Source organism: Anser anser (assembly GCF_964211835.1).
Source record: "Anser anser genome assembly, chromosome: 11".
Classification (NCBI taxonomy): Eukaryota; Metazoa; Chordata; class Aves; order Anseriformes; family Anatidae; genus Anser; species Anser anser.
In genome coordinates this window covers 12749590-12858332 of record NC_139732.1, presented here as the reverse complement: position 1 = coordinate 12858332, position 108743 = coordinate 12749590, and the positions used below count along the sequence as shown (strand labels likewise).

The 108743-nt window shown below is 54.6% G+C and overlaps 8 protein-coding genes and 1 long non-coding RNA gene across 29 annotated transcripts; 5 read left to right on the top strand and 4 right to left on the bottom strand.

Annotated features, from left to right (window-relative positions):
* Positions 1-269: 269 nt before the first annotated feature.
* Positions 270-7007, bottom strand: LOC310905456. Its single transcript, XR_014589050.1, has 2 exons — positions 3224-7007; positions 270-3145 (listed from the first exon to the last, which is right to left on the bottom strand). It is a non-coding gene; the product is annotated as an uncharacterized lncRNA (long non-coding RNA).
* Positions 7008-7140: 133 nt separating this feature from the next.
* Positions 7141-29975, top strand: NDRG4 (NDRG family member 4). 5 transcript variants are annotated; one of them, XM_083851741.1, is made up of 17 exons: positions 7141-7296; positions 11508-11599; positions 12103-12147; positions 21584-21689; positions 22504-22624; positions 22843-22905; positions 23099-23159; positions 23508-23594; positions 23728-23784; positions 24137-24240; positions 24698-24754; positions 24842-24893; positions 25615-25662; positions 25903-25938; positions 26133-26184; positions 26734-26772; positions 27489-29975. In XM_083851741.1, exons 1-17 carry the CDS (start codon positions 7260-7262, stop codon positions 27641-27643), a joined length of 1212 nt encoding a protein of 403 aa, XP_083707867.1. In that variant the 5' UTR covers positions 7141-7259; the 3' UTR covers positions 27644-29975. The 5 variants fall into 5 exon arrangements, with proteins under 5 accessions (XP_083707867.1, XP_083707868.1, XP_083707869.1 ...); XM_083851742.1 differs by lacking the exon at positions 26734-26772; XM_083851743.1 differs by lacking the exons at positions 25903-25938; positions 26734-26772 and having other exon boundaries at positions 25615-25689; positions 26110-26184.
* A 6506-nt stretch (positions 29976-36481) lies between these two features.
* LOC310905375 (uncharacterized protein) lies at positions 36482-42039 on the bottom strand. Of its 2 annotated transcripts, XM_083851569.1 has the most exons (6): positions 41827-42031; positions 38786-39073; positions 38232-38285; positions 37723-37827; positions 37520-37566; positions 36482-37310 (listed from the first exon to the last, which is right to left on the bottom strand). In XM_083851569.1, the coding sequence occupies exons 1-6, from the start codon at positions 41885-41887 to the stop codon at positions 37203-37205; spliced, it is 663 nt and encodes a 220-aa protein (XP_083707695.1). In that variant the 5' UTR covers positions 41888-42031; the 3' UTR covers positions 36482-37202. The 2 variants fall into 2 exon arrangements, with proteins under 2 accessions (XP_083707695.1, XP_083707696.1); XM_083851570.1 differs by having other exon boundaries at positions 37170-37566; positions 41827-42039.
* Positions 42040-45473: 3434 nt separating this feature from the next.
* Positions 45474-59669, top strand: GFOD2 (Gfo/Idh/MocA-like oxidoreductase domain containing 2). 2 transcript variants are annotated; one of them, XM_083851567.1, is made up of 3 exons: positions 45474-45670; positions 49945-50233; positions 57400-59669. In XM_083851567.1, exon 3 carries the CDS (start codon positions 57456-57458, stop codon positions 58296-58298), a length of 843 nt encoding a protein of 280 aa, XP_083707693.1. In that variant the 5' UTR covers positions 45474-45670; positions 49945-50233; positions 57400-57455; the 3' UTR covers positions 58299-59669. The 2 variants fall into 2 exon arrangements, with proteins under 2 accessions (XP_083707693.1, XP_083707692.1); XM_083851566.1 differs by having other exon boundaries at positions 45475-45670; positions 49945-50288.
* On the bottom strand, positions 57863-65928 carry LOC310905374 (uncharacterized protein C16orf86 homolog). Its single transcript, XM_083851568.1, has 5 exons — positions 65402-65928; positions 64575-64732; positions 64018-64202; positions 62892-63035; positions 57863-61559 (listed from the first exon to the last, which is right to left on the bottom strand). The coding sequence occupies exons 1-5, from the start codon at positions 65534-65536 to the stop codon at positions 61438-61440; spliced, it is 744 nt and encodes a 247-aa protein (XP_083707694.1). The 5' UTR covers positions 65537-65928; the 3' UTR covers positions 57863-61437.
* Positions 65929-68289: 2361 nt separating this feature from the next.
* Positions 68290-80194, top strand: ENKD1 (enkurin domain containing 1). 12 transcript variants are annotated; one of them, XM_083852306.1, is made up of 11 exons: positions 68290-68422; positions 69818-69894; positions 71099-71146; positions 72296-72394; positions 72713-72937; positions 73844-74016; positions 77173-77334; positions 77678-77847; positions 78662-78798; positions 79317-79491; positions 79820-80194. In XM_083852306.1, exons 4-10 carry the CDS (start codon positions 72310-72312, stop codon positions 79475-79477), a joined length of 1113 nt encoding a protein of 370 aa, XP_083708432.1. In that variant the 5' UTR covers positions 68290-68422; positions 69818-69894; positions 71099-71146; positions 72296-72309; the 3' UTR covers positions 79478-79491; positions 79820-80194. The 12 variants fall into 12 exon arrangements, with proteins under 12 accessions (XP_083708432.1, XP_083708423.1, XP_083708434.1 ...); XM_083852297.1 differs by having other exon boundaries at positions 79317-79830; XM_083852301.1 differs by lacking the exon at positions 68290-68422 and adding an exon at positions 68556-68679 and having other exon boundaries at positions 79317-79830.
* Positions 80195-80912: 718 nt separating this feature from the next.
* Positions 80913-87355, bottom strand: PARD6A (par-6 family cell polarity regulator alpha). The gene is given in 4 exon segments (XM_083852292.1): positions 80913-82716; positions 85768-85990; positions 87193-87261; positions 87263-87355. Coding segments are annotated over 4 exon segments (1158 nt in total). The 5' UTR covers positions 87341-87355; the 3' UTR covers positions 80913-81928.
* Positions 87356-88965: 1610 nt separating this feature from the next.
* HERPUD1 (homocysteine inducible ER protein with ubiquitin like domain 1) lies at positions 88966-94779 on the top strand. 4 transcript variants are annotated; one of them, XM_083852294.1, is made up of 8 exons: positions 88966-89139; positions 89420-89497; positions 89578-89652; positions 90619-90740; positions 91075-91197; positions 91824-92171; positions 93057-93162; positions 93770-94779. In XM_083852294.1, exons 1-8 carry the CDS (start codon positions 89002-89004, stop codon positions 93935-93937), a joined length of 1158 nt encoding a protein of 385 aa, XP_083708420.1. In that variant the 5' UTR covers positions 88966-89001; the 3' UTR covers positions 93938-94779. The 4 variants fall into 4 exon arrangements, with proteins under 4 accessions (XP_083708420.1, XP_083708419.1, XP_083708422.1 ...); XM_083852293.1 differs by having other exon boundaries at positions 88977-89139; positions 93767-94779; XM_083852296.1 differs by having other exon boundaries at positions 88978-89139; positions 89581-89652.
* Positions 94780-98511: 3732 nt separating this feature from the next.
* On the top strand, positions 98512-107691 carry CETP (cholesteryl ester transfer protein). The gene is made up of 16 exons (XM_083852291.1): positions 98512-99200; positions 100020-100134; positions 100945-101079; positions 101606-101676; positions 102683-102770; positions 102871-102940; positions 103510-103570; positions 104204-104295; positions 104568-104747; positions 105172-105222; positions 105556-105723; positions 106609-106676; positions 106797-106839; positions 106923-106992; positions 107343-107428; positions 107545-107691. Exons 1-16 carry the CDS (start codon positions 98960-98962, stop codon positions 107617-107619), a joined length of 1614 nt encoding a protein of 537 aa, XP_083708417.1. The 5' UTR covers positions 98512-98959; the 3' UTR covers positions 107620-107691.
* The last annotated feature ends 1052 nt before the right edge of the window (positions 107692-108743 follow it).

The following is a 108743-nucleotide window of genomic DNA, read 5'->3' as shown; positions in this document are numbered from 1 at the left end:
GTTGCAAGGTGATGGTGCCAAAAGTTAACCTGCTGTCCCAGGACAGCCCATGGCGGTGCCTTTGGCCAGCCCTCTGCCTCCCTCTTCAGCATCTGCTAGCTCCGTGGCCCAAATGCAGCACGACAAGACAGTGCATTAGTGAGGAGCGGGATGAAATCATTAGGACCAATGGATCCCCCAGAGCGGGAGGTATTGATCAGCTGCAGGTCAAGGAGAAGGTCAAGGGCAGAGAGGCAGGCTGCAGGCACGGGGAGCTGAGTTTTGGGCTGCTCCTGTGAAGGCTTCCAGGCTAAGGAAGGAGCAGGGGCTGCGAGGGCTGCTCGAACCCCTCCAGGCACATTGTGCTGCCGGAGCAAGGACTGACCAGGCCGGCAGCTGTTCTCGTACGTGCTGCTCTGCCCCGCTGCATCCCCCTCCTTGCTTAGAGACCCCAGCAGGAAGCCAACGCCTGCCAGACCCCAGGTGTGTTCCCTGCCTGAGAGCAGAGAGGCACTGCCTGGCTCCTGTGTCCCAAAACACCATCGGTGGCAACCAGGGAGCTGTGGAAACTTTAGGAGCAATCAAGTCTTCCCCCTGCATCACCACCCCTTAAACCATCATGGCACCTCAGGGCCAGAGAAGCTGTGCCTTGGAAATGGCATTAGCCCACTCTCCGGGGGAAGGTAAGAGCAGGCATTGTTGTTCCATCACGATGAGCGCCGTGTAATTGGAAATGATTAACGCTGCCTTTGAGAGCGTGCCAGTCTCTGGGCTCCAAGGAGAGAGACCCCGCTGTCTTTGCTCTGTCTCTCGCCTGTCAGCTTGTTGGGCACATCTGCGTGCACGCAGTCGCTCTCGGAACAGCTCTGCCCTGCTCTACTGACAGGTATTTATTTAGAGCCTGTCTTGGCTCTGAGCAGGGGCTGTCACAGGAACAGCACCACAGGGCTGGCACCGGTGCTGCCCCTCATGCGCAGGGAGGAGGGACGGAGGCAGAAGCAGGCAGAGCCTGGCTCGGAGCCCGAAGGCCTTGGCAGCCCGGCTAGGACCTGGGAAATGGCTCTTCCCGAAGAGGCAGCTGTCTGCATCTCTCTGCGTTTTGAGGAACCTCTTGCCCAAAACAATGTGCTCGCCATGCGGAGACGCTTGGTGCCCAGGTTGCTTTGAGAGGCTTCCCCTGTTTCCCCCTGGTGCAGCTCCAGATGTGAGGGGGTGTTGCACCCACCCTGCTTCATGCAAAACCCAGGTGAGATGGGTGGATCCTGTGCTTTCCCTGTGTTTTGAACAAGGCTACGGTGTTCCTTGAGGTGGTTTGAGGCCTTGGATACCCAACTCTTGTTCCCCAGGGACCCTGCATCCTGTGCCCAGCTGTGGACATGCTGAACTGCAGGGCCAGGTCCCTCCCTGCACAGATCAGCCTTGCTTTGCCATAGCCGCTGCGTGCTTGGCCGCCCAACACTGCAGGTGGAACCAGGCGTTCAGTCCCAGGCAGCCGTGCCTGTGCAGGTGCAAGGCTCAGAAACAAGCTGACGGCAAAGTCCCGGGGGCTGCTGCCCTCCTGGCTTCACCCCAGGGACATCACCCCTGGGTGCAGCTGACCCGTGGGAATTCCTCTCGGCAGGTTGCCAGGCTTCTTGTTTTTCTGGCTTTTGATCAAAATCCTCCCGTTTTGCTGAAGCGGAAGGGCTGCAAGGGCAGGAAGGGGCGGAGGGGACCCTGCACGGAATGGAAAGAGAAACTTGAATGGGGCCCATCCCTATTAGAGGGACGCAGGAGCACATCTCGCTGGGGCCCTTGGGCTGGGGCAGAGCTTGCAGGCAAGATGGAAAATTACTGGTGGCCACGCACTGCCAGGGCAGGAGGTGACTGGGGGGCTGGAGGCCTGCCAACCCTGGCACATGCTTTGTGCTGAGGTCAGGGAGAAGACGGGGCACGGCAAATCCCTATCCTGTGCCGGGTGGTGGAGGCAATGCCCCCACCCTGGGCTCACGGGCTGTACTGCAGGGGAAGGATGCTGAGCTCCCTGCGGGATTGCATCTTCCCAGGCAGCTCCAGCGAAATGCAGCGTGTTAGGCTGGAGCCCGGTGTGAGAAGCTTCTGCCTGCTGCTGCTGCATCCCAGGCCGTGAGCTTGTGTGTGAGCAGTGCCCCGTCCCAGCTCCCCTGGCAGTCCGGGGGAGGCTGACCCATACAGGGCTTGAGCACACGCCCAGAGCTCTCCAAGGGCTCCCACAATGTGGGGGTCCTAGGCAGGGTTTGAGAGGGTCTCTTCTGATGTGCCCGAGACCCACGCGCTCCACTGTCATTCTGCTTCTGATAATTTCGGAGCCAGCGAGTCATGGGCATTTCACTGCCCTGTGGATGCAAGGCTGGGGTGGATTGCCCTGCCCCGGGCGGGCAGGCAGTGCGGGGCAGGATGGAGCCCATCACCAGCAGCTGGTGTTCCAGCACCACTGCTTCAAACCCCAGCCAGCCTGGGAGCCCCCTCACTGTGGCCACAGCTGCCGAAGGGCTGTTAGCCACAGCACGTGGCCCCGTGCCCGCAGAGCTGCTCGGTCTCAGCACAGGCACGTCCCTGTGGGTGCTCGGGTAGCCCTCTCACCACTCTGTGTGCGTTGCCAGTTTCTGAGGGATGGTTCGTGGGCATTTTTGAAACAGACCCTTTGCACATCTCACCCGTTGCCTCGTTTCACAACACTGCCTTGCTTCTCCCCCTTTGTGAACAGCTTCACCAAAAGAGCCCATCAAAGACCCAGAGCAGAGCAAGGCCGGGCCAGCAGCCGTGCACTCCAAACAACATCTCGATTTAAGGGTGACAACAAAAAACATCACACTCACGCACAACCCAGGCTAAATTTAGCTCTGAGTCCTCTGCACATCATCACCGGACTGCGAGTGCCTCGGGGCGGTACCCAGTCTCCGTTAAACCTTTCGATGCGGGCACATCGAGCGCGCCGATTCCCCCCCAGGTGCTGTGGGCAGACACCATGTCCGCCTCGGGCTGCTTCCCCCCTGCCCCGGATCAGCCCGGCTGCAGGGCAGGGCCTGGTGCCTCACCCTTCCCTGCCTCGGCGTCCGGGTGCAAACCTCTGCGTCCGCTGCTGGTAACGGCAGCGTCTTCCCAGCTGCCCCCGGCTGTCCCCTGCCGGCACCGCTGCCACCAGGTCCTGGGGTGGAAACGGAGGACGGAGGCCTCAGGGTACGGGGGTGCCCTCGGTGGGGTGTGTGGGGGGGTCCCAGCTCACCTCTGCTGAACCAAAACGGCTCCGTGGTCCTGGCCTAGGAGCTTGTGGGAGGAGCAGGGTCACGTTGGAGCCTTTCTTTTAGAAAAGGCCTCTTTTTACTGAAATCTGTCCAGGCTTCTTCCACAGATGGCCCCAGGGCTTCATGCCCTGCCACCTCCCCTCTGCCGGCAGCAGTTCTCCCTTCTCAGTCGGTGGTTCTGGCCCCTCTCCGCTTGCAGGTGGGACAGAGGAGGCAGCTCAGTTGCTGGGGATTTGGGCCGGCCGGGCAGCCTCCAGCTGGGCTCGTCCAAGGCAGTGACCCTCAGGGAGGGAGGTGGCTCTGCTGGGAGCAGCAGCACTGGGAAACACCTGAGCCCTCACTGGCGTTTTGCTTTGCTGCCAGCAGCCTGGCAGCACGCACGTCTCAGCTCCCCTTTCCCCGTCCACCTGCCCGGTGCTGTGCCGTGCCTCACTAGAAGCGGAGCTGCCAAGAGGCTGCCTGTGGGTAAGGCCTGCAATCCCGGCAGCCTGCTTCTGGGCCCGCGCGCTCCGTGCCTGTTTCCTTACAAACAAATCCCGCAAGATGACAAGCAGCAAGGAGCACCAGAAAACCCTCAGGTGCGTGTTTCCAGCTTGCAGCGACGCAGGATGCAGGTGTAAAACCCATCCTCGCTGCTGCACATAACCCTGGGCTGCTGTGGAGAACTGCAAGCCCTGCGGGTGTGGTGGGGTCAGCCCCATCCTCTGGCAAATGCCCGTTAAGGAGCTGTGCCTATGGGCAGCTCAGGCTGGGGGACAGAAAGGAGCTGCTGCTTCTGCATCCGTGAGGAAAGTCCTTGCTCCCTGTGCTGCTGCTGGCATTGGCAGTAACATGGAAAATTCCTCTGCTCTGCCGGTGGAGGAGTCGATCCACGCACAGTAGAAGGAGGGGGCTGCAAAACGATGCCTGCTAGGGTGTGTCCTTGGGGAGTGCGCCAGCTAGCCCGGGCAGAGGGGTCCAGATCCCCATTGGGGAACTTAAAACAGCATCTCCTGCTGCCTGGCTCGGCCCTGAGGGGCTGCAGGGGGAGGGCAGAGGCTGGCTTGGGATGAAAGGGTGGATGGCTCCGTCTTTTGGCTGGGACGGCACCCTCTGCTCCAGCCTGCAGCAGCAGGGCAGGGGCTCAGGTCCAGTGAGCGACACCACGCTCCTCGCAGCCTTTCCTCCGCTGCTGCACCAGAGGAGCACGGCAAAGGTGATGGCCCCAGCCTGGCTCAAACTCCCACCTCTGGCTTCTTCCTCCCACTGCTGGCTCCATCCGACTGGGGCAGCAGCGCCGGGCACAGGATCACTGCAGGGAGTGCGCACGGCTCCTTTTGTCTCTGTGGACCCACCTGCTTCAGGGGGCTGAGGGCTGGGGCAAGGTCCCGGTGGCCAGCCTGTGCCTGCTGCTGGCCCAGTGGCAGAAGGAGGGAGACATGACTGGCCCTGGCACCACGATACCATGGCACAGCCCAGCTGGGAGAGACTGAGGGGCTCGACTGTGGCAGCAGCTGCTGGAAACCCCTCTCCTGCCCCACCTTCCATGGGGAACACCCCCTGGGCTTGAGACATCCCCAGCACAGCCCCACTCTGTGGCACAAGCCTCCTTTGGCGTGGGGATGGGATGCCCCTCAAACAGCTGCAGCCCGACTTCAGCATCGTCACCAGCAGCAATGTCTCAAAGGGCTCCTGGGTGCCACAGCAGCACCAGGAAATGAGCATCGGAGGGGTGCAGGCAAACAGCAGGAAACGTCACAAGTCTGCAAGCAGCATCCCCAGACCCCCAGCAAAGTGTGGGGAGCCTTTGTCCACAGCTGTGACCTCCCTGATGCCGTCTCTGGAGCCAGACCTTGGTTTGACTGGCTTGGCGTCACATGGCTGAGCTAAAAGCACATGGAAAGCCATGTGGAAAATGCCACATTGACTTGCATTACAAACACAGTGAGAAGTAATGTGGAAAAATCCATGCTGTAAAACTTCCTCGCTTCCCTTTAAGCATGCAATTCAGGGTGCAGGCGGTTTCTGAACCCCTGCATGGGGTTATATTCCGCTGCCTCCACTTTAATGCATGGAGAGCTTGTGCTCTTTCCAGACCTGATTAATTGTGCAATTATTGCAGCCACATGGCCCTGCTCCTTTGGCAAGGTAGCCATCTAAAACCTGTTATTTGATAAAGCTGGACTTCTTGCAGAGATGATAAATTCCTGGTGTGAAAATCATTTATTCCTGTAGAAATCCCTGGCAGTTGGAGGAGAATGTGTAAATTTGCAGTGTCAAAAGGATCTGAAACCAACCCCAGCTCATCCCTGCCCAATTCAGAGGAAAACTCTTGGCTGCTGGGAGGGGGGATAAAAGGCAGCCCTGAAGGTGAGGAAGAGCTGATGCTCAGACAAGGATTAGCTGGCTCCTAGCTTGAACGGTCACCGTGCTGCCTGACATCCCATGTGTTTCCCCCCATCAAAGTGAGAAGGTGAACACAGCCTGGGATGCACAGCTATTGGTGACTCAAAAGGAGAGGCTGAAATCAACTGCGAGCTGGTTGCTATCCAAAAAGCCCAGGACAAGCTGTTAGAACAGATGTACCAGGGATGGAAATGGATGTGTGTCCCAGCAGCACATCTCTCTCCAGCCCCTGGGCGGACGTCTGTGGGATGAGCTGTGCTCGTGACCTAGCCACGCAGGAGGAGTGCCTGTGAGCAGTCACTGGCCACCACGGCTGGCCGGGGAGAGATGAGGCTGATGCTGGGGTGCCTGATTCCAGCCGGGTGCTGAGAGTAGCCCGTGGGTACCTCCTGCAGCCCAGAGTTTATGTTTAGGAGCAAACTTGGATCACTGAACGAGGGTGGCATTAACAAGGCTCTGGTCGAACCCCTGGCACCTTGAGAGTCCCTGGCTCCTCCAGAAACCTGGACAATGTTGCAATGCTGGTGGGTGAACCTCCTGCAGAGCAGCTGCCCTGCAGAGCCAGTGGTCCCTGGTGGGGCTGGATCACAGCCAGGGCAGAGGGAGGCACCACCAGCATCCACGCCCCATGCAGAAGGTCAGGGTCCTACATCTTCCCCGCTGTGGGTCTGGCCCCTGGTTTTGTCTGACCCAAACAGCCACCCCACAACCTGCTGTACCCAAAGCACCTGCCGTCCCAGCCCACCACGTCAGTGCATGGTGGCCGCTCCTGGGTGACCCTTCAGACCCCATCTCCCCAGTGCCTGCCCCCCCCCGACTCCTTGGCCATCGTGCCCTGCTGTGGGGATGCCATTACGCCGGTCCCCCTTATCCCAGGAACTGCCGGGCCCCTTGGCCGTGACTGTCAGGGCTCAGGGACTGTTCCCCAGCCTTGCCCGTCATTGTCCCGAGCTCCTGGGGACCCCCAGCTCTTTTGTCATCCCTTGGTCTTGTTCCCAGGCCCTTTGGCCTTCATGTCCCCACCCCCAGGGCCTCCCCAGACCTCTTGGCCATCCTGGCTCTATTCTGGCTATCTCTGCTGTTCAGATCCTGCCTTGTCCAGGGAACCTCCCCAGCCCCTTGACCACCACCACCCCGGGGACCTCCAGGCTGCTCCGCCTTTACGGGGACTCCAAGCCCCCTTGGGCATGGCCCCACACCTGGGGGGTCTCCCAGATCTCCCGGCCGTCGCTGTCCCCTGCTCCCCAGGGACCCCCCCGCACAGCCTCCCGGCCCCAGAGCCGCTCGGCACCCCCAGCCACCCCGGCCCCGCTCCGGGACCCCCCCCCGGCTCCCCGCAGGCCGCTGTGCGCTGCCCTCCACCCCCGCAGCTCCTCACCCGCCACCTCTCCATCTCCCCTTTCGCTCCCCCCGTTCCCGGCCCGGGCCCGTCGTCCGCCCCTTCCCGGCCCCGTTCCCGGCCCCATCCCCGTCCCCTCCTCTCCGGCCCCGCCGAGGGGAGGAACCGGCCCGCCGGGGCCGTGCCCAGCCGCGCCCCTGCGCCGCCCCGTGCGCTCCGGCTCCGGCTCCGCCACCGGCACCGGCACCGGCACCGGCTCCGCTCGCTCCCCGCGCCGGGGCCGCCGGCCCGGCATGAAGGTGCTCCGGCACAAGATCGAGCTGCTGACAGGTACGGCCCGGCTCGGCCCGGGGCCGCCGCTCTGGCGCTGCCGCATCCCCGGCTCTGGGGCTGGGCTCCGCGCTGCCGCCCCTCGCCGTGCCCCCGGGGGGCTGCGGTGGCCGTGGGGAGCTGGGGGCCGGCAGGGGCCGGGTTGGGGCACGGCGAGGCGGGGGGAAGGCGGCCGCTGGGGAGATGGGGCGGGGGGCTGAGGGGCCTCCAGCCCCCGCCCGGCAGCCGGGACCCCCCCCCCCCCCCGGGGGGCTGCTGAAGGGGGCACGCACACGAGCGACGTTTTTTGGGTGCGGGAGGCGGCTCCTGGGCGAGGCGTGAGGGCTGCGGCAGGTGCCGGGGGGTACCGAGGGGGGCACGGGGGGCAGAGCCCCCCCCCCCCGCCACCGCGGCCCCCAGCCCGGGGGGCGCATCCCCGGCTCCCCTGGGCCGGCAGATCGGGGCCCGCGGGTTCCTGCGCTCCCCGCTCAGCCCCGCAGCGCGGGTGGGCCGCCGGGCGGCGGCCGTGGGTGGCTGGGCTGCGGGGCCGTGCCCCGGGGGAGGCAGCGGGCCGAGGGGTTCGTCCTGCATCGGCGGGGCAGGAGGGAGGCGGCCGCGGGGTGCCGGGGTTCTCCTCAGCAGCGCCGCTCAGCAGGAGGTGCTGGGGAAGCGCTTCCCCGCCTGGGGCCGGGCTGCGGTCCCCTTCCTCCCTCTCCCTGCCTCGCTGGAGGTGGCTTTTGCTTGGGGGCCTGGCAGGGGCCAGCCCTCGCTGCTCTGGATTTGCGCTGCCCGGTTAGCCCGGAGGAGCCGCGCCGGCATCGCAGGGGTGCCGCAGCCGCGCCGGACAGGACGCAGGGCTGCAACGGGGGGGCTCTTGTGGGGCCAGTGCGTCATCCAAGGGTCCCCTGCCTTCTGGCTGCATGCCGCCTGGTGTTAAACCCTTCCCACAGCCTCGTCACGGTGATAATAATAATGATAACAGTAATGCATTTCCTTGCCATAAGCTGGTTCTCCTCCAATAAGCAACCATTGGGCTGCGGATCCCCAGGGAAGGTAAGCCAACGTGGCTGTTTCCATCTGCATCCACACAGTAGATGCCAGGGCAGAGCCCATGGGGCTGTCTGCAAGAGCCCTGCCAGAGCTGGGCGCTGCTGGGCATGGCGGTGACCTGCACCTGCCTCCTCTGTCCCTCACCCCCTCCCCTTCCCACTGGGAGCCCTTCTCCTGCCCTGCAGGACAAAGTTTTTCTTCCTTTCCTGCTACTCAGTTTGGGCTCATCCCTGGAAGACGCAGGGGCAGGGCTGGGACTTTGTGAGAGCTCGTGCTAGTGTGCTACAACAGCCTGGGATGTGTGGCTGCCGGCTAGGCACGTCTGGCCCGTTGAAAAGAGGTAAATGGAATTGCTTACACCGCTGCTCTGTGACGGCCTAGGGGTATGTACGGAGCGCACCCCGCGTTGCAGCACTGTCCTCAGAGGAGCACCAGCTCGCGGAGGTCCTGCTCCTCGGCTCTTGTTTGGATATGCAAGTGAAGAATAACGTGCTTTGTTTGGGACTGGTTTGGGATTAGGGAAGGAGACAGGTCCCAGCCTGGCCCAAGACATGGTGGCGCTGCTCTAGGAAGGCAGAGCAAGAGCACCTGGGGCGGCACGCTGGGGATAGGTGCTGCTGGGGAGCATCGGGATGAGCTGAAGGGAAAAGGCTTTGTGGCCAGCCATGTTGGCATCTCCCCGGCCATCTTCATGCGGCATTTCCAGCCCCATCACCCCAGCATGTGACGGGAGTGCTTGTGCCCCATGGCTTCACTGCAGAGCACCTCAGCCGTCACAGCGCTGGGCCGACCCCTGCAGCCTCTCCACTGGCCTGACTGGGGCCGGCAGCGGGGCAGCCGATGGCCTGTGGCTGATGTGTCTCACACCCTTGGCTTCCTCGCCAGCCCTCTGCAGTGACGGTGGCCCAGCCGAGCTGGGTGACACTGTTCACTGCCCCGCTTCTGCGCTTGGGGAGCAGGGGCGAGGGTGGCTGTGGGCTGGCCGCAGCAGCCAGGCACCCATGGAAGCCAGCAGCATGGCTGTGATCCTGCGGGCGGGCTGCTGCACCCGTGGGCCTCCCTGTCACAGAACAGAGATCCCCTTCGGGGCTGGCATTTCACTCCCTCCTCTGCTCCCAGGCCCAGCGCCACTTTCGGTGGCTGTCCCTTCCGCGCTGGGGATGCTGGTTGGTGTCCCTCATGGGCTGGTTTTCCCCCCACCGCCCAGGCAAGATCACGGGGCCTTTCCTCATTGCTCGGCCGCCCTCCCTCCGATATCAGCTGGAGGCTTTAATTAACGAAGGCATTAACCGTACGCTAAGTGCTGGCCCCGGTCACCCCAGGGCTGTGGCTGTGCAGCGTGTCGGTGCAGTCAGCGTGTGGCACTCCGCTCTCTTCCAGACCCAGCTACTGGTGAGGCTGATTTTCCCCAACTTTTTAACCCTCCCTTCCTGAGATTGGGCGCCGGGCTGCTAGGCTGGAGCCGGCACAGGCTCTGCGTCCTCTCGGCCGTGCTGGCGGGCTGCAGGAGCAGGCTGGCTCTGACATGAAGCTACATCACCAGCAGCAGCCTGGCTTTGAGCAATGCACCCGGACATGCAGCTCCGAGGGGCTGTCGGCAGCCCTCTGTCCCCGCTGCGGAGGCCCCAGCACGGTGGGACCCTTGCTGCTGGCCAGGGGCACACGGACTCCCGGCACTTGGAGCCCTGGGTATCCGAGGAGGCTTCGTGCCGGCGTTTCGCCCTCAAAACTCTCCTGGTTTGTTGGATGGCCCCGAAAGAGCAAGGCAAAGCGCGGTTTCTGCAGAGAGCAGCCAGGTGGCAGAGCTTGCCTGCTTTTCAACTGAAAACACCATTGGATTAGAAAAAAACGGTTTTGGAGGGGAGCTCACAACCAGCTCCCATGTTCCAGGTAGCTGGGGCAGGGGTGAACGCGCCTTGTGATGCTCTCGCCCTGCATTTCTGCATCTCCAGCCTTGGCTGCCCCAGGTTTGGAGGTGGGCAAAGCATGGAGGAGGTCTGGCTGAGGCTGGGGATGGAGCAGGAGCTGTGTCTGCTTGGTGCTAGCATAACCCCGTACTCTCCCCAGTAGCCATGGGGAGGCAGCGTGGGGAGCTGGATGTTTGGAGCAGGAACTCATCTGGAGGCTTGGCATCTGGAAAGAGGTAGCGGGAGCGGGGCGGGGGGGAAAGCAGTGAGGTTAATGCTGGGGGGGCTGTGCCTGACGCTGAGCAGGGACACTGCCCTCGCTCTGGGACCTGCTGGTTACCCACCCTGCGTGTGCACGGGATCTGGGGTTGTCCTCATCCCTATTCTCCCATGTGGTGTCCTTCACCTTCCATGTGCAGTCAGCTATGGGGGGGGATGCGAGTATCCCCTCGCTCTGCTTTGCTTTCTGAGCTGGGCTTGGTTTTGGGGGTATTTTGGAGATGCCAGTGCTGGGGCGTGCAAACTCCTAGTGCCCTGATCAGCAGGGCAGTCCCACGCCTCTGCTGAGCAAGGGCTCTGCAGTGAAGTCTGTCCCTGCAAGCCCTGGGGCTGAGCTGCCAGCTGGCCAGGACCTGCTCTGCAGGCGAGGAGGCTGTGGGGGTACAGGCTCTGCGCGTGCTTTCCTCCCATCGCTGCAATACAAGCTTCAGGCTTCTCTCTGCTCCCTGCTGGGGCCGTGCCAGCTGCTCAGAGCAACCCTCTGCCTCCCAGCATGGCTGAGAAACCTCACCCCTCAGTCTGGCTGTGCAGGGAGATCTCCCTCAGTCCTACCCTTCTCTGTCTGTGCCCTAAAACTAGCCAAAACACTGACTTTTCTTGCTCTGGCTGATGCTGGAAGCTGGAGTGTGAATCGGACCATTTTCGCCCTGGGCTAAGGGCTTGCAGGGGTAACCAGCATGGGCAGACCAGGGTGCTCTCCCAGTTTGCCTGAGGCAGACCTGGAGACAAGCCTGTTCTTAACTGGTAGAACTGGACAGGAGTGGGAGCTGAGCTCCACCAGATGCTGCCGGCCTTCTGTCCGACTCCCAGCCCCCAGCGGGGGGACTCGCTGCAGCCCCTGGACGAGGCAGCACACCAGGACCCTGGTGGCCAGGGGGACTGAAGCTGATTTGGCTTTCTGGGAACCCTCTCCATGGGCGGAAAGGCTCAGGGAGACCTAGGAGAAAGCGGAGGCAGGACCCTGCAGGGCACTGACATCTCCCTCACCCCGGGCAGGGCTGCTGCTGCAGGAGATGACCATGGCAGGGCTGCATGAGCTGCGCTTCACCGAGGAGAAGCCACTGCTGCGGGGCCAGGATACTGAGCTGGTGAGTTGGGAGATGGCTCTGGCTCTGGCTTCATGCGTGGGGTGCTGGGATGGGGGTGCTGGTGCAACCCCAGCTCCCCTTGCACATCGTGCTGGGGAGCTGTGGGGTGGTAACGCTGGGGCACGTGTTGGTACTGGGGGATGGGGGGTGTGTGCAGTTATGCTGGTATTGGGGGCGTGTTTGCGCACAGATTGATATTGGATGCGTGTGTGTGAATGAGCACGGCTTTTGTTTTGGTGTGATGACGTGGGGAGGTTTTGCACACACGGTAACACAGTGCGTGTATGTGCAGTTGTTGTAGATGTGTCTGCATGCGTTTGGGCGTGTGCCCGCACGGCCACTTTGCATGCAGGGGTGACCCCACAGCCCTGTGCACCAGCCCCCTGCTGCCCCCGCAGAGGGTCCTTGTGGTGCCGGGGGGCTTTGTGTGCCAGGTGGGCAGAGGGAGTGCGAGGGGCAGCAGGTCAGTGCCTCGGTCCCTAACGGCTGCCTTTCTCCCCCAGGAGAGCTCAGATGTCTTCCTCTCTGCCGTGGACACAGACTGGAAGGTAGGACCAGCTGCGGGGGGGGGGGGGGCAGGAGGTGCCTCCTGCCCCTGGGCTTGGGGGCCCACAGGCCAGCGTGGTGGATCAGTGCGGGGCACTGAGCGGGCCCTGGGGATGGGTGTTGTTGGCTGCCCTGGCCCCAGCTTGCCGGTGGTGGCCGCTTGGTGTCTGTGCATGGGGCTGCGTGTCATGGTCCCTGTAGGAAGGGGATAGGGCCACGGCTTTGCAGCCTGCCTGGCAGAGCCCCTGGGGATGCTGGCTGCTGCCCTCAGCGCTGGCAGTCAGATGTGTCTGGTGGGCACTTGGCAACAGGCCGGGGACAAAACCTTTTTGAAAGAAGCAAAACCGAGCTGCTTTTCCAGCCCCTCTGCCATTGCCATGGCAATGGTTCCCCGGGCGATGCCAGCTCCCCGGTTACATGAGGGTGGTTGAAAGTCTCTTTCTCTTTTGGAGTGCCAGGGCATTGCCTGCCCCTCATCCTGCCCGCCTCTCCCGGGGACCGGGGCCCCTCCACTCGCCTGGCCTGCGAGCTGCTGCAGGCAGCCCTCGTCCCAGGCAGCAGCCACGCTGGGCAGCGCTGCACCAACCCGCGGCTCTGCCCCACTCACAGTGTGGGGCCTGCCCGCCTCGCGCCTCGGTTTCACCTCTACAGAGGAGCCCGGTGGAGGGCCTTGGGGCTGCCAGGCAGAGGGAGGCTGGTAGCCATGAGTCCCTGGGGGCGGTCACGCTCTGGAGAGCCAAGCATTCAGCAGAGAGCTTTGCAATCAGCCTCCCACTGCCATCTTGACCCTGGCACTGTGGGAGCAGAGCCAAGATGCTGGGCTGCCCTTCCTCTGTTTCCCCTGTTGGAAGAGGGGATACCTGCTGTCATGGGGCAGGTATCTGTCCTCTCTCAGCTCCCTGCAGTGGAGCATCTTGGGGGACACCAGTGACCAGCCTCAGGCTGAGGTATGTGTATGGCCGGGACTGCGAGGAGGGTGGGCTCAGGCAGTGCTGGCTGTGTCCTCCCAGCTCTGATGCTGAAACACCAGCGCCTGTGAGGAGAAGCTAAAGCTGATTTCATTCATCCTGGCAGAGGGGCTAGAGAGCTTAGGTCTCTGTTTTGGCAGACCTACTTCCCATGCTTTTGGTGCTGGCCCACTCAGCCTCCATCACCTGTGCGAGCAGCAGGGCACAGCTGGGCAGAGAGTAAAGAGTTTCATCAGGATGCTGGGATATGCTGGTGTGATTCACAGAGAAGGTGGGAAAGTTCTGGTATCACCACAGCAAGGGTGAGGAGTGAGAAGGAGGTGGCGGTGCCAGGGGCATGGTGAATGCCACAGCACTGCACCCTTGTTACATTGAAAAGCTAACTGGGAAAGGATAAAGGTGGCTCTTCCCAAGCCAGCTGGGCCCTGCACCATCTTGGTTCCCCTCCAAGAGCCTGTGAGGATGGTGATGGGATGAGCTTCCCAGGCTGTGCTGGGACAGCTCTTGCTTTCCCCCAGCCTGGTACTTTGCAGGCTGGGTCCTTGCAAAGGCTGGGGCAGACAGAGGCTGCCCTTCTTTGGGGAGAACTTACTCCATTTTCTAGTCTCTTCCCCTTGGGGTTATTCATTCCGGCCCCCAGCTTAGGTCTTTGCTGTCCCTATTCTCCACCCCAGAGCCAGTTGCTGTTGCATTGTTGAGATGCTCTCATCTGGCTCAGGGGCAGCGGAGGGAGTAGGGGTCCTGCAGTGCCACTATCAGCCAGAGGAAAGCCAGTGGGGCTGGGGCAAAGGGGGTCAGGGCAGGTGTCTCTGCCTCAGGGCCTGGGTGATCTGGCCCCTGCTGGAGGTCTGGTCTGCCTGCTGGCTGGGGTGGCTAGTAGCCAAAGGGCTAGCGGTGCTATCTGAGGCCATTTAAACAGTGCCAGCCTTGGTCAGCCCTCCTGTCTCCCTGCTGCCCTTTTGCAATCGTGCCTCCCTTTGCTTTGACTTTTCCTCCCCTTCTCTCCTCTGTTTTGCCATCTTCCTGCCTTTTTTCACCAGTTCACCCACTTCTTCATCTCTCGGTTTTTCCTAGGGGCTCTCTGTCTCCCAGTGCTTCTGCCCTCTGTTATGCCATGCAGCAACAGTCCCTTCCCCTGGCTCATGCCATATCCTGGAGGCTGCTGCAAAGCTGGGGCTTTGTCAGCACCATGGCCAAAATGTCTGGTGGAGAAGGGCAGCACAGGTGGCTGCTAATGATGTGCTGCTGGGCCCTGTGCAGGCAGCCCCCAGATGTACCCATGGCAGGGCAGCCATAACCGACCCCTGAAATCCCCAGGAGTAGGCATCCCTGGGCCTGCCAGTCTCTGTATCGGCTTCACCGCAGTTCCAGGGTTATTTTTGCAATGCTGTGGGCTGGCTGGGTGCAGGTTGCTGTGCAATCTGCTCTGCTTGCTCTTCATGGCTGCAACTGCTTGCGCTCTTTGGCTCTACAGACAGTGGCGCTGATGAAAGCAAAACCACAGAATATTTCAAGTCAGAAGGGACCCACCAGAATCATCAAGTCCAACTCCTGGCTCCACACAGGACTACCTAGAAATTAAACTGAATGTCTGACAGCGTTGTCTGAACTGTGGTGGTTGAACACTGGTAGGCAGCTAAGCTCCACCACGCTGCTCTCTCACCGCTGCTCCTCAAAAGCGCAAGGGGAGAAAATACAGACAGGGTGAGCCAGATCACCTGCACCTGTGTGGGCTCCTCTCCACAGGCTGCAATCCTGGCATGGAGCCTGCTCCTGCTGGGGCTCTCCATGGGCTGCAGTCTCTTTCAGGCCACATCCACCGTGGGCTCTTCCAGGTGCTGCAGCGTGAGGATCTGCTCCACCATCATACCCCGTGGGCTGCAGGGGGACAGCCTGCTCCACCAGGGGCCTCGCCACGGGCCTCAGGGGAACTTGTGCTGCGTGCCTGGAGCACCTCCTGCCCTCCTGCTGCACTCACCTTGGGGGCTGCAGGGCTGCTTCTCTCTCATTTCTCTCCCAGCTGCTCTTGTGCAGCAGGTTTTTCCCTTTCTCCAGCGTGCGCTCCTGAGACACAACCAGTAGAGCTGGTGGGCTGTCGCTCTGGAGCTGGCTGTACTCTAACACCGGGCAGCTGCTGGGCTGTTCTCACGGAAGCCACCCCTCATTGCCACCAACACCTTGCCACATAAACCCAATGCAGAGATACTTCTTGAACGCCATCAGGGTTGGTGCCATGACCACTTTCCTAGGGAGCCTTTTCTGGTGCCCGGCCACACTCTCAGTGGAGAACCTTTTCCTCGTATTGGATCCGACCCTCCCCTGTCCCAGCTCCATGCCGTGCCCTCGGGTCCTGTCGCTGTCCCAGAGAGCAGAGCTCAGCGCCTGCCCCTCCGCTCCCCTCGTGAGGGAGCTGCAGGCCGCCATGAGGCCTCCCCTCGGCCTGCTCTGCCCTGGGCTGAGCAAACCAAGGGACCTCAGCTGCTCCTACGTCATTGCCCTTTGGACCCTTCACCATCTTCGTTGCACTTCTTTGGACACATATATTTTAATATCCTTCTTATATTTTGGTGCCCAAACCTGCACACAGTTTTCAAGGTGAGGCCACAGCAGTGCAGAGCAGAGCAGGACCATCCCTTCCCTCACCAGCCAGCAGTGCTGTGCCTGAGGCACCCTAGGACACGACTGACCCTTTGGGCTGCCAGGGCACACTGCTTCAAGTGGCTGTCGGCCAGAACCCCCAGATCCCTTTCCGTGGCCGCTCTCCAGCCTCTCATCCTCCAGACTGTCCATACAGCCAGGGTTGCCCCATCCCAGGTGCAGAATCTGGCACATGCTCATTAAATTTGGCGTGGCTGGTGATTTCCCAGCCCTCTAGTCTGTCAAGATCTCTTGGCAAGCCCTCTGTGCCCTGAGGCAGTCAACACCTCCTAATTTAGTATCCTCTGCAAACTGACTTAGTGTGGATTTGGCTCCTGTGTCCAGGTCACTCATAAAAACACTGAAGAGAACTGGCCCTGAAATGGAGTCCTGGGGAACCCCACTACTGACTGGCTGCCAGCCTGATGTAACCCCATTTCTATAACCCTTTGAGCCTGCCCCATCAGCCAGTTGCTCACCCGTCCTATTTGTACTTCTCTAGCTGTATGCTGGACATTTTGTCTAGAAGGGTATTATAAGAGACAGTTCCAAAAGCTTTGCTAAAATCCAAAAAAGTCACATCTACTGGCTACTCTTAGTCCACCATGTAGGTAACCTTGTCATACAAGGAAACGAAGTTAGTTAAGTAGGACTTTCCCCTCATGAACCCATGCTGGCTGTGACCACTGACTGCATTGTCATTCAAGTGTTTTTCAATAACTCTCAGCATAATCTTTGCCATCATTTTACCAGTCACTGGAGTGAGACTGCTAGGGCCTTCTTTCTTACCCTTCTTGAAAACAGGGACAACCTTTTCCAGCTTCCAGTTGACTGGGACCTCTCTGTATTCCCAAGACCATTGAAGAGTAATAGAGAGGGGTCTCAATAATATCAGCCAGCTTTCTGAGTACCCTGGGATGAATCCCATGAGGCTGCTAGACTTATGTGCGTTCAGCTGGCAAAATGGCACACAGACCTGTGAATAGCTTAGTTCCTGTGCTAGAAGTCACTCAGGACCTGGGCTTCCCCCTCACATGTGGTCCTTCATTAACAGAGGGGTCATCTCTGCGGGATTTGTGTCAGGGCTCCCTGCAGGACAAAACAGTGCAGTGGAAAGTTTCCTTGTTAGCCTGGTTTGTTGGAGGCAAGGTGGGTGCTGTCCCACTGCCTGTCCATCTGTCCTTCTCCCACTTGTCCATCCTCTCCACTTCGGGTGGAGGAAAGAGATGTTCGCAGGGCAAAGTGGCTCGGATCTGTTGTTCCACATCAGAGACTCAACAGGAGCAAGCCCAGTGGGTGATGCTGCGGATACACAGGGAAGCCTGGGCTTCTATTGCTGGACAAGACTCGTGGGCAGATGGGCTTGTCCTCTTGTGAAGCCTCTTGGAATCATGGCAGAAGCAAACCGCACATGCACACAGAGGGACACGTGCATGTGTGTGCACATGCTGCATGCATTGGCCCAGGGGTGGAGTCCTTCCCATCAGGGCTGCTGGGTTGTTGTTCCTCCTGGCTTATTTACCTGCCTTCAGTGATGTCAGGCTAAATTGAGTCCTGTGTTCCCACTGTGTGCCAGCATCCTGCACCAGGCAAGGTTGGGGGGATTTGTGTCTGTGCTAGCATGTCCTGTAACATGCTCCATGTCCACGCAAATGTACCGTGTGCGCCCTTCATTGCATATGTGCATATTCCTGCCTTGACTGCAGGCCTTCTTATGTTCCCGGGTAAGGTAATGGGGAAGCATTCATCTGTGTTCTCACACGGGCACGAGGTTCTGCATGTATGCAGTTCATCGTGTAACCGTGGGCATGCGTGTTGTCCTGTAACCTTGCGTGGGTTTCAGTAGGAGTCACCACATTTATTTGTCCAAATTTATTTGTGGGGCACGTGCTTGCCCCAGACACATGGGGCATGGAGTCACACAGTTTTGCCTGGTCCCTGTGTGTCCGTGTTTGTATATGTTCCTGTGCACGTATGTGCGCGGTCATGTGCATACATGGAAGCACCACCTGCAATGTCTGTTTGTGGGTGTGTGCCAGCTTCCCTGTGTGTGTGCGCTACTGCAGGGCTCTGGCCTGGGTGGTTGCAGGCTCGAGCATGACTCTGCATGTTTGTGCATGGCACAGAGCCACGTGTGCATGCATGTCTGGGGGTAGGTGAGGGGTGCTGGGCTCTGCCCTGACAATGCTGTGTGCGTTGTGGGGGGTGTCAGCACAGCCCCGTCTGGGCGCCTGTACCTGTCTCAGTCTGCCAAAGGAGGGAAGATGGAGCGGGTACCGCACGGCGCCAGGCGTTTTTCTTCATAAACAAGGGTATTTGGGGCCAATTGGAGCATGAATAATTCCTGTGGCAGCCAATGGCCGAGTGCCGGCTGCATCGCAGCACTCGCCTGCAATGGAGGCCAAACCTGCTGGGGCTGCGCCTTGCGCCGAGGGGGAAGGGAGAGGGAGGGCTTAGCGCAGGGCTGGGGCTCCGCTATAAATCGAGGCAAGGGGCTGAGCTAGCACAGAGCTCTGCTTCACCCCAGCCTGCTGCAGCACCGTGCCCTGCGCCAGGACCCTGTGCACAGTCTGCCCTGCCTGCACATCCTTGCCTGCCCGGCTCCTCACCATGCCCGAGTGCTGGGATGGGGTAGGTACCACCGTCCCCCTGCTACCCTCCCTTCCGAGCGGGTTTTGCCCCAGTTTCTCTCCTACTGGCTGAGGCTGGGCGTTTGCACCAAGTGGAGCTTGCTGTGCACCAGGCAGATGTTGGTGTGGGGGCAGCTGCCGCCGGGGAGCCCTTCCTTCCCCCAGCTACAGCACTGCTGCATCCCTGATGTGACGCAGGTTTCGGGGCTGCATTGTCCTTGAGCGTGTCCTCCCCAGGCCTGGCGGAGATGGTGCACCCGGCTGTGCTGAGCGAGCGCAGTGCCTGCAGCTGTGGGCTGCACTGGGCTGACTGTGGGCAGGGGGCCCTGCTGACTCCCACCCAGGGCACAGCGGGGACAGGGGAGACAGGAGGACTATAGAGAGATGATCTCTGGACATTTTGGACGTCTGGGATGTTTTCCAGCCTCCGCAGTGACTGCAACACCTGGTGGCAAAAGGCTGGTGTGGAGGGGTGGTGCTGCAGTGCAGAGGAGCGGTGAGCAGGTGGGAGCACTGCAGTGGGCGAGTGAGAGCCTTGCAGTTACCCAGCCCCACACAGGGACTGGGCTCTCCCAGGCACCTATGGGTGCTGTGGCCCAGGATTGTCCATGCCCCCCCTTCATCCTGGCTTCATCCCCTCCTCCCTAGCCTCTCCCCTGAGTGAGAGCAAATGTGCCTGCAGCAAAGGGCAGGGCTGTGGTACCCAGCGATGCTGCAGAGGCTGTGCCACGGTCAGGGATGTGCCTGGGCTCACAGATGGGGGTCACAGCCCTAGGGAAGAAGCTGCTACCTTAGGCTTGTGATTTTTGGGTTGGTATCACAGACTGAGCTGTAAGGGAACCATGGCCATGTGGGTGGGAGGGAGGAAGCCCTGTGCTCAGGATCAGACCACAAGGACACCTCCTACTCGGTCACCTTGGGCCAAGCCTTTCCTCTGCCTTGATTTCCCTGTCTGTTGCCTGCTCATCACCTGCAGAGGTGGGTGGGGAGAGAAGCAATACCCAGCTCGACCCTGGGGAGTAGAGGGATGGCTGTGGCTGAGGGGTGGGGTTGGGGCACTCTTGGGGAGCCGAGCATCATCTCTGAGGAGCCCTTGAGCCGCCCTCGAGTGCCGCGTGCCCGTGGGTATGGCTGCCCTTGGCGAGGGGAGGCACTGCAGGGAGGAGTACCCGTCCTCAGGCTGTTCCTCCCGCCTGCCGGAGGCCCGTGTCCTTCAGAGTCCTTGGCGGTGCGTGGCCTGTGGGAGCACCCACGTGGGTGTGGAGGGGCCCACTCTCCTCGCACCTTCCCATCCGCAGGGGTTGCCGGTGCCTGCAGTGAGGACCGCTCTGCATCAGGCACTGTGCCAGCATCCCCTGCCTGGCCCCACTTGGGACGTGATGCTCCTGGGCCCGCTGCATCCCAGCTTTGAGGTCATTGCCACCGGGCTGGCTGGCAGGCACGGGCATCTGGAGGGGACCCCTGGTCCTTTGGCCAGCACCCAGGCTCACAGCCTCAGTTTCCCTTGGGATGCTGGCCACGAAGGTGAGGCTGGAACCTCAGGGCCCGCAGCCTGTCAGGGATTGAGCATCAGGATGAAGCTAGAGCAGTGTGACCTTGCAGGCCCAGGACAGTGGCACCCGTACACATTCGCTGTGAGAAGCCCTGACAGCAGCATGTGGGGGCTGGAGGTCACCTGTGCCCTGAAACAGTGCCATGACAATGAGCTCCTCCCTGCTCCCTCCTCCTCCTCAGCAAGGCTGGATGGGGGTCAGAGGATGGACAGGTAGGAGCTGGCTCAGCAACAACCCCCACTCTCACCCCCGTCCCCTGGAAGGCAGCACTGCTTTCCCAGTCAGGGAAACTGAGGCACGGGGCAGTCCTGGTCCCTGTATGGGGGCACAGCCATTTCAGACCAGTGGGTTTTGAGGTTATTTTAGCTGTCATTTGGGGCTCAGGATGCAGCATTTCCTCGGGTGGTGTTTGAGGTCTGACCTCAGCCTGTTTGCGCCAAGCACAGTGAATCCAGGCCAGCTGGGCCGTGCTGTTCTCTCTCATCCTGTTACCAAAACTCTCCTGGTCTCAGGTCCTCTAAGACCTCCTGTCCCATCCTGTGATCCCTTCCCATCCCACCCCAAACCTCTATCCCTTGATACCATCCTGTGCTCCCGTACATGATACACCTGTCAAATCCTAAATCTTCCTATCCCATCCCAAGCACTCCATTTTTACTCCATGATCCCACACCATCCCAAACCTTCCCATCCTGTGATCCTCCTGTCCCATCTCAACTCTCCTGTGCCATCCTTGATGCCCCAACTTTCTCATATCCCCTTTCTGGGGCATGGCTGCACCTTTGCCAGCCACTGCCTCCTGGGCAGTCTCCTGTGCCTCAGTTTCCCTGTTGGAAGAAGCTGGGCTGGGTTCGTACAGACTGTTCATAGCCACTGCCAAGTTGGGGGATCCCGAGCTATGTGGGTGAAATCTGCTTATGACCACGTTGAAGGCAAGGGTGTAGCTGGCACGTGGGTCCCATGAGAAGCCAAGAAGAGGTGTTTGAGTCTGCAGAGGGACCATCCAAGGGCTGCTATTAAATATGCAGATGCTATTAAATAGATATAGCTGCATCCAGCTTGGGAAAACCCCACCCTGGGGCAAGGCAGTGGAGGCCGGGTGTTTGTAGTGGCTTGCTTGCTTTGCCCTCTGCTGCCAGCCAGGACTCGAGGCTGCCTGGAGCCTGGGGCTTTCCTGAGGCAGCTGCTCCCCCGCCCCCTGTGCACCCAGGGGGCCCATCCTGCGCCAGATGTCAGCAGGTCCCAGCCTGGGGGTTCTCATCCCTGCTTGCTCTGGGCATGGGGGCCACATTGGAGGCATCGCTTCTCAGCCTTTTGGCTAAGATCAAGTGCAGTGTGTAGTGTACGGGGCTGCGTGTAGTGTACGGGGCTGTCCAGCAGGCACTTGCTTGCTCACAGGTGATCCCCACGGGGAAGGCATTTCTGGGGCTTTGGCCTTGTGGCCACCTGCCCGTGGAAAGCCAGAAGCCCCCAGGTGTCTGCAGGAGCCCCCAGGTCAGCACTAACAGCCTGTGTGGATGCCATGCAGGGTTGGATCTGGGTGCTGAGTCAGCTGCCTTCCCCTCCCTCCCGGCTCTGGGCAGGGATGGTGGGACAGGAGGAGGTGTCTGGGGCAGGACCAGCGTCACTCCATCTCTCCCTGTCCCCCAGGAACACGACATCGAGACACCCTACGGGCTGCTGCATGTGGTCATTCGGGGCTCACCCAAGGGGAATCGCCCGGCCATCCTGACGTACCATGACGTGGGCCTCAACCGTGAGTGCTGGCCTCCGGGAGGACGGGGAGCAGGGGAGGGCGGGAGCAAGCCGGCGGCTGGGACGTCAGCCAAAGCCCCTGGCTTGGCGCCGAGGTGCCAAGGGCTCCCTCACAATATGGAGGGTTTCTGTGGCATCCAAGAGAGCTGGGAGGCTTTGGCCTCCTTTCTTAAATCCTATGTTTGCCTGAACTCTTTCTGGGGATTTTGGACAGGGCAGGTAATATCCTGGGCTGCTCAACCTACAGCTGCCAAGGGGGAGCACAGAACACTGCCTGACCGAGAGCAGCCTCGTGCTTCACCGGCCTGTGCGGGGCTGGGGCAGATCCCAGTCCTCAGCAAGGGGTCTGGGCTTATAAACTAGGAAGTGATTGGCCTGGGATGAAGAAGCCACCTCTCCCATTTCGGGTGCCCCTTTCCCCTCTGAAGCTGGCACGGGGCAGATGGCCAAGCCCTGTTCGACTGGAGCAGCGTGGCTGCTGCTGGGGCCCTGCAGCCCCGGCCCTGCAGTGCTGGGCAGACCGACGGTTCTGATGCAGAGCCCCGAGGCAAGTCCCAAACTTCTCATCCTCCTGGCTGCGTCCGTCCCTCCCCATGTCTCCCATCCCCATAAGGGTCACAATCCTTGCTAACAGTGGCCCTGGTCTCTGCTGTGGGCCAGGAGCACAGAGGGAAGGGTATGGAAGGGCTTTGGTGGCACTTCAGCTCCGGGGCGAGGGGCAGTGGGACAGCAGTGACCTCTCTCCATGCTCCCCTGGCCCACCAGGCCCTCGTGCCGGGGTGTTTGGTCTCTGATCACTGCCTGCCCTTTGACAGACAAGCTTTGCTTCAACACCTTCTTCAACTATGAGGACATGCAGGAGATCACGAAGCACTTTGTGGTGTGCCACGTGGATGCGCCAGGACAACAGGCAGGAGCCTCGCAGTTCCCGCAGGGGTAGGTGCCAGCCCTGGGGACTTGCTGCGCCTGATGGGATGTCACCTCCCTGCCCGCTGGGATGTCACTGCCCGGGCAATCGCCTGCCCGCGGGCCCCTCTAGGCCATGTCAAAGCCCGGGGCTGGTGACGTGGTGGTTGGTGGGTGAGCAGGCGGGTGGTGTTTCCCCGCTCCACGCAGGCCCCGCAACCACCTCCCCGTGCCTCCCCGTGCTGCAGGTACCAGTACCCGTCCATGGACCAGCTGGCTGCCATGTTACCCAGCGTGGTGCAGCATTTCGGGTGAGTCACCTCTCCTCTGAGCGGGCTGGGCAGGGCCTGCGGCTGGGACTGGGGCTGGAGGACTTACCCCCGTTAGCTGGCACCCTGCACGTCCTTTTGTGCCCCATCCTGGACTCATTGAAGGCAGAGGGGTGCCCTGGGGAACCTGCGCTGGAGCCCACTGTTTCCCCATGTGCGCCTCTCTGCTTTCCAGGTTCAAGTATGTGATCGGGATCGGCGTTGGGGCAGGAGCCTACGTGCTGGCCAAGTTTGCGGTGAGCCTGGGGCTGGGATGGAGTCACCTGTGCCTCCTGCCAGCCTGGGGCCTGGGGAAGAGCAGGAGCTGACGGCCCGGGCGTGCTGTGCCACTGCAAAGGCTCCTGGAGAGAGGGGCAGGCCAGGATGGCCGTGCTGTGGTCACGGTGGCAGGGCAGTCCTGTGCCTGCTGCAGCTGAGCCAGGTCTCCCGTCCCGCCACGTCAGCCCCCTGGGCCCTGCGCTGCCATTGATCCCAGGACTCCCGGGGATGTCCCTGGCCTGGCTGTGGTGCCCACATGGTGGGCAGTGGTGCTGGTGGGCTTGTTGCCCCTTCCCGCTGAGCATCACCCCTCTTGCTTGGTGCAGCTCATCTTCCCTGACCTGGTTGAAGGGCTGGTCCTCATGAACATCGACCCCAACGGCAAAGGCTGGATTGACTGGGCAGCTGCCAAGGTGGGCATGGCCCCAAACCCCTCCAAGCCCTGGTGGCTCCCTGGGGCTTGGAGTCGCCATCCTGTGCCACCCTGCAGTGCCAGGGCAGGAGCCAGCCACGGTGGGACAATAACTCGATGTGTTCTCTCCACAGCTCTCAGGCCTCACCAGCACGCTGCCGGACACAGTCCTGTCGCACCTCTTCAGCCAGGTAAGGGCGGCCTGCCCTGCCTTCCGCCTGCACTGTCCCCCACAGTGCCCCCCTGCCCAGCATCCTAGCCACGTGGCTGTGCCCTGCCCCCTGTGCTGGGTGCTGTGGTGCCACTGGGCCTGACCCATACCCAGGGATGAGGTTGGAGAAGTCCTGCTTGCGTGCCTCCTGCTTGATCCAGGGCTCAGCGCCAACTGATGCCGTGTGCGACTCACACCTGTGTCCTGCCCAGGCACGCTGCCCACAGTGTGGCCGTGCCCAGACACAGTGCCCAGCATCCTCTTGCTCTGCTCCGTCAGTGGGCAAGGCACCTAGCAGCCTCCGCCCTGATTTCTGTCCCCTGTTGGTGCAGGAGGAGCTGGTGAACAACACAGAGCTGGTGCAGAGTTACCGGCAGCAGATTGGCAGCGTGGTGAACCAGTTCAACCTCCAGCTATTCCTCAACATGTACAACAGGTGAGTAATGCCAGGCAGCGTGGCCATCTTTGCCATGCTGATGAACTGCAGCAATGGTGGGTGGCCCCAGTGTGCAACGGGTACCTCAGCCGCACGGGGTGCTGCTGTCACCCTCTGATGCAGGCAGGCTGCAGAGCAGTGCTGGCCACCGGTGCTGGCCAGGGGTGCTGGAGTGGTAGTAGCTGTGTTAGAGCCTAGGGAAGGGGACAGAGATATTGCCCAAGTGTTCCTAAGAAGGGAGTTGCTGCTCCACTGAGTGCTGCATCCCATGGCGTGGGCTCTGCTCAGGGCACAGGGGTGCAGCAGGGATCACAGGGTGCTGGGACGCTGGGGCTGAGAGACGCTTTCCAGAGCCACTCCCAGAGCGGTGCCCCAGCTCTGTGCTACGATGTCAATGGCATCGTAGGCATCGAACCCTGCCTAAGGGGTCACACTGGCTCTCTTTCTTCTCTGCCAGCCGCAGGGACCTGGACATCAACCGGCCTGGGACTGTGCCCAACGCCAAGACTCTGCGGTAAGAGTCGCTCTGGCACAGCACAAGGGATGCAGGGCGGTGGAGCCCAGCACAAGCCCTGACCGTGCCCTTTCTTCTGATTTCCAGCTGCCCCGTGATGCTGGTGGTGGGGGACAACGCGCCTGCTGAAGAAGGGGTGGTGAGTAAGGGCGTGGGGCGTGATGCCTGCATGGATGGTGCCCATGTGTGGGCACGCTCATGTACACTGCCTGCTCAGACGTACGGAAACTCCCATGTGCAGGAGCGCTCTCAAGTGCAAACCTGCCTGTTCAGGGGGGCACATGTGCACATGCATCTGTGTGCCCAGCCATTCTTGCACGTACCTGGGAAGCCCCCCCTTCCCACATGCGCCCAGACCTTCTCACGTGAACATGTGGGTGTGTTGGTACACAGGCATACTCCATCCTGGGCCCCATGCACCCAAATGGCTGCTTGTGCACGTGTGTGCTTGCACGTGCCCGCGTGGTTGTCAACATTTGCACAATCAGCTGCAAGTACTGTGCAGGTGGCCGTGCTTGTACATGTGTGTAACTGTGCGTGTGCACACTCTCCTCCAGCACATGTACACGTGCCTGTAGACATGTGGGCACACACGGAGGCCTCATGAGACACCCCTCCCTCTCCAGCCCCCACCTCAAGGTGGGGATGTTCCATCCTGCCCAGACACTGCCTGGCAAGTGGAAGGTCCCTTATGTCGCACAGCAGGCGGTGGTGGCGCGGGGGGCTCAGGGCTCGCCTAGCACCCTGCCTGCTGTGGGATGTGCCAGTCGCAATGTCGGGGATCAGTGGTGGTATCCGTGGGCAACTTCTGCCAGGCGCAGGGCACCCCAGGGTGCTCATACCATCCCTCTCACCCACAGGTGGAGTGTAACTCCAAGCTGGATCCCACCAACACCACCTTCCTGAAGGTAAGCGGGTGGCAGAGGGGCAGCAGGGTGGCTCGCACTGCATGTGCAGTGCCTGTTGCCCTGTGCCCCAGCATTGTGGGGTGTCCCCATCTCCCTGTCACAGGTTTGTCCTGGCTGTGGGGCTGGGGTGAGTGGGGAGAGCAGGGTGGCCTTGGCAGTAGCATCCTGCCAGTGGTTACCAGAGGACAGGGTGGGGAGAAAAGGCGTCCCCCCAAACTAACCAGGACCTTCTCTCTGCAGATGGCAGATTCTGGTGGGCTGCCCCAGGTCACACAGGTGAGCCTCCCCAGTTTTCTCAGTCAACTGAGTATACTGGGCCCTGAGGCATGGACTGGTGCTGTCCCTGGCTAGCAGGGAATGGGCTGACGTGGGCACAGGAGTCCTGTGTGGGGGATAGAGGAGGTGGCTTGGGCCTGGGTGGGGATCTCAGCCCTGCTGCTGCCTCAGCTCCTCCTGCTCTCTCCCTGCAGCCCGGCAAGCTGACTGAAGCCTTCAAGTACTTCCTGCAAGGCATGGGCTACAGTGAGTGCCAGGGCTGGGCACAGGGCTGGCCTGGGCGTGTGCGTGCACATGCGTGTGCGTGTGTGTGCAGCCCCTGCCGCAGAAGAGCCTGGCACCTGTGCGTGCCCTGACAGAGGGCTGCACATGCATCTGTAGCATTATGTGTGGCTGTACAAGATGCCCGTCCGTGTGCTAGGGGTGTGGAGTATGCAGGCTCCGTGTGCACACTAATGTGCGTGCAAGGGCTGTGTGTGTGTACGTAAGTGTATGAGCAGGGTCTCTGTGTATGCGTACGTACATATGTGTGTGTGGATGCATGAGCAGGGGCTGTGTTTGCACATGGGTGTGGAGAGTTCCCGTGGGCGTAGGTCCATGTGTACAGATCAACACGTGTGTGTGCGTGTGAAGGTCCCCGTGCACATGCGTGTGTGCAGGTCTGTGTGCACACCTACAGCTCTGTGTGCACACATTTGTGGGGCCAGGTGGGGACTCCTGGCCCCACGGAGCCACCAGCATGGCTGACATTCTTTCTCTGCCCTCCCTGCCCCTGTCCTGCTCCCGCCCCGCCAGTCGCCCACCTGAAGGATCGGAGGCTGAGTGGAGGCGCAGGTACCGCTCAGTGCTGCTCGGCCCGTGCCCACCGCTGCATGGTGCCCTCCTGGCCCTGAGCCCCCATGGCAGGTCACTCCTGCTGGCTGGTGTCCCCAAGCTGCCCGGGCACCTTTGGGAGCAGTCTGGGTACAGAGCTGGCCTTTCCCAGCCAGGCATCTTCTGTCTCGCTCTGCTTTGCTCGAGATGATGGGCTGTCCCCACGCTCTGCCTCACACCCTGAGCCAGGGCTGAGAGCTGAGAAATGGCATTCAGAGAAGTATCCCCATGCAGGCACGGTCCCAGCAGCATGCCCACCATGCCCTCTTCCAGATGAACAGGAACTGTGCCACGCTGGCTGGAGGAGGGCCTCACCTCCCCCAGACACCCTGGGGAGCCAGAGCTCCCATCCCCACTTACACCCTCTCTGGAGCATAGCGGCTGGGGCTTCCTGTGGCCTCCTTCCTGGTGGCCACCTGCCCAGGAGCTTTACCAGCTGTGCCTGGTGTGCAGCCTGCCCCAGGGCACCCCATTCCTGCCCACCATCCTTTTGTCAGCCTGGAGCTTCTCATGTTGTAGCACTGCATGCTGCAAGCTTGCGCCGGGGGCCGTTTGCATTGGGGAGTGGGACCTGTGTCCCCACCGGTGGCTTTGCTTGCGTGAGGTAATGTCAGCTCTGTTCCTTCTGGACTTCGGAGGGAGCTGAGCACCCAGGCCCTCTCTCTGTGCCCGTGCAGTGCCATCCGCCAGCATGACCCGCCTGGCACGCTCCCGCACAGCCTCCCTCACCAGCGCCAGCTCGGTGGATGGCGCCCGCCCACGTGCCTGTACCCACTCGGAGAGCACCGAGGCCATGGGGCAGATCAACCACACCATGGAGGTATCGTGCTGAGGCCCACGGCCACCGCCGCCGTTTCCTCCAGAGCCATCTCCCATCCGTCAGCATCCCGCCAGCACCCACCCGCCCCGCAGACGACCTCTGCCAGGGCCCTCGCTCCCTTGGGGTTGATTCATCTTCTTTGCTGTTGGCCTCCCCCCCCATCGCTGGGCACCAGAGAAGGAGAGGGGCTTTGCGTTGTCACCTCCAAGCTCTGGGTCCTGGCTTAGCCCAGCAGTCACACGTGGCTCTGCCTCAGTCCTCACCCTCCCCAGCACCGGCTTGGCCCTGGCTTGGGAGGGAGGGTGGTGGAGGGATGTGGCCAGGACGGGTGAGCAGGGTCAGGGTGGTGGGATGGGGGCAGGATGGTGGGATGGAACAGGACAGCCGTACATGGGCAGAACAGTGGGACACAGAAGCACCCTGGAGGTAGGTTGGTCTGCCAAGGCGATCCGATGGGTGGCCAGGCTAGAAGGAAGCCAGGGCCTGGGAACGGCACTGGCTCTGCCTGCGGCATGCCTGGGCACTTGGTGGGGGGTGGATTTGTCAGACGCCTGCAGGGATATCACTCTGCCCTTCCTGGGGCAGCGGCTCCCATGCATCTCCCTGCCGGCCATTCCGTGGGGGTCACAGGGGATTCCCTGACACAGGCAAGACCTGGCACAAGGTGGCCATCATGAGAAATCACACACCGCACTGTACCCTCATCCTCGCCACGCATCCCGAGGGCTGCCCCAGAGCAGGGGGAGAGGTCCTGTCTTGCTCTGCTCCAGGAGACATCAGGGCAGAAGGGGGGTCATGGGCATCCCTTCTCCACTCCTGCTGTTGTTGCAAGAATGACGATCACTGCCTGTCAGCAAAAACGCACCCAGGGGCAGGCAGTCTCTGCGCCTTGGCTTGCCCGTTCCCTGCCACTCTGGCAGTCTCACTTTAGCTTGGGCTGAGGCCACCAGGGCTCGGAGGCTGCTGTGTCTGGGGACATTGTGAGGCAAAAGATTCTGGAATCCCTCCTCCAGTTTCACCACAGCCCATAGGTGTCACTGCAGCAGAGCCATTAGCAATAGGATGAGACACCCCTCGCCCCAGGAAGCCCCCAGCACCCTCTGCCCTGCAGGGCACCCCAGCCTCAGCATGCCAGCTGTGCGGCGTGACCCATGGGACATGAGGAGCAGCCCCGTGTCCGGCTTTGTCCACAGGGGTCCACGGAGCAGGCCAGTCCACCCCACACGCCCCCATACCCACATCAGTTCCTCCCACACTACCTGTGCACTGAGCAGGCCATCTCTCAAGGGCTTGGCTCCCCACGAGCTGCAGGGCCCCATCCAGCCACCGGCTCCAGGTGGATTTGACCTTGCACTCGGCACGGAGAGCCCCGTCATCGTGTAACCCTGCCATCGGCCGCCTGGCCTCGGCTGCTGCCCCCGGCCCATCCCGGGGCAGCAGAGCCCAGCTCTTCTTGTACGCAGGGTGAGGGAGCTCCCCGTTCTGGCAAGAGGAGCTTGGGACTTTTTGGGTAGCCCCTGCGCAGGGTGGCAGCAGAGACCCATGGAGGGTCCACCAGGGGCCATCATTTGGGTGAGCAGCATCCCAGTGGGTGCAGGGACAGTGGTGTTGGGCTGTGCAGCCCCACAGGGAGCAGGTTCCACACAGCGCCCTTGAAGCACTCCCCCTGCAGGCCCTGGCCCCACACCTTGTTCCCCCCCCATCAAGGGCCTCCAGGGCTCCCAGCAGGTGTTCAAGGGCTCCTGGCCCTGAGGCCTGCACCCTGGTCAGCACCCCTATAATGACTGGCCACCCTGAATGTGGCCAATGTCCCCATTTTCCCCCCCATTTGTTCTGCCGTGTGCTTCCTTCTCGGTGTGACTCTGAAAGCTAAGTAGATCCTTTTTACTGTAGATACCGCTGTGATCACCTGTTTTCTCAGCGTGTCCTTCCAAAAGATATATATATAAATGCCTATACATATTATATATATGGGGTTACCCGGTCCCTGACCTTTTGGGTTTGTTCTCCATGTTTTCTCGTACAAGCGGTGCCGTGTGGTTCCCTTTGAGGTGGTCTGGTCATGCTTGCCTTTGGTTTCCCACCTGGGTTTTGTTGGTTGGTTCAGTTTTCCCTGTGGTTCGTTCCTTTGATTTTTGTTGGTTTTCCTCTTTTCCTGGTCACAGCAGAATTTAATGGATTTCCCCCTTTTCTCTGTCTGAGCGCAACCTGGTTTTGTCACAGTGGTGTCGAGGCCACAGTACTCACACAAGATGGCAATATGTAAACCAGATTTAACTAACCTGTCACTGTAGAGAGGATTTACTGTATCAAAATAATAATAATAAAGACAGTAAGAACCTGCTGTGCTCTTGTCATATGCTGGCCTAACAGCAGGGGGAAACGTCCAAGCTCTTCCCAGCCCGGCCTGTGGAGACCTGGTGTGCAGGGAGGACAAGAGGACCACCGGGGCCACCGACCTGCACCCAGGAGGTGCACCACTGTGGTAGGGGCACATTGGGCTAGGGGCTGCACAACTGGGATAGGGGAGCCAGGGAGCACATGGAGGGGAACTGAGGACCCCAGGGTGTATGTGGAGGGGAGCAGTGGGGTGCTTTGGCATCAGGGCAACAGTAGGCTGAGTGCCCCATATGTTTGGGGTGGATGGAGACTAAAGGCCGCCAGCTGTGACCCAACAAAACTGGATCCAAGGAGTGCCCGCTGGGGAAGGGAAGACCCATGGCTGCATGAGTCTGGAGATGGGTCATCGGGCGTCCACAGGACAGCCATCCTCCCAGTCCTGCCCCAGGCCTGCATGACTCCCCATCAAGGTCTGAACATCCCAGACCTCCCCCTGTCCAGGTGCACGACCCTCTCCTGGGGAAGGATCCCCTCCCTGTGTCCTAGCCTTCATCTCTGCTCCAGGGAGTCAGTGTCTGCTTTGTACTAGGCTTATCCAGACTGGTCCCAGACCCAGAGCATGGTCCACTGCATGGTCCGTGGTTGCCTGGGGTGCAGGAAGAAGAGCCCAAACATGTGGGGTGGGAATCCAAAGCCATGGGACTGAGCTGAGATCTGAGCTAGCAGCCTGGGAGCCTTCTTGGCTGGCTGGGATGGAGGCGTCTGCTTGTCTCCCTGCTTTTGGCTCTACCTTGGGCCTGCTCCAGCCTTGGGTCTTCCCTCTTGCTGCTCTCTCTCCCCTCCTGCTTGGGTTTTGGTGGCCTCCCTCCTGCCCCTTTCTCTCCCTTTCTTTCCAGCATGAGGCCCTCCCTCCTCTGGTCTTGGGATCTCCTCCGGTAGGAGTGTCCATTTGTGCCCTCTTCTCTGCTGCCCCCACCCCACTCCAAGCCTGGGTGAACCTCATTTGGTGGGTGCTGGGATGGTCCTGGTGGGACTGGGATGGGGTCTCTTCTGCGTGACTCTGGGACTGGAGACCATCACTGTGGTGTCAGGGCAGCCGCAGCTAGGATAGCAGTGCTGCTTGGTGGGAATGCCACAGTTGTTCTGGGGGTGTCAGAGGGACACTGGTGCCACAGAATGCACTATGAATAAGGAATAAGCAAGATGAGTTGGGGATGTATGTGCAAATGCAGGGTTATTGTCTTGTTGGGATCATGGAGACGTGGTGGGATTACTCCCATAACGAGTGTTGCAGTGCAGGGATGCAGGCTGTTTAGGAAGGACTGGCTGGGAAGATGAGGAGGGGCTGAAAGCCGCTGTGTGGGAGAGCAGCTGGAGCGCATGAAGCTCTGCTTGGGAATTTCTGGACTTCTGGTTTCAGATTAAAGAGATGAGAGGTAAAGGAGGTACAGGTGACCTTATAGTGCGTGTCTGCTGCACGCCGCCTCACCAGGTAGAACGAGCAGATGAGGCCCTCTACAGACAGACAGAAGCAGCATTACATTCGCAGGCCCTGGACCTCATGGGAGACTTTAAGCACCCTGACATCTGTTGGAGGGACAAGACACCAGGACATAAGCAGTCGAGGAAGTTCCTGGAATGCACTGATGAGAGCTTCCTTCTCCAAGTGATAGGAGAGCCAATGAGCAGAGGTGGTCTGCTGGACCTCATGCTCACCAAAAATGAAGGGGTTGATGGGAGTTTGAAGGTATGACACACCAGGGCAGGGTTGTCCAGAATTTCTTTCAGATTTGGGGACTAATCAAGCAGTTGACCAAGGGAAGCATAAATCGAGTTAAAAACAGGGAGGAAAAAAATGTTGCAAGTAAAGGAAAAGTTTATTTAGTTCTTCTCTACTGCAACTAGGTAAGTAGTAACAGCTAAGTTCTTAAGGCCTTACTCCAAATAGCATGGGTTCGTGGTCTTGCCAACATCTTAGGAGCCACTCCTCCAGTATCAGTTTTCCCCAGAATGTCCTCACTAACACCATGCTGGGTTGTCTCATTTTCTCTGGCAGTTAGCATCAGCAGCTTCCAAGACCACACCAAGAGTGTGTTGCTCCTTCTTTTACGAAAAGGTTTGGTCCTCTGTCCTGGTTTTGGCTGGGATAGAGTTATTTTTCTTCCTAGAAGCTGGTATTTAGGTGATTTAGGGTGAGAATAATGCTGATAACACGTTATCAGGACAAGGTTTCTGTTGTTGCAGAGCAGTGCTTACACAGAGGCAAGGACGTTTCAGCTTCTCATGCTGCCCTGCCAGCGAGGAGACTGGGGGTGCACAGCTGGGACAGGCTGGGTCGATGGGCCGAGTCCAACCTCAAGACATCCAACAAGGGCAAGTGCCGGGTGCTGCGCATGGGTCCCAACAACCCCGTGCAGGCCTAGGGAGCAGTGGCTGGGAAGTTGCCCAGCAGAAAAGGGCCTGGGGGTGCTGGTCAAGAGCCGGCTGAACATGAGGCAGCAACACGTCAGGTGGCCAAGAAGGCCAACGGCATCCTGGCCTGCATCAGCAACGTGTGGCCGGCAGGACACGGGGTTGTCCCTTGTCTGCAGCTCTCCCCTGAGGAGACCGCACCTCAAATGTTGTGTTCAGCTGTGGGCCTCTCACTCGCAGAAGGACCTTGAGCTGCTTGGGCATGTGCAGAGAAGGGCAATGAAACTGGTGAAGGGACTGGAAAACAAGAGTTGTGAGGAGCCACTGAGGGAACTGGGGTGGTTTAATCTGGAGAAGAGGAGGCTGAGGGGAGACCTCAAGGCTCTCTGCAACTCCCTGGAAGGAGGTTGCAGCGAGGAGGGCTTCGGTCTCTTTTCTGAGGTACAAGTGACAGGACATGAGGGAATGGTCTCAAGTTGCGCCAGGGAAGGTTTAGATTGGACATTAGGAAGAATTTCTTCACAGAGAGGGCAGTCAAGCAATGGAACGGGCTTCGCAGGGAAGTGGTGGATTTCCCATCCCAGGAGGTATTTAAGAGACACGTGGACATAGCATTAAGGGACATGGTCTAGTGATGGGACTTGGTAGGTCAGGTTGATAGTTGGACGTGATGACCTTGAAGGTCTTTTCCAACCTAGAGGATTCTATAATACTATGAAAGTGAGTTGGTAGCTTCCTTGGCCTGGGTCATTTTTCTCCATCTTCCCCTTCTTCTGACCCTTCTGGTGTCTCCTCTTCTCTTTCTCCACTCCACCTTCCTCCATTTCTCTCATTTTGTTCTTCTTCCCCTAATTCTCTTCTGTTTTCTCTCTTATGTGCTAGCCTTTTTCCTCTTGTTCTTGCCAACCATGTGTACTACTGTCCTCCCACTCCTCATCACATCTTCTACCCTCGCTCTTCTCCATCCTTTTCTGTTTCTCCTCTTCTGCTCTTTGATTTTATTTTCTTTTTCCCTCTGCTTTTTCTGGATTCTCTCACTGCAGTTTGGGTCCCTTCCCTGCTTTATCCCATGTGGTCTTCCACTGCCTTTCCTATTCCTGGTGATGGAGAGTCTGCAGAGGCCAAGCCTCTGTTGTGTCTTCTTCAGGCCCTGAGGGTTGTGTTTTGTATTGGGATGAGGAAAGTGATTGGTTCTTGTGGAGCAGCTAATGGGAATTTTGGTCCTCATAGCCTGGGTTATGGTCTCCCTAACGCCCCCACCACTGGTATGGCTGGGGTGGAGGTGTGGGAGAGACCTTTAGTTGCATCTCATGCATCCAGCATGACTACAGCTTTGCTCAAGACCTTGTATCCTGCTGAACTCTTTCTGCTGGAGATTTTACTGAGGAATGTGTAGTAACCATGGTTACAGCAACTGTGAAGCTGAGTAATACCAGGGTGAACCAATTCAGCGGTGCCCACACGCCCAAAAGCACCATTGCCAGCTGCAGATGTGATGAAGGACCCCATGCGTTAGGGATAAAAACTGTTAGGTTGGTCCAATGTGAAACAGGCATTGTTGTAAGACTAGCAAGGTGCAACTCTGACCTTGCAATGATACATATTGCTTGTTCAGCAACATGGCACCAGGCTGCAAGTCATCCGGCATGAGACAATACTGCCGTCTGCACAGCAGGCGCTGGCCACGTGGCTGTGCATGATTGCAGCAGCCTATCAAGGATTGCTGAGTGCTCCCCTGAGGCCGGGGCTGCCAGTCGTGCAAGTTGCTCTGAGCTGGTGAGGCAGGAACATCAACCGAGGTCAACGTTGCCTCTGTGGGGATGCCCGCAAGATGTTGATATCTACCGCACTGACAGGATGCTGAGCATGACCTGGCTAAGCATCTACGACATCAATGATTGGGAAAAGCATCGTGCTCATCGGTACCCTTGTCATCACCCTGGGGTCATTATGTCAACAGGCTAACTCATTAATAAATTCTTTGTCTCTCTATCACTGCTCAAGTGTGTGTGTGTGTGTGTATGTTTGAGTGTATTTGACATCCCCATATAGCTCGCTTGCTTTATATGTATGTGTGTATATAAATATATATATATATATATATAGCTTGTCTGATCCTTGCTGGGCTGAACCAATCAGCTGCAGCCCCTGGAATCTAACTAAAACACCCCAAACCCAAGTGCTGGTCTTCACAAAACACCCTTCACCAAAGATTGTGGAAGCTGAGTTGCTCCTCTGTCAGCAGGGTCCCCAAACACTCACTGGTACCATTCTGCCTAAAAAATAATGGGAGAAGCAGCACCTTTGGATCCCTTTCCCAGTGTGACTCGAGCTCCCTCTGTGCAGGGAGCAAAGACAGCAGTGCAAGGAGGAAGTCCTCCTGCTCCTGGTCCTGAGACCTGGCCTACTAAGCCGGATGTCTCACCCACCAGGCTTGAGAGTACATGGCCATGACTTGGACATGGGTCCCTGGCTGCTCCCATCCACGCCAAGAGCTGTCTTTGTGGCAGGGAGCCAGAGGGAACCATGGGGCAGGCTCCCAGACACCAACAAGCAGGAGGGGACAGGGAGGTAGCAATTACGTGCATGGGGAACATTGCATTTGTTATCACTTTTTCTCTGCACAGGCACGTGTGCACTTGCTAAATCACCTGCGATAACATCTTTCTGAGAACTGAAATTATGACACTCAGCTCCGGACATGCGTACTTCGTATCTCTAAAAATAGCCAATCTACAAAGACATTTCCCCACGCTTCCTGTATGTTCTTGCAAAAGACCCAAAGATCTCAAGAGATTATCTCAGCCAATTCCTTACGTACTCATGGGTAACTTCACATCTTGCTCACTACTCTAATTGTTTCTTTTCTGGTTCTGGCTTGCTCCTCTGTGTCCTTCCTAAAAACAGTGTAACAGGTCTGATCCCACTAACCTCAGGTGCGGGGCAGGATGCAAAGGCAGGATGCAAAGGCAGTACTGTGAGTGCTTCCACTTTCTTCAGGTTGTGTGTTTATGATTTCTTCTTTTTGGTGAAACAACAAGCCAAACCTTTCCTTTTCCTTCCTCTTGAGTTTTTTATGCAGTGACACAAATACAGAGCCTTTTGCACCACTTGTTAGTTTTAACTCATTTTGTACCTTAGCTTTCTGATTCTACCTCAACAATTTAGCAATTGTGTTATTCAGCCCACATCACTGATATTTTTCCTGTCTTTGTGGCCATTTTGTTCATCTGTGGGCTGTTAAGGAGATCTTCTGCAGCCCTTTTTGCCTCCTCTGAAGCTTCCCCTCTTGCCTCTGCAAAGAATAACAGGTTGCAGAGGCTTTTAACACATCTCAGACATCCTGCTTGGCTCTTCATTTGAGTCACAAGCAGTCCCTGTCAGTTGAAATCAACTTTCATTTTCTGGAATACTTATCCTCTTCCCTTCTTAATACCAGTGGTCATTTCATGCTGTAAGAGAGCAGCTGTGCTGGAGAGCCCAGCTGTCTCCAAAGCGGCCAGTAGACCCCTCGCTGTTCTCTTGCTGGGCTTCAGCCCCCCCAGGCTCCCTGCCTGCCCCAGCAGGAGGGGGCAGGATGGCTGGACACCAGACCCCGTCCCCTCTCCACACACTCCAGCTCTGCACCCTCACATCCCTCCCAAGTGCAAAGTGATGCATTCTCTTGCTGCAAGGAGAGGGTGGGGAGCCGAGGCTGACCAGGGTCCGCTCTAGGCTGAATCTCGCGTGCCTCCAGGCATGTAGGCTGGAAACACTCCCCAAGAGCAATGGGCATGGTGGCCAGGAGAACCAATACATCTCTTTCAAACGGCAGTTGCTCCTCCAGCTCCTTCAGCTGCTTATGCTGCATTTCATTCCTCTCCATTTAATTTCTGCCTTCTCTTTTCAAGCTGCAGCACTCCCAGCAATCCTCCTCTTCCTCCAGGTCTATGAGTGTCCAGGAGGAGGCTGGTGAGGAAGTTCTGCGACTGGTGGAGCTTATTTGTGCCCCACATTCCCTGGCTACCTCAATGCCTTTATTAGCGTCCCTCCCCACTCCCTGGCAATTCATTCAGTGCTTCAGCTCAGTCCCCACCAGCAGGATGTAACTGGCAACACTGACAGCAAAAAACTTCACCTTTTATTTTTATTTTTTCAAATTAGAGTAAAGCTCTATATACACAAGGACATGTGTCAATTCCTGGTATAAAGCAAATCATTTCAGCTGTAGCCATGTTGGACCTCTGCAAAGCAAACTATTCCTTTCTGTCCTTGCTTCTTGTATTTCAAGCGAGTGAATCAGACAAGGGTGAAATTCGTCACAGAAGATGCCTGCTCTGGACATAGCAAGGAAATCCAGAAAATTGCTTCAGGGCTTTCACAGCGCATACATCACCCAGTGCTGGCAGGGGAGCTTCCCAGAGGGCCACTTGCTCCAGCACTACTGGGACACTGATTGCTTCCCAGGCTGGGGCAGCCACACAGCGCCTGCTGCTGATACTGAGGCACGGCGCAAGTTGCTAGAAGTGGTCACCACTGATAAGCTGCTGAGGCCTTCCTGCGGGAAGACAAGGGGGACCTGTCCCAGCTAGAGAGCTGGCTTCCACCTCGGAATGTGAAGTATACGTACAGCCGCTTGGGGGTAAACAGAAGGTTTTGATGGCCAAGATTGCACTGCCTTAGAGCAGTGGTTTCAGATTGTGAAAACCAGACCCCTGGTTTTCAGGGATCGCAACTGTGGCAAGCATGTGACAAGCTGTCCCTCCTTTATCACTCACTTGCCCTGTGCCCAGTAGGAGAACCTTCCCTTTGCATCAGCAGCACGGGCAGTCTCAGCTCTCTACTTCTGTTGTGGTTTTATCTCAGCGTAAACAACTTCTGAGGCAGCAGGCTTCGTCTCCGTCTTTTCAAACTTCAGCTTCGTATACACCACCTCCTCGTTTTGAGGCTGCAGAGGAAGACAGCAGTGAGCAGGCCCTCAGCTGTCAGTTCTGCACATGCCCTGATACTGGCACAAGTTATTTGCCACTGGCCAACTGCTGTACAGGAGGCCCTGGCTGGCTCAGAAACTGTTGCTCTGAAGCCCTTTAAACGGGCATTCAGCTGCTCTTTGTTAGAGAGAACAGAGCAACACGTGAAAAGCTCTCCCCAGCTTACCGTGCTGAGCCGATTCATCTCTGCCACATGCTTGCTTTCGGATTTTCCTGAAAAAGAAAATGTAGTTGACTATCATTAATTTTAATGCAGAAAACACCTGCACGGCAGGCATTTCCCATGTCTCAGTTCATCCAGAGAAGGTCATGAGACAGCGCTCGCCAGCTCCCACTGGAGACGGTGGTGTAGCCCAGGCTCAGCCTTACCTTTAGCATTCCTTTGGTTCCTTCTGCACAAACACGCCAAAACACAAATCAGGAAGAAAAGCGACAAAACCACCAATCCAGGGATGATATACGTGTGGATGATTCCTGTGTTACACAACAAGCACAGGATGCACATGAGCTGCTGTCCCCACACCACAGCTTGCAGCCCCACAGCAGGAGCGCTCCCAGAGCACCCAGCTGGCTCACGGTCTGCACCCCAAAACACCCACCACCCTTGCTGACAAAGCCCTGCTGAGGAAGGTCCCTAGAAACTCATCCAAAAGGCTCTGCCAGCTGGGGGCATGCGTGGCAGCCCCCTCCCCACATTGCTGGTGCTCATGGCCTGTGACTGGCTGGTGCCCACACCAGTTTGCCAGGAGCTCAGACATGGGAGAAGAGCAGGAGCCATTTCCCCCTTTTCTGCCCCTCTTTCTCCCTAAGAACTCCTACAGCCTCCTCACAGCTGCAGACAGTTCAGGCTCCAGCACTTCGGGGCCGTGGTGCCTCACCTTCCTGGATCTGAGGCTCAGGGGTGCTGGTCGGAGACGTCTCAGGGTCAGATTCTGGAAGGCAGAGACACAAGTGAATGCCCACGTGGAGGCAGCAGGTGCCACGCTCATGGCTCTGCTTTCGGCAGGGACGCCTGCAGTGTCAGATCAAAAACTGCAGAGGACTGAGGGAGACACCTGCTCCTCCTGCAGCCTAGGCAGAAGGGTCTGCAGGAACCCAGAGCAGGAGGTGCTGCCAAAGCCCTGAGCTCAGTCCCCATTGTTTCCCAGAGCCGGGAGATGTGCATTGGGACCGAGGGCTGGCTGTAGGCTAGCTGTCAGCCATAGGGAAGCAGAGATAATGTAGTAGTTGTTCCCCCCGCCCCAGCCTCCATGGCTTCATTCCATCCCCCAAAGCTCACTCTGGCAAAGAGCTTCTGGAGTAGCTTAAAAATTGCTCCTGAACCTCAGAGCTGAAGTCACTTCCCACCCACCAAGCGAGGCCCCCTCTCTGTCTCTGCCTCACCCCTTCCCCTCTGTGCTGCCATGGGTGTTGGTGGCCTCATGGCTCTTACCCTGCTGGGTCTTGTTGGTTCCATCTTCCACCCCGGATGCGTTCCTCATGTCACATATGCATGTTGCTGGTTTTGTTTCATTCACACTTCCAAAAGCAGAACTATTTTTCTCATATAAAAAGTGAATCACAACTTTCTCTACCTTCTCCTCCGTCACGTTTTTGATTTGGTCTATAAACTCTTTCACCGTCTTGTCAGTGCTGTTTGACACCATCTGGAACAGAGACTGGAAGCTGAGCTCTGACACATTGATAGTCAATAAGGAGACTGGAGGCTGGCAAAGGAATCCTGCAGAAAAAGAAACACGAAGGGCTGGGTTTATGTTAAGAAATACCCACTTCCTCCATGTGAAGCCCTGAGAATGTCAGCTGACCCCCTTCCCAGGCATCAGGCTTAGGGACATCTCCAATTCTTTTTTCCCCTGCCTGTTTTCACAGAACAGAACCACAGAATCGCTTGGGTTGGAAGAGACCTTAAAGACCATCCAGTTCCAACCCCCTGTCATGGGCAGGGATGCCACCCACTAGATCAGGTTGCCCAGGGTCTCATCCAACCTGGTGATGAAAACCTCCAGGGATGGGGCATCCACTAAAGGGGAAGGACCAAGTCCATCAACCCATTGGCAACACCTTTCCAGCAGCCCAGAAAGCTGCTGGTCTTTTTGTACGGGGGGTGCATTCCCTTCACACCCAGGTTCGTTCATGTAAAGTTGCTTTCCAAACTGTCAGCCCGCGGCATGGATGGGTGCAAGTGGCTTTTGCTCCCCGGGGGCAGAACTTTGCATTTTCCTTTGTTTAACTTCATGAGGTCCCTCTCTGTCCAATTTCTTGAGCTTGTCCAAATCCCTCTGAGAGACAGCACAAGCATCTGGTGTGCTCTTCCCAATTCGTTACCTTCAGCGAACTTGTTCAGCCTGAGCTCTGTCCTATCATAACTGATGATGTTAAAATCGATTGGCTCCAGCATTCAGCTCTTGGGTAGACCACTAGTTATTGGCCTCTTGTTGTGTGGGCTTCATGGTACTATCAACACCTTTTTTGCTCTGCAGTCCAGCCAGTTTTTGATCCACCTTGGTGTCTATTTACCTAGTCCGTGTAACTTTTGTTTGTCTACGAGAATGTTATGGGATACAGTGTCAAAATGTTACTGAAGTAGAGATAAACAACATTCACAGTTCATCTTGCCCACCGTCGCATGGTCACTGCAAGTGAAGTTGCCCTAACCTTAATATTCCTGACCAGCTCTCTCTTATTTGTATACACCAGGTCTAGCAGAGCATCTCCTTTCATCAGATTCTCGATCACCTGTGTTAGAAAGCTGTCACCAATGCTCTCCAAAAGTTTCCTGGAGTGTTTGACAGCTGTGGTTCGTATCCCTCCAGCAGATAACAGGGTGATTTAAGTCTGCCAGCGCCTGTGGAAATGGTGCTGCTTTTAGCTGCCTAAGGCGGCATCAACTATTGTTTGCGATCAGGCAGTGCACAGCTGGTACTTACAATAGCATCACTCACATTGATCTGTCCGCTAATCCTGATCCTTAAGCTCTGAACTGTCTCTTTATCCATCCCAAGGCAGACTTCCATGAATTCCTGCTGCTTTATCAATAAAGGGCAATTTTCCTTTCACTGTCATCCTGGTCCTTAGCTATAAAAGGATCATATCACAAGCTTTGCTAAAGTCAAGGTATACAACATCTTCTGCTTCCCTCTTTTCCCTATAGCCAGTCATCTCATCATAGAAGGTAATCTGATCAGTCTGACCAAATCTGTGCCAATCTGGCACAATTCACCCTTGGTAGATCTATTCTGGCTCTTCCCAGTCATATTCCTATCTTTCCTGCTCCTGGAACCATTTTCCAGGAAGACTTGCTCCATAACCTTCCCAGAGACTAAGTACAAGGCTGTATTTGCTCAGGTCCTCCTCCTTGAATGTAGGCATAATGTTTGCTTTTTTCCAAACATCAGTTAACATTCTTCAATTATTGTGACCTTTCAAAAATGATGAAAGCAGCCTCATCATAATATCATCCAGCTCCTTCTACAACCCAAGTACAATTTATCTGGTCCCAAGGACTTAGGCACTTCTTAACTCCATCTTCTATGGTGGCTAACGCTTTACTCCAGTAGACCCGATAGTCTCTGGAAATTGAGAAACTGAAGAGCAGAATAGACCAGCAAAACATAACAGGGAAAAAAAAAAGAAAAAAGAAAAAAGAAAAAAAGAAGAAAGAAAAAAGAAAAAAAGAAAAAAGAAAGAAGAAAAAAAGAAAAAAGAAAAAAAAGCACTGAGTACCTCAGCCTTTTCCATATCCTTTTCACTGTGTCCTCTGCCTCTCCCTCACATGAGTTAACTCATAATCTCCTTTAGCTTTATTTTTGCTCTCAGTGTATATACAGAAACCATTCTTTCTGCCCCTTCATATTCCTCACAAGTTGGAACTCCAGGTGACATTTGGCTTTTCTAACACTATCTGTGTGTGTTCAGGCAGTGTGTCTACATTCTCCCAGGCAGTCTGTCCTTGTTTCCACCTTTGGTGGACTCTTCTTTGTGTGTTTGGGACGAGTTATGAGCACGCTGTTTAACCATGCTGATGTCTTCTGCATTATGTTAGGTGTGTCCTACTTGAAAGAGCTTTCTGTTTCCTGCTCTGAAGAAGAGGCTGTTCTGAAGCCTGGGGACCAAAACTGGGTCCGTGCAGGCAGCTCCTGGAGCCTGTGCCCGGGCAATGGCAGGGGGGCCACTGCCAGGCACCTGGCGAGGCGCTGGTGCAAAAGGGGTGTTAAATGCTGCAGGAAGAGCAGAGCTCAGAGCAGATGGCAAAGCAGAGGCAGCTCTGTCCCAAACCTCTTGCAGGTGCATTACTCATGTGCACAGTGCAGAGAGCAGGCAACTTTCCTGCAGGCACTTGGAGGGACTGGTAACACAGCCCTGCGATTCCCTCCAGCTGCCCGCAGGCCATGGTCCCCAGCGGTGGTACTGCCCCTCACCCCCCCCTCATCCTCACACACCTCCCCAGAGTGAGGTCTCGTCCTGTGGACTCACCTGCAGGCAGCCAGGCGAGGAGCAGCAGGGGCAGAAAGCCGCTCAGCAGCAGGGTGCTCATGTCTCCTTCCTCGGCCAGCTCTCCAGAAAGCCTCCCAGCGCGCGGGGCGGAGGGGCTGGGGCCACGTCTTTTCCTGCGGCACTGGGGCGGTTGCTCTGCACCGCTCACCCGTGCTGTGCAGGCAGTTCCTCTTGCACGCCAAGGTTTACCCTCTCCTCAGTTCCTTCACTTCAGCCTGACGTTATCTCCTCTCTTTGCTGCTTGATTCCATCTCATCTCAAACATGTGCTCTTGGCTCTGACACAACACACCACAGCCAGCCATGTGTGTTGGCGGTTCCATGCTCTTTCCTATCCCAGCCTGGTGGCTCACTGTCACCAGCACGGGTGGGTGAAGTGCATGCCCCATGGGTACAGGGGAAAGGGCTTCCCAATTTCCCTTGCCCTTGGAGCCCTTTTCACACCAGGGGACAGACCCCTCTGAGGAAGCAGTGCTCCCACTGCTGGGGGACCAGGCGTGTATTCACACTGCTGGTGACAACAGGAGAGGCCGTGCCAACCCCAAAACACCGCGGCCACTCTGTGCATGGTTTGACATGGGGATGGGTTGACCAGATCTTGCCAGCTGCCCACGCGTGGGCTGTCAACACAAGCTTCTGCCTGGCCAGGACAATGCGCTCTGGGTGGCCCCTCATGCTACCCAGCCACCTCTGGCTGCAGAGATGCCAGGACAAGATCCCCAGGGCACCACTATTGCCCCTTTTCTCCCCAGAGCTGCTCCCTGCTCCCAAGAGCCAAGAAAGCCTGCAGCTGCAGAAGAGCAAGAGCAGGCACTGCTGAGTGGCCATGAGGAAGAGGATCCTCAGCATAGGTACCCTGCAAAGCCCAGCTGACTTTCAGTGTGTGTCAGCCCTCAGGAATCTCAGACCCAGGAGATTAGAGAAGTCCAGAGAAAAGTGGACTTTCCCTTGGTCAAAGAGGATCGGTGATGGAACAGCCCATCCTGGAGGTCACCTCCAAGCATGTGGAGGATAAGAAGGTGATCAGGAATAGTCAGCATGGATTCACCAAGGGAAAGTCATGTTTGGCCACTCTGATAGCCTTTTATGATGAGATGACTGTCTGGGTAGACAAGGGGAGAGCAGTGGATGTGGTCTACCTTGACTTCAGCAAGGCTTTCAACACCGTCTCCCATAACATCCTCATAGACAAGCTCAGGATGTGCGGCCTAGATGAGCGGACGGTGAGGTGAATTGACAATTGTCTGGATGGCAGAGCTCAGAGGGTTGTGCTCAGTGGTGCAGTCTGGTTGGAGGCCTGTAGCTAGCGGTGTGCCCCAGGGGTCAGTACTGGGTCCAGCGTTGTTCCACTTATTCGTCAATGCCCTGGACGATGGAACGGAGTGCACCCCCAGCAGGTTTGCTGACGACACAAAGCTGGGAGGAGTGGCTGATACCCCAGAGGCTGTGCTGCCATTCAGAGGGACCTGGACAGGCTGGAGGGTTGGGCCGAGAGGAACCTCATCGTGGCGCTCTGAAAGGTGCTTGACACTCCACTCCAACCAATCTGCCTGTGGGAGTTGTCAAGGGCCAAGCAGAGGGCCAGTCTTTAATGGCAATGACGGTAACGTCCGCTCCAGTGTCCACCAGCATCTTGCATTGACTGGAGGGTGGGTGCTCAGAATTATTCCACAGGGTAACAGTAAGCGTTGGCCGATGCTGGGCTTTGTCGGCGGCCCAAAACACCTCGGGGAACCCGGATGACCCGAATCCTGCTGCTCCCCTGATAGCATCCACACCCTTTGGTACTACTGCTCGGGAAAGAATCAGTTGAGCAATTCTAGTTCCCGTTGGTATTGACAATGGTGGAGACGGTGTCCGAGCCATAGCTTGGATTTGTCCGTTATAGTCGGCATCAATTCTCCCCGGCAAAACAAACAAGCCGGTCAAAGTTGTACTCGATCGGCCTAGCAGCAGTGCATACAGCCATTCCCTGTCGGTCCTTCGACGTTCAATGGGATTTTATGACCGCGAGCACCCCACAAGGTGGCGTCTGGTACTGTGGAGACATCCACTCCGGGGCTCCCTCTGCTTCTGGCTGAGAGGGTGCCCGGCGGGGCAGCTGGCGGCGCTGGACCCCGTGTTAGCATGGCACTTGGAGCCCCCCCAAGGTGGGAGGTTCCCCCTCCGACCGGGGGCCGGGGGTGCCGGTGTCCCCGCCGTTTCCCCGCTGCCCCCCCGCGTTGTGTTGGGAGCGGCGCTGCCTCGCCCAGGGGCCTCCCCTCCCACACCCGGGACACGAAGTGGCCGGGACCGGATCCCAGGGGCGTGCGGAGACTTTGTGGCTCGGGTCTCCACACCGATAGCATTTTTTTCTGACCCTGGGGGTCCTGACTGATGGTCAGTGCTGCTGCAAAAGCGGACGCCAGCGATTCGGTGTGATGTTCGATAGAGCCCACTCGGTTAAACGCCTCTATTATCTGAACTAGCGTTGCATTCACGGGCAGAGCCTGTAGCACCTTTCTTCAGTCGGTGTTTGTGTTTTCTACCACTAGCCTTTGTAGCAAGGCGTCTTTTGCTTCCCGATTATCAATCTGCTTATCTAGCGCATCGTGAAGCCAATCAATAAAACTCATGTATGGCTCAGACACCCCTTGCTGGACCTTTATAAAGGGCTGCGCGGGCTCCCGGGTCTCTGGGATTGTGAACATTGCCTGGAGGGCCATGGTTGCAGTCAGCTGGAGGATGCCTGGATCTAAATTTGCCTGAAGGCGCAGATCCACCATCGGGTCTGTACCCATCAGTTGAGGTATATCCACTCCGAAAAGCGGATCCCCTGGCTGCCTTTCTAAATTTTGGAGTGCTGCATGTTTGCACAACTCTCTCCATTTCTGTTCCCATAATAACTTTTGTGTCGGAGTTAATATCGTCGCCGTCACTTGCCAAATGGGGTTAAAAGCTGTCCCGTCATGACATTCTCCAGCAGGAACTGCGTAAACGGGGCCGATAACCCATAAGCAGTCGCCGTCCTATGTAGTTCTTTAATAAGGTCCCACTGGAAGGGGTGCCAGTCATTTTGCCCACGATCCCGAACTTGGACTGGAAAATCGAGCCCTGCACACCCCCCCCCCCCCTTTATTGCTTCTCTCTGAAGTTGTTTCCAACGATCTCGGGGGTCAAAGGGAATGTGGCTGACGGCCGCTGAGACGCTGCCCCCCCCTGCTCCCAGGTCTGCCAGGTTTTCTCCCTCCAGCGTTCTGCAGTCACCGCTTTTTTTTTCCCCCCGCCTGCGCAGCCTGAGCGGCCGCTGTCGCTCAAGGGGACGAGTTTCGGTGATGAAACTGCCCGCCTGACGGGTGAGGGGGGAGCCGCGGATGATGTCTGCCTGGCCTTCAGTACGGCCAGGGAATATAAAAGTAAATAGCTCTCTTCCCTCACAAACGCCCTGTCTCTCCTCGCCCGCTATCAGCCCCGAGGCCTGGCCGGGCGGGTCGCAGCCTCGCTGCCTTCACCCCGGCCCGGCCTGTGCCCGCCCAGCCTCCAGTGCAGCCGCCGCGCCGCCCTCCAACTGGCTGCCGGCGCTGCCCGTCAGCAGAAGACCCGCCCCCTCTCTCGCGTCCTGCCTCGCGATTGGCCGCGCCTCCCTCAGCCGCCGAAGGCGCTCGGGGCGCCGCCATTTCAAGAGCCCGTGCCCGCCCCAGCTCCCGAGCAGGCGGCGGGGCCGGTCAGGGCGTCGCCGCGCCGGGAGCGAGCAGCCGCCGCCGCGGGAGCGCGCCCGGTGCCGGGATGCGCGGGGCGGAGGCGGGGCGCTGGCGGCGGGCCCCTCGGCGTCCCTCCGGCGGCAGGTAAGGGCGGGGGGGGGGGCCGCCGGGGCTGCCCGGGGACTGGGAGCCGCGGTGCCGCCCGCCGCTGCCCCCGTGGGGTCGGGTCCCGCGGGGACCGTCGCGTCTTCCGTGGCGCCGAGTCCCGGGAGCGCTGGCGGGTGCGTGCCCCGGAGCCCCCAGCTCCGTCCTGCGGCTCGGGGCCGGGGCCTGGGGCACGCCGTGGGGTTCGGCGAGGAACGGGGACGGTTGGCGGTGTGGAGCGGCACGCAGCGGCGAGATCGGATCTGAGAGCTTTGAGCGCCTCTGTGCGCAAAATTCAGTTCGGGGGGATGTCACAGGCGTGGCTTGCCTCATCTCTCCGAGGAACAGAGCGGTTCGGGTCTCCTGACGCTCGTTTCAGGCTGGTTGTCGCTTGTTTCCACGGAAGGGTTCTCAGAAAAGCGTTCCCCTGTTTGATGACTGGAGATGCGGGTGTGCGATGTCTTTCCTTTTCAGAAGGATTGCCTTATAAAAAGCTTTTCACGATTTTTTTTTCACGATCAGGCTCCTTGGAAGCTTTTAGACTTGCTGTAACCTGGCGTAAATGGCACCCAGCTTCTGTCTGGAGCTCTGAGGGCGCGGAAGCAGGCGCTGCCCTCAGGGTCAGGCCTCTCCTTCCTGCGGCCAGGAACGTCGCGAGGCGCTGGAGCTGCAGCCTGCTGTCAGGGAGGGACCCTTTCACCTCCTGGGGACACCCGGCCCCACGTGCCGCTGCGGCTCCGCGTGCCCAGAGCTCAGTGAGACCCTCAGAGAGAGCGCTCTGGCTTTCCAGGCCTCCGGTCCGCACGTGCTGGCCTCCACTCCAAATCGTGTTTGCAGATCAGTCAAACTACAGAGGGAGACCATTGCATTTTCCATCTCCAAATATCACGGCCAGACCATGCGAGAACATGCTGGCCACGAGCCTGAGGAGGAGTGTGCAAAGAACAGGGCGAGGATGTGCTGAAGCCCCTCTTTCTCTCTTGTGCTCTGCTACTTACTGCACTTGGTGTGACCTGTGCATATTTCACAACCCTTGAGGCATGCCTTGAGCTTGTCTGGCCTCCCTTTGACTCCTCATAAATGGTTAATCATGGCTTTATTACCATCCGTGACATCCTGCAGCGATGTCTTTTTCGGATTGAGGAATCTTTGCTTGTCTAGGTCTCCCTTGCATAGAAGATGTTGCATGCTTTTTGTCGCCTTTTTCTGAGTCTTTTTTTAGCTCTGCTTTTTTTCCTCTTGGATGAGAAGCGTCAGAGAGGTATGCAGCCTTTCCAAGAAAGGTACCTTGGCGACTTCTGCAGGGTGACAGCGTTGTTCTCCTGGGGCTTCCATGCGTTCTTAGCAGACTTAATGACAGCTGCCTCTTACGGCAGCAGTGGCCTCATCCTGATGCACTGGGGTTTGGATTGCTTCCCCATGGTGGCCTCAGCTGGAGTGCCTCACCCATGGGCTGTCGATGCATCTGTAAGGTGTGTGTGTGTGCGGGGTGCGTATCCCTTGTCAAAAGCTTCTGGAGAACATCCTCTTGCGGTTCTTTCAGCGCGTATTCTAGCTCTGCCCGCACTGCATCCTGCGTGCATTGCCGTGACTTGTCCTGCATGAGGACAGTGTTTTCACTGCCCGTCGGTACCCGCGTTGATCCCACCGTGCCCGTCCCAGCAAACCAGCACTGTCCAGCAGGTGAAAGATGAGAGAGGTGGTAAGAGGCTGCAGGTGGCTCTTCAGCGAGGGAAGAGAAACAAGCCCTCTGGTCAGTGCCACACGTGCCTGGGGGGTGGTCTCAAGCTCTGTTAGGTCCTACAGCTGTGCAAGCCATGTTTTCACGTGCTGGGAGTGTGGCTGCACTGCGACAAGTCATTGCTGAGACTGGGTTTGCCAGACCTTGATGACACCGGGCTTTTGCTGTGGTACTAGTGGTGAGCAGGCGTCCTTGTCTTGTACCATCAAGAGCTGGTCTCTGTGGAAGTAAAACACCGGGATTTATGGTTTTGTGCCAGTATCTGTTAGCAACAGTGATGCAGCAGCGCGTTTTGGGAATATGAATTTTCCAAAATATGAAAATGAATTCTACCTCCCTGAGATTTTTAAGAGGTAGTTGGATGGGAGACAGAAAAAAATAAAGCTTAGAATGAGCAAGTGTTATGGAAGTCAGCTTATCTGTTGGGTATGTTAAGTGCTGCAATGTGCTCTTAATAGTATTCTCAAAGATTCCATCCTTTTCTAAAGTCTTGCCATGCTGTGTAAATTTGACATTGCTGAGCATGTCTGTACGACCTGGTGCAAGCATGCACGTACCTTGTCTGTGTTCCATATCGTTCAGTTTGTCTGTTCGAAAGAATATGGTGTTCTTCACTGTGAGTGGTTTTTCTTCTAGCCTGTAAACCCACAAATCTATATGTGGGGGGCTTCAACATGTATCTTTGCATTTTGTCCAGTGGCAGGATTTTATTATTCTTCACATTATTTATAAAAGCCTGAATAGAAAACATATTTCCTGTCAGTACATTACCACTTCATGCAGAATAATAAATATTGTCTAGATCCTCTTGGTTCCATCCATATTTGTGTGTGCCTCTAAATGTCGAATAAAAGGGAGTTAATTCAAATGACAGCCAATGACTGTACTACAAACCTAACATCACACTGAACGAGGAAAAACATACGGAATTAATTCAGTAAATATTTCATAAGATGTTCTGCAGCATCTGTAAATATTTGTGTTTTACAAAATAAAAATTCACACGTGCTGATATTTCTGCTTCCTGGTTTGGTGTGTACATCACAAAAAGAAATTCATTAAGGGTTGTGGTTTTGCCGTGCTGGTCAGTGCAGGCAGCCCCCAGGTTACCAATGTGCCACCAGCATACAGAGCATTCGCCCTGTGGGCAGTTTGACTTGCTTGCTAGTGCTCCACAGTGCTGTGTTGGGGTTTGCTTTCACATGTTGTAGCTTGCTGAAAGTGTTTTAGGATGGGGAGATGTGTAACCATCTCTTTCACAAACAGATCGTGACTCCTGTTGTTTGATTGATTGTTTGGTTTGGTGTTGTTCCCCCCCACGGGCATTAATCTGTTTTTGGTACCTGTTGTTTATACAAATTAGTATTTGCTTTTCCATCCTAAGCTTTTACAGAAAGCTGAATTTGTCGTGATTATAAAATCAAGCAAACTTTCCTTAGAAGAAATGGCTTGCTGCCGGGCAGCAGGGGTGCAGTAGGTAGGGTTCCCAAAGGCCATGGTGCGACACGTCGAGGGCCTCGGACATCCTGGAGTTAGCATCGTGACCATGCGAGGAAGTTCAGCCAGATGTGGCCAGTGCAGGCCTGAGACACACTGGCAAGCAAGGATCAGAAGGGATTTATTTACTGGGAAATACTTGCAAGAACAAAAGAAGTGTGACTTAACCAAATGGTTGCGCGTAGGGAATACAGTGACTGTGTGCAACAACCTGTGTTCCTGGAGGTTAAATGTCATGGGCAGAGGGAGATATTTTTAACTGGTCCTCAGTTAAGTACAACTTCTGAGTTTTAACTGCTTATTGTGGACACAGATGAGTCCCCTCTTCCTTTCTGAAGCAGCCTTCTGGATGTTTGAACACCGCCATCGTGGCTGTTAGCCTTCTCATCTCCAGGCTACATGAGCTCAGTGAATGCAAGCTTTCCTCACAGGACGTGTTTTCTAGACTTTCTCTGTAGTGGCTTAACTACTTGCCATAAGTTTGTTAAGCTCCAAATAGCTGCTTTCAGTTTGTATATTTAGGTAGGAAGAAAGACGTATGCACCCACAAGCTTGTTATGTTTTTCCACCAGTATTGGTTGGTCTAACAGAAGATATTACCTCTTCTCACAACCCTTTATCTCATTTAGAGGCTTGCATCATCATGACCACAGCAGTGCTGACGTGATAGCCTGCGTGTGCTGTCCCCTTGATGCTTCCATTACTCCCAGTTTGTGCTTCGCTGCCTCTGCTTTGTCCCCCTGCGTGCTCCTGTGTCTGAGCATTTCCTGCATTTCGAGGCTCGGGAGGGCCTCGCGACTTGTCAGGCTGCTTTCTATCCATTCTTCATGCCTTCTGCAACAGGACTGTTTGGCTTGTCCCTTAAAACTATTTCTCCAAGTATTGCAAGGTGTGTTTTTTTTTTTTTTTTCATTCAGGAGAATCTTTGAAAATTTTGAAGGAGATGAAGGATAAGTGCTAGCAGTCAGGCTATAGATGCCTTTGACTTCAAAATATGGCTTTTGTTTGTATTGACTTGTAACTTTCCGTGTTCTAGGAACTGTGGATGGAGCGGAAAGCTGAGGAGCTGAGCCCTTCGTTGAAGGCCCACGTGTTGACCCTGATGCTTGAATGAATGCAGAATGGAAATGCTTCCCGGAGTGGGTGTGTTTGGAACTGGCAGCACCGCCCGGGTCCTGGTCCCCTTGCTGCGAGCAGAAGGCTTCTCTATTGAAGCACTCTGGGGAAAGACTGAAGAGGAAGCGAAGCAGCTGGCAGAAGAAATGAATATCTCCTTCTACACGAGTCGGACTGATGATGTCTTGCTGCACCAGGACGTAGATTTGGTTTGCATCAATATCCCTCCACCCCTAACTCGGCAAATTGCTGTGAAAGCTCTAGGTACCTTTTTATTTTTAGAGTTGGACCAAAAATTCATAACTAATTGGCAGATTGAAATTTGAAGCTCAACACGATTCTGGTTCTAGCAAGGTGCAAGTACAGTACGAAAGGTTTTGCTTGGAATCGGTAGCACCATCTGCAAGGAAGGTTACCTAGATTTTATTTTTATTTTTTAGAACTACTTATAGCATTGAAAATCTTGAATCTATTGGGCTAAAATTTTCCATGTATTCTTCAGACTGAACTTGCAGTGGGGAGATTTTTATTAAAATAAGCTACTTCAGAAAGCATGCTGAAGTAGAAAAAAGTTTTCTTCCCATTTGGGGAAGAAAAAAACAACCTTGTTGTTTAATTCATTTCAGATCTTCCCATGCCTTGGAATGGGAACCTGGAATTTGTTTTGGAGAGAGGGGGAAGGGAGGGGAGACTTTCAGCTCTGCTTGTTGTTCCTCCACAAAAGCAAACTTGAAAGTTAAAAGCCCTTGAATAAAAAATGTGCGTACACGCTCAGTAGAATTGTGTGAGTCAAGACCCAAATCCTCTGCGGATGCTGTTTTCAGCAAGCGTGCCGTGCCCCTTGCCACCTCTTGGCGATGCCTTTTCTCAGTGTCTGTAACAGGCTGCTATGGTCCCAGGTGCGGACTTGCTGGAGGAATCCTTCACCTGGCGTGGAGGAGAGGGTAGGTGGCAGCTGGGGACAGCAGGAGGCATCCAGCAAGGTGAGCTGGGCGAAAGCGTCTGGGAGAGAAGGGAGAACTGGGCCGGGCAGGGAGGCAGGAGGCAGCCGCCCGGGCACCCCGGTGTTCCCTGGTTCTCCAGGGCATGGCTTTGTAGTGCTAATGTTCCCTCACCTCGCACAGCGTGGGGGTGCGTTTGTGTGCAATTCTGCAAATAACAAGTGTGAGATTTTTATTGTGTTTACAGCAGATCCACATGAGATAATTTTAGGATGGGTAATAATCTCAAACCGTGGGAGCGAGGGTGGTTTGTTGTTCTTAGCCTCTTTGCTCTGCAGTAATTTGTTTTGGAAGTAAACAGCTCCTTACACATTTGCAATGCCATAATGCTGCTTAGATATGCAGAGAGAGAATTTAGGGTTTTATATGTTGTTAGATTTCTTTCTTTTCAAAGAACTACTGTTCTCTGAATTTAAAGTATTTTAATTTTTGAACATTTGAACTGTAAGTTAGAATTTATCTTTAAATATGCTAGAAATTCCTTTAAATGGTAATAAGTATTTCAGTAGTTCTCTTGGCTCTTGATGGTCAAGCATGAAGTGTGCTGAAAGGAGAGGATTGCACCTTCTCTGGTGGATTAACTAAAATGAATAGAGAGTGTTTCTTTGAAAGCTGACACTGAACAGTGGAGGCAAGGTGGTTAAGGCTGCTGCAGAAGTACAGAGGTGATGTGTATGCTTGACTGCAAGACAAGTGTAGATAAGTTGGAAAGTTGAAAAAGCTGGGGAAATCAATGGATGAAGCTGTCAAGGGCTATTTATTCTTCACTTCTGATTCCCAAAATATTCTGATCTGCAAAGTGCTGCAGGCAGCTCAGACCAGTATGATTCTGGCCAAGTCTTTCAGCTTTCTAGGTAGGTTAGTCGCAACAGTATTTGTATATCTGCTGCCAAGTATGTCGTGGCATATCTGAAGCCAATGTTGGATAGCTTGCTATAATTCAGCGTTCTGGAGGAACAAAAAATGAGGGTAGGGCAGGTGACAAGTGTGTTTTCTGAACATTCAGATTGATACAATGATACTTGTAATTGGAAAACTCTTGGCTGCAAATTGTTTATGACAATAGATTAATAGATTGATGTCTTACCAGCTGAGACTGGGCTTTCGGAGAGATTAGATGTGGTACGGTGGTAAGTCTTATTCAAAAGAAGAAAAGAACGTACACTTTCGTTACTTATTTGTATATTCTTATTTATAATTTAAAAATGTGCTTAGTTTTTTAGTACTGGAAGTAAGGAGAGAGAGACCCAGTGTTTCCTGCCTGTGCTATTTGTTTGTGTAAGTTCCTTACTGACAGACACCCATAAAGAAGCCTAGGTACAGCCTTGGCATGACGGAGATGAAGTTGTAGCACTGGATTGAGTTCATGAACCAGACATAACAGATCAAAGCCTAGAGCATCATTCAAATTAAGATGAGTGTAATCTTAGGGTTTATCTCAGTAACAGGTAAAGCAAGAAGCTATTCTAAAATTTGTGCTTCTTTTGATCTGAGAGGAACTAAATTAATTTCACAAAATGCCTGTTTCGTGGTTGATGTCCCACAGCTGAAATGCATCCACCTTTGTGTGAGGTGAGCCCAGTGCCGAGTTACTGGCTGGCTCGGATCGCAAAGCGTGTGACGTGTGCGAGTGAAGCGAGGACTGGGGAGGCAGAGCATTAGAAGTCCTCAGAGGAGGATTTCTTTAAGACTTTAAAGGTGATGCTGCTGCTGAGCCCAGCCTTCAGACAGATGTCTTGTGGAATGGCAACAGAGGAACTTCTTACTTGTCCAAGGAATCTTTCTGAAGTAGCTTGTTTGGCCCCCTGATTTTGTGGAGTCCATACAAATTATAGCATGTATATGTTAATTGTGGAGGAAAGAGTCAGAAAGGGCTCTATCACTGCACTGCGACAAATGCAGATCTCCTGTTCTTGAAACAGGATGAACAAGCGTGCTGTGAGTGCTCTTTGCATATTGTGCTTCCCATGTTTGTAACGAGTAGCATGGAGGTCCTTTCCATCCATATGCAAACAAGACGTGAAATGAAGGAATGCGTTTTGGAATGAGCATTCATTCACTGGGAGGCTCCTGAAGCAAACAGGTTTGAAACAGATGGTTATTTCTGAAGAATCCTCAGACACTCCCAGCTGCTTATGACGGACACAGAGATGATTTGGTGTGCTTCAGCAGTGGCTAGGCGTACATCGTCCTAGGTGCAGCCTCAGGTTTCTTACATTATTCAGGGGAATCAAGAGCTGGGGCTTCTGTTTGGTGGAATGGACATACTTACGTAGGCTAAGCAGGTTTAGTAGTATGATTCGATGTTATAATTCATACGGAGAGAGGTGGGGCTGAGGATTTCAGGTGTTTATGGAAGGTGTTGGATGGGCAGTGGTGCATGCACCAGCCAGGCAAACAAGCAAGCAAGAAGAGCTGCAAAGCAGTGGCTGTCGTAGCGAGGCTGCTGTCCCAGCCCAGCCACGCTGCAGGGATGCTGCTCTGCATGGGTGCCCCTCCTTGTTGCGTTCACGGGGACACAAAGGGCCTTCTCGGGGGAGTGGTGGGCCACTGTGTTTACAGTGTCTGTTTCCTGCATTGAATGTGTCAGGCTGCAGCCCCTCCAGAGCTGCCTCTTTAAGGTTTGTGCTTCACTTCTCTCATTTTTAATAAATATTCCCCTCCAACGGGGTGTCCTCCCTCCTTCTTGGCTTGACTGGCCCCCTCCCTGCTAGGGGGCCTGGTATTTCTGTCCCCTCCTCCTCCTTGTGGCTCTGGGCAGCCTTGACCAGGCAGAATGAGTTTTCTATGCTTGTGTTTTATTAATCACAGCTATAAAATACTTTGAGCATGGCAAGTTTTGGATCTGCTATGGCTAACCAGCTGCTAGAGAAGCAGAGACGCTGTGGCTGATGGACCGTGTGGATCTGAGTAGAGATGTAAGATTCCTTTAGGAGACAATACTCCATTTTATTCTGCTGTCCAGAAAGTGTCCCAACTCACCTGGTGGTTTTTTATTGCTTTCATAGGATGTGAACATGCTCTGAATCAGGTATTTCATTGACTGAAGTCATGATTTGGCTCTGTTAAGTTAGTGAGAGTTAAGACGTAGCTGTACTTGCTACTGGAGGCTGGTTCCGCGCCAGAGCATGAAATGCCTGAAGCATGTAAAATGGTGCCTTTCTTAAAACTGGTGTCCTTATCCGAACACAGAGAGAACATTAAAACAAAAATCATCTTTTCAGTGTTTTCATTTGTAACCAAAATGCCAGTGGAAAGGCACAGAGCAACCAACGCCTCTCCTCGTACCCTGTTCAGGGCAGAGCTCCGCACTGCAGTTCTGGAAGATTTTAAAGCCTGAAGCCTGTTTCAGGGTTAGTTACAGTCGTGACAGGGTGAGAGCTTCACGCTGCCTAGACAGGAGCACTAGGAGCATAGTTCCACGGTCAGCAGTGACATGCAGCAGTGGGAGCAAGAAATGCTTTCAGAGGAAGCTTACAGGGCTTGTGGAGGCACGGAGCTGGTAACGCAGGGTGCGTTGGCTGAGAAATGTCTTCCAGGACACAAAGGAGCACTGGATTCATTCAGTGGAGCAGGCTGCCTGTTTCTGGGGAAGGACAAACTAAGATAAGTTTTAGGGAGTAAGACTGACTCTCTAGCCTCCTAGGAGGACTGCAGTGGTGTACGGTGGCTGTTGCGCTCCTGCGGAGCTCTGAGATGTGCCCAGAGAAGACCTGAAGGGCTGCAGTGAGCCTGCAGGCAGCTGAGCCACCTCTGTCCTCACTCACCGCCTCTGATGGGGGCAAGCCCGATCTCTCTTACCACAGCCTGGCTTCCTTCCTCCCAGGCATGCAGCACAGCCCCTTCCAGGGGCTCAGACTCACCTGTGAGCTTCTTCTTTTAGCCTGGGCTCATTTGCTGCTGGGCTGGTGGGCTGGACTAACTCACAAAGGGCTCTGAGGAGTGCTCTGGCTGCATGCTGGCTCTGGTTCTCCTAGTTGGTGGGGATCTCAGTGGGAAATTTTGAAGGTGATTTAGGAAAGCAGCGTGGTATAAAGTTCAGGCCAAGACAATTGCCAATTGGCAATTACCATTGTCAAGATAACTGTAGCAAGACGAGGGCTGTAGGTTGCTCTGCAGCAGCAAGCAAGGCATGGCCATTGCACTGTAGGGGATCTGGTACCCATCTCCAACGCAGCCCTCGTCCCTGCCATCTCTGTAGGCGTGGGAACTGCTGCGGAGCTTCCCACTGAGGGCAGCTGCGGGGATGTCCCGCAGGTGTCACGGTGTCCCTGGGCAGCAGCTTCCCAGCCCGTGCTGGCCTCATGCAGCAGCTGCCAGGCCAATACACGTGGCCCCACGCGTCTGCCTCCTTCCCACGCCTCAGCAGTGGTCAGCGGGCCGTGCTGAGCGATGTCGGGGCGCTGTGCTGAGTGCCGTCCACAAAAGACATCTGATCTTAGCTCCTCGAGTGGCTCGGTCTGCGCTGGCACAAAGAGCACAGTACTGACACAAAGCCAAGTGAAGAGCAAGAACTGGGAGAAAGACCCTGCCACAAAGAGGGCGGAGAAGTGAATGTTTCGACATTCACGTGGTTGGTTTTGCAGCCCGAGTTGGCTACTGCATTAAATTATGTGCCAGAGGGCGGGGGGGTGCATGAGGGGGAGGGAGAGCAGCACTGGCAGAGCACTGACTGCAGAGCTGTACCCCCGGCATATGCAGATTGAGAGTCGCTTTCATTGCCCATTTCCTTTGAGAATTACATGATTTGTTTAGGATGCTGTCAAGATCCTCTTACTTTTACTCTTTTCATTTTTATTTTGATGTAACCTGGCTTGAGATGAATGCCATTTAAAATCACAGGGTGACGAGAAGGCAGATAACCTCAGCACTGAAATATCTCAAGAGGAGCTCAGCCGACCCTGGGGAACATTGAACAGAGAGTGGTGCAGGGACTGGTACAGGAGAGTCAGAAGTGGTCCCTGAAATGGGTTTGCTGGTGGGCAGCCAGGAGCATTTGGCAGGCTGAGAGACAGCATCCTCAGGGAGCATGACCCTGCCCTTCTTTGTCCATTAAAGCTTCTGCTGACTTGTATGTATTCAGGTGCTTTCTTTGGAAGAGACCACTAAAAATTGTAGTTTTGTTTTCTGAGTGGACTTTGATTTAATTTACTGCAAATACGTGTTCAGAGCTTCCCTTCCCATTAGTTGTCCCAGACTGAGTGGGGCAGAGCGATGCGTTGCAGGAGCTTGCTGGCCCCTGGACCACTTGGCAGTTCCTGAAAGTCTCACTTGGTGCAGCCAGGAGGTGGAGTGCTCAGTGCAGCAGCTGCTGCCATGTGGGATCTGGCTTCCCCCAGTACGCAAGAGTCTGATTTAAACATTTGTGCTGGTGTCATCTCATCCTGCAGATGACAGAAGCAAGGAGCGTGGTCCAGGAGGAACTTTCAGTGAGGCACCTGCTGCCCTGTGTTCCCTGTAAGAAACAGTGGTATGACTAGGCTGAGCTTCAGGTCTGACATCCTGAGTTAATGTCTGGAAACTTCTAGGTATATCCCTAGATACTACATTGAAAAATGCTTTGGATTATTTTATCAGAACAGGCATATACGGAAAAGTAAAGCCGTGCTGTAAAAAAAAGAGTGAGAATGGGGGAAGAGAGAGTACCAACAACACTGGGTGTAGGCGTTTGGTTGAATCTTCCATTGAGATGCTCTTTTGGATCATCAGTTTATTTATAATTTAAAGTATATTTAAAATAAAAAGACTATCCACACTGATTCAGGCTGGGCACAAAGTAAAGCACATTACTAATAACAAAAACCACAGTAGGTCATTTTGCGAGTGCTGCTCTCACTTGGGTAACTCATGCAGTCACCTTTGCAGTCCAATCATACGTGTGGCTCGTACATGCAGACCAAAATGTTTCACGTTAAAAAACATTATTTCAAATTTTTGTATGCTGTACGCAGGCCACCACATACCTTGTATTTCTATTAATCTATTACAAATAATAAATTCATAGTGATGATAAAATTCAAAATCAAATCTCCCCTTTGCTCACTTCTTCCCTGCAGAGTACATAGATCTCCATGATTTCTTCCCTTCTGGCTGTACAGGCATTCAAATAATTGTATAGCTACAATACTTAATTGGCATAAAAACATGACACGGTTCATCTATCATGATGTGAAAATGCTCTGTATTTATTTAGAGCTTCTCTCTGTGGGAGTTTGTCAGCTCTGCGACGAAAGCATCATGGAAGTATTCTTATTTTAGTTCCTGAACCTTTGCCTTTGAAAGCCTGACTCTTAAACTCTGCTGATAAACTTTGGGGCCTTGCATCATGTTTTGCTCATGAGTGCTGTTATTTTTTTTGTTTGTTTGTGCTGCAGGAATAGGGAAGAATGTGATCTGTGAGAAAGCTGCTACCTCTGTGGATGCCTTCAGGATGGTCACAGCTGCCAGATACTACCCCAAGCTGATGAGCATCGTAGGCAATGTTCTCCGTTTCTTGCCTGTCTTTGTGAAGATGAAGCAGTTGATAGAAGAACACTACGTGGGCAATGTGATGATCTGTGATGTACGAGTTTACGGGGGAAGCCTGCTCAGCCACAAGTACAACTGGATCTGTGATGAGCTAATGGGGGGAGGAGGTCTGCATACAATGGGAACATACATTATTGACCTTCTAACCCACCTCATCAACAGGAGAGCAGAGAAAGTCCATGGTTTGCTCAAGACTTTTGTGAAGCAGAACACAGCTATAAGTGGGATCCGCCATGTTACTAGTGACGACTTCTGCTTCTTCCAGATGCTAATGAGTGAGGGTGTCTGTTGTACCGTGACTCTCAACTTCAACATGCCTGGATCATTCATTCATGAAGTCATGGTGGTTGGGTCTGCCGGTCGCCTCATAGCTCGTGGGACGGACTTGTATGGGCAGAAGAACACTGCACTCCAAGAAGAACTATTGTTTACAGACTCTCTGACTGTCAACAAAGGCCTTTTGGACAAGGGGTTTAAAGACATCCCGCTGCTCTACCTAAAAGGAATGGTATACATGGTGCAAGCGTTGCGGAAGTCTTTCCAAGACCAGGAAGATCGTCGGACATGGGATCATAAACCTGTCTCTATGGCAGCCTCTTTTGAAGACGGTCTGTACATGCAAAGTGTAGTAGAGGCCATCAAAAAATCTAGCAGGTCAGGGGAGTGGGAGGCTGTGGAGGTCATGACCGAGGAGCCAGATGCCAATCAAAACCTTTGCGAGGCGCTTCAGAGAAATAACTTATGAATATTCCTGCTTTGGAAAATAGGACGATTGATACTTCAGGCTGTAACTGTACAAATCCTCTCTGTTTTTAAGATATGTAGATTCTTATTTAATAATGTTTCTTGTTTTTTCTTTAAACATGTAAAATATGCCATGTTCTCATAGAAATGGTTCTGATTTAAATTGTTTAGAGTTCTAAATATTTCCGTTTTTTGTAAACGTATTAAATGTTTGTCTTGGAGACTTAGAAAAACTTGAATTGCCCTTTGCACTTGCAGTAGCTGAAGTGAAGCATGGATCTCTGCCATTGCATGGCTTGGGAATGGGACACAACCCCTCTTGCACAGGTCGCTTGTTTTAACAGTTTTAACAGGAGATTAAGAGAGCAAGATCAGGGAGCATCTGTTGTTTAGATGCCTTTGCCTTCTCTTGGAGACTGATTTAGTTTTACTCCTCAGTTGGTGAAATTTTATTAAAGAGTTCAGTGATGTAACATGTCTCTAAACTCACATAGGACAGAGTAGAACAGAATAAAGCTTGTAAAATAAGGATCAGCCTTTGGCTTTCTGCACATGTCAAATGTTTTTCAAAGTAATTTAAGCTGGTATTTTATTTAAATGATGCTATGAATTCCCTGTTGACGGTGTCTTGGCAGTTATGAGGAAAGTCTTTGGGAAGTCTGTCATATATGTGATTCTTCCATATCTGCAAATGTTTTCTTTCTACTCAAGAGACTGACTGCATCCAGCAGTTTTTTTTTGCATAAGCTCTATTTCCATCAGTTGTGTTTACTGCCCGGCAGCACCCGGACCATGACTGTGGGGCCACATTCTTATTTCTGCGACTGTTATTAAATGCCTCACAGGCAAGGCACATTTCCACAACCTCACTGATAATGAAGCGGCAAAACCGTAACCTTCCAGGGATCTGAAGATAGAAGTAAGGAGGTATTGCCTACCTCTTGCAGCTCTTCTGTGTGCTGACTGGGAAACTGTCACACTACACACATGCTGATACCTGAAGAGAATGGGGACTGAACTATCATGAGCAAGTCTGCTTTGAATCTCAAACACTGGATATTAACTCTCTGGTCCTGCCCTCCCTCACACCCTCCTGCAGCTTGTGTCCGGTGGAGATATCTGTTGGCAGATCATGGGTGGAAGCTCATTCCATTTGAGAAATATTTTTCTCCAAAGCAGGTATGTGGAAGGGATAGTCCATTTTTACTACGTTTATTTTGTGTACTTGAAAGCTTTTTTAATGTATTATTTCCCACTAAATTGTAACTATGTATTTATGTATGTTAACATGCAAACCACTGTTTCATAAGCTGGTCCTTCCTGAAAAGAATCTTACTTGTTTTCTACAAAAATAAAAAGTTGTTTGAGGGCATTCTTCAGGCAGCTGTGTGCTTGAGTTTGATTTGGACAAGCTGAAGCCATCACAATAAATGTCAATGAGGGGCTCCCAGCTGGGGCTAATTACCTGTTGAGTCATTCCTTACCCCTGTGCTGCCAGCTGAGCAACCTGGGTGTGATAAAGTAGGAGATAACTCTGTGCTGTCCTTGCCGAGGTAGTTGTCATCCATGTATTACCAAGGGAAAGTAACTCCTACCAGAAGGTCCATTTTCCACCTCATTGCTCTTTTTTTCAGACTATAGCTGTTGAGTAGCTGATTTTTGGAGATACTTCTGTGTATCCTGGGTTTCCCATGTCAACTTTTGTGATTAATGGGATCTTTATTTTCTGCCTAACTGGTTGCAGGAAGTTCTGGAAGATGCAAACTAAGAAGCAAAATCCCCATGGTATGGATAGGAGCATTCTTTAGCCAGTGTGTAAATGAGGTATTTACCTTCAAGGATTTATTTACTTTCGGCACACTTTAAAATTGACTGATACATCATTTTTAAAGGTTAGAGCACAGAACCAGCCAAGCTCCTCAACAACCTCATCTCTGCTCTAAGCTGGATGAAGAAAGTGGCACTGTTTTCAGCTATAGCAGGTGGACCACTGAAAGTTCTGCATCTCTCCACAAACCTTCCTTTCCAGGTAAAAGACTGGTCTGCCATAGCTCTGAGCATCTACTGTCTATGCGCTATGTAAAGCAGGTGAGTTAATGTCTCCTGAGCTCACCTGGGCCAGTCACTGCATTCATTCAGATAGAATAGCTCTGGCTTCTTTCATGCCAGTTTTGGATCTGTTTTAAAGCTGTTGTCCCTGAATTGAGAAGCTTCCTTTGTGCTACTGTCAAGCATCTGCCCAGGGCAGAAAATCCTGAAGTATGACTCCTACAGGAGAAGAAAGCACCAAGTATGTCCTGTTAGGCCTTGATCCCAGAGGAGGAAAGGGGATGCCAAGGCTCCTGGGTGAGCAGGAGCACGTCTTGTAGCCTGGCTACAGCCTGCAAGAAGCCGTCCTGCGCAGGGGGGGCAGCAGAGGGGGATGGTGCTGAAGGAGCACTGCTTTGGATAAGGTGGGTCCCTGCTGTGACATCTAGATTCTCCTATACAGTCCTCGTTTGTCTGAGGCAGATGTGGTGGAAACACCTGCTAATTAACACCGCGCACAGAGCTAATGCCTATTCAAGAGGCTTTAGCTGGCCAGCATGAGTGATGCTTCCTGCTGTTGCCCCTTAGCATGTACCTGGGTCTGCTGCAGTGCAAGCACGTCGCATTTCTCAGTTGGATCTGGAGGGTGAGTCTGTGCTAGATGTTGCTCTGGGCTTACGTTAAGCCTGTTGCAACAATGCTGTGAGTTTCTGGACAGCTCACGCCCTAGTTTTCTTTCTTGAAAATCAATGCAAGGGGTGTGGTGGGATGGGGCCATGTTCTGCTGCCTGCTGGGATGAGAAGTGGTGATGCAGGGTCATCTCCAACAGCACGGGACACGGCTGGTCCCCTGGCTCCTGCTTTTCATACGTAAGGAAGAAATTAGGACGCATCCTAACACCAAGCAGGTATATTTTATTATAAAAATTGTGGTGGTGTTTCCCCTGCCCCTCCTCAGGTATATCATGTTCTCTGCAACCAGGAAAAAAAAAAAGGGGGGGGCAAACCAAACCAAAAAAAACAACACTGTTTGTATGGGCAAGGTGCTGATCACCACCCTGCAGGCCAGGCTGTAGTCAAACAGGAGGCAGACAGCTGTGAGGCTATTTATCCTAAGGAAAGAGTGGTGACACCAGGTAGGCCGTGCAGCTGAGCATCTTCTCAATGTCAACCTGCATGGGTTGGTCATCCAGTGCTGGGGCTGGGATCTCCAGAGCGCTGCTGGCCGAGGTTTCTGCAAGAGGAGTGAGTGGATCAACTGCCCGTCTCTGAAACAGGATAAACCCAAGTGTTTGCAGTGGTGGGACACCAGGTCCCAGCAGCGTGGGTGGAAAGGTCTCACTGGGCCACCAGCCCGAGCTGCTCGGAGCAGACCTGTCGGTAGCTCCAGCTCAGGCTGGCCGTGCTTATGTCCCACCAAGGCTCAGAAACCACCTCTGCAGGTGAAGTGCCTCTGAAGTAGGATAAAGTGACGGAACCTGCCACCAAGGGCAGTCATCTACAGAACCAGCAGCACTAGTGGAGTGGAGCTGGCAGCGAGCTGTAAGCACTGCAAGTCCAGGTGATTTCTGCCATCTCAGGTAAGCATGTAACTTTAAAAGGAGCTACAGTCTGGCCACTTCTTTCAAATAAAGCAGATGGTCTGAACCACACCAGCTCTTCTCCCTCTGTTTTCCGTATTTATAGCTGGTCACTGACAGCCTAGAGCAGCAGGACTGCAGAGCCTGGCTGCTGCTGGGTCTGTGAGCAGCAGCAAGGATGAGGTGTGGAGGATCTGAGGGCCCCATAGCATTTGGGGATTTATAGGAGAGTTGTGTCCAACCCCGTTGGTTTGGGCCTCTGGGAAGCTCCAGAGTGGCACATGCAAGGACAAAGCCTCCATTTCAGGGTAGGTGAGCTGTGGGGACCTGCAGGTCTCTGGTCACTGGCAGGACAAGGCCAGTTCCCCTCTCCCAGGCCTTCTCAGCCTTTCACCCTCTCCCTGCCTATCTATATGACCTGCCAGCAGGTCATTCCCTTCCTTGGTGGCCTGCTTGGCTTGGGGTCCATGTTGCCTGGCCCTGTACCTTGTGGGTTATGCATGAGAGAGGCTGCAAAAGGGCTGTCAGTAAGGTGAGTTCTCAATCCTTGGCTCAGCCAGTTTGTTAGTGGCAGATGACCTTGGGAGTCAAATGCTGCAGAACAACGAACAGAAAGCTCATTTTGGTAATATACCCCATTCTGGTGCTTTCTTCTGCATCCATAGAAGGTTTACAGCTGCTTAGTAGCACTGCAGAGCAGCATGTGCTTTGGAGAGGGAGCTGATGGATCCAACTTGTGCTAACAAAAGGCCCCAGGCAAGAGCTGTGCACCAAGGCGGAGGCAATGCCCCACAACATCTCAGCAATGTGCAGACTGTGACCTGCAGCAGGTTGTGCTGTGTTGCCCAAAGCTGGGGATCAACAGCAGAGCAGCAGGCTCTCCTTTGCAGCTATTCGAGCTCAGACAGGCACTCTCTGCTGCAAGGAGCAGGCATACGAGCTGGTAACCCAGAGGGACTCCAAATAACCCAACAAGCACACTGAACCTTGTTGGAGCTCTCCTTCCAGCTCTGGATCAGTTGCTGTCCCTGCCGGCCCTAGGGTTTCACCTCCTTCTTCTGATGGGCACATCAGCCCCGGCATGTCGAAGTTGATGTACTGGTACAAGGGCCGCAGGCGAGGCAGTCGTCCTGGAGAGGCACAAGAAGGGGCCAGCAGTGACAACCACTCCCTGCCAGGGCTTTGCTGTAGCTCAGGGGCAGCACTAGTCCTGGGTGTGATGTATAAAGCATGTTCGTTCATTATTTCCCATGGCTATATTAAGAAGGAACAAAGGGAGTCACAAAGGGAGGCAGCAGTAAGAACCTCGGGGCACCCTGCCTGTTGCTGTCTCGGGCAGAAGACTGAGAGAACTTTGCGTAAACAATATAATTGCCAAACCGATAACCCACTGCCCTATCTTAAGACAAACCAACATGACCGATTCAGGAGGGGAAAACACCACATACCAAGCAGAGGAAGACTGCTGCCTTCATCCGTGCAACCACCACAGGGACCGGAGCCGACCCCCGAGCAACAGCCAACGCAGCCGCGGTACCAGGCCGGGGGGCTGCGTAACCCCGGAAGAACTCGGTGATAAAAGGGGACTGCGAAAGGGGGGGGCGCGCGCCATTTGGAGGAGCACGGACTCCCCGGCCGCCCAGCGCTGTTTTGCTTGCTGATCGCTTACTCAATAAACTAATTCTTTCTGGCTAAAAGAGTAATTTATAACACTGGGAGGAGAGGGAAGAATATTACCCCTGCCAGGACAGGAGTCAGGGGCTGCAGGGGAAGGCGTATGCCCTCTAGCCACGGCTGCCTGGTGGGGTAAAAGCCAGGGATCTGTGGCCACATCCCAGGGACAAAATAGCAGCTGGAGGGAAGAGTGAGGGCAAGTCGGCCTGAGCATCACAGTGCCCAGCTGAAAATTCACCAGTGGCAGAGCCCCTGTCACCACCTGACCCACAGGGGTGTTTCCAGCTCTGGGAGCAGCAGACAGGCTGGGGGCCACACTGACCTATTAAGGATTAAGCCTTAGAACGGCATTTATCCTGAGACAACTCAGTTAAAATCACCTAAAGCATGTGAGCTGCCAACCCAGACTGCACGGACACAGCCACCTGCTGTGCTCACCCAGTGCATCCCGGGATGTGACCTTTCTGCATGGCTGCAGGCTGCTCCTGCTTCTCCTTTTCTTGCTTTTCTTCTGCTGCTTGGCAGAGGGGCCAGCATTACCTCCGGGGGCGCCCGGCTCCACGGCAGCGGGATGCATCCTCTGGAAATCAGCATGCTGCAGCACAAGGGCATGCGGGTCGGTCCTGTGGGGCAGAAATCAGCTGTGGGGCAGGGCCAGCTCTGCGCTGGTACAGCTGAACGCTGAGAAGTTGCTGAGGTGGGAAACAGAGCCCTGTGGCACCTGTGGGGCTCCATGCCCCCCCGTGGGTGCTGCATCCAAGCACAGCCCTTGCCCTTGGTCTGTGCCTGGGGCTGGCCGGCACCTGGCTGCTCCTGCCCTGCCAGGCTGGCTCAGCTCCTCAGCTCCCTTCCAGCACTGCTCTGGTTTCTCTGTTCTTTTAGACTCTAAGCAAGTCTGAAAATTCCTATAAACCAAGCTCCTCAATTCTCTTGCATGGTGGTCCCGGATGTGCTGCAGCATGGAGCTGGCTCCTGAACGAGATGGGGTGACTTACTTTGCCTCCTCGAGTCTGAAACCATAGGCCAGCAGCCAGGCCTGCAGTACCGGGACAGAGCCAAGGTCCGTCAGTGCTGGGAAGAGCTCCTTGTACCTCCCCATCTCCTCTTCGTACAGCGTGGCGTGGATGACGACACCTCTCCCGTCCTCAGCCCACTGTGGCAGACATGGGGGGACAGCGCTGGCAAATGATGCCCCTGCCCTGCTGGTTCCTGCAACCGTTTTCCTTGTGCCCTGGCATGGATCTTGCAGCCACCATGGCTTGGACTAGCCAGCAGTAACCACCTGGATTTATGGGTTTACACCTAATATGGCCTCAAGGACTTGAGGGCAAGCCTAGACTACTCGTGTGTGGGAGCAACCTGTGCCACTGCAGCTTGTCCCTCAACACCAGCGTCCCGCTGTCCTTCCCTGGGCTCTGGCTGTTTCCCTGCCCCTGCACGGCCACGGGGCCACCACAAGGCCCTGGGAACAGCCTCAAGCACGCCAGCGGGGCAGAACACCCCAGCCAAATGGGTGGGGACTTGGCTGGGAATTATTTATGCAGCTTAACTAGAAACCTGCAGATAAATGTTTGGGGTCATTTAATCTTGGTTAGAGAAAAATTTGGGAGTAACTTGGTGCCTTTTTTTCCTGATAATTGGGCCCTGCCCCAGAGACAGCCACCCTCTGCAGAAAGGTGCTTTTGCTGTGCCTTCCCTCTCCCCAAATTTTGGTACACGTCAGGGTCCCCTGCTCTTGGACAAGGCTCACACAGAGGCGTATGCTATGCTCTGCACCAGGGGACAAAGGTTGCTCCCATATCAAACGTGGCATTGCCCTTACCTCCAAGGCTTTGATGTCCGGGTTCTCCAGGGCTGCTGACAGCTCAGCCAGGATGCGTCCAGGCTCGTGGCCTCCACTCTGCTGCCCCGCAGGGCTGCCCGCCAGGGCGGGAGGCTCCATCACGGACGCTGACATGGAGGAGGCTCCAGGCCACCGACCAGCATCTGTGTGGAGACCAATGTCTGTAAGAATTTTTGTCCAGTGCAGGAGCTCACCCCAGTCTGTGGTGCTCTGCCCGGACAGGGCATCTGTCCCCAGGAGCCACAGGGACAATGGCCGCCATAGGTCTGGCAGCTTTGAGGAGGCTGAGCTCTGCCTGGTGCAAGACCCCCAGGAGTTGCTCCAAAGCAGCCAGCCCTAGGTACTCTCTTGTGGCACCTGGGGACACAGGAGGTGGAAATGTTCCCAACGCACCGGGTGCTGGGGCCAGTGCCCAGCTCAGCTGTTAGCCCTCTGCCTCCATCACTGCTTGTTCAGTCTGTAACTGACCCGCTCACCGCAGCAGGCCCATCTTTGTCCCTCCCCACCCACCCTGAGCTCCACGAAGACCCTGACTGTCCCAGCACAGCCCATGCAGCTGCCCTGTGCCTCTCTTGGGCCAAGCACCAGCACCCAGACCCCGGCCTCAGCCTTGGCGGGGCCTCCCTGCCGCAGGGAGCAGGGGGAGGCAGCCGCCCCGCCACGCAGGCCTCATGTGTAGTGACGAGCTTGATGTCCTGACACATTAAGGACTATCCCTTTCTGCTCTAACCTCCTGAATTAACTCCCAGTTTGCCTTTTAAACAGCCAGACAAACACCATTTTGTCATTTCCACGGACTGTCTGTGACCCTGAGAGGCAGCAGGCACTGATCACCCGCCCTGGCGAACAGTGCACCTCACCACTGGTCCTGCCCACTCCCTCTGCCGCTTCCAGCCACAAAATCCCACATGAGCGGCCCCACGCCCAGAAGGCAGCACAGGGAGAAGCAGTGTGGGCGACAGAAGCCAGCCATCGGTTTTTTAAGCCATGGTAACCCATGAGCAGTGGTAATTCATGCCCATCTCACCTGGGCCCTAGGCTTGGCTTGGCTCTGGCCTTCGTTTTGAAGGTGCCAGTTGGGAAAGAGATTCTGGAAGGCACCGGGGGAGGCCGTTACACCCTGCAGGGGGGCACAACAGCAATACGGCCTGAGATCCAGGCTGCCCACATAAACCAAGAGGTGGAAAAAAGAGATGGGGATGTGGCAGAGCTGGGCTGACCAAGCTGCCTGTGGCAGTCCCATGTGGTAGAACAAGAGATGGTGTCAGGATTTGGGGGTTGGGAGGTTCAGGGCCTCAGGGACACTGCAGCACTGGGACAAGTCACTGGGAGGTGGGGGTCTCCATCCTCTGGGGGTGGCAGGGCTCTGCGACATGGCTGTGACAGCCCCAAGCTGGCCTTCACCAAGCCTGAACATATCAACAGCAAAACCATGGAAAGGACAGCACAGAGGAAGCTCTCTAGCCACCAAAAAGCAACCACAGATGAAGGGCACTCCTGGGCATACAGCTGCTGGCAGAGGCCAGCTGTATCTCGAGCTCACCATGATGTAGGGAAATGGCTCTTGCATGTTTATAAACACGATGGCATTTTGTTGACTCATCCGAATAATGTGGCAGTCAAAGGAGTGCTCCAACAGGTGAATGCGGTGCTTTCTGGCTGACCCCAGCACCAGCATCTCCTCCATGATAAATTTGTTTCACCATCCAGCACGGAAGCAGTGGCACTGGGATGTACTGTTACAAGGGAAAGCTGTGATTATGGACAAGCACATCCACACCACACAGCATGGCCTCCTGAAGCAGCAAAGCTGGTCAATCTGCGGCTCCTGTATTGCTGAACCTCCTGTGACCTCTCCAGTTTGACCGAGGCAAAGAAGTCTTCAGCACTTGCGCAGCAAACAAGGGCCTTTCAGCTTGACAAAGAGCATGCTACATAGTTGACAGCAAAAAGTCAGATTTAACCTAGAAGATAAGTTCAGCTGCTTGAATTGGAAAGAAATCATAAAAAGAGGAACTAAGACAATATTTCAGCAAAATAATGTCGAGTCTTGTTCTGTTCCTGGCTGCCTTTCAGTGTTTTCTTCCATGCCATGTACTGAGGTGTGGATTGAAGTTTGGATATTGGGGAACCTGTTCCCATACCTGCAGAATTTTATTTTTATTTTTTGCTTCTATTGGTGCAAGAAAGCCTGCGAGCACGTATAAAGGGAGCAACACGTCACAGCAAGCAACCTCCTGTGTTCATGTGAGGTGCATGTAAAAGTCAAAGGGGTCAGCACTGCGTGGAGGACTCCCTAAGGCCCTGCAGGATGCTGGAACGCTGAATGCTCCACAGGCAGCCTGCAGGCAAGCTGTCAGCGGGGGCAGCAAGGGGCAACACGCAGCACAGCCCCTGAAAAACCAACAGATGGGAAGTGCGGTTTGTACCTTGCAATCTCCCCTTCCCTCCGGCTTCGCTCTTAGCCCAGCCTGAAACAATCTATTGCACATACTTGAGAACTTCTGTTAAAAAAATTAAGGGGGGGGGGGTATAAATTGGAGGTATTTTGTAGGTGTAAAGGTATTAGCTCTGCCCAGCCACATCAGCGTGGGGTGATCCCAAACCCAGGGCTCTCAGCTCCTGCATCGGGGGCTAGCCACCCGTGCCCAGCAGAGCCTGAACACAAGACCCGTGGAGGAGCCATCAGCAGGGCGCCCTCCTCCACGGGAGGGTTCATCAGGGGAACCTGGGGGGGGACGGCAGGCAGCTGGCCCCGCAGGGATCTTCTGGAGGAAAACCAGCGAAATGGGTTTTGAGCACTTCCCCGGGGAACTGATCAAAGGGGGGGGGGGGGCCCAGACCCCACCCCCCGGCAGCCCGCTGCTCCCCGCCGCCCCCACGCCCCTCCCGGCCCGGCCCGGCCCGGCCCGGCCCCCCCGGCCCGGCGGAAGCGGCCGTTGCCGGGGAGCGCGGCGGCTCCGTGCGGGCCGGGCCGGGCCGGGCCCCAGCAGCGGGCGGGTGCGTGCGGCCGGCCCCGGGGCCTGGCGGCCGTGAGGGGCCCGGGGGCGGCGGAGGCGGCGTGGCGAGGCCCGAGGGCCTCGGGGTGGGCGCGCCGCGGGGGAGCCGGGCTGGCGGCCGCACGGAGCGGGGGGGGGGGGGCGCTCGGCTCGGGCTCCGGGAGCGGCTCCGGGGGCTCCTGGCAGCCCCGAAGCGCTGCGGGTTTGCCAGGCGCCAGCACCCTGCTCTCTTCCCGGACGCATGGGGAACAAAAGGAGGCAAGAGATGTTTTCCTGGGCTGTCCAGGTGTCGTGCGGCGGAGCTTTGTGTCTCGGCATGAGCCCCAAACCAGGTTTTGTGTTGATTTCCCATAAAAAAAAACAGCCGGTGGAGGCAGCAGGCTGTCCCTGAACTCGTTGTTGCACGTGAGGTCCTGTAACCTCAGCACGCAGCTCATCCGTCCTCCTGCGTCCTCCTCCTCCGCTCTCTTGTCCTACTCGGAGAGGCTTTGGCTGCAGCCGTGTTGGTGCTCTGACAGACCCACCTCAGTCTCCGGCTTCCTCGCAGCGCTGAGCACGGCCTGCGTTCACCTCCACCGCAGGATGCTGCTGCAGGACGTGCCTTTGACTCCTTGGCAGCCTGATAACTGGCTTTGTTCCTAACGGGCTGGAGGTGGATGCGTGCCCTAGGAGGGAACAGATGTCCTACGTGCAAATGCCAGTACCGCGGGTGGCAGTACCTGGCCCCCTGTGTTTCCAGAGAGACAGAAAATAGGCCTTGGAGACCCGCAGGTGGGGAAGAGCTGGTGGTATCCGAGGGAGCTGCATTGAGAATAGCATTAAAAGGGGAGAATTAATCTCTCCCCTTGCAATTTGCAATGAGTAGCAAGGAGGAGGTGTTGGCACAGACCAACATCCCTGGGTAGGCTTACAGTACATAAATGTACATTAGGCATCGCCTGGACTCCAGGGGTGAGGGAAACTGCCCTGTTCAACCCTGCCCTTCTCTTCCGTCTTCATTTCCCTTTTTCCCCTTCCTGTCAAATAGGTTCATGCTGGGTGCTGAACCCCCTCATCCTGGAAGCAAGGGAGGCTTCGGCCCTTGGCTGAAGGAGGAGCAAACTCAGTCCCTCTTGTTCTGAAGCGTTTGCTCTTGTGACCACACTTCCTGACCCCTGGTTTTACCTTGGGGTTCCTGTGCTAGGTATCTGCTCAGGTCTGTGTGCCACCTGGCTTTAATGCAGCCTTGGGGCCCTGAGGTTATTCCACTATTTCTGTCCATTTCAGCCAGAAGTGGAGGAAGGAAATAAACAGCCAAGAACAGCTGCATTGAGACTAGCCGTTTGATTTGTTTCTGATGAATTGCTCTGCTTATCACAGTTCATTGAGGGATCTTTTTTTTCTGTCCTTTTTGCAGAGGTTGACTTGTAGAAGCATAAAGCTTGTTTCAGCTCTGCGTGTGGCAGGAGCTTCCTGGCCAGGGACCCAGGCCAGGTGAGTGCCCACTGAGCTCTTGAACTCTCTGAGAAGAGGTAGGGCTGGAGACTGCATTTTCCTGACTCCCAGGTCAGGATTAAGTTGTAGTCCTGGAGGGGAAGGGAGGGAAGCCAGCTGGGCTCAGACAGGATGAGTAAGGAATGCTGTATGCGCTTGGTTACTTTGGAAACTGGTGACACCTCCTCTGTAGCCATGCTGACTTCAGGTGAGCCCTGTGGCCAGGAGCTGCTTCCCTGGCTTGCTCTGCAGACTGGCACTGGGTTAAGAAGTTGCACACATGAATTTGTTTACCTAGACTTAATTGGACTGAGTTTGTGGAGTCTGCCTACATTTCCGAGAGGCCCTAGCCTGTGTGGAGGCTTTAAATAGTGTCTTTCTAGTGGCAACAGGTCAGATACTTTTGACGTTTCAGTTTCTAACACACTGATAGAGATGCTTTTCTGCGTACAAATGAGTTTGGCTGAGCCAGCTGTCAGGTCACAGCTGAAAAGGACTGGTCCTGTTTCATCCTCGGTGTTCGTAGGTGGATGTTCCTGCTGCTTCCCTTGTGCTTGCCCCAGTGCTTCTCTGATCCCCTTGTGGAGGCAACAGCCAGGTTACATTTGGGCAGAATGTTAAACAGGCTGAAAACTAAAACAGCAAAAGAAGTGGGTTGTTTTTGCAGGTGTAGTGAGTTAAGTCGGCTCAGATCAGGGCCATCTCAGCTACAGAGCTGTCACAAGAGATGAAGCAAAAGGGTGGGAGCAGCAGTGGAGGAGGTCTGCACATCCCCTGCTGGCAGAGGGAGCTGCTTAGTTCTCAGCTCTGTTCAAATACACCCGTGGTCAGCAGGAGCAGAGCAGCCACCTAGAAAGTCTGTGCTTGGGAGCTGGAGGCTTGGCTGCTTCGTCCTGGGGCCAGGTGACACAGATGCTGGTGGCTTGTGTCCTGCATGGGTGGGTGCGCTGTAGGTGCCTAGATGGGCAAAGCACTTGCTATTGTAATAAGGTTGTCTGATCTTGCAAGATCCAAATCCAGAGGCGATGTGACTTGCAAATCAGGGAGTGGGTGTCATTTGCAAATTCCCTGCAGCAGGGCAGGGTGCTGTTGGGATGTGAAATGTGACTTGTTTTAAGGTATAAATGAGCCTTCCATCCCCCACCTCCCATCAGCTTGCCTTTCCTCCTTCAATCCCCCGCACTAATTGTCTGCTCTGTTACAGGTCCTGATTCCAGTCTGTCATTCTGTGTGTAAATTACTGTGTTTGAAGGTGAGTTCAGATCAAGATCAGATGTGAGTTTCAAGGCCAGTAGTTATTCTGGAGTAATCTCTTGGTAAACAGTTTTTCTAGAATGAGAGAGCCTGTTCTGGCTTAGTTGGATTCATTTTAAAGGATATTAAACAATAAGAAAACAATGCCCTTTTATTGCAGTCTGAGAGTCCGTATCTGAAGCTCTTCAGAAATAGCTTTTCCAGGGTAGCTGGGTACAAACAAGCCACTGGACATGCTTGCTGGTGTGCAGGAGTCAGCATTGCTTACATTGCCTCTGCAGTTGTGTCTGGGAGATAAGTAATAGCTTTTTGCTAATGGGTCTCATGTCAACAAGGGTGATTTAACAGGGAAGACGGCAGTGCATTAGTTGCTATGACTCAGGCTCACTCAGCCTTGTACTGATCATTTATTGGTTTATAAATTAAACTGAAGATGCTGTGTCCCATCAGTGCTGGCATGCTGAGGATTCTAAAAAGGGGCTCTTTCAGTAGAGTTGTCTCTGAAATCTTTAAATTACTGTCTCAGGAGTCAGGCTATGCAGGCTGTAACCCCAGCTGTTGCAGCAATGACTCCAGTCAAGCTGACATGGCTCCTGTCAAAATCATGGCATGACTCCGATGACTTATTGAGCTCTAGTGGCATCGTCCAAAACACCATCAGCCTGTGCTTGTCAGTGCAGCGTCTCCATTTGAATCCTCATATTCTGAGCAAGGAGCAAGTCCTTCAAGTTCATTTCCTACAGGGAAAAGGTGCTATCCAAAAGATCTCAGTGGGCAAGGAAATAGGTGTTGGCTGCTGTCAATCTACCTTGTGTTTTGTGTGCACTAAAGGTACGCAGGGCAGTTAAAACGGCCTGGCTCATGCTTGTGTATGTATATCAGACTGTCCTGTATAGAAGAGCAAAGTCAGGAAAGATTTTCCGTGCTGAAGATACTGGTATTACAACAACCACAGACATTTCAGGATCAATGCTGGTTAGTCTCACAATAGCGACAGTGCTGCTCTATCCCTTGCCTCACCTCCATGGAGTCCATTTGAGCTGTCTAGGGAAGGTCAGAAGTTCACATACACATTAAATGCAGCTTTGCAGTGGCTCCATGAGCCCTGTTCAAATCCATTCTCAGTGATGGTTGGTTTCTGTTGCAGAGACAGAGAGCAGGATGTGTGAAGGGCCATCCAAGATCTCTGGGCCCATTCCTCCAGACCCTACACTTTTTCCGAACTGCTATAGACGCCCCTTTTCAGGTGAGTCCTCAAGTGCTATGTTATGGATGTGCATTTTTGGACTTCAGCATGATGCAGCTTGCCCATTTTCTGTCCTTATTCTTTGTTGTGCTCAATAGTCTTGGCCTCTAACCCACACCAATGCAGGGGTGCTTCTGCTGCCTCGCCAGTGAAAGTGAGGTGCTCCCTACAGCTGGTTGAAAGATGGGAAAACATGAGGCAGAGGTGGAGGGGGACCTTCAACATTGCTTGCAGTTGAAGTTGTAGTTGAAGAAAAACATGAGGTAAAATCCTGATAATCTGCTTCTCTCCTTCCCTTTCCTTCTTCTTTCTCTGTAGCTCGAGGGAGGCTGGAAGGAAATGCTCAGAAACTGGATTTTAACTCTGCCCCCCTGGACCTACCTCCCAGCTCACATCATGCTTTGAGCAGTGCCCGCCAGCTCCAGCCAGCCCCTCGCATTCGGCCCAGTGGAAAGGACTTTCTGGAGAAGGGGCAGAAGGGGACACTCAGTCTGCTGCTGCAGCTGGAGGGGCTCTCCCTTGGTGGGGGGCTGCCAGTGAAGAGTAAGTACAGCTGAGCCCTTGCTGACATGACCTGCACTTGGAGCCAGGGATGATGCTCCAGGGATTTGGGTGGATTCCTCAGCTCTGCTGCCCAAGGAGAGCTCGAGCTTCACAGGGCCAGTCACCTTATCTCCTGTCTTCGCCCTGCGGGCTGGCAGTGGTATCCCTGGGCCATTGCCTGTGCTGCTGTGGCCTCCCTCAGTCCAGTCTGGCCAAGGTCTGCAGTGGGAAGAAGGACTGCAGGAAGACACTGTTTAATTTGGACTGAGCAGCCAGTCATGGATGAGAGACTGCTGAGAGATGCTAGAAATAAATCCATAGTTTCTAGTTTGTTACTAGTGAACTTTGCTACTAGTTTGCTACTAGCTGTTCTTGAAATCTTAATGTATAGAGCATGTTTAACCCAGGGAATTCCTTGTTACTGAAGCCAGGCAGGATTCGGGAAGATGGTTCATACATGTGGCTACTGAGGACACCTTTGCAAAAGGTGTTCCCTTCTTCAGGGAAGACGCCTAGAGTAAAGTCAGAGGTCCAGGAAGGAGGTAAAGGTGAGCACTGGCTGTCACTTAATTGGCTTCGTGTCCTGGTGCTGCCCCGAGCTCTACCTGGTGCCAGCGTGGTGTTTGCCAGCTGGTGGCTACCACAAGTCCTGTGCCAAAACAGGAGGGGAATGCAAGAGGATTTGGTTGGGCCAGTTGAGATCTGCCCAGAACAGGGTCAGCACAGGAGTGTGCGTCTAACATTGGAAAAATGCACAGATTGTCTAGTCTGCAGGAAAGGGGAGAGCTTGTTATTTCTGTGGGCAGCTTTGGAGATGGAGCTGTCAGCTCTGGTGCCGTGCTCCAGGAGTCCATATCCACTGGCAGTGTTTGAAGGCTGAAGGCCGCATCTCCCCTTGCTGTGCAGGGAAAGAGTCCAAGGACCATGAGAAGGAAAATGTGAGGCGAATAAAGGAAATTCAGAAGCAGTGCAAAGAGAAGGAGCGAGCCCGGGAGCACAGCCAGCCCAAGCCTGTGAAAGCTCTGTGGAAATCCCAGAAATATGAGAATGTGGAGTCAAAGGTGAAGGCCAGACTGCAGGTGGGTACCCGCTGAGCTCTTGAACTCTCCTGGCCTGGGATGCAGGTGAGAAGGGGAAAATTTCATCACACCCACTGCCTGCAGGCTCCTGTTTGGCCCTTTTGTTGTAGAGATCTAAAGGTGATTCCTGGGGCAGCGCAGTGCCTTTATAACATATCCCTGTCTTGGGGTGCATCCAGCTGGCTTTCCAGCTTTACAGTGTTTGGGGCAACTCTTGTCTGGGGGTTATGCCAGGAAGCTGTGGTGTTCTGCCCCAAAGATCATTGCTCTCACCATTTCTGCACGGAACTAGGACAGAGGAGGAGAGGTCAGCCTTCAGGCTGCTGCAAACTTGGGTCCAGCTCTTAGGACCCTTTGGATCCACAGTGGGCCATATCTCCGTATTATTCTTCAAGCGCTTGTCCTGGTGAATAACCACTGAGCAGTGGGGGCACACAAACATCTACCAGGCAGCCAAGACGGAGGTCTCCTGGCTCCAGTGCAACCCAGCCTCTGTACCTGTGCTTGTGGTAGGAGAGATGTGGGGCTGTGCCATGTTTCCTCAGGTTTATCAGCTGTGTAGCTGATCTGAAACATTTATAGCTTCTGTTCTGAGTAGCTGTCTGGTTTTGTGTAGTTTTGCTTTTGGCTTATTTCTTTCTCTGGATATTTTTTTCTCCCCTGGTGAATACCTGGAATACATGGTGCCTCTGTTGGAGGGACTTCCAAAACCCACCGAAACGCCTCACCAAAGAAGCTGGGTAATGCCTCAAGCATCACCACTTACGCAAGCCCTTTCTTGGTGCTCCATTGCTGAGCTGGAGCCTTCAGGTTCCTCCTAATCTCTGCATTGCTTCCCTCCAGTTTGTGGCCCTTGAGCCAACTTTCGATTCATCATATGTACTGATAAGGACCACAAAAATTGGCAAGATGCCTTCCAAGCTAGTGGTTCCAAACATTATATCCCCTCTTTCTGGTGTGCTGCCAACCTTCTTTCTGGTATCTGTGACCCTTCCACACACAGGAGCAAGCCAACATGTGCTTCAGGAGTACAAACCTTGTTTGTATTGTTTAACAAATCATCTGGATTAGAGGATGATAGAATGATTGAGATAGGTGTTTTTGTTTCTTTGTTTGGGGGGGGTGGGGATGGTCTCTTTGTAGACAGTTTCTTTTTGGTGTGTTACTTGGGCTCTGTGGATTTGGAAGTCCTGGAGCTGACTCTTGTTGCTTTAACTGTTGGTGTAGCCCTCCTAGAGCTTCTGTGTTCCCTCCAAAGGATATCCACCTTCTGTGGAGCTTCTGCTAAGAGATGAAATTGGTTCTTAGGTCTTGGGAGTCTAGCGTTGAGTTTTTCTTCTGTCCTCTGTCCCTGAGGCTGTAAACTGTAGCAGCTGCTTTGACAAGGGCTCTAGCACTCTCCCAGTGCTCCCATGAAGGCAGACAGGGTGCACTGCAATCTGCTAGTACCCTCCTAAGATTACAAACTTTTTTTTTTGACTTCTAACCAACCCCAGTAGTTAAAAGCACTTTTCATTAACTTATTGGAGAGATCTGAGTCTCCTGGCTCCTGCTGAAGAAAGACTGATCATCTTTGGAGTGTGATCAGTTTAGGCAGTGCTGAGGGCACTGCATACAGCACCAACCTAGTCCTAATGTCAAAATGACTGATGTTACTGTCCTACCCAACCTTCAGTATTCAGTCAGGTCTGCCAAGCTAACTACACCGAGCAAGGAGGGATGTGCCTCAAGAGGACTGCAGGTCAGCTGACAGAGCATCCAAGACCTTGGGCAAAGTTTTGGAGGCTGCCATGTATAGCTCTGTCAGTTCCAAGAGCAGAGCAGTGTGCCACTTGTACTTAGTGTAAGGTCACCTGCTTGTCACAGAGCTGACTTGCAGTTTTCAGGGTCTGTTTGAGAACTACCTCAGACTGACTTGTCACAAACTGCCTGTTAGACATCAGACAGCGTCACCTTGTTCTGAAGCTAGCCAATACCTCTGACAATGCCTCCCAGATGCAGTTCCGCCCTCCCCAAACTACCAGACTCCCTCGCTCTTCACTCCTCTTTCTGTCCAACATAGGGCAACCACAGATTCAGGGTGCAAAACGGAGCAGCACTTGAGAACAGCATCTAATTTGTGTGTCTGCCAGCTTCATGCCCCCCTGTGTCATTTCATTAAAGCTTGCTATAGCAGGTCTCTGCAGTATTCCTTGGATTTATGGAGGTGGCCAGCAAGGAGGCTGGGGGTGCACAAGAAGCTGAGAGGGGACACAGACAGGACAGCTGACCCCAGCTGGCCAAAGGGATGTCCCAGGCCATGTGGCATCATGGTCAGCAATAAAAGCTGGGATAAGGAAGGAGGAAGGGGGAGTGATGGTGTTTTTCTTCCCAAGAAAACATAATGCGTGATGATCCCCGCTTTACTGGAAGTGCTGAACACCTGCCTGCTGATGGGAAGTAGCAAATTAATTCCTTGGTTTGCTTTGTTTGCATGTGTGGCTTTTGCTTTACCTAGTAAACTGTCTTTATCTCAACCCATGAGGTCTTGCACTTTTACCATTCCAATTCTCTCCTCCATCCCACCTGGGGAGAGTGAGCAACTGGCTGTGCGGTACTTAGCTGCCTGCCAGGGTTAAACCACAACTCCGTATTTCAACTCTCAGCACACTCACTCCACTCTGGAATTTGCACTTTTCACAGAAAGATTTCTGCTTTCTAAGGAGTCATGATCATTGCCAGTTTGGACTGTCCATTTAGATTGTCCCTCGCACTGGTAGGTATCTCTGTAGGGTTATCTACCTGATGTTGCTTTCCTTTCATGCCTACAGGATTATTCACTAGAGAGGGACTCTCTGGTCAATGCTACATATGCTTGTGATCCACATGTATGTTTCTGCAGGCCTTTTTTCTTTTTTTAGTGTTCCTTACAAAGTTCATTTGCCAGGTCTGGATTTGTTGCCATAAGCAGTCTGGTTTGGCCTTTGCTGGCTGTGATTCATGTACGGATTGCCTTCTCCCAAGAGCTTCTGCCAAACTGTGGAAGAAAGAGCATGTTGTCAGTTGTCAACTGGAAACTCACGGCTGAGCTTGTGGTTGACCACACAAACTTTGCCCGTTGGGTTTCTCTTTGCTGCAGCATCCCTCCAGTAGCCTGTCTCTTCTCGCCTTTCCCAGGAGAGCTCCCCGCCTCCGAATCCAGAGACTTTGAAGTTCCTGAGGGCATATTCTCGCTGTGGCCCTGGGATCAAGCCATGCAGACCACTTTCCCCAAACCTTGCCAGAATGAAAGCAGGTGCAGGCACAGAGGCTCCAGAGGCACTAGGTGCTGAAACCAAGGTGAGTTGCGATCTACCTGTGGGCTCCCAGGGGTTTCTGTCACTTGTGCATTGCTCCTGCTTCATACACTTCATGTGGAGTCAGCTTTAGGACTTCAAAAAGGCGTTTTTTAGGTTTTGCTTTTTTTTTTGGTGCCTGCCTTCTCAAACCATGGCCATAGCTACTGCCTGTCTATGGCTCTGACTCCTGAGATGGCACAGGCTGAGGGTGCGTCCATCCTGCTGTAGTACACCTGCAGTTTAGCGTCTCATGCAAGTACCTGTTTGCTTTCTCTCTCATGGGGACAAGGGCAGTTGCCTGTGTGTGCTAAGCAAGCTCCTGCTGCCTCCCCTTCTCCTTTCAGATCCAGGTGGAGGGCAGGAGCATTGACTTCATTAAGCACAACGCCCGCAATGCCAAGCGGGCCCCGCTGCGGCGCTCCCAGTCACTGCAGGCGATGGCTGAGCTGCTGGAACAGAGGCACCGGGAGCAGGAGGAGTACAACGCCAAGCAAAAGGGCCACGTCCCCCAGTAGTATGTATGCCCCTGTCTGGTCCATGACAGTTTCTGCCATGACCCCACCTCCCTTCACTACATCCCCCAACTTCTGCGTAGACAGAGGCCTGGGGAGCAGGGGCCAGAGTCTCTCACCATATGCTGGCAGTGCGATTGATTGTGGCCTGGGGGAATAAATGCAAAACTTGCTGAATTCTTCATTTAACAAGCACCCCATGGCCGATGTGACTGGGCTTGGAAAGGATTTTGTCTCCTCCTTCCTTGCTGGCCATTGTTACAATGATGCTAACTTGGATGCTCTGTGTGCTCTGAGAAATGTGCTCCTGCCCCTTTGCAGGCCTTGCTTCACGTGATCTTTGGTGTTAAAAGGCTTGTTTTCAGAGGCAGATAGCTTGGTTTGCTTTGCAAGCATTCATCCTGCCTTGGACCCGGAGTCTGAGGAGCATCCAACTAGTGACTTGCATTTTCGGGTTCTGAGTGAAAAGCAGTTCTGGGGCCCCCAACAGCTCCTGGGTGACCCTTTTCTAGGACAGGCCACTGTATGAGTCCTTTGGCTGTTTGCTGTGTCTGCCCTTCTCTGCCAGCATCCACTTTGTCCAACTTCATTCCATCGTTGGCCCATGGATGTTTTTGAGAGGACTCCATGTTCTGGACCAGAAGCAAAGAGCAGAAGCCCTGAGCATAAGCCAGCAGACGGGTGGGGGTGCTGCCAGACCTTGGCTTCTGTAGTCCTCTGGCAGCAACACGGAGACCAGCGGGGCTCAAAGGGCTCGATTCTTGGGCAGTCATTCTTGCCAGATGTGCTGACGTGGGCTTTCATTTGCCTTGACAGCCTGCTGGAGAGGAAGGAGCTGTGGCGCAGACAGATGGAGGAGCAGCTGCGAAGCCTGCCAGATCCTGACACGCCACCTGGTCATACCATGATGCCGGAGGGCCAGCGGCTGGAGACGCTCAGCAATCTGAAGCAGAGTAAGAGGAAAAGAAGCAGGGATTCCAGCTCGGAAAAATAGTTAGGATTAGGGGAAAGCAGAGTTCTGGGGCACTGGCTTGCCACCTGATTTCCTGCCACTTGGAGAGAGGCTGAAATAAGGCACGTTTCTGGGATAGTGCAGGAATCACTGCACTTGATCTGTGTGTGTGGAAGGAGCAATCTCCTTCAGCTTGGTGGGAAATGTGGGTTACAAGGCTGGCTCTGCCCAGGGGACCTGAGCTTTGGGTTACTGTTGCTGTTAAAATGAAAGAACAGTTTTGGTTGGAAGGGGCCTTCAGAGGTCTCTAGTCCAACCCTAGCTCACAGCAGAGGTTTCTCAAAACTGTGGCTTTGGTCCTCGTCCGGTTGTTTTTTGAAGCCAGGGGTGGGTATTCTCTCAAGGTCCTTGTTCGACTGCTGCCACCGTTTCATGACTGAAAATGAGGGTATAGTGTTAGGAAAAAGACAAATTCCTTTCCTCTTCCACTCATCCAGATTTATTTTTTTTTCCTTCCAGGCCAGGAGCAGCTGCTAAAGGACCTGGTGATGCTGCCAGTGCGTGCAGACACCCTCAGCATTCAGAAGAGGCGGGTAGAGCTTGAGAGGAAGCTCTCCCAGATAGAGGAGGCCCTCAAAATTTTCTCAAGGCCCAAGGTCTTCATCAAGATGGACTCCTGAGCTGTTGGGGCTAGGTGTGTTGTGCTGCTCTGCTCAAGCATCCTTCATCCCTGGGAAGGGCTGAGAGTTTGGGAGGGAAGGAGAAGAACACAGGTTCAGGACTTTGGGCCCATGGGGGTGCCCATACTGTGCTGAAATGCAGTTGGCACCTCTTGCTTTTGCTTCCAGTGCTGTGTCTCATCCAGGAAAAAGGGAGGGAGATGAGCTAATTTGCTCTGTTGTGCAGCGTGGAGAAACAGTTGCCTCTGTGCTGCTTGACTTCTCACAGAGATCAGCCGTCTGCTCTGAGTCCATGGCACAGATCTCATCACCTCTTCTTTTCCCATTTCTATAAACTCATAGGAGGTCTCCCATGCTGCTGCCTCTGCAGTTTCTTGTCCCTCTCTTCCTCCGAGGTCATGGCTCATTCTGGGCACTTGCAGACTTGGCTGCACGCAGAGCAGCCTGACCAGCGGCCACGCAGAGCCTCGCACTGCATGGCTGCCACGTGTGCCCTGGGCCTCTGCGCTGACCCAGCCCAAGCATGCAGCCCGTGCCTCTGCACCCTCTGACCTGCTGGATGCGCTCAGCAGCTTGAAGACAGCAAAGAGGAACACAACTCCAGTCCTTCTCACCCAGGAAGAGCTGGAGTGGCAGCAGGGGGATCTGGTAGGGTGTCTGGAGAGGCTTTTGCTGTCTGTGGGGCAGGATGTGCTCCAATAAAGCAGTGTTTCCCTCCGCTGGTGTCTGTGCAGCTCCCAGTGGGCTCAGCAGAGCCTGAGGGGTGGTGATGGGCAGCAGAAACCAGCAGCATTGATGTGGTGCAACCAGGGGGAGAGACATGAGTCCCCCTGCACGGGATGGCCTGAGGGATTAGGTTTTACAGGGCTCGGGCGCAGGGACATATTGGTGAACTTGGAGTGGAGTCACTGAACGTGCACGGAAACCCCACCAGTGCCGTCTTCAGCCCAGTGCCTTGGGCCGGGCCTTGCCCAGCGGGGTTTGGAACATCTCCAGCCATGGGGTTGCCACCACCGCTGCACAGGGTGGGGAGCGAATGCTGTATGCAGCTGCCTTGTTGCAGGGGGTGGCTCGATCCTTGAGCAGGATTTGGGGCTTGCCAGGGCAGTGGGATGTTGCAGGGCAGCCTCGCCCTGTGTCCGCAGCCCTGCAGTGCCCTGGGCTGTTGGGGCTGTTGCTTCTGCCAAGCCCCAAGGAAGCTTTCAGTGCTCGGGGGCTGGAGGAGGCAAGGTGCCAGCTGGAAAATGACCTCGTGCTCCCGTGGGGCTGTTCCTCAGGGCATCGCTGCCGCAAGGCTGAGCTGGCTGGATGAGGGCCGTGCTTAGAACAGCACTGGCCCTGTTGTGGGTAGCCTTGGGGCCGTGTGTGCCAGCCCCCATGCACTTCCCTGCTGTAAACAAGCCTGGACTAACCAGCTCTGCTGTCTGGTTTGCTGTCTTGCCCGTCTAGGGCCTTGCTCAGTGGCCACAGGGAGCTGCTCCCAGCTCAGCCCTCGCAGTCCCAGAGGACTGAAGGTCCTCCTCCTCCTCCTCCTCCTCCCGTCGGCCAGGTGCCACCACACGCCCTGCACCGCCGCACCCACAGGAGGACCCTGTGTTGGTTGGGCCCTGGGCAAAGGGGCTGGGAGAGCCGATGTTGGGCATCACTGCTAAACCAAGGCAGCAGCTTCCCCCCACCCTCTCCTGTGTGGCTTGGGCCTCCCGAGCTCGGGGCTGGAGGAGGATGGAGCTGCGCCATCCCCCGCAGCAATTACTGGGGCTGGGTGCTGCTGCCAGCCTGGGGGCCACCCATGTCCCTGCAGGCATCACCGGGGGACAGTGAGGGGACCGTGGAGGGGACAAGGTGGGAATGTGCCCGCAGCAGGCTGGGAGGACCTGGCGAGGCTCCCTGTGCCTGGACATATGCAGCGGGACAGAGGGGCGCAGGGAGATGATGTGCCCCAGCGTCCTTCCAAAACTCCCCACGATGGGCCTTACCGGGGCCACCCCAAGCAGCAGCAATGGCACAGTGCATGCCAGGGGGTACTGTAGGGTCATTGCAGGGAAAGTGCCTGCCCTGTCCTGCGGCAGAGGCCATTTGCTGCCCTGGAGGGGGAGCAGCACCTCGGGGCGGCTGGGGCCTGGTGCTGGCCCCTGCAGAGACGCGAACCACGGACAAGCGGGGTGCTTTCTATAAAAGGTTTTACTGTCCATTGCAATATATTACTCAGTGATGCGTATTCTGATAAAACAATTAAAAACCCCACTCGTTCGGAAGAAGCGGGGCGGGAGGCGAGGTGCTCAGGCAGGCAGTGCCCGGTGGGAGCAGGTGCTGCCCTGGGGACCCAGCGCAGCGAGAGAGGGCAGGGGCAGCCCCGCTCGGCCCCCGCCGTCTCCCCGGTGCCCACAACCAGTCCGGCTGCGCGGAAACCCGGCCAGCTGTGAAGGGCAGTGCGGGAGCACGGCCCCGCGGCTATAGGGTGAGCAGGGTGCCGTCCTCCCGCACGCTGCCCCGGCCGGGGCTGCCGTCGTGGCTGCCCAGGGACTGCAGGGAGCCCCGCGAGCTGTGCGGGGACAGGCTGCGCTGCAGGGGTCCGTCCGTGGGGCCCCCGTTGGGGCAGCCCCCGGGGATGTAGTGGGGCGCGCTGTCACTCTCGATGACCAGGTCGCCCTCCTCGTCGCTTTCAGCCGTGCTGTAGTTGCTCAGGTACTGCGAGGCCGGGCTGGGGGTCTGCTGGCTGGGGGTGCTGTCTGTGGACATGCCCGAGCTGCCCGAGGCCTTGCTGCTGCGGATGACGTTGTTGCGCTGGTTGGCCGGCTTGACGGTGATGATGAGGTTGTGGCTGTTGGCCACCATCATGTCCGTCACCTGGTCCAGGGACTTGCCGGCCACGTCGATGCCATTGACCTCCAGGATCTCGTCGCTCACTGCCAGCAGCCCCGTGCTCTCCGCCAAGCCGCCCTTCACCAGGCGGGAGATGAAGATGCCGGGCACCTTCTCGACACCCTGCGGGGCCACGCGCACGCTGACGCCATCGCGGATGTAGAAGCCTAGCGGCTTGTCAGAGCCGTGCTTGTGGAGCCGCACGCGGCGGTGGGTCTCCGGCAGGATGTCCACGTCGATGATGGAGGAAATCTGACGGAAGTCCTGGGGCATGCCGATGAGGAGGTGAGGCTTGGCCCGGTAGTGCGCAGGGCGCAGCAGGCCCTTCTTCTTCCGCTGCAAGGAGTTGGAGGCGAAGACGCCGGCATCGGACTCTGCTGCGGGAAACAAGGGGGATGCGGTCAGGCAGTGCCCAGCCAGCTGGCACCGTGACCTCCTGGGGACACGGGCAACCACGTGTCCTTGGCCCCAGGTGCCAGAGGAACGGGCGGGAGAAGCATCCTGCTCCCAGGGCTCACCAGCTTTTTCCGCCCAGATCATCACCCCCGGCTCTTCCCGCAGCCTGTCTCCTCCAGGCCCATCTCCTCTCCCGGGATTACCCGGCGTACTCACAGCCGGGATTAGTGGGATCGAGGCAGTGATTCAGCCTTAATCACGCTTTAAGCCAAACTGCAGCTTAACACTGGAGCTGCTGGCTCTAACAGCCCAGGAGCTGGTGCCATGCCCTGGTTTGGGTTTGAGGAGAGGGAATCCAGGCTTCAGCTCTCCTAATATGACTGGGGGACGTGACAGCACCCAAGTCCCTTGTCCCTGTTGGAGCAGGACCATCGCTGCCAGCAGATCATCGTGGCCACAGCCATGTCCCGCAGAGCCCTGCCACCACTGAGGATGGAGACCCCCACCTCCTGGTGACCCATCCCTGGGCTGCAGCATCCCCAGCCCCACAAACTTCCCAACCCACAGTTCCCAGCACTCTCTCTTGTTTCATGACCACCAGACGGGGGTTGGCTCCATCCCCCTCAACCATGCCCTGGGTGACCACCCTGTGGCTGCTCTGTGGGTCCCAGCTCCACCACGTCCCCCCTTGGCCGTATCCCGCGGGTGCCAGGGAACAGCCCCTGGGACCTCTCTGGTTTCTCCCCATCCGTTTTCATGGGGGAGCCCAGATCTGCACGCTGCGTTGCCAGCACATCCCCCCAGCTCTGCTCAGGGGGTAACAGCATCCTCAAGCTGCTGGCCACGCTCTTCCTCATTGCCAGGCCCATGAAATGCTTCGTTTGCCATGAGAGCAATTGCTGGCTTGGATTCAGCCTGGCCCCAGCAGCACCCGCCCCAGCCAAGCAGTCCCAGCCCACGCCAGCGGCCAGCAATGCAGCAAAGCACCCCGTTCCAAAATGATCTCCAAAAGGTGCTAATGGGAACAGAGAGCCTGGCCCCAGTGACACAGCAAGGGGAAGGGAGCGTATCCCCCGTGCCACCCAGGTGCAGCACCCACGGAGGGGGTACCATGCTCCAGGTGCCCCCCACCAGCACCCAGACCCCGTTCCAGCCACATGGGCTCTGGGGAGACCCCGCACCCAGGGGACGCGGGGTTTCTCCCAGGACAAGCCAGCCTGCCAGGGCTCCTGGGTTATAAATATCTCCCTGCACTCACTGCCTGGCTTATTTTTAGCTCGGGGAAGGGAGGCGGAGGCTTTCCCACAGCTATTTCAGCATGCAGCTCCTCTCCGAGGGGCGCGGAGCAGCCACACCAGGCAGGTCAGCACCCTGCAGACAAGCCCTGGGGACGCGCTGGGCTTTCTCCTGCCCTTCCAGCCCGCCCCGGGCCATGCCTAGCCGGGGGGGGGGGGGGAGCTGCCCCCAGCCAGGCTGACAGCACTGCTGGGACGTCTTCACCACCTCCGCGCGTGAGTCTGGCCGAGGAGGCACCCGAAGGGGTGACGGCAGGGAGAGCAACCAAGCTTGCAGCATTTGCTTTTTGAGCCCCTGCTGCAGGACCGGCTGCTCCAGAGCCCCCCAGCATGTACACACACACACACGCGCGCACACACGTGTGCATAGTTCCCACACTCAACATGTGAAAGAGGCTCTGCAGCCGCCTTCCCCGCCAACCTGGACTGGTTTGACTACAGCCCAGCCCTGGGATGACCTGGATCCATTTTAAATCAGCTGTGACTCACCCGGGGCTTGCTCCCAGCCTCTCCACACACCTCCCGCAGCCCCTCTGCTGCGGGCACAGCCGGGAGCCAGGGCGAGCGGGACCCAACGGCACCGCCTCCCTGCCCTCCTCATCGCACTGCCCATGGTGCAGGGCCATGGACACCCGCTCTCCGCACTGTGCCAGCTCAGCGCGGCCGCCCACGGACCCTCACAGACTTTTCCCAGCAGGAGAGGCAGCTCTGGAAGAGAAGTGATGCTCCCACGGCAGCCCCAGCACCTGCTCCCCGTGCTGCAGCCCAGGTCTGTCCATCGCTCTGAGCTGAGGGGACGGTTTGGTGCTGGTAGGGATGGCCCTGGAGGACCCCATGGGCTCCGTTTCCCCCCTTGTCACCAGCCTGGATGGCCTCTGCTGGCCGCATGCCTCAGGGCCATGGCAGGAAACACGTTCAGGCCATCCGCCACCAGCAAGAGTCCAGGAAAACCCGGCTCTCCGGCAGGGGTAGGTTGCTGAGACCCAGCACAGCGTCACCCCTCGCCCAGGGGCTTTTTACCAACAGCGTGAGCTAGAGCCAGCGGGATGCTCCAGGCACTGTGCCAGGGACACTGGGACTTTTAGAGCAGGCTCCACCTTCGTGCACTTCTGCTTAATGTTTAAAAAGCCTCGGTGCTATTAACTGAGCAGAAGGGGACCTCGCAAGGAGGGCTTGTCTCCATCTCCCCGGCAAAGAGGTGACATACCCGAGGCATTTGTCACCAGGAGGCTTTCAGCCTTGCAGCACCAGGCAGCTGTGATCGGCACGCTGCTATCACGGCTGTTTCGCGCTCCGATACGAGCTGCTCTCCAGGTATGCGCTCCTGCAGCCCGGACAAGGCCCTGGGCAGCCAGGAAGGGGGCGAGCCCCCTCCCCCTGCAAAGCCCCCGGTGGTGCCCCAAGAGCCCTGACAACACAGTGGCTCCCCCACCTTGGGGCAGGGAGACGGATGGGCTCTGGCAGCAGCTGCTGTGTTTTCAGGGAGCCCACACAAGCCCAGCTGGAAATGCAACTTCAATGGGGCAAAGCACAAGGATTCCCTTTGCTGTCCGGGCAGCGTGGGGCCAGGCTGGGTGGCAGAGGTGTCACCTCCTCCCGAGCCATCCACCAAAGCAGTGGCAGGAGGGGACAGAGCCAGCCCTGCGGCCAGCACGGGAAGCATGGGATGCTGTCTGCCCTGCTCGTCTCTTTTCACGGAGAGGACGGATCCAGCACCCTTCTCTGGCTTCTACTGACCCTTTTTCTGGATGATGACCCTGAGGAGGGGGTTGGCGGAGGACAGGGCCTTGTGGTAGTTGTCGTCATTGTTGATGGGCAGCAGGTCGCCGTGCACGTCCGTGTAGCCCAGCAGCACGTCCACGCGGGGGATCTGGTGCACGCTCTGCAGCAGGCGATAGAAGTCCTGGAACGTGCCCACACTGGAGCGCTTGATGGCGAAACGGCGAAACTCAGCATCAAACTGCAGAGAAGGAGGAAGAGGAGGTAAAGGCGCTCGCACACTGGAGGAAGGCGCAGCAGGACCCTCCACCTGTTATTAACGGGGCGCTAGTCTGGAGACAGGGCAGCGGCTGGCTGAGCCTCTATCCCCAGCCGGCATGGGGGGACCGTGACACCAGGAGGCCCTTGCCTGTGACATGTGTACTGCTGTAGCACGTCGTGAGCAGCAGCGTTAATTATTGCCTCCTTCGGTCACGACGAACGAGAAGCCGATTAAGAACAGGCTCAGGAAGGCAGCAGGAGGGATGGCACCGCACCTGCAGGGCAGGCAGCGGTGCTGGGTGCACCCTGGGGAGGAGAGCACCGCACGCCCCAGCGCGGGTGCCGGGGATGCGGGACCAGCTGTGCCGTGGCAAAGCCCCCCGGGATGGAGCGGGACAGTCACTGCAAAGCCGGGGAAAGCCCTAGGAGGAGGCGGGGAATCAGGAGCTGGCGCAAACCCACCGGGTCTGCGGGGGGCAAGGAACTCTCCCCAGGGAGGATTTGGGCTGGGGACCCAAACCTTTCAGACCACCGCGTCCTGCTGCGAGAGGCACCCGGGGGGGGGGGACGCGGCTGGAGTTCACCCCCTGGCAGGACCCCAGGGGACCAGGAGCACCTCGTAAGGGGCCAGCAGCGGCACGTCTGTGCGGGCTGCAGCCGGCCAAGCGCGCAACCCGGGGGTGGCGGCTGCGGGACTGGGCACGCAGGCACAGCCGGGCAGGGATGCGCCGGGCAGGCACGCATCGGGGTGCGGGGGGCAGGTGCGGCGGGGGGAGGCGGCACGGCTGGCTGCTGGCAGCCCCGGGAAGCGCGCCCCGGTGAGCGCGCACAGCTGGCCGCGGGGTGGCCGCGGGGTGGCCGCGGGGCGGCCGCGGGGTGGCCGCGGCCGGGGCCACCGGCGGGGCCGTGCTGCCCGCCTGCCCGACACCTGGCGGGCGCGCCCCGGCGGTGCTCCCGCGGCCGGCACCGGCCGCGACAGCCCCGCATTGGGATTCCGCGGCGGCCGGGCTCGGGCTCGGGGGCAGGCCCCGGGCTGCGCCGCCGCAACGCCGGGGAGCGGAGCGGAGCGGAGCGGGGCGCATCGCGGCCGGGCTCCCGCGCCGCCGCCGCCGCCGCCGCCGCCCGGTGCGCGCTGCCTCCCCCGACGTGAGCTGCCGGCCGGGCACCGGTACCGGCGCTTACCTTGCTCTTGACCTCGATGACGGGCTCGGCGGAGCGCGCCGGCGTGCGGTGGTGCTTGGCCATGCTGCGCCGCCCCGCTCCCGCGGCCACGGGGGATTTTCACCGGCCGTGACGTCACCCGGCAGCCGGCCGGGCGGCGCCGCGCCATTGGCCGAGGCGGGGCGCGGGGGCGGGGCTCGGCGCGGCGCGGCGCGCGGCCGGGGCGGGGGGAGCGGGGCGCTGACAACGTCGCCATGGCAACGGGAGCGGGGCCGGCGGCGCGGCCCGAGCACGGCACCGGCACCGGCACCGGGACGGGGCGGCCCCGGGGAGCCCGGCGCGTTCCCGGCCCCGCGCCCGCGAGCTGCCCCCGGCTGCCGTCCCCGGCCCGGCGGGACGGTTTCGTTACCGCCTCAGGGCGCCGTGGCCGTGGGGAGGCGGGGATCCCTGCGGCGGTTCACCCCGGGGAGGCGGGCAGCGTTCCTGCGCGGCGGAACGAGCTGGTTGGTGGCAGGGGGAAGCGGGGCTGCGAGCCCCCGCGCACCCACCGGCTCCCCCAGGCTCACGGGCTCGAAGAACCAGGAACCTGCTCAAGCCCGGGGCCTAACCGGCACCGAACGAACCGTACAGGCACTGAACGCACCTCGAGCTAAACCCTGACAACCAGCCCCGCTCGCCCGGATCGCGCTCCCGATCTTTGCCCTCCCCAGCCCCCACAGAGCCACCTCCGGGCAGCCCGACACCGCCCCCGCGCGGGGCCCGGGGCAGGCGGGCTGTGCCCCGCACCCCGCTGCTGCCCGGCGCGGCGGGGGGGCCGCAGGGCTCCGGGGCCGCCGGACCCCTCCTCGTGCTCCGGGAAACTCCCCGCCGGCTGCGGTCAGCGGCGTGAGCCGAGAGGGGCTCACAAGCGGAGCTGTGAACTAATTGGCGATTTCAGCCCCGGGTTTAATTCTGAGCTGGTTTTTTTGTTTGTTTGTTTGTTTGTTTTTATTTTTTTTTAACAGGCTAACTGCGTTGAGGTCAGAGAGATAATCCCGATTACAGCAGGGTTAACGTTTACGCAGACGCTTGGTGGCAGAGGACGCTTGGAGCCCTTCGGCTCGGATTTTGGTAAATCGGGGTTAATTGTTCGGAGCTAATTGCTGTAAGGCCCACGTGCCGGTCACGCCCCTGTTCTGAGCGGCGCCCCTGCAGCTGCGGCCACGGCACAAGCCCCAGGCCCCAAGCCCCGAGATAAGCCGGCAGGGTCGGGGCAGGGGTTTGTTTTGCCTGGGTTTCAGGAGCTCTGAGCCAGCTGCCGGGACTGCAGCGCGGGCTGCCGGCTGTGTCCCTGACCCGGGGGGGGGACACCCGCGTGCCCAGGCCCAGCTGCTGGGTGCTCAGAGGCGCGGGGGCCCCGCCTCAGCTCCGAGCCCTCCCCGCTGCCACGGTGCCTGCTGCGGGCAGGGGCGGGCCCCGCCGGCTTTCTTCCTCCTCGCAAGGCGCACGGAGCCCCTCGGCCCCGCTCGGGGACCCCCCGGGGCCCTCGCCCCGATCTCGCCCCCGCGCTCCCGGGGCCCGGCCCCACGGCGGGACACGGCCGCGCCGCGAGCCCCTCACGGGCCGGGGGGGGGGGGCGGTCGCCATGGTGACGCGGCGCGGAGCCCCCGCCCTCCCTCCGCCCCCCGCCGCTCCGCCCCCGCCTCTCCTTCCCATTGGCCCACGTGTCCTCCTCTCCCCCCCCTTCGCAGCCAATCGGTTCCAGCCAACGAGCCGGGGAAGGAGGGCGGGGCAAGGCGGGCGCCTATAAAAGGGGGCGGGGGGGGGGGGGCGCCGCCTTACGCGCGCGTCATGGCGGAGCCGCAGGAGCTCTCGCTGCTGGTGCGCAGCCCCGCGCGGCGCCACCCCGACCTGCGCCTCCGCGCCGAGCCCGCCTGGACCGTGCGGCGCCTCAAGGCCGAGCTGCGCCGCATCGTGCCCGGGGCGCCGGTGAGGGTCGTGGGGGCCGTGGGGGCCGGGGCTTGGGGGCTGGGGGGGGGTTGCCCGGCTGACGCAAGGCCCGGGCGCGGTTGCAGCGGGCGGGTGTCGCGTCAGGGCCCTGCGGTGACGGCGGGCGGGCGCCGGGGCCGGCCCCTGTTAAACGTTAACGCGGCCGGGCTGCCCGCCGCGGTTGCCGTGGGTGCGCTGCTCGCATGGGGCTGCCGGCGCTGCGGTCGGCGGCTTCGAGCTCGGCCGAGCAAATAACCCTGCTCTTTGTTCTCCTTCAAAGCCCGAAGACGAGCAGAAGCTGATTTATTGCGGGAAGCTGCTACTCGATCACCAGCATCTCCAGGAGTTCCTGCCAAAGGTATAAAAAATATTTTTTACTGCGCTGAGGTGCACCGAGCGTGTCACAAGAGATTCATTTTTCCTGCACTTATGTTTTAGCAGGAGGAGTTGCATGCTCTTCATTTGGTGTACAACCTCAAGGCTCCTGCAAATGTGCAAGAAACCAACTCAGAGGTACTAAGCTAATGTACTGCTTTGAGTCTTTGGGTTGTAGAAGTTTGCTGATAACGCAGGTGTTTCCTGCTAATGCATTGGCAGTGTTGCTGGTAACTTGATTGGTTTGGAGTGTGAGAACATATTTGGATTAAGCTCAAAAATAACTTGTGGTTCAGTGGTACAGATCATGATGGCACCTGTTAAGAAATGTCTCAGTTGTAATCTAGTCCTAACAACATCGCTTAGAGGGAAACTGCTTTTTGGTAAACTCTGTTTTGTTAAGGAGAACATGACCTGTCATATCCTGCACTCTTTTGGATGGAGGCTTTTTGTGGGCAGAAGATATAGTTATTAGAAGCAGTTCTGATTGCTCTGTCAATGTGTGGGGAAGGAAGACTGTTAGTTGAGGACACTCTAACTGTTCATGACTCTTCCTGTGGAGGAAGCTCAAGATAAACATTAGTAATTGATCTGAGTACTTACAGTCTGAAGTGCAAATGTGCAAACTCATTTTTATTTTCAAGTATCTAGAAGTGTTTATGTTGCCCAATATAGACATTTGAACTTATCTTACCCATGTTTGGAGCTTGCCGTTGTGAGTCACCCTTTGTCTGAATATTATACAGATGTATCACTGCAGAACAGCTCTTGAATTACATCTGTGTACAGCAGATGTGTAAGCAAGCAGAAACTCGGGTAGCTAAAATTGAACTGTCTTCAGTGCGCTTCTGACAGTTTTTTTCCAGTTCTTTAATCCCCAGAGGGGACTTGACTGTTGGTGAAAACTGAAAATACACAGTAATACACAGTAAATACAGTATTGCAATGGCACCTGGAGGTACCTGGTGCAGAAAGTGCATGAACTGTGTAACTGTTTCTAAATCAAGAGGCATGTTCAGTGTGAGGTAACCTTTTTGCATAAGACTTTAATAGTAATTCATCACTAAAATAGTAATTCATTGCTAACTGTGTTGATGTCTCTAGGTTAAAACTGGTCAGCCAAGGCTAATGTCAGAAGCTAGTCAAGAACCAGCTGCATCTTCCTCAGATGGTGAAAGACTGAGGTGTTCTTCTGGTGGCCAGGCTTCAGCGGAAGCCAATACTAGGTGAATACATCACTAAGATCTTTGAAGTGTTGACCTTTCTGGGGCAGACTGGTTGCTAACCCCTTATGCCATGTCTCAAGACAAGGACAATGGAACATAGGCCAAAGGTCATAAGGGTGTATAAGCTTTAGTGGGCATGGAAGAAGTCAAAGGAAAATGCCCTACTGTTAGATGAAAATCTTCCTTTTATTCATTTGGGTAGAGAGATGGCTATAATGCATAAGGAAGAATTCATTTTGTTTCAGTGCATGAAATGGTAGAAGCTATTTACATGTGTCCTGTAATAAATAGCTGTCTTGTGCAGTATTTGTTAACAAGTGTTTCTTTTGAACAGGCTTGAAACACCTCCCAATCCTTTCCAGACTGTAGCCCCGGGGTTTTCTGCTTATACGACCTATAGCATGCTTCAGATGTCCTGGCTTCAGCAGATTTACGCAAGACAATATTACATGCAATAGTAAGTCTTTGTAAAGCTATGAGTAGAAAGCAGAAACTGTAATGCAAGGAAATGGAGAACTTCTGGTAGTCCTTCCTCTTTTGGTTTAGTGTGGTCAGACTCTCTGTTGTACCTTACACTCTGTGGTGTGGAAATGCAGCTCTGTCATCTGGTGTTTGGCTTAGTTTTTAGGCTAGTGATTTGAATCTTGCAAATGGCAGATCTCTGCCTGCCTTCACTGGGAGAGCAGGCATCCCTAGAGTAAATCTAATTCTGCTGATAAGCCTTAGCTCCTTACAATCTTTTTTGACTGTTTAAAGTAGCCCCCAAACTAGAAATCCTTGGCGCATGTAAGACAATCGTAGCAGCCTTCCAGAATACCTTTAGATTGCTCCAGAAATTTTTTTTATGAAGCGTTGAAGTTGCTAAAGTGAAGGTGTGGGGTTTGGCTTGAAGTCATCTTGTAACTGTTTGTCATAGGCAGAGCCAAAACTTGTGTTTTTAACCCATGGAGTCTCTATACTTATTTGGCACTTGTATGTGACCTGACTTCGTAGTTCTGTACTCTTAAGATGGACGAGTTTTCAGTGTCTGTTCCACGTGAAGGGATTTGAGTTAAGCCTTACTCTTTGTTTTCTGGTTTTCAGCTTGGCCTCTACTGCTGCGTCTGCTGACCAGTCTCACCCACGACGTTCTCAGGAGATACCGGTGGCACAAGTGACACCCCCCGCTCCTCTCCCAGATCCGTTTCCTGCACAAAATCAACCTGGAAACCAGAATGCTGCTCCACAGGTTAATGCAGCAGCCAACCAGAACTTGAGGATGAATGCCCAAGGGGGTCCCCTCATGGAAGAAGAGGAGGAGGGTGGCAATCGGGATTGGTTGGACTGGCTCTACTCTGCAACGCTGTTCTATGTTTTTGTCAACATCATCTATTTCTACTCCAGTATCAGCAGATTCCTCCTGGTTATGGGTGGCACTGTTCTGATGTATCTGTAAGTGTATGGCGTTGATCTCTAGTATTGTCAGAAACGTTATAGAAGTGCTGTGCTCTGCAGGGTGGTGAGCTTTCTGGTCTTTGAGCTTAGAGAACTCTTACACCTAGAAAAGATGAACTGCACATCTCATCCTGGTGTTTAGCAAAAATATAACTGGCCTCTGGGTTCCAAGAAGAATGAATAGGTGATAGTAGAGCCTCTCGCCCCTCTTTTGTACTATAGCTGTTGTAGTTGACTTTTTAGAAAACTGTTGGAAACCAAAGTCACTCTCTATGAAGCCCTAGCAACTTTGCGATATAGAGCAGGTACATATGGAACAACTGACAAATATGAAAGAACTGACGAGCTTGTTTGGAAATGAGTGGTTGAAATGTGGGGAGAGGGACTTGGTTGCTTTGGAAGTTATCTGACCATGTGTTTTTTTCTGCTACACCCACAAGGTGTAGGCACTGTAGAGATACTAACTTTCTAAGTGGGTCTGCATGGCCTGCTATGTTCTGGTAAGATGGTGCCGTTTCTCCTGTTCTTTGTGCCCTTTAGGATCAGAGAAGGTACCCAGGGGTATACATAGCATGGTTAAGATGCAGGTTCCAGTTCTGTAGCAGCATCTTCCAGCAGGCTTAGTCCTGATTAAACAGTTATGAACCTAGATGCAGTGCTGCTTATTTTGAATGCTAGCAGATGGTTAGCTGTGTCATCCTATCCCATGGTTTGCCTGCTAATAGGAGACTTTAAAATATTTCCCAGGTCAGGGCAAAAATTTAGCATGTTGAATTTGCTGTCTGCAGTGATTAGAGCAGTCAGATGTTACTGAACTGCCTTGGTGTAACAGGAAGGAGTAGGGTTTAGCCACTATTAATACAAATACATTGGCTTCCCCAGGCATCACGTTGGATGGTTTCCATTTAGACAGCGACCAGTTCAGCCCTTCCCAGATAACGTTCCTCCTCAAGCTGCTATAAACCAGGACCAGAACAATAACTTACAGGTATTGTCTCTGTATTTTTAAAAATAGCAACATGGAAACCCTGTGAAGTTTCACTTTTAGCTTTCTAATTACAATTTAGTAGTAAAAATGACTGATTTTTTGTGGAGAAGCATCTTCTGTGGATAAATAATTGCCAGCATGCTGCTTTTGGTGTAGTTCATTCTACAAAATATTTCAGGCTGCTGCATGCTGTCTGCTAGTTATTTGTTTGTTGGGGTGTTACGGTGGAAAATAGTCTGCCAAAGACCATGCGAATTCTGTAACTGAAGGCTGGTGGCATATGAGCACATGAGCAATCTGAGTCCTGCATTTACAGTTGGCACTTGTGGCTGATGCCACTGTTCACTAAGTTAGCTGTAAATGCATGCATAGTTCACCTGATCTGGTGCTTGTATCTGTCCTAAGCAGTCCTCTTGGACATACAGCATGAGTTAGCCACAACATAGCGTGTTCTTCTAACTTTGTGGTTGTTGGGAGGTACTTTGGTACAGAAGTACTGCATGGGTTTCATATTCTGACAGTGAAAGTCAAGTAACAATCATGCCGGTTACCTGATTCTTCTCATGCATTTCTACAATGACTCACTGAATCTTCCCTCTTTCAGCAGGGAGGGAATGCGGACAGAGCAGATGACAATGAAGCAGCATCTGATGAGGGACAAGCTTTACCAGAACTGCAGCAGGCCAACCCTTCGTTTATGAGCACAGCATGGGTGTTTTTCAAGACTTTCTTTGCATCCCTCCTTCCGGAAGGGCCTAGGGTGACCCGCAATTGACACAGGTCTGCTTGTCTGAAATGTCGATGGGCTTTAGTTTCCCTGAGTGAAATGGATAAAAACTCCAGCACCAAGTGCAAATGTGTGGCATTTCTCTGGCCTTCACTGATGAATCAAACTTCTCCAAGAAGCCTTAAGCTGTGGCACAGAGACAAGATGATTCTTCTCATTCCAAAGAACTTCGTTCTGTAGCATTTATTAGAAACCTACATAGAAGCTTGGCATTGTAAACTTGTGCACTAAATGCACAGGCTCTAAGCAGGTGGGCAAAAATGTTAGAGAAGCAAATTGCTTCTTCTGTGCAATGTGATTCCTGTTGGAATGTTTCAAATACTATTTAAATTACACTGAGTGTAGTATCTTGAAACAAATTGCTAGATATGCATTAGCAGGTTTTTAGGAAAAATCTATTGTTAAATTGCTTCAACAATATTTTAAACTTCATGTAAATATTTTCCTATGAAAGATGTATTGTGCAATTTCCTTGGCAAAGTGGGGGACTGTAAGACAGTGACCTCCTGATAAGCAATTATTTCAGTGGAGTTGCAGTCTAAATACCAAGCTGCCAAATTCAGATACTTTAACCTTGAGACTTAATTATTCCCTACTTCGAAATCATGGGAGAAGAGTAAGTGCATTCAACTCTATTTAGCAAGAACTTATGCAAGATATAAACGTACTGTTTTCAGATGTAAAGTTAAAGCAGTCTAAAACCTATATTCAACTTAGTTGCTCTGGAATGAAAAATGCATCTCTTCGTATTTGATTTTCCTTTTGATTTCTGATGTGGTTAAGGGCTTTGATTCAATAAAAAATTGCAGGCACTTACGTCTGTACTTGTATATGCTCATCATTGGCTCTCTTTATTGAAAAATGATAAATGAGTTAGAGTAAAAAGATGCTTGCAGAAATGTCAACTCCTTAGCTAACTCTGTTCAGCAGCCTTTAGTACTTAGTGCCTCGGATAGCTCGCTCGCTTGTTGGAAGCTGTTGGCACAAAGGCCACGGGCATCTTGAAGCAGGTAGTACCGTGGGTATTTGCAAAGTCTGGCGTCTGACCTGTTGAGTCCAGTGGGTGACTGGTGTCTTTGCAATGCATTATGTTGGTTCAGGGATTTAGTGCATCTTAATTAAGGAGGAGGTTATGTATGCCAGCTGTGGGTGAGACAGCAAACCCCAGCTTTAAATTAGCTGAGGAAATTGAAGTTAGAAATTAGGCAAAGATGAACATCGTATCCTCCAGAATAAGGCTGAAAAGTCTAAGAGTTAAGAAGTTTTCTGGGAACTAAGTATTAATGTGACCCTGTGCTGGGATGAGAAGAGCTGATGTTTCTTTTTGAGGCTATTTGCTTTCTGCAGCTTCAAGGATATGGGTTTAGGAAGCTGGATAGGCAGAGTGAGTTTGTCTTGGCTCACGCTTCCAGCTGAGTGAACCTGCTGCTATTTTACATCTTCGTGCTTGCAAGCACAACTGCAGTGCGTGTTCAGATGTGGGCATGCTGTGCAGTTCCTCAAAAGCAGGCTGGTTGTGCAGGTGGTGACTGTCCACAGGGTGGCAAAGTGAGCAGCAGAATAAAACCAGCTTCCCTGGTGCTCAGCGGCAAAGCCAGGAGTGCGATGGCTCTGGAGACAAAGAGGAATGTCACCTGTGTGTCTGCAGCAGATGGAGACATCCCAATGGTGGTGCAGTTGCCCAGGAGAGTTACAACCTCCCCTTGTTTTTTGCCCAGTGATGTACCTCTGGCTGTTTGAGGACGGTGGGATTTGCAGAGCCGTGTCCAAAAGAGGAGCTGGAGCTTAGAGCTCTTGGGCCAGCTGGAGGCCATCCTGTGGCTATTTCCTCACTGTCACAAACATGCTGACTGCACCTCATCACCTCATCCCAGCCTCTCTGGTTTACAGAGAGCTTTTGCAATGTTTGCTAGTATGTCTGAGTATTAAATGTTGTATAAAATAAGCCTGGTCCATAGCCAGGCTTACAAACGCAGTGAGGGGCTTGAGGTGAGCTGATGCTCTGCCTGCCAGGGAGGATTGAGCAAATGCTGGAGAATGATGCTTCTAGGCATGTCTGGTGATTGCTTCTTGACATGTGTTGCAGAGAAACCACCCAGATTTCTTATGTTAGCACTGAAACTTGTATTTGATGCCTTTTTCAGCCTAGGTTTGGCAGGGCAGAGTCAGTGCTGAGAGACAGCTGGCTGCTCTTGCAACCTTCAACCCAGCTGTCCTCAGCCCAGGCTACCTGGGTGCCAGCGTTTGTTTTATGGAGATCTTTATGGGTGGTGCTGGCAGGAAAAAGGTGGGTGGACTTTGGCACGATTTCATGGAAAACATGCAAGACTTCATTGTTCAGAAAGTATTAAAGGTTGTTTGCCTCCCAGGTGATGGTTTATCTCACAATTCACAAATGAGCTTGTGGTTTTATTTCCTGCGTAATGTTCAAGCCTGTTGTGGTAACAATTTCTGACTCAATTTATTTTTGAAGATGAATCTCTCCAACCAAAGACTCCTGCTGCTGGGGACTGACCACAACCCTGGATAATGCAAAAGATGCGCAACTGCAGTCTCCAAGGGCTGGTGCCGGACACTTGTTTGTCCTTTACCTACTCAGTGCTGGATCTGTATCAGACGGGAGCAGCTGGGCTTGTGCTTTCCCTCGGGCCATCCTGGGGCTGAGCTGCTGCACGAGTCCTGGAGGTGGTGCTGGAACCCGTCTTGCTGACAGAGCAGAGCATGGCCAGGCTACCTGGAAGGCTATCTCAGGAAGCAGCTGCAGGGTAACATTGAACATTCAGGTCAATGCAGTGTAAAGATTAATGGCACCACCACAAACCTCTGGATATTGCAGGGGGGGAAAAACAACCCCAGTGTACAGCCCCCAGCCAGGTGGTGAGTGCACAGTACGTGCACAGCTTCCAGAGAAAACCTTAGGCAGCAAATACTTATCAAAACATCTTCCACCATTCCCTTTGCAAGCACTATGACAGCAGCTTGGGAGTTTAACCTTTCTTCAGATTTTTAAACCTGCCCTGCCTCATGCTAGCACAGCTTGGCCTTGTGTAGAGGGCAGGCAGGCTGTTCTGTTCCCCCTGTACTGGCCTCTGCTCTGGTTACTCCCGGGCAGTGATGCTCATGGCACCGCCACGCTCAGCATGCTTCTACTATTGTAGGTGGAAATTGGCTTTTCCGTTCCTGCTGGAGGTCAATGTCCAGCAGTCCCCTGTCCTCGCCTGTCCTCCCCACAGGAGGTTAAGGAGGTTGCAAATGCCTCAGTTACCAGGACCAGCATCTTGGGTCTGGCTCCTCGCTCTTCTGCCCTTATATACCTTGGGCAGCAGCCCCTGTACCAAAACGCCTGCTTTTTCCTGTTCCTTTATGCTGGTAGCGGTTCCTGCCCTGGGTGGAGGGATGGCTGTGAACTCCTGGGTGTTGCTCTGCTCTCACTTATGGTGACTGACTGCACATGTCCTGCTATAAGTGTGGAGCAGGGCCTTCCCCCGCCAAAAGCTCAGCTAAGGGTGCAGGCAATATGCTGCCGTCACACCCAGCAGCAGCAGCAATCACCTCTGACGGCTGATTTAAGTGTCTTGATGCTTGAAGGAGTTCCCACGCTGTGCCTTGGGCTCCCTCTCCTGTGGTGTGGCTGGAGGACCCCCCTGTGCCAGCCTTGGCTGCTGTCCTGGTGTCCCCCAGGGCTGCTGGGGAGGCTGGTGGAGGCCGTGAGCTGAAGGACAGAAGCCAGAGCCACAGCAAGAGGAGCGCCTTTTGAATCGAAATGACGCATGAGCACGGGAGCTCACCTTGCAATGGGTCCGTGCCTGTTGCAGCTTCCCTGTAAAGACAGCAGCGAGGATGCTGTGGGGGCTGAGATGAGGGCTCCGGGCTGTGACACAGGACTGCTGCTGCCAGATGCCTTTGGTACGTGCTGCGTGCCGCTGCCTTTACGTACGCTGCTAGCATTCGGTTGCCTGTCTATATCGCAGCACCGGCTCACGGTGGGGAGCCTGTCCCAGGCCGCGTTGCTTCTGGTCTGGTCGGTGACCGCGAGTGCCTCCGGCAGGGTACCCACGGCCGTTCACTTTCTCAACTCAGGAAGAAAACAAAGTGGCAGGGCGGGGGCCGCTGGACAGCAGGGCTCCCTGGAGGAAACGTGCTCACCCGCTGCGGGGAGGATGAGGTGTCTGCCAGGGAGAGGAGGGAGGCCGGTACCTTGCCTCACCCAAGGGGGCTGACTGCTCCCATCGTCGCTAAGGTCTCGCCTTCCCCTTGCGAAAGGTCCCGTGGGGGAACTCGTTTGTGGGAGTCTTACTGGGGAAATAACCAGGCTCTTTTTTTTTTTTTTGGCCCTGGATCTCATTTTGTGGTTGGCCCCAGCACTGCAACAAGGTTCGGAGTCAGTGGTGTGCAGGGTGGGTATGCACCAGGAGCAGGTTTGAATCTGGGTTTCTAAAGTTTCCTAAATAGCAGTGGAGGGGCTAGGTGCATGACAATGGGTTCATCCTTAGCTGGAAGGCAGCAAACTAGAGGCAATCCACAAATCCATCTGAGGGGCAGAAAGCCTCCCAGCCCTGTGCTCACGGAGCTCTGCAGGGATGTGGTCTCACAGCAGCAGCCCCGGCACAGCACGCCTCGATTTTCCCACTGTGTGCCTAAAATCGCGGGGTGTGTGGGGGGGTGGCTGATAACGCAGGCTGGTGGCTTTCAAAGAGCACTTTGCTGAGAAGTTGCTGCAGGAATACAAAACGTGGAATACTTCTGTGCAAAGAGCAAACGATGAACTGGCTGGAGGCAGAGTGTGAGGCTGCTCCCTCGCCTGTATCCCACTCCAGCTCCGTACCCAGCTTTCTCCACCACCTCCGTGCAGCATCCCCTGAGTTATGCCGTCTTGGCAGGAGAGCCACGTCCTGCAGCCCAAGCGCCAGCTGCAGGAGGAAGGCAACGTGCGACTTGACGGGGGCGAAGGAAACTATAGGAAGATGAGGAAATGTGTGATGAGATTTTGATAACTGGAGGAAGCAGGTCATGTCCTGCTTTGAACAAGCTCTGCTTGGAGGTATGAAAGCAGCCTTGGCCGGCCAAGAATCAGTCACTTCTCAGCGCTCTCTGCTCCGTCTGAGGATGCTCTGGGCTGGCAGGATGAGGCTGGGGACCGTCGGGATCTTGCTAGTGCTCGTCCATACAGCAGCAGCCTGCGAGTTTGGGCCAGTCCCTTACAGAGTCACGGGGATCGTCTGCAGAATGACCAAGCCCGCGGCATTGCTGTGTAAGTGCCCGCTGTGCGGGACTGCGTTTTTCCCCCCTCCATCAGGAGAAGTTAGTGATGGCAGATCAGCCAGGTGAGGGGACTCCTCGCTTCCCTGACTCTCAGGGAAACTGCTCTTCTGGCAAGGTGTGGTGTTACCTGCCTGGGAGCACGTTAAACCACAGGCACCTGGATGGTACGGATGGTACCACAGCCTGGTGGCACAGAAGATCTGGAGCAAACCAGGGGTGGACTTTTTGCCTTACAGGAATCTTGCCTCTTGGGGATCAGTCTACAGAAGGGGAGAAGTGAGAGGTTTCTCTACTGCTGTTTTTTGTTGTTGTTGTTTTTTCTCCCTCTGTTTATTGGTTGTTTCTGTTTTTTCAAGGGTTTGGGGGCTTTGCGGGTGGGGGAAGAATTAGTACTTCTGCAAAAGGTTGGCACAGCTCTATCGCATCCTCTCTGATGATGGTACATGCATAAGAGCGGGTATTTCTGGAAGGAAAAATTCCTGCCCAAAACTTGTCCCCTGCCTAAGATATGTGCCTGAGGCTGGTACAGGCTGGATAGTTTTAGGAAAATGGGTACAGAAAGTTCAGTCTCAGAAGCTTTTCCTTGGAGCCCCAGCAGCTGACTGTAATCTCTGCAAGCAGCAACAGAGCAAAGCACAAGGGCAAAGTCAACGGCTTGTGCTGTGCAAAGAGAAGAACAGCTTTGACCTTGCCAACATCTGCTGTGCTGGTACAGATGTGGCGTGTGCTTTAATCGCAGGTGCAGACCTGATTTTGCAGCTAGAAGAGGCTGCACTTTGCTATCTTTGCTGTTTTCTTTCACCAACAGTGAACCAGGAAACAGCACAGGTCATTCAAGCAGCGTTCAGAAATGCCAAGTTCCCAAACATCACGGGGGAAAGGTCCGTGAGGCTCCTCGGCAAGGTGGCTTACGGGCTAAGCAAGTGAGTATCGCTGCGCCTCTGGGCTGGGGCGCCGCGGGCTGGCGGAGGGCAGGGAACATTGGCCTGGGAAGGGAGCTTTGGTCCAGTAATTGTTTGAGAAAGCAAAGACAGAGATGCACTTTCTTATCTGTGCCTTTCAGACAAGTCATTTGCATGTAAAGGTTTAGGCTGTTCATGCGCTGTTTAAGAGCTTTTCCAGCTCCCTGGGAAGACAGCGAGGAGCCACAGAAGAGCAGGTCTCTGAAAACCAGGACAGGGAGTGCTGTCCCTGGGCTGGAAGGGGCTGTCCAGCTCTCAGGGCTGTTGTCGATAGATGGTGCCAAGGGCTCGTCCTGTGCTGAAACACCCATCTGCACAGTGTAGAGTGGACTTGCTTTGTGACAAGGACAGCTGGGTTTCACAGTGTTACTAACGGGGGTTATTTGGAAATGACAAATGCAATGATGCAAACATGGGGTAGATTTGACTGCTGCTGAAATAGAGCACTGCAATAAAACAGAGGTTTTTACGAAGCACATTGCTGTGTGTTTCCAGCTTCAAGCATTCAAGCGATCCCTACATGTGTATGGAAGTGTGTAGCAGGGGAGGAGCCGTGCACCGAGGCTGAGTGAACGCAGCCTTGCAGCTGTGTGCAACCCCTTTGCTCTTCCAGAGCTCCCTGGTGCTCCCCAGAGCTGGCACAAATCCCACAAAAACCTCAGGAGCAAACCTGTTGCACCCAGTCATAGAAAGTGCCCACAGGGCACAAACTCCTTTTTTTTGTTTCTTTTTTTTTTTCCTTTTTTTTTTCTTTTTTTTTTTCTTTTTTAGCATCCAGGTCAATGATTTGTCCATAGAGCAGAGTGAGGTGGAGCTCAAGGAAAACGATGCCATTGACATTGCCATTAAAAATGTGACGGCCTTCTTCAAGGGCACCCTGACCTACGGCTACGCCGGGGCCTGGTTGTAAGTACCCGGGGGCTGAGCACCACAGCCCTGGATCCTGCCACTGCCCAGGCAGAGGCAGCCCACAGCATGGGTGAAGGTAGAGGGGCCGTGCTCCTCTGGCTCCCTCGCAAAGGGAGCCTGAGCAAGGCAGTATTTTATATGCCAGCAGTGCTGCTTACCCCCACCGCTCTTTTCCTCATGTCACTTTTTGCCTTTCTGTCCCCACCATTGCCTCTTGCATGAGATGAAAAGGCTAAAATGTACAAGCTGGCTTTTTCCCTCCCCATCATTGCTCTGTAAATGTCATCTGTGTGCAGTACACATGGCCTTAATGCTCCCATTCTCTTAAGTGGTGGCTTGCAATGGTTTAAAGCCAGATTATTTGAGGTGGGCTGCTGCATGCCAGGGTTTTGCACACCACGGTACAAGGAACGATGTAAAAGGTGCTACGAAAGAAACTTGCCCTGTGGCTAGAGTGCAGTCAGGAAAAGCTGCTCCCACGTGCGTGTGCCGTTGATAAATCTCCTCTCTTCTGCCCTTACAGTCTACAGCTTTCTCATTCAGTTGATTTTGAAATTGAGTCTTCCATCGACCTCCAGATAAACATTAAATTGAGTAAGTAACAGCTGGGGACCACGAGCCATAGGGACCTTTGCACGGTTGTTTCCACCCAAGCCACAGCCGGGCTGGGAGGGGCAAGCAGGGGCCGGCTCCATGCACCTCGGTGGGGACCAGGTGGCACCTGCCTCTGCCTCCCTGCACACCGGGCTGGAGACAATGTGGCCCTCAAAGAGCTCGTAATCTTAACAGCCCAAGAGGAGGGAGCTGGTACAAACCATTTCAGCAAGGTAATGCTGGGCTGCACCAGCAGAAAGTGAAGAACTGCCTGGCCTTCTGGAGTGTCTTCAGGACCAGCTGTTCATCTCCTGCAGTTTGGGATGACTTGAAAAAAAACCATTGGGATGTTTCAAATGAGTTTGCCAAATTATGGCTTTGTTGCAGGAGCCTTGCACATCTGTACAGTCCGCTTTTTCAGCTCTCCCTAGGTCAGGCCCAAGGAGTGCTCAGGGAAATGAAGTGTTGGCTTTGGGAAGGTTGACAGTACAGGGCTTCCACCAAAAGGGAACGGGCAATCCATATTCCTCCACCTCCCATAAGGAGTGAGAGGGATTTGGATTACTACACGTGCATCGAAATGCATTTCCTGTCTCTGGTAAGCTCCTGGGGAAAGCAGCATGAAGCCACGTATATTGCAGTATATTGCAATTTCCAAACTTTTTGCAATATGACTTAACCCGCTCCCCGCTCTGGGTTGTGGGCGGCATGCAACTGTCCGGGTTCTGCTGAGTGATGTTAGGACACAACCAAGTCTCCGACTGTAGGACTTGGCGAAGCTGTGCTGGACTCTGGGAGCTGTGAGCAGAAGCCTCCCTCTGCATGCAAAGTACCCCCACCTCCCCTACTCTGCAGGGTCCCAGATCTTTTGGAAACCTCCACCAGGAGGTGCAGGGAGCTCTGACAGTCCTCCTGCAGCTCCAGGTCAGCGGTGTCTGCTAAGTGTACTCCTCTCTGTCTCAGGAGTAAGTCAGCTACTTCTTTTCTTTTTCCTTATCCCGTGCAGTGTGCCAGGAGGAGCAGGTGGCTGCTGATGCTTCAGACTGCTACCTGTCGTTCCACAAACTGACACTTCACCTCCAAGGAGACAAGGAGTGAGTCTGGTCCCCTCCAGAACAGGGACTCACGTGCTCAGCCACTGGTCCCGCTGCGGGACCGCTGGCTCTCCCTGACCATGCTCCCTGTCTCCCGCAGGCCAGGCTGGTTGAAGCAGCTCTTCACAGATTTCATCTCCTTCACTCTGAAGTTTGTTCTCAAGAGAGAGGTAATATGGAGGAAAGGTTGGCTTGTGCTGCATGTTCCTCTCTTCATATATGCCTGCAAGATAATAGCAACACACTTAATGACAAATAAAAAAAGAAAAAAAGGCTGTGCTGACGGTGCCGGACCCTGACTGCCAGCCCCCAGACCTCACTGCGATGTCCAGCTCTGCCTCGGCTGCCCAGAGAGCCCCTCCTGGCCAAGGTGCCACTGGAGGTGGCCGTGTCCCCACCCCACAGTGGGCTCTGATTCCCTCCCAGCCCAAACCTTCCTCTGCTACAAGTGTGACTCAGAGGCTCAGGTTGTGCTGGAGCACGTGGAGGAAGGACAGGCTCAGCAACACCTGCCTACACCACCATGGGGCTTTGTCCGCACCCCTGTGAGCCCTTCAGGCCTCCCTTCCAGAGGAGTGGATTGCAGGGAGCAGGTTTGAACTCCACTGCCACCAAGTGAAAGGAGTGGGGTTGTGCCAATATGACATTGTCACTCAGGAGACTGTGGGTCATGCCTACAGACATTGCTCAACCCCAAATCCAGCTTCCCCTTCATTTTTTCTTTTCTTTCCTCTTGTAGGTGTGCAAAGAGATCAATTTTCTTGCCCAGGTGCTGGCCAATTTTGTACATGACCTAGCAGGTAACTATCCTTGTTTTTCTGCTTGCTTTCTTTACATATAGCTCTTAACGTTCGAGCCCCAGCAGGGCAGTAACCACATCCACCAAAAAAATCTATTGAAAAGTCTGTATGGGATGCCAAGCTCCCAGACAACAGCAAAATAAACCTTGGCGATCTTATGCTATGATTTTCTACACCAGGTTGATGTTAAGGGTGATTGCACTGGTTCAAAGATGTTTCAGTTCCTAATGTATTTCTCCTTCATTATTTAATGATGAGAGATGCAGGATAGCTGCAGGAGTGATGTTAGTTAGAACAGGAGCATGCTTTGGAAACTAGGGCTGAGATATTGCAGCATCTTTATCGACCTGCAGAAGATTTTTTGACATTTCCTAGTCCCAAATGTCAAGGAAAAGCGGCGAAGTGTAAAACTGAGTAACTATCTCTGTGTCCCAGTGGAGAAAGTAAACCACAGTGAGCAGTGGAAGGATCAGCACTAGCAGTCAGAGGAGTGGGACCCCCCCGTCCCATCCTTGTGCACGTTCCTCTTGTAACTCCCCAGTCACCTTCTGCAGCAAGCCCTAAAAGAAAATGCTGCAAGTTCTGCTTAAAGTGATATTTCCAATGTGAGCTTTTTGTGTTTTATTCTGGCAGCAAATTTTGTTCGGGATGAGGATATCGGACTTGATATCTCCCTTGCATCAGATCCTTTAATAAAAGCAAATTACCTAGAATCACATCACAAGGTAAAGTAACCCAGGCTCAGAGACAAGAGGTTTTCTGCTCGTGGTGTTAGCGGCAGGGCTGGGAGGGGCTGGCTCCTCACTGCAGGCAGTGCTTCCGTGCTGCACCCAAGGGTGTCTGCAGCATGGGCTGATCGCAGCCTTGCAGCCAGCCAAGCAGCTCGTTCCCTGCTCTGAGTCCAGCCAGCCAGCCCTTCACCTTGCGATGACTAGTGGAAGATGAAGGTGTTGACAGGTCATGTTTCCCTGCCACATGTCCTTGCTTTCTTTTAAAGGGCCTTGTCATGTACAAGAACTACTCTGATGTCTTCAGTGACTCCGTTTACTCCCCATCACTGCTCACCGAATCCCGAATGCTCTACTTCTGGCTGTCTGAACACATCCTCAACTCTCTGGCTTCGGCAGCTTTCTTAGATGAACGCCTGGTGATGACCATCAGTGGGAAGAAGTTGCAGGTGACTTTCAGGGGTGGTTCCCTCCTTACCGTCACATAGCACTGTATTTTCGGGGGAGAGTAAAAATTCTCTAAACTTTGGTTTTTGGTGAATGCTGATTTCTGTAGATTGAAATCCACAGCCAGTCACTACACGTGAACCTGATCAGAAACGGGTACCTTCTTAGCAAGTACATGCTACCAGGCAGTGCTATCCCCTAGAGTGATAACATCGGCTGATAGAAAACTTCTTTTCTGAGTTGTAAAGGGACATGAATTTATGTAGGAGTACTGAGGTAGAAAGGGGGTGAATTCAGGAGAAACCATTCCTCTGGACATGCTGCAAGCCACACATCCATGCTCTGCCCCATCCAGGCTGGACTGGGGCTAACCATAACCTCCTCTTACATCTTTTTTTACAACTTCTTTCTGGTTTGTTTCTGAAGGAGCTGTTTGAAATCGAAGACACTGAAGTGCAGCAGAAGGCGGTGCAGTTGGTAACTTTTGATTCTATTCAGAGCATTTTGTCAAAGAACTTTTCAAATTGATTCATTTAAACTGTAACATCTAATATCCTTCCCTCAACAACTTAAGAGTCTTGGCTGATGGTGAAACGAGGGGTTGAAGGAGAAGTTGTTGTGCTTTTTGAGGATTTCTCCACCCTCCATGTTGACACAGCTTCACTGAAACCCATCTGAGCCGCTGGGCTTAGAACAAGTGGAGGAGGAGTTGGGAACTATAAAGCGGATGTAGACGTGTGGCAAGGTTTTATGAAATTGGGAAGCAGCGTGGCAAAAACCTTACTCTTCTCTTGCTCTTTATTTGACCAGATTTTTCAAGGCACCTCCTATAATGATTCTGTGGCCAAGGTGTGGAGCCTCACCCATCCCGAAATCTCTCTCCAGCCTGAAGGGACAGTTGTGAAGTCCTTGGTAGCAGTGGAGATCAACATCTTTCCCCCAGGAGAAGAGTCCCTGATGGTTCTGTACATGGAGAAGGTCTGTCCTTGCTTCTCCTGACTGTGAAGACCTTTGGAAAAGCTCTGTCCTGAGTCTGTACCACTCTGGGTGCTCGGGGACAGTAACAACTAGGAATATTTTGGAAAGGGGGTGGTGGCTAACCCATGGGAAGCGGAGAAGGCGTATCAATTTCTTTCAGCACAACAGTCTCTTCCTGTGACATTTGGGGCTGGGAATGATGATAGTGACCCTGTTGGCTCAATGTCTCTATTACACCAGCCCACTGTTGGTATGCAAGGTGGTAAGAGCAGCAACACAAAGCCCTGGTGAGTCCCTATTAAACACCACGTCGGACACGGCGAAACTCCTTTAACTGCGGTATTTTAGGAGAGAATGAAAGCACCATGGGAATGTATTTATTCTGAAATCTCCTAGTTTCCCAAATCTAGCTCTAGCCCCTGCCTAGAGGATGGTTGCCTCTGAAAGAGAAAATACAGCTGTGAAGAATGCAAAGCTTTTCCTCTGTGTGCCTGTGTGAAAGTTTCTGGTTACACTGTTTTACCCCAAGGTGCTTTATACTGAATATAAGGAGGTAGCAAAAAAATGCCAACACCCTTGCTGTAATTGTAACACAACAATAAGACAGTATGCTTGTGCAGCCTTGTAATTATGGGCTGGTATGGGCACTAAATGCTGCACAAAAGCAAATCACTGTCTCAGGGTAGACCAGACTCTTTTTGGGGAGTTGTGGCATACAAATGGAGAAGGAAAACATAGACCTCCCCAGGTAATAATATCTGGAGGTGAAGCCAGAAGGATGTTAAACTCTGGCTTATAGCAAGTAAACCAGAATTTCCAGATAAGACCTCTCAGCTGTAAGGCAAGCGGAGCTACATCTAAACGTCACTGTTCATCTTTGTGCAGGAAATCACGGTCACTATACAAGCTGCCTATGCAGAAAAGAAACTCATTTTGCGCCCTTCGGATTCCAGGTCAGTACTGAGGTTTCCTGAGTGTTCCATTGCTCCTTTTAGTCCATGTCTGAAAGCAGCACAAAAACATTTCTGCAGCTCTTCTTGACCTTTTTTCGCCCTTTTTTTCCTCCCCTTCAGGACAGAGTTTAAAGTCTTTAAATGCACAGCTGATCTAAGTGAGGTAAGTCCTAAGCAAGTATTCTTTAGGCCATTTGTTGCTAAACTACAACTTGAAAATTATTTTATCAATTGTATGACTTTCAGGATGATCAGTCCATAAGAAACTTCCTGCAGAAAATGATCTCAGTTGTCGGGATCCCAGAAGTGATTTCAAGTGAGTTTTCCCTTCAAGGAAGTGCCAACATACTTTGTAAAGCATCTATCATCAGATCTTCTAAACCTGTGTACTGAAGAAGTCCATTGATAATCCTCACAGCCTGGGGTGCTTGAGGAACATTTCACATAAATGGTGCAAGTTTCTGTTACATTCACGTGGGAAATAGGAAAAGTTTCGCCTTTGTAAATGGCTGGGATATAGGAAAATAAGTTTTCCATCAGGCTGAAGGTCATGGGGCGTTGGGGCACAATTAACTTTTGGCAACAGGCAGACAAGGTCACAGTACATGATGAGCAGCAAGCCAGGAGAGCTGTAACCATAGCTGGATGGTTTTACTGATTCCATAGGGATTGAACCAGCTTTGACCTCACTGATGAACAGCAAAGGGCTTCATTTATTTGAGATCAGAAATCCTGAGATCATCACAAGAAAGGTAAGCAGAGTTCAGAAATACCTGGCTCTTTAACCCTTCCTGGGAGTGTGGTAGTAATAACATAATACTAATATCTGTAATACTTATATAATACTTTTTTCTCTCCCGTTTTTTAGGGATACCTAATTGTACAACTTGACTTTAGCTTCCCAAATCATTTGCTGCTTGACTTCCTTCAGAAAAGATTTTAGAACTGGTCTCTTCTTGAAGGAGTGTAGGAAATTTTGGTGATTGCATGTGAAATGATTAAAAGACAAGCTGACTTAAATCAGCTTCTGCTGATTTTTTTTCTTTTCTCGAGAAATGCTCCAGTTTCTGTGCAATTGTATATCCACTAAGCAAAGATCTTGAAGTCTGCACCTCCACACATGCTACTGTTTCAGGATCTTTAAAGGAGATCCTAAGGAGCTTACAAGTAAGGGTTGAATTCTTAAAGGCCATTGGCACTGGGGTAGCACTCAGAGAAGCCAGCAGAAACAGGCTTTACCAATCGTTTGGTATCTCTCTTGTTACATTTTGGAAACCTAGCACCTTTTGTGCTGATTCTGTGTTGTTTTTTTTTTTGGGTGGGTGGGTGGGTTGTTTTTTTTTTGTTGTTGTTTTTGTTTTTTGGCTCAACCATGAGCCAAAGAGTTCATGATTTTGGCATACTTCAGCCATTCACATGACGTTACCAAACTGTAAGTAAGCTCAGGAGCAGTGATATTACAGTGGTATAGCTGAAGACAGTGGAATGTGAATTTGGAGAGCAGTTTAATAAGAGATCTCATGTCCTGGCTACATTCTTTAGAGTCCAAAACATGGTGTAGAGCTCTGGGCAAATCATGTCCATGTTGTGGGGGTACTGGCCAAGCAAACTTAACAAAAGTAATAAAAATGGTAAGGAAGCCAAAGAGATTATAAGAAAAAGTATAAGCATCTATTCAGACAGCAGGTTCCTGTTTCTTTCTACTGCAATACAATGATTAATCTGAGGTGGCTCAGTTATTTTCCTGTATCGATTCATGTTTCTTTTCTTTAAAACTCATCTCATTATTTGGAAGACAGCTCAAATGACAAATATAAGAAATGTAATGATCATATTAACAAAGGCAGAGGATGACATTCTCTTGTTCCAGCCTGGTGTGGAAAAGGAGGCCAGGACATCTTCCATGTACCAATTTTATAGTTTGGTCCATGGCACCCAAAGGAGGTTATCATAAAATCATAGAACAGCTTGGGTTGGAAGGGACCTTAATGACCACCCAGTTCCAACCCCCCTGCCATAGGCAGGGATGCCACCCACTAGATCAGGTTGCCCAGGGCCTCGTCCAAC

Excerpts from the sequence above, each read along its gene's own strand:
- NDRG4 (XM_083851741.1), top strand. The coding sequence starts at position 7,260 with ATGAAGGTGCTCCGGCACAAGATCGAGCTGCTGACAG. Across the intron at positions 23,160-23,507 it reads ACGTGCTGGCCAAGTTTGCG|CTCATCTTCCCTGACCTGGT; the intron begins GTGAGCCTGGGG and ends TGCTTGGTGCAG. Across the intron at positions 24,755-24,841 it reads CCCAACGCCAAGACTCTGCG|CTGCCCCGTGATGCTGGTGG; the intron begins GTAAGAGTCGCT and ends TCTGATTTCCAG.
- LOC310905375 (XM_083851570.1), bottom strand. The coding sequence starts at position 41,887 with ATGAGCACCCTGCTGCTGAGCGGCTTTCTGCCCCTGCTGCTCCTCGCC. Across the intron at positions 39,074-41,826 it reads CCTCGCCTGGCTGCCTGCAG|GATTCCTTTGCCAGCCTCCA; the intron begins GTGAGTCCACAG and ends CTTTTTCTGCAG. Across the intron at positions 37,567-37,722 it reads GAACCAAAGGAATGCTAAAG|GAAAATCCGAAAGCAAGCAT; the intron begins GTAAGGCTGAGC and ends TTTCTTTTTCAG.
- GFOD2 (XM_083851566.1), top strand. The coding sequence starts at position 50,030 with ATGGAAATGCTTCCCGGAGTGGGTGTGTTTGGAACTGGCAGCACCGCC. Across the intron at positions 50,289-57,399 it reads AATTGCTGTGAAAGCTCTAG|GAATAGGGAAGAATGTGATC; the intron begins GTACCTTTTTAT and ends TTTGTGCTGCAG.
- LOC310905374 (XM_083851568.1), bottom strand. The coding sequence starts at position 65,536 with ATGTCAGCGTCCGTGATGGAGCCTCCCGCCCTGGCGGGCAGCCCTGCG. Across the intron at positions 64,203-64,574 it reads TTCAGACTCGAGGAGGCAAA|GACCGACCCGCATGCCCTTG; the intron begins GTAAGTCACCCC and ends TCTGCCCCACAG. Across the intron at positions 63,036-64,017 it reads CACATCCCGGGATGCACTGG|GACGACTGCCTCGCCTGCGG; the intron begins GTGAGCACAGCA and ends GTGCCTCTCCAG.
- ENKD1 (XM_083852306.1), top strand. The coding sequence starts at position 72,310 with ATGTGTGAAGGGCCATCCAAGATCTCTGGGCCCATTCCTCCAGACCCT. Across the intron at positions 72,938-73,843 it reads TGGGGGGCTGCCAGTGAAGA|GGAAAGAGTCCAAGGACCAT; the intron begins GTAAGTACAGCT and ends CTTGCTGTGCAG. Across the intron at positions 74,017-77,172 it reads AGGTGAAGGCCAGACTGCAG|GAGAGCTCCCCGCCTCCGAA; the intron begins GTGGGTACCCGC and ends CGCCTTTCCCAG.
- HERPUD1 (XM_083852293.1), top strand. The coding sequence starts at position 89,002 with ATGGCGGAGCCGCAGGAGCTCTCGCTGCTGGTGCGCAGCCCCGCGCGG. Across the intron at positions 89,140-89,419 it reads GCATCGTGCCCGGGGCGCCG|CCCGAAGACGAGCAGAAGCT; the intron begins GTGAGGGTCGTG and ends TCTCCTTCAAAG. Across the intron at positions 92,172-93,056 it reads GGCACTGTTCTGATGTATCT|GCATCACGTTGGATGGTTTC; the intron begins GTAAGTGTATGG and ends TGGCTTCCCCAG.
- CETP (XM_083852291.1), top strand. The coding sequence starts at position 98,960 with ATGTCCTGCTTTGAACAAGCTCTGCTTGGAGGTATGAAAGCAGCCTTG. Across the intron at positions 101,080-101,605 it reads GGCTACGCCGGGGCCTGGTT|TCTACAGCTTTCTCATTCAG; the intron begins GTAAGTACCCGG and ends CTGCCCTTACAG. Across the intron at positions 106,840-106,922 it reads GCACAGCTGATCTAAGTGAG|GATGATCAGTCCATAAGAAA; the intron begins GTAAGTCCTAAG and ends TATGACTTTCAG.